General features: G+C 45.9%; 4 long non-coding RNA genes across 4 annotated transcripts; all 4 read right to left on the reverse strand.

Annotated features, from left to right (window-relative positions):
• Positions 1-1,123: 1,123 nt before the first annotated feature.
• On the reverse strand, positions 1,124-13,020 carry LOC149436345 (uncharacterized). Its single transcript, XR_016308305.1, has 2 exons — positions 9,833-13,020; positions 1,124-2,196 (listed from the first exon to the last, which is right to left on the reverse strand). It is a non-coding gene; the product is annotated as an uncharacterized LOC149436345 (long non-coding RNA).
• Positions 13,021-31,171: 18,151 nt separating this feature from the next.
• On the reverse strand, positions 31,172-49,583 carry LOC149436346 (uncharacterized). Its single transcript, XR_016308306.1, has 2 exons — positions 48,248-49,583; positions 31,172-31,290 (listed from the first exon to the last, which is right to left on the reverse strand). It is a non-coding gene; the product is annotated as an uncharacterized LOC149436346 (long non-coding RNA).
• A 5,151-nt stretch (positions 49,584-54,734) lies between these two features.
• LOC149436347 (uncharacterized) lies at positions 54,735-67,064 on the reverse strand. Its single transcript, XR_016308307.1, has 2 exons — positions 63,131-67,064; positions 54,735-55,528 (listed from the first exon to the last, which is right to left on the reverse strand). It is a non-coding gene; the product is annotated as an uncharacterized LOC149436347 (long non-coding RNA).
• A 5,708-nt stretch (positions 67,065-72,772) lies between these two features.
• Positions 72,773-90,853, reverse strand: LOC149436348 (uncharacterized). Its single transcript, XR_016308308.1, has 2 exons — positions 89,524-90,853; positions 72,773-72,891 (listed from the first exon to the last, which is right to left on the reverse strand). It is a non-coding gene; the product is annotated as an uncharacterized LOC149436348 (long non-coding RNA).
• Between the last annotated feature and the right edge of the window lie 53,326 nt (positions 90,854-144,179).

Raw genomic sequence — 144,179 nt, forward strand, 5'->3', positions numbered from 1 at the left:
GATAGCCTTCCCAGAAGAGTTGAAGCCATTATAGCTGCAAAGGGTGGGCCAACTCAGTACTGAACCCTACGGACTAAGACTGGGATGCCAGTGTGCGTGTAAAGGCAGGTGTCCCAATACTTTTGGTAATATACTGTATATAGCCTGCTTTTCTACCTGTTTTATAGCAGGAGCCTAGGAGGAAGCCTCCATGATGTCCCCTGCATTCTTTAGCGCCCAGCACCCTTTGGCCCATGCTGTCGGCGTCCAGCAATAAGCATCAGCCCTGCCCTTTCTCTTGCGCCTCTGAGGCCGAAACCAGAAGCCTCTGGTGCAGAGAGGACATCACATCCCCCAGAATCATGACACCCAGCATCTTCCAGGCTAGCTGCGTCACATCCGGCCTCCAGGAAGGCACTCCCTCAGCCCTGACTGACCTAAACGCGCCAAGGATGGATGCCATTCTAACCAGCTCCTTCACTGGCACTGGAAAGAGGTAGAAGCGGGTACATTCCTACACCGATGCAGAGGGGACTTGAGGCCAAAAAGTAAAGAACTGCAGGTGAGGGCACGTTTCCTGGGCAGCCCTTGAGACATGGCTTGCTGCTTAAAAAGCAGTTCTTCTAGTCAACATGCTTTTTCCAGACAGAGTAAACACAAAATGGCCATGTTCCTGTAGGACCATCTTAAGAAGCTTGAAGCAATGTGTTTCCTGTCCTGGTTGAAGGAGCTCAATCGTTCAAGGTCTGTCCTGGAAGACAACCGGGGGGGGGGGGGGGGGAAATTATATACATTTCATTTGTGTACAGTGTTGCATGACCAAGAAATTGCTAGTTAAAGCTGCAGTTCTGAAAAGCAAAAAAGTGCCATGATCATGAAGGGGTTAAAACCTTCTGGAGATCAAGTGGTTAAAGTCTAATTTGGCCAGGTTTTGAGCCTCTCTGTTGGTCTGTTATTATAAAGACTTCAGGTTGATTTGTATTTTTATATAAAAGTTTTTTTTCCCATTGATATCCACAGTTCCCATTCACATGGAATCTGTATACAGCATTGTTCAATTTAAAAAAATGCAGTTCCAAAGCCACCCATTTACAAATACCACAAATGCATAACAGTTCATAAGGAAAAAACTATTACTGCAAACTTGAGAAAGTACTTTAATAGTTTTCATTTTACATTTTAGATCTAAAAAGGAACACATGCAGCAAGTGAATATTAAGAATTCTGCTGGAACCAACTGTTTAAATTATATGTACAGAGAGGATTACTATCAAAACTAGTAACCTTCAGTGAGGCTATTTACAGAATTTACAAAAAAAAAAAAAAAAAGGACAAAGTGTATCAGTACAACAAAGGCAACATGAAAATTAGCATACTGTGGTATTCTGAGACTTGTATCGAATAAAGCTTTCAGAAGCAAAAAGCTACCAAAAATACTCTTTCCAGTCCACAAGAAAACATGTCACCAAAGTAAATTTACAATATTAGGTACAGAAGCAGAATACCAAGGTGAACATTTAGAAATAGCATTGTACACTACAATTTCATAAAACTGAAGGGAAGAAACAAATTAACATACTGCCCACAAGTTTCACCTTTGAACCTTGAAAACTTCAGGTGAAATCTGGCTGGTTGCTTTGGGCATGCAAATTAATATCTTTTCTTTCACGTCCAGATAATCCTCTCCCAAAGGGTGACCAATCACAGAGCTACCAGGGATATAGAAATATCAGCATTCTGTCCTGGAACTGCTCTATACAATAAAGAACTTGTTTTAAATAACACTTTCATTCTTTGTCTTAAACCTACAATAATGAATCAATATGTTATAACATCTAGTTGAAGCAGTGTATAGAGTGGTACAACTCAAAGAGGAACAAAACATGATGGATCTCTTACAAAATGTAGGCAGTCTTTGTATTAAAAATGCTTCATCAGAAGGAAGTAAAAGCGTCCTGATAAATGGCAATTTCACAGGACACGTGGAGCTGAACTAAACAGAGCTGTCGTGAGGTGGTGAACTCCATCGTGACTGCAGATGCCGAAGAATGCTGTTCGATATCGTCCCAAGTTTTTCCTGCATTTCAAAAAGCTGGCTTCCAGAATATTTTCAAAGCTCCTCTGTAGTCACCAACAAAGAAAGTGTACTAATCTGTGCAGCAAGGTCTAGGGTGGCTGCAGATTCCACAGGTGCTGTGGCAGATGCTTCAGGCAGGTCTGTAAAGCAAGCAAGGATTAGTTATGGTGAAGTAACGGAAAAAAAAAAACTCATGAAATACGCCAATACTCTAGGGGTCACCATACATGTTACAATCTGACTGCAATACATCAAAACATAATAGGAGAACCTTCCTAAACTTTCCAGTCAGTTTGTATTCAATCAAGCCTTTGCATTACATAATTGGTAGATCCAAAAGAAGACTACAATAAGATATTGGCAGAAAGTCAGTGCAAAAAATGCCCATCAGTAGTTTGAACAACCACATTGGGTGTCTCTGCAAATCAAAGGATAGGCAGGAGTCGTCTGTTTTAGTAGAACATCCAATTACTTTATTTCACCAAATACATTTTTTTATTATTATTATGAACTACCGCATCGGACACCTCAGCCAATCGAACTACCGAGAGCCTTTTATGTGCTGGCTCTTCCTATCAATGCGTTCACCCACCTGAGAACCCCCACAGAACGGGAATGCCCGAGGCATAGGCCGTGTCCACACTGTGCACTAGGAATGCTGCATGTCCCCCACCCCCCTTGCTGGGTGACCAGTCAACAGCTGCAAGTCCATTTTGACCTTTTTCTTTTTATTGTGGAACCGTTTTACCCTTGTTTCTGAATTTAGTACACGATAAGGGCTCTCCCACCTCCCTCTCTTTTTCAGTGGAAACGAAAGACCCCTGGTCAGCTCCTCAGGATATTTCAGTCTACAATGTTCCATCAAACCCCAGACCCTACAATAAGATTGTAATGTGTGTGGAAAGCTTTACAACTATCGGTGGTCACCTTTTTAGAGTCTCAATTGTAATATACAGTAGTATCAATGGTACTTGCACAGCACTGCCATACAGTACGTGCCTAAACTGGAAAATACAGGAATGGAAAGAGCTTGGGAGGAATGGTGGAACTAAAATCGCAGCAATCTGCTGCAATGTTGCAGGCTCAGAATTCATGGAATTACGCAGCCTGGATCAGACAGAATTAAACTGAGAACAGAATAGATAAAATGGCCTATAACCTGGACTGCTTTTTTTTTTATTTTAATTGAGGCAATCTTTAAATTCAATTTTAAAAAGCAAGAAAAATTAGCAGATTAATAATTTAAAGCCCCATAGCTTTAAGTACAGCTCACGGGTCTTAAAAAGCAGCTTAATCATTAAGCGTAGGTTCCACAACTTCGCAGTTCTGCGTGTCACGTTTGCAAGGGCACAGCTGCGTTTCCTGCAATCTTTTTTAAAAACATGGACGCACAGAAATCACATGGTGCTTTGACACCACTTTCCTTAAAGCAACACACTTTTTGTGCGGCTGCGGGAACGTGTGCGATTTACACACACAGTCCTATGGAAATCTATGGAAAGAACTAAAGATCAGAGTTCACAGAAGAGGCCCACAGAACCTTCAAGATTAGAAGACCGTTTGTGTGGAAGAATGGGCCAAAAATCACACGTGAGCAATGCAATGCGACTAGTTTCTCCATATAGGAGGCATCTTGAAGCTGTCATTACCAACAAGGATTTTGGATGAAGTATTTATTTTTTTTTGTATGCACGGATTATTACTGACATGTAGTGAAAATGCAGTTATTTACCTGTTAACTGTATTTCCAGGAATCTTCTAGGACAGCTTCACTTGAGAGATAGGGCTCCTCCCAGGAAACACCCGCTCCACCTTTTCCCCTTTATAAGTATCCTCTCTCCCAGTGGGCCCTCAGTATAAGAATATGACCGAAGGCCTAGGAGAAAGCATAAAATAAAAAACGGTAATAGAGACAACCCATCACAGGTTCATAACATACCTAGACATCAGTACATAATCACACAGCAATCGGGAGGGAGTTATGCTGTCCTAGAAGATTCCTGGAAATACAGTTAACAGGTAAATAACTGCGTTTTCCCGTGTCATCTTCTAGGACAGCTTCACTTGAGAGGAGTTGAATAGAAATACATACATTAGGGTGGGCCCCTTGCTTGTAGGACCTTCCTGCCGAACGCCTGGTCATTGCTGCCAATCAGATCCAATCTGTAGTGCTTAGCAAAGTTGGCGAAACTGGACCACGTTGCGGCTCTGCAGATCTGTCCGGGGGAGGCACGCTCTTCAGGACCGTGCCCAGGTCCCATGTGGGGTACTTCGATGTGGACGGGGCTCGGCGCCTGGAGATAGCCCTCAGGAACCTGATTATCAACGGGTCTGCCGCCAACCTCAACTCCAGAAAGCTTGACAAAGCCGCTACCTGCACTTTAAGGGTATTAGCGGCCAGGTTCTTATCCGCCCCGGCTTGGAGGAATTCAAGCATTGTATGCAAGATGGGAGCCCGGGTTCCTCGTTCCTGTCCTTCCAGGCGGAAAATTTCTTCCAGACTTTATCATATATGGCGTTTGTTGATTTCTTCCTTCCGTCCAAGATGTTGGCGACCACTCTTTCAGACAGTCCCTTCTTCACTAGCCTGTCCCGTTCAGAAGCCACGCTGCTAGGGACAGCTTTTCTGGGTGAGGATGTAGCACTCCCCCTTGGGCAAGTAAATCGTGTGAAGGTGTATCATCCATGGGTCTGTTAAGCTTAGTTCCCTCAGCCGGGAGAACCATGATCTTTTGGGCCAAAATGGTGCAATCAGGATGACCGTGGCTTGAGAAGACTGGATCTTCTGTACCACCTTTGGTAATAATCTGAACGGAGGAAAGGCATAGAGGAGGTTTCCTTCCCAATGCTGGGCTAGCGCGTCTATCCCTGCACTCCTGGGGTCCTTCTGCAGGCAGAAGTATCTCTCCAGCTTCACATTTTGGCTGTTGGCGAAGAGATCCGTAGAGGGGGTGCCCCATCTGGCGCATATTTGATTGAATGCTGGACAGCTGAGGCACCATTCTGTCTGGGTGACCTCTTTCCGACTCAACTGGTCCGCCAACTGGTTCAGATTCCCTTTTAGATGCACCGCAGTGATGGACTCTAGGTTCCTCTCTGCACAGGTCAGGAGGGTTCCTGCCAATTCCATCAGCCTCGGGGACCTCGTGCCCCCCTGCCTGTTCAAGTATGCTACTGCCGTTGTGTTGTTGGATAGAATCTGGACTTCTCTCCCCTCTATCCTCTCCTGAAAAGCCGTAAGAGCTTTGAAGATTGCCGACAGCTCCTTGTAGTTCGATGATTTCCTTGAATTTTCTGCATCCCATCTGCCCTGGGCTAGGCAGTCTCCCATATGAGCAACCCACCTGGTCATGCTTGCATCCGTGGTGATCCTCACTGGGCTGGCTTGCTTCCATTTCCTTCCCGCCTCCAAGGTGTGGATGTTCCCCCACCACCTTAGTGATTCCCTCACCTTGTGCGTGAGGCAGATCCTGGAATTCAGACCTGCTTGGCTGCCATCTCAGTGGGAGAGGGTGTGATTCTGTAGTACCCTGGAGTGGAGCTGTGCCCATTGCACCCCTGGCATTGCGGCTGTCATGCTCCCGACTAGCTTCATTGTGGTCCTTACTGTGCAGGTCGACATCCTTTGGAAGGCTCTCGTGTCTTGCTGCAGTTTGAGAGCTTTTTCCGTTGTCAGGTATGAGCAAGCATTTGCGGAGTCCAGGATGTACCCCAAGTACGTGATCCTCCTGGAGGGTACTAGCTGTGATTTTTCCTCGTTCATCAACCACCCCAAGCTCTCTAGAAAAGATATTGTGCGTTCGACATGGGACCTCAGGCCTCTTTCTGTATCTGAAAATAGAAGCAGGTCGTCCAAGTAGGGGATGATATTTATTCCTTCCAGCCTCAAGACTCTTAGGGGTTCCGCCAGGATCTTGGTAAATATCCTTGGAGCTGATGACAGGCCAAAGGGGAGTGCATTGAACTGAAACAGAATCGTTCTTTTTGCGCCTTCCAGCGCAAACCTCAGGAACTTCCTCGATTCCTCCCTTATCGGGACGTGCAGATATGCATCTTTCAAATCTATTGAGGCCATGAATGCTCCTGGCGACAAGAGTTCTTTTACCGTGTATAAGGTCTCCATGCAGAACTTCTTGGGTCTCACGAACTTGTTTACCTTCTTCAGATTTAGTATCATCCTGTAGGTACCGGACGACTTCTTCCTTAGGAAGAAATGGGAGAAGAACCCACTTCCCTTCTCTTCCTCCTCCAGCTGGCAAATCACATTCTGCCTGAGCATCCCTTCCAGGAGGTCCACCAATGCATCTGCCTTCTCCCTGTCCCTTGGCAGGGGTGTTGCGAAGAATCTTTGAGGGGGGGGCCTTAAAAACTCTATTTTGTAACCTCTGCGAACGGCCTCTAGAATGTAAGTGTTCTGGGTGATCTTCAGCCATTGTGTGTGGAAGTGCCCCAGCCTTCCTCCCACCTGGCTTCTCCAGTCACTTGGGCTGGGTCTTGGGTCTATTCTGGTTGGGGTTGAAGAGGAAACCTCCCCTTCCCCTTGACTCGTTCCTGCCCCTCCTTGCGCCCCAGCCTGTGCGCTGGCTTTGAAATCATCGTGTACTGCCTGTTGAGGAGAAACCCCTTTCGTCCTACTTGCCTGCTGGGGACTGGAAAGCTCTTCTTTTTTTTATCGGCCGACCTTTCCAGGACCGAAGTTAGTTCCGGCCCGAAGAGGAGTTTTCCCTCGAAGGGCAGACCGCAGAGTTTGGACTTAGAGGCAAGGTCCCCCTGCAAAGACTTTAGCTAGATAGCTCTTTTCGCGGAATTTATGAGCGCCGTTGATCTAGCTAAGAATCTGATAGTTTCTGCTGATGCGTCTGCAATAAAAGCCACCGCTTTTTCCAGTACAGGCAGCGACTTCAGGATTTCCTCCGCCGGGGTGCCTTGTTCCAGGTGCGAGCGGAGCTGCCCCAACCATACATCCAAAGTTCTGGAGACACACGTCGTCGCAACTGCTGGCTTGAAATTCACCGCGGATGCTTCCCATGCTCTCCTCAGGAATGTATCCGCTTTCCAGTCCATCCATTGGGTCATTCAGGGACCCGCTGTCCTCGAAGGACAGGTCCATCGCTTTCGAGATTCTAGAAAGGGGGGCATCTGGCTTCGGGCAGATTTCCCACACGGAAGCGTCTTCTTCCTTGAACGGGAATCGCCTCTTAAGGTTCTTGGGAAAGAAAGCCTTTTTCTCCGGCTCTTCCCATTCCCTCCTGATAGTGGACCATAGGGCAGAGTGCACTGGGAATGTGCGGCTGCTCTTTGTAGCCCTGCGTACAGCTGGTCATGGAGAGAGGGGTCCTGCTGTTCCTCCTCCAGATCCAGAGTCTCGTAGATCACTTTCAGAAGGCCCTCCGTGTCTTCTGCCTGAAAAAGGAATCTTTGTGCTTTTGGGTCATGATCCTCGACCTCGTCTTCCTCCGAGTCTGAAGTACTCAATGGTTCGGCTCCCCTTGCGACAGTTACCTGGTCCTTCCTCTTTTTTCCCCCCCTGGGCATTGCCTGAAGTGCCCGGTTGGGGCTCGTCCTGGGCCGGTCCCTGCTTCTGCTCCCTAAAGCTCTGAAAAGTCTTGGACATATCTTGCATCATGTTCTGTAAGAAATCCTTAAAGAGGGACCCAGACTCCTTTTTGATAAGCTTATCTATGCAGTCTTGGCAGAGTTGCTTCCGTCAGGAACTCGCCAGCCTCTTTCTGCAAGTGGCGCATTTCTTTTTCAGCTCGCAAGGAGCTTCTCTTTCCCCTCTATCCTCCTCCTGTGGGCCCATCTGGGGACAAGAAGACATAGGTATTCATCAACCGCGGAGGCTCCCCCCCCAGGGATTGCCCCCCGTGCACTCCCCCAACACCCTAAAAAGTCAGCAGTGGGGGGGGGGGGGGAGATGAGTGTGGGGGTGCCCAAGGGTCCCAGAGGGGGGAGGGGGGGAAGGGGGAGGGGGTGAGTGGCGGCCAAATACCTTGCCGCAGGATTCCCCCGGCCCAGACAGATCTGCCTCCATCCTGCCGCGAACTCCTCCTCAGTGCGGCGATTTTTCAGGGTTTGGCGGGCTCCGCCCCCTCCCTGGGATCCCTGCGCGCCGACCTTCCTCTCACGGCCGCAGGTGGAGAAGCGGCCGTGGTGTGGGCTCGTTCCGCGGTCCGCCGCCCATTTCCAACATGGCGGCCGCTGCTCCATGCTTCCTGCGCCGGAAGTGACGCCGTCCCGTGCCCGGAAGTGACGTGTTTGCGGCATCCTGACCCCGACAGCCTCACCCCCTGGCCATGCTGCCGGGATCCTGGAACAGGTAGGACTTACCTCAGCCCCCCCAGGGAAAGGCACCACTGCCCAGGTCGGCGGAGCGGGCTCTACCCCCCTGGAGAGCCCCGCTGGGACCATCCGGGGTCTGTCACCCCCACCCCGAAGGGTCTGTCCATAGGATGAGCCTGGATGAAAACCCCCCCACAAGGTCCCTGCCATCCTTAGAGAAAGGAGGAAGGGGGGGCCTCAGCCAGGGGCCCTCTGTACCTCGCCAGGCAGCCGGGGAAAAAATAACAAACCGGGCGTAGCTCCGTCCTGGCCGGAGGAAACACTAATACTGAGGGCCCACTGGGAGAGAGGATACTTATAAAGGGGAAAAGGTGGAGCGGGTGTTTCCTGGGAGGAGCCCTATCTCTCAAGTGAAGCTGTCCTAGAAGATGACTCAGGAAAATTTTATGTCAATAGCACCTTTAGATATATATTTACCTAGAAAAACGGTGACGTTTTCAATACTTATTTTACCCGCTGTACTATTAAAACCTGTTGTTTTTTTTTCAGGATTTGAGTGCAATGACTACACTTCTGCTTCCCCAGAATACCCTGAGAACACGACAGTGTCGTATGTCACGACAACAGACCCTCTCTGCACTCCAATCCCTGCCCATCAGAGCAGATCACATGTAGACAGTTTGCTCACAAAAACAAGGACACGCCCATGAGACACACCCACTATGCAGAAATGCTGCATTGCATGCTGGGAAATGTAGTTTCTTACTTCAATTATAGGGCTTATTTGCAAGGTGAAGCACTAGATTACATTAAGGCAGCACAAATGCTGGTCAGACATTTAGATGTCTATTTTCCAATGATTGCTGATGCATGCATGTTACCCTACGCCTGTTAAGACCTTAAAATGTACTATGAATGCAGTTAGCCAGAAATTAGACCTATGACTACTAATCTCAAGTACGATCCCTATTCTTGCATGAGAGATTTTCCGCAAAAATGTATGGGTGTCAACTATAGGTGAATTCAAATCTAACTGCAGATTTCAGTGAACTTAAGTCATTTGGACCAAGCTGGCATAAACAAATTTACTTCACTTAACAGATGAAGTGGATGTGAGCACTGTATAAACAGGTATGTCGTCTCAGCCACATACAGCACTGTGTTCCAGCAGCTGTCAAATTGGACTGAGTGCTGCTCAGCCATTCACAGGCGGTTGGGTGCCCTCACAGTCTCCACCTCAGCCTGAGGAACCTTTGTATTCATTCATAGTCCCATAGCCTGAACACAGCAACGCATATGTAGCTGATGCTACATACAGTTTATAGAGGTGCTGCATCTGTTAATGATGTAAACAGTACATTTGGACTAGCTTGGTCCAAACTATTCAAAGTTCACTAAAACCTGGAGATCAGCTTTAATCGCTCATCCCCAATAATCACACATTTTATGTTAAGATAAATCATACACAAAAGGTAAGACTTTTATCCTTCTCACCTTAAAAACTTCAAAGAGACGAGAGAACTGCTTTCCAACCAAGACATTGAAAACTTTCCCATCTTCTCCACTAAGACGGCTACAAAGAGGACAAATGTCAAATTATTACACACAAACTGATATACATTACCCTAAATATTTTATTGTGGAATATAATGTTCTACTTGAAGGAATATTCACCACTAAATAGTTCTAAAGATCAGAATGGAAGATTATACACCATGGGGTTGTTTTAGCTGAATTTGCTTGCCAAAGAGGTAAAGCACTCTGGCAGCTGTCCGCTCTAGTGTGAATTCAGCCTGAAAGGGTTTTGTTATATCTGCTTGATAAGTGCAAAAAATACCTGTTGATCTTGTTAGAAATCTCGTGAGCTGATAACTTACTGTGCACTCTGCTAACTATTATCTCTAAGGTGTACAGAAGCACTCCCCTCCGGTATGTACAATAAGAGAAGGACAGCATTCTGTAGTCCTGTCTTGTTTCTGCTGATACAAAAGGAAGAGTAGGCATTGTCATCCTACGGCAGTTTTGTTACTGGAGGATCATCAGGGAAAAAATAAAGGAAGAAAACTAGTGCAGCCACATCTAAGGACTAGAAAGCTGCAATATATTCATTTTTTTGTGGCTTAGATGCACTTTAAGAATAGGCTGTTCAACTAGAAAAGTTGGTATTGAGTGAAAACAGCTCCCCTTGTTCACTAACATTTATTGGCTAGGTATTCCTTAGTAAATCAATTCCTGCATCCACTGCAATATTCTGCACCGCAACAATCTGGAATGTTTCTAGCTCCAAAATGCAATTGTACTCACTTTGCAATTGCAAGATAAGCATCTGTCTGTTCTGTATGTGAGGTAGATGTGTCTTCCAAGGTTTCTAGTAAAGGCAAGAATTGAGCGTTTTCAGGATTAGCAGCCATATTCCCAAAAAACTGCAAAGAAATAAGAAGTCACTTAAAATAATCAGCCCAGTGGTTTGCTACAGTAGGAAATAAATTGTGTTTCTATATCTTACAGTTTTCTTGCTTAGTGCAGCAACTATAGATACAAAACGTTACACTTTTTATCTGCTTGAACACCAGACTGTTTCACCCCCTTCCTGCCCAGGCCATTTTTCAGATTTCAGCGCTGTCGTACTTTGAATGACAATTACTCAGTCATGCAACACTGTACCCATATGAAATTTATATCAATCTGTGAGACAGATAGAGCTTTCTTTTGGTGGTATTAAGTCATTTAGTCACAACTGTTTTTTTTGTTTTGTTTTTTGCGCTATATAAAATGGAAAAAAGTTTTTTGCCATTTCTTCATTTCCTGTCTGTAAAGTTTTGCCAAGAATATTTCTTCATAAATGTGGGCCAAAATACATTCTACTACATACAAACTATGGTATATACTGTATATCCATAAAATGATCAATTCTGATGTACTGACTGCCCAACTCATTTCTTGAGGCCCTAAAATGCTAGGACAGTACAAATACCCCCCAAATTACCCTTTTTTTCATTTTAAATCAGACAGTCCAAGGTATTTAGTAAGAGGCATAGTAACATTTTTGAAGTTGTAATTGTTCAGAAAATGAAAGAAAAAAAAACCATTTCCCCAAGTTGTCATTTTAAAAAGTTTTTTCACATAAGCAGCATGGGCACACTTACAATTACACCTCAACACATTCTGCTTCTCCTCCTTAGTATGGGGATAGCACATGCATGAGACGTTTTCACAACTTACCCACATGGGGGGGGGCCCAAAATCAAAGTAGAACCTTCAAGCTTTATAAGGGTGTAAATTAGGCATCTCATTTCCTCACTACCTCTCTCATTTATGTAGGCCCTGGAGCACAAGGACAGCAGAAACGCCCAAACGAATAGGACTGCCTGCATGGGGATGCACAGAACACCTGCTCCCAGTTTGACATCCTTGCAGGTGTACAGCCCCAAATGCAGACAGTGATTTCGGGGACATGCACCTGCACTGATGTTGGATTGGGAAAAGCGGCTGTGTCCATGCAGCTGTTGTGTCCCAATAATCAATGTGACTGCCTGCATGGGATGCACAGAGCACCTGTGCAGGTAAACATGGCCCTTGCACAAGGTATGCATCGATAAGCCCCTTGTGAACAAAACCTTACGTCAACACTGGGGCAGATGTGACATAGCGATGTTCAGGGACACTGACTGGCTGCACTGGTGTGGTAATGGTGTATTTACACTGGGGGGGTTGGGGAATGCTACGGTTGAGTCAAATTTTTACCACCCCTCAACTGTTCCCCCTTAAGCTGGGAGCGCAGCAGTCAGGGAAGTACACATGCTGCAGCAGGAATTTCACCACATTGAGCTCAGCAGGCACTACTAAGGATCACTGTTGTATATAAATGGCAGGACTGTGGTAGTGCAAGGTCGAGTGGCCGGTTATAAACGGCCTCCCCGCCCCCTGCTTTTGCGCGCTCCCTGGGATAGCACAGCACCACGATCCGGTGCCCGCTGTGTCCTCCGGACACAGTGAAACACCGATCGTCATACGGAACCTCTGTGCGAGGTCCCGATCATGTGATCACTGCTTGGCCAATCAGTGATCACATGCAAAGTATTATTACTATACAGTATTTATATAGCGCTAAGAGTTTGCTCAGCGCTGTACATTATAGTGGGGTACAGTAACAATACAATACACGAGGGGTTCGAGGGCACTGCTCCACGGAGCTAACAATCTAGGAGTAAGTAAGATGTCACTTCTGACATCATTGCTTACTACGTGTGAAATCTGTGAATGATCACAGAGATCACATGGTACAAGGCTGTTGTGAACAGCCTTGTACCATGTGACAAGCTGGGACCAATCACAGCTCACACAGTAGTTCTCAATGGATGCAAGAATGTAGTCAGAGAGACGGAGAAATGATTGCTTTTACAGCCTTTATGGGTATAAAAGCAATCAATGTAAACAAAAAAATAAAAAATCATCCCCCACAAGTAGTACAGTGTCACCATGGTGACACTGTACTGCTAGAGTGACAGTATGCAAAAAAAAAAATAAAAAAATGTAAAAAAATTTTTAAAATGATAATTTTTGGTTATAAACTAATTTGGCTTTTTTTTACTAAAAAGATAACAAAATAAATTTTGGCCAAGATTTATGATGAAATATTTATTTGAAAAATTTTATAAGAAAAACACTCAAAATTTTTGGACTTTTTCATTTACATAGCAAAACAAAAAAAATCCAAGTGGTGAATAAATACCACCAAAATAAAGCTTTATTGGTCTCAAAAAAATGCTAAAAAACATTCATATGGGTACAGTGTTGCATGACCACGCAATTGTCATTCAAAATATGATAGCGCTGAAAGCTGAAAATTGGCCTGGACAGGAAGGGGGCAAAAGTGTCCGGACTTGAAGTGGTTAAATAAAAATGGAGTCTGATATGTACCAGATTCAACCTCTAATAGTATATAAGTCTCTTCTGTCATTCTCAGAGTGGATAAGATATCTTGTTCCTTAACCACATAGCTGGTTATTTATATTTACCACTGCATATTGATATCCAAGAAATTGTCTATTTTAAACTTTACATACTAACTAAATTATACACCACACTTTTGTCAAGGTTTTTTTTTTATCTGATTAATCAAAGCAATAATTGGCCAACTAATCGATTATGAAAACAATCATTAGTAGCAGTCCTATAGGGGTCCCCTTTGTATTGGAGGTGTCAGATATTACCCCGTATCCAGGTACTGGAGGTGTCAGGTGTCCCTACCCCTTGTCCTGGTGTTGGCAGTGTCCCATTTGTCCTTGTATTGGAGGTGTCTCCCTGGTGTTGGGAGGGATCCTAGTATTAGAAGTGTGCCCCTAGTGTTAGGTGTCCCCTCCATCCTAGTACTGGAGGTGTCTCCCTGGTGTTAGAGAGTTCCTGGTATTGGTGGTGTACCACCTTCCCCCATCCAGGTATTGGTGGGGAACCTCCCACCCAAGAAATGGCAGTGTCTCTGTGATATTTAAAATGCCGCCCCCTCCCCCATTCCATTACTGGATGTATCAGATGCCCCCGTCCCAATAATGGTGGTATCCCCCTGGTATTAGAGTTATCACTTTTCTACCCTGCCCCAGTATTGGAGGTGTCCCCTCCATCACAGTACTGGAAGTGTTGTCTCCCTGGTGTTGAATGTTCCTCCACCTCCCCACCATTGCAGTATTAAGAGACGTCAGGTCCCCCTCCACCCTGGTATTGGAGATGTTATCCTTGTCCTATTATCTCAGGTGTCCAATATCGCCCCCGTGTACTGGAGGGGATCTGCCCCCTGTCCTGGTTGTGAAGGTGTCAAGTGTCCCCCCCATCCTGGTGTACTGGAGAGGTGGCCCCTGGAATTGGATGTGTCCTGGTATTAGAGCTGTCAGATGTTCCATGTCCCCCCCCCCCCTTCCCAGTTTTGAAGGTGTCCCCTCTTTCCCCATATTGAAGGTATCCCCTCTGTCCTGGATTTGGCAGTGTCCACCCCTTTTGCAGCATTGGAGGTGGCCGCTGCCCCCCCCAGTACTGGAGTGGCCCCTGGTATTAAAGGTGCCCCCCCCAGCCCCAGTGCTGGAGGTATCCCCCCTGCTGGAGGTGTCAGGTGCCACCCCTGCCCCAGTGCTGGAGATGTCCCCACTTTCCGAGTATTGGAGGTGTCCCCCCTGCCCCTGTGCTGGAGGTATTCCCCATGATGGAGGTGTCAGGTGCCCCCCCTGCCACAGTGCTGGAGATTTCCCCACTATCCGAGTATTGGAGGTGTCCCCCCTGCCCCAGTGCTGGAGGTGTCCCCACTGTCCGAGTATTGGAGGTGTTCCCCTGCCCCAGTGCTGGAGGTGTGCCACCTGCCCCAGTGCTGGAGGTGTCCCCCCTGCCCCAGTGCTGGAGGTGTCCCCACTGAACGAGTATTGGAGGTGTCCCCCCTGCCCCAGTGCTGGAGGTGTCCCCACTGTCCGAGTATTGGAGGTGTCCCCTCTACTCCAGTGCTGGAGGTGTCCCCACTGTCCGAGTATTGGAGGTGTCCCCCCTGCCCCAGTGCTGGAGGTGTCCCCACTGACCCAGTGCTGGAGGTGTCCCCACTGTCAGAGTATTGGAGGTGCCCCCCCTGCCCCAGTGCTGGAGGTGTCCCCACTGTCCGAGTATTGGAGGTGTCCCCCCTGCCACAGTGCTGGAGGTGTCCCGCGCTCTTTGGCTGCAGCTCATGGCCGGTCAGTTTGCCATTAATCTGGACCAGATACTAGGCTCGTACCCCATATTCAGGGCTTTGCACTCCTGTGTCTCTGCGGAGCCTCCGACATCAGAGTGGAGTTTATCCCCTGTTTCAGGGCCTCTCACACTTGTCTTGTAGAGCCTCCAACATTAGCGAGGAGTTCATCCCCTATTTCAGGGCCTAGGACGCTACTGTCTAGGACACTGGTGCTGAGCTGGTTCCCTGTCTCAGACATTGGCTTTGGTACCAAGCTCTCCTCCTCTCTACAACAGATTATCCAGAGAAACATCCAACCTTTAGAGAACCTCTAGAGGCTACAGGCGAAAGCTTGACTTTCACCTTCAAGAAATCCCAACAAGTAGCCCAAAGAGGACTCTGTCAGAGCTCCACTAGGGCCTACAGTGCAACCGTTGTCACATTTGTAAAATGGCACCTTTGTGCTCCACACAGACATGGGAAGATCCAGGAACAACCCTCTGCACACTGCTATATATCCTTTCCAGCAAACTTTGCCATAAACATTGAGATTTTTAGTTCACACATATTGCAATACATGTTTAAGCTGGCCAACTGCGTCAAACTAAACCTTTCTGGCCAAACCCTACTCTACCAAAAGCAAATGCTACTGTGGACACAATGCCAACATGGGGCAAAAAGACACAAAGTGGGGGGAGAGCTGCTAGGTTAAAACCTGGCTACTGACCTTCAAAGCTCTAGAGGATGTGAGAAGCATGCTTCACTAGGGCATCCCGCGCTCTTTGGCTGCAGCTCATGGCCGGTCAGTTTGCCATTAATCTGGACCAGATACTAGGCTCGTACCCCATATTCAGGGCTTTGCACTCCTGTGTCTCTGCGGAGCCTCCGACATCAGAGTGGAGTTTATCCCGTTTCAGGGCCTCTCACACTTGTCTTGTAGAGCCTCCAACATTAGCGAGGAGTTCATCCCCTATTTCAGGGCCTAGGACGCTACTGTCTAGGACACTGGTGCTGAGCTGGTTCCCTGTCTCAGACATTGGCTTTGGTACCAAGCTCTCCTCCTCTCTACAACAGATTATCCAGAGAAACATCCAACCTTTAGAGAACCTCTAGAGGCTACAGGCGAAAGCTTGACTTTCACCTTCAAGAAATCCCAACAAGTAGCCCAAAGAGGACTCTGTCAGAGCTCCACTAGGGCCTACAGTGCAACCGTTGTCACATTTGTAAAATGGCACCTTTGTGCTCCACACAGACATGGGAAGATCCAGGAACAACCCTCTGCACACTGCTATATATCCTTTCCAGCAAACTTTGCCATAAACATTGAGATTTTTAGTTCACACATATTGCAATACATGTTTAAGCTGGCCAACTGCGTCAAACTAAACCTTTCTGGCCAAACCCTACTCTACCAAAAGCAAATGCTACTGTGGACACAATGCCAACATGGGGCAAAAAGACACAAAGTGGGGGGAGAGCTGCTAGGTTAAAACCTGGCTACTGACCTTCAAAGCTCTAGAGGATGTGAGAAGCATGCTTCACTAGGGCATCCCGCGCTCTTTGGCTGCAGCTCATGGCCGCTCAGTTTGCCATTAATCTGGACCAGATACTAGGCTCGTACCCCATATTCAGGGCTTTGCACTCCTGTGTCTCTGCGGAGCCTCCGACATCAGAGTGGAGTTTATCCCCTGTTTCAGGGCCTCTCACACTTGTCTTGTAGAGCCTCCAACATTAGCGAGGAGTTTATCCCCTATTTCAGGGCCTCGGACGCTACTGTCTAGGACACTGGTGCTGAGCTGGTTCCCTGTCTCAGACATTGGCTTTGGTACCAAGCTCTCCTCCTCTCTACAACAGATTATCCAGAGAAACATCCAACCTTTAGAGAACCTCTAGAGGCTACAGGCGAAAGCTTGACTTTCACCTTCAAGAAATCCCAACAAGTAGCCCAAAGAGGACTCTGTCAGAGCTCCACTAGGGCCTACAGTGCAACCGTTGTCACATTTGTAAAATGGCACCTTTGTGCTCCACACAGACATGGGAAGATCCAGGAACAACCCTCTGCACACTGCTATATATCCTTTCCAGCAAACTTTGCCATAAACATTGAGATTTTTAGTTCACACATATTGCAATACATGTTTAAGCTGGCCAACTGCGTCAAACTAAACCTTTCTGGCCAAACCCTACTCTACCAAAAGCAAATGCTACTGTGGACACAATGCCAACATGGGGCAAAAAGACACAAAGTGGGGGGAGAGCTGCTAGGTTAAAACCTGGCTACTGACCTTCAAAGCTCTAGAGGATGTGAGAAGCATGCTTCACTAGGGCATCCCGCGCTCTTTGGCTGCAGCTCATGGCCGGTCAGTTTGCCATTAATCTGGACCAGATACTAGGCTCGTACCCCATATTCAGGGCTTTGCACTCCTGTGTCTCTGCGGAGCCTCCGACATCAGAGTGGAGTTTATCCCCTGTTTCAGGGCCTCTCACACTTGTCTTGTAGAGCCTCCAACATTAGCGAGGAGTTTATCCCCTATTTCAGGGCCTAGGACGCTACTGTCTAGGACACTGGTGCTGAGCTGGTTCCCTGTCTCAGACATTGGCTTTGGTACCAAGCTCTCCTCCTCTCTACAACAGATTATCCAGAGAAACATCCAACCTTTAGAGAACCTCTAGAGGCTACAGGCGAAAGCTTGACTTTCACCTTCAAGAAATCCCAACAAGTAGCCCAAAGAGGACTCTGTCAGAGCTCCACTAGGGCCTACAGTGCAACCGTTGTCACATTTGTAAAATGGCACCTTTGTGCTCCACACAGACATGGGAAGATCCAGGAACAACCCTCTGCACACTGCTATATATCCTTTCCAGCAAACTTTGCCATAAACATTGAGATTTTTAGTTCACACATATTGCAATACATGTTTAAGCTGGCCAACTGCGTCAAACTAAACCTTTCTGGCCAAACCCTACTCTACCAAAAGCAAATGCTACTGTGGACACAATGCCAACATGGGGCAAAAAGACACAAAGTGGGGGGAGAGCTGCTAGGTTAAAACCTGGCTACTGACCTTCAAAGCTCTAGAGGATGTGAGAAGCATGCTTCACTAGGGCATCCCGCGCTCTTTGGCTGCAGCTCATGGCCGCTCAGTTTGCCATTAATCTGGACCAGATACTAGGCTCGTACCCCATATTCAGGGCTTTGCACTCCTGTGTCTCTGCGGAGCCTCCGACATCAGAGTGGAGTTTATCCCCTGTTTCAGGGCCTCTCACACTTGTCTTGTAGAGCCTCCAACATTAGCGAGGAGTTTATCCCCTATTTCAGGGCCTCGGACGCTACTGTCTAGGACACTGGTGCTGAGCTGGTTCCCTGTCTCAGACATTGGCTTTGGTACCAAGCTCTCCTCCTCTCTACAACAGATTATCCAGAGAAACATCCAACCTTTAGAGAACCTCTAGAGGCTACAGGCGAAAGCTTGACTTTCACCTTCAAGAAATCCCAACAAGTAGCCCAAAGAGGACTCTGTCAGAGCTCCACTAGGGCCTACAGTGCAACCGTTGTCACATTTGTAAAATGGCACCTTTGTGCTCCACACAGACATGGGAAGATCCAGGAACAACCCTCTGCACACTGCTATATATCCTTTCCAGCAAACTTTGCCATAAACATTGAGATTTTTAGTTCACACATATTGCAATACATGTTTAAGCTGGCCAACTGCGTCAAACTAAACCTTTCTGGCCAAACCCTACTCTACCAAAAGCAAATGCTACTGTGGACACAATGCCAACATGGGGCAAAAAGACACAAAGTGGGGGGAGAGCTGCTAGGTTAAAACCTGGCTACTGACCTTCAAAGCTCTAGAGGATGTGAGAAGCATGCTTCACTAGGGCATCCCGCGCTCTTTGGCTGCAGCTCATGGCCGGTCAGTTTGCCATTAATCTGGACCAGATACTAGGCTCGTACCCCATATTCAGGGCTTTGCACTCCTGTATCTCTGCGGAGCCTCCGACATCAGAGTGGAGTTTATCCCCTGTTTCAGGGCCTCTCACACTTGTCTTGTAGAGCCTCCAACATTAGCGAGGAGTTCATCCCCTATTTCAGGGCCTAGGACGCTACTGTCTAGGACACTGGTGCTGAGCTGGTTCCCTGTCTCAGACATTGGCTTTGGTACCAAGCTCTCCTCCTCTCTACAACAGATTATCCAGAGAAACATCCAACCTTTAGAGAACCTCTAGAGGCTACAGGCGAAAGCTTGACTTTCACCTTCAAGAAATCCCAACAAGTAGCCCAAAGAGGACTCTGTCAGAGCTCCACTAGGGCCTACAGTGCAACCGTTGTCACATTTGTAAAATGGCACCTTTGTGCTCCACACAGACATGGGAAGATCCAGGAACAACCCTCTGCACACTGCTATATATCCTTTCCAGCAAACTTTGCCATAAACATTGAGATTTTTAGTTCACACATATTGCAATACATGTTTAAGCTGGCCAACTGCGTCAAACTAAACCTTTCTGGCCAAACCCTACTCTACCAAAAGCAAATGCTACTGTGGACACAATGCCAACATGGGGCAAAAAGACACAAAGTGGGGGGAGAGCTGCTAGGTTAAAACCTGGCTACTGACCTTCAAAGCTCTAGAGGATGTGAGAAACATGCTTCACTAGGGCATCCCGCGCTCTTTGGCTGCAGCTCATGGCCGGTCAGTTTGCCATTAATCTGGACCAGATACTAGGCTCGTACCCCATATTCAGGGCTTTGCACTCCTGTGTCTCTGCGGAGCCTCCGACATCAGAGTGGAGTTTATCCCCTGTTTCAGGGCCTCTCACACTTGTCTTGTAGAGCCTCCAACATTAGCGAGGAGTTTATCCCCTATTTCAGGGCCTAGGACGCTTCTGTCTAGGACACTGGTGCTGAGCTGGTTCCCTGTCTCAGACATTGGCTTTGGTACCAAGCTCTCCTCCTCTCTACAACAGATTATCCAGAGAAACATCCAACCTTTAGAGAACCTCTAGAGGCTACAGGCGAAAGCTTGACTTTCACCTTCAAGAAATCCCAACAAGTAGCCCAAAGAGGACTCTGTCAGAGCTCCACTAGGGCCTACAGTGCAACCGTTGTCACATTTGTAAAATGGCACCTTTGTGCTCCACACAGACATGGGAAGATCCAGGAACAACCCTCTGCACACTGCTATATATCCTTTCCAGCAAACTTTGCCATAAACATTGAGATTTTTAGTTCACACATATTGCAATACATGTTTAAGCTGGCCAACTGCGTCAAACTAAACCTTTCTGGCCAAACCCTACTCTACCAAAAGCAAATGCTACTGTGGACACAATGCCAACATGGGGCAAAAAGACACAAAGTGGGGGGAGAGCTGCTAGGTTAAAACCTGGCTACTGACCTTCAAAGCTCTAGAGGATGTGAGAAGCATGCTTCACTAGGGCATCCCGCGCTCTTTGGCTGCAGCTCATGGCCGCTCAGTTTGCCATTAATCTGGACCAGATACTAGGCTCGTACCCCATATTCAGGGCTTTGCACTCCTGTGTCTCTGCGGAGCCTCCGACATCAGAGTGGAGTTTATCCCCTGTTTCAGGGCCTCTCACACTTGTCTTGTAGAGCCTCCAACATTAGCGAGGAGTTTATCCCCTATTTCAGGGCCTAGGACGCTACTGTCTAGGACACTGGTGCTGAGCTGGTTCCCTGTCTCAGACATTGGCTTTGGTACCAAGCTCTCCTCCTCTCTACAACAGATTATCCAGAGAAACATCCAACCTTTAGAGAACCTCTAGAGGCTACAGGCGAAAGCTTGACTTTCACCTTCAAGAAATCCCAACAAGTAGCCCAAAGAGGACTCTGTCAGAGCTCCACTAGGGCCTACAGTGCAACCGTTGTCACATTTGTAAAATGGCACCTTTGTGCTCCACACAGACATGGGAAGATCCAGGAACAACCCTCTGCACACTGCTATATATCCTTTCCAGCAAACTTTGCCATAAACATTGAGATTTTTAGTTCACACATATTGCAATACATGTTTAAGCTGGCCAACTGCGTCAAACTAAACCTTTCTGGCCAAACCCTACTCTACCAAAAGCAAATGCTACTGTGGACACAATGCCAACATGGGGCAAAAAGACACAAAGTGGGGGGAGAGCTGCTAGGTTAAAACCTGGCTACTGACCTTCAAAGCTCTAGAGGATGTGAGAAGCATGCTTCACTAGGGCATCCCGCGCTCTTTGGCTGCAGCTCATGGCCGCTCAGTTTGCCATTAATCTGGACCAGATACTAGGCTCGTACCCCATATTCAGGGCTTTGCACTCCTGTGTCTCTGCGGAGCCTCCGACATCAGAGTGGAGTTTATCCCCTGTTTCAGGGCCTCTCACACTTGTCTTGTAGAGCCTCCAACATTAGCGAGGAGTTTATCCCCTATTTCAGGGCCTCGGACGCTACTGTCTAGGACACTGGTGCTGAGCTGGTTCCCTGTCTCAGACATTGGCTTTGGTACCAAGCTCTCCTCCTCTCTACAACAGATTATCCAGAGAAACATCCAACCTTTAGAGAACCTCTAGAGGCTACAGGCGAAAGCTTGACTTTCACCTTCAAGAAATCCCAACAAGTAGCCCAAAGAGGACTCTGTCAGAGCTCCACTAGGGCCTACAGTGCAACCGTTGTCACATTTGTAAAATGGCACCTTTGTGCTCCACACAGACATGGGAAGATCCAGGAACAACCCTCTGCACACTGCTATATATCCTTTCCAGCAAACTTTGCCATAAACATTGAGATTTTTAGTTCACACATATTGCAATACATGTTTAAGCTGGCCAACTGCGTCAAACTAAACCTTTCTGGCCAAACCCTACTCTACCAAAAGCAAATGCTACTGTGGACACAATGCCAACATGGGGCAAAAAGACACAAAGTGGGGGGAGAGCTGCTAGGTTAAAACCTGGCTACTGACCTTCAAAGCTCTAGAGGATGTGAGAAGCATGCTTCACTAGGGCATCCCGCGCTCTTTGGCTGCAGCTCATGGCCGGTCAGTTTGCCATTAATCTGGACCAGATACTAGGCTCGTACCCCATATTCAGGGCTTTGCACTCCTGTGTCTCTGCGGAGCCTCCGACATCAGAGTGGAGTTTATCCCCTGTTTCAGGGCCTCTCACACTTGTCTTGTAGAGCTTCCAACATTAGCGAGGAGTTTATCCCCTATTTCAGGGCCTCGGACGCTACTGTCTAGGACACTGGTGCTGAGCTGGTTCCCTGTCTCAGACATTGGCTTTGGTACCAAGCTCTCCTCCTCTCTACAACAGATTATCCAGAGAAACATCCAACCTTTAGAGAACCTCTAGAGGCTACAGGCGAAAGCTTGACTTTCACCTTCAAGAAATCCCAACAAGTAGCCCAAAGAGGACTCTGTCAGAGCTCCACTAGGGCCTACAGTGCAACCGTTGTCACATTTGTAAAATGGCACCTTTGTGCTCCACACAGACATGGGAAGATCCAGGAACAACCCTCTGCACACTGCTATATATCCTTTCCAGCAAACTTTGCCATAAACATTGAGATTTTTAGTTCACACATATTGCAATACATGTTTAAGCTGGCCAACTGCGTCAAACTAAACCTTTCTGGCCAAACCCTACTCTACCAAAAGCAAATGCTACTGTGGACACAATGCCAACATGGGGCAAAAAGACACAAAGTGGGGGGAGAGCTGCTAGGTTAAAACCTTGCTACTGACCTTCAAAGCTCTAGAGGATGTGAGAAGCATGCTTCACTAGGGCATCCCGCGCTCTTTGGCTGCAGCTCATGGCCGGTCAGTTTGCCATTAATCTGGACCAGATACTAGGCTCGTACCCCATATTCAGGGCTTTGCACTCCTGTGTCTCTGCGGAGCCTCCGACATCAGAGTGGAGTTTATCCCCTGTTTCAGGGCCTCTCACACTTGTCTTGTAGAGCCTCCAACATTAGCGAGGAGTTCATCCCCTATTTCAGGGCCTAGGACGCTACTGTCTAGGACACTGGTGCTGAGCTGGTTCCCTGTCTCAGACATTGGCTTTGGTACCAAGCTCTCCTCCTCTCTACAACAGATTATCCAGAGAAACATCCAACCTTTAGAGAACCTCTAGAGGCTACAGGCGAAAGCTTGACTTTCACCTTCAAGAAATCCCAACAAGTAGCCCAAAGAGGACTCTGTCAGAGCTCCACTAGGGCCTACAGTGCAACCGTTGTCACATTTGTAAAATGGCACCTTTGTGCTCCACACAGACATGGGAAGATCCAGGAACAACCCTCTGCACACTGCTATATATCCTTTCCAGCAAACTTTGCCATAAACATTGAGATTTTTAGTTCACACATATTGCAATACATGTTTAAGCTGGCCAACTGCGTCAAACTAAACCTTTCTGGCCAAACCCTACTCTACCAAAAGCAAATGCTACTGTGGACACAATGCCAACATGGGGCAAAAAGACACAAAGTGGGGGGAGAGCTGCTAGGTTAAAACCTGGCTACTGACCTTCAAAGCTCTAGAGGATGTGAGAAGCATGCTTCACTAGGGCATCCCGCGCTCTTTGGCTGCAGCTCATGGCCGCTCAGTTTGCCATTAATCTGGACCAGATACTAGGCTCGTACCCCATATTCAGGGCTTTGCACTCCTGTGTCTCTGCGGAGCCTCCGACATCAGAGTGGAGTTTATCCCCTGTTTCAGGGCCTCTCACACTTGTCTTGTAGAGCCTCCAACATTAGCGAGGAGTTTATCCCCTATTTCAGGGCCTCGGACGCTACTGTCTAGGACACTGGTGCTGAGCTGGTTCCCTGTCTCAGACATTGGCTTTGGTACCAAGCTCTCCTCCTCTCTACAACAGATTATCCAGAGAAACATCCAACCTTTAGAGAACCTCTAGAGGCTACAGGCGAAAGCTTGACTTTCACCTTCAAGAAATCCCAACAAGTAGCCCAAAGAGGACTCTGTCAGAGCTCCACTAGGGCCTACAGTGCAACCGTTGTCACATTTGTAAAATGGCACCTTTGTGCTCCACACAGACATGGGAAGATCCAGGAACAACCCTCTGCACACTGCTATATATCCTTTCCAGCAAACTTTGCCATAAACATTGAGATTTTTAGTTCACACATATTGCAATACATGTTTAAGCTGGCCAACTGCGTCAAACTAAACCTTTCTGGCCAAACCCTACTCTACCAAAAGCAAATGCTACTGTGGACACAATGCCAACATGGGGCAAAAAGACACAAAGTGGGGGGAGAGCTGCTAGGTTAAAACCTGGCTACTGACCTTCAAAGCTCTAGAGGATGTGAGAAGCATGCTTCACTAGGGCATCCCGCGCTCTTTGGCTGCAGCTCATGGCCGGTCAGTTTGCCATTAATCTGGACCAGATACTAGGCTCGTACCCCATATTCAGGGCTTTGCACTCCTGTGTCTCTGCGGAGCCTCCGACATCAGAGTGGAGTTTATCCCCTGTTTCAGGGCCTCTCACACTTGTCTTGTAGAGCCTCCAACATTAGCGAGGAGTTTATCCCCTATTTCAGGGCCTAGGACGCTACTGTCTAGGACACTGGTGCTGAGCTGGTTCCCTGTCTCAGACATTGGCTTTGGTACCAAGCTCTCCTCCTCTCTACAACAGATTATCCAGAGAAACATCCAACCTTTAGAGAACCTCTAGAGGCTACAGGCGAAAGCTTGACTTTCACCTTCAAGAAATCCCAACAAGTAGCCCAAAGAGGACTCTGTCAGAGCTCCACTAGGGCCTACAGTGCAACCGTTGTCACATTTGTAAAATGGCACCTTTGTGCTCCACACAGACATGGGAAGATCCAGGAACAACCCTCTGCACACTGCTATATATCCTTTCCAGCAAACTTTGCCATAAACATTGAGATTTTTAGTTCACACATATTGCAATACATGTTTAAGCTGGCCAACTGCGTCAAACTAAACCTTTCTGGCCAAACCCTACTCTACCAAAAGCAAATGCTACTGTGGACACAATGCCAACATGGGGCAAAAAGACACAAAGTGGGGGGAGAGCTGCTAGGTTAAAACCTGGCTACTGACCTTCAAAGCTCTAGAGGATGTGAGAAGCATGCTTCACTAGGGCATCCCGCGCTCTTTGGCTGCAGCTCATGGCCGGTCAGTTTGCCATTAATCTGGACCAGATACTAGGCTCGTACCCCATATTCAGGGCTTTGCACTCCTGTGTCTCTGCGGAGCCTCCGACATCAGAGTGGAGTTTATCCCCTGTTTCAGGGCCTCTCACACTTGTCTTGTAGAGCCTCCAACATTAGCGAGGAGTTTATCCCCTATTTCAGGGCCTCGGACGCTACTGTCTAGGACACTGGTGCTGAGCTGGTTCCCTGTCTCAGACATTGGCTTTGGTACCAAGCTCTCCTCCTCTCTACAACAGATTATCCAGAGAAACATCCAACCTTTAGAGAACCTCTAGAGGCTACAGGCGAAAGCTTGACTTTCACCTTCAAGAAATCCCAACAAGTAGCCCAAAGAGGACTCTGTCAGAGCTCCACTAGGGCCTACAGTGCAACCGTTGTCACATTTGTAAAATGGCACCTTTGTGCTCCACACAGACATGGGAAGATCCAGGAACAACCCTCTGCACACTGCTATATATCCTTTCCAGCAAACTTTGCCATAAACATTGAGATTTTTAGTTCACACATATTGCAATACATGTTTAAGCTGGCCAACTGCGTCAAACTAAACCTTTCTGGCCAAACCCTACTCTACCAAAAGCAAATGCTACTGTGGACACAATGCCAACATGGGGCAAAAAGACACAAAGTGGGGGGAGAGCTGCTAGGTTAAAACCTGGCTACTGACCTTCAAAGCTCTAGAGGATGTGAGAAGCATGCTTCACTAGGGCATCCCGCGCTCTTTGGCTGCAGCTCATGGCCGCTCAGTTTGCCATTAATCTGGACCAGATACTAGGCTCGTACCCCATATTCAGGGCTTTGCACTCCTGTGTCTCTGCGGAGCCTCCGACATCAGAGTGGAGTTTATCCCCTGTTTCAGGGCCTCTCACACTTGTCTTGTAGAGCCTCCAACATTAGCGAGGAGTTTATCCCCTATTTCAGGGCCTCGGACGCTACTGTCTAGGACACTGGTGCTGAGCTGGTTCCCTGTCTCAGACATTGGCTTTGGTACCAAGCTCTCCTCCTCTCTACAACAGATTATCCAGAGAAACATCCAACCTTTAGAGAACCTCTAGAGGCTACAGGCGAAAGCTTGACTTTCACCTTCAAGAAATCCCAACAAGTAGCCCAAAGAGGACTCTGTCAGAGCTCCACTAGGGCCTACAGTGCAACCGTTGTCACATTTGTAAAATGGCACCTTTGTGCTCCACACAGACATGGGAAGATCCAGGAACAACCCTCTGCACACTGCTATATATCCTTTCCAGCAAACTTTGCCATAAACATTGAGATTTTTAGTTCACACATATTGCAATACATGTTTAAGCTGGCCAACTGCGTCAAACTAAACCTTTCTGGCCAAACCCTACTCTACCAAAAGCAAATGCTACTGTGGACACAATGCCAACATGGGGCAAAAAGACACAAAGTGGGGGGAGAGCTGCTAGGTTAAAACCTGGCTACTGACCTTCAAAGCTCTAGAGGATGTGAGAAGCATGCTTCACTAGGGCATCCCGCGCTCTTTGGCTGCAGCTCATGGCCGCTCAGTTTGCCATTAATCTGGACCAGATACTAGGCTCGTACCCCATATTCAGGGCTTTGCACTCCTGTGTCTCTGCGGAGCCTCCGACATCAGAGTGGAGTTTATCCCCTGTTTCAGGGCCTCTCACACTTGTCTTGTAGAGCCTCCAACATTAGCGAGGAGTTTATCCCCTATTTCAGGGCCTCGGACGCTACTGTCTAGGACACTGGTGCTGAGCTGGTTCCCTGTCTCAGACATTGGCTTTGGTACCAAGCTCTCCTCCTCTCTACAACAGATTATCCAGAGAAACATCCAACCTTTAGAGAACCTCTAGAGGCTACAGGCGAAAGCTTGACTTTCACCTTCAAGAAATCCCAACAAGTAGCCCAAAGAGGACTCTGTCAGAGCTCCACTAGGGCCTACAGTGCAACCGTTGTCACATTTGTAAAATGGCACCTTTGTGCTCCACACAGACATGGGAAGATCCAGGAACAACCCTCTGCACACTGCTATATATCCTTTCCAGCAAACTTTGCCATAAACATTGAGATTTTTAGTTCACACATATTGCAATACATGTTTAAGCTGGCCAACTGCGTCAAACTAAACCTTTCTGGCAAAACCCTACTCTACCAAAAGCAAATGCTACTGTGGACACAATGCAAACATGGGGCAAAAAGACACAAAGTGGGGGGAGAGCTGCTAGGTTAAAACCTGGCTACTGACCTTCAAAGCTCTAGAGGATGTGAGAAGCATGCTTCACTAGGGCATCCCGCGCTCTTTGGCTGCAGCTCATGGCCGGTCAGTTTGCCGTTAATCTGGACCAGATACTAGGCTCGTACCCCATATTCAGGGCTTTGCACTCCTGTGTCTCTGCGGAGCCTCCGACATCAGAGTGGAGTTTATCCCCTGTTTCAGGGCCTCTCACACTTGTCTTGTAGAGCCTCCAACATTAGCGAGGAGTTCATCCCCTATTTCAGGGCCTAGGACGCTACTGTCTAGGACACTGGTGCTGAGCTGGTTCCCTGTCTCAGACATTGGCTTTGGTACCAAGCTCTCCTCCTCTCTACAACAGATTATCCAGAGAAACATCCAACCTTTAGAGAACCTCTAGAGGCTACAGGCGAAAGCTTGACTTTCACCTTCAAGAAATCCCAACAAGTAGCCCAAAGAGGACTCTGTCAGAGCTCCACTAGGGCCTACAGTGCAACCGTTGTCACATTTGTAAAATGGCACCTTTGTGCTCCACACAGACATGGGAAGATCCAGGAACAACCCTCTGCACACTGCTATATATCCTTTCCAGCAAACTTTGCCATAAACATTGAGATTTTTAGTTCACACATATTGCAATACATGTTTAAGCTGGCCAACTGCGTCAAACTAAACCTTTCTGGCCAAACCCTACTCTACCAAAAGCAAATGCTACTGTGGACACAATGCCAACATGGGGCAAAAAGACACAAAGTGGGGGGAGAGCTGCTAGGTTAAAACCTGGCTACTGACCTTCAAAGCTCTAGAGGATGTGAGAAGCATGCTTCACTAGGGCATCCCGCGCTCTTTGGCTGCAGCTCATGGCCGGTCAGTTTGCCATTAATCTGGACCAGATACTAGGCTCGTACCCCATATTCAGGGCTTTGCACTCCTGTGTCTCTGCGGAGCCTCCGACATCAGAGTGGAGTTTATCCCCTGTTTCAGGGCCTCTCACACTTGTCTTGTAGAGCCTCCAACATTAGCGAGGAGTTTATCCCCTATTTCAGGGCCTCGGACGCTACTGTCTAGGACACTGGTGCTGAGCTGGTTCCCTGTCTCAGACATTGGCTTTGGTACCAAGCTCTCCTCCTCTCTACAACAGATTATCCAGAGAAACATCCAACCTTTAGAGAACCTCTAGAGGCTACAGGCGAAAGCTTGACTTTCACCTTCAAGAAATCCCAACAAGTAGCCCAAAGAGGACTCTGTCAGAGCTCCACTAGGGCCTACAGTGCAACCGTTGTCACATTTGTAAAATGGCACCTTTGTGCTCCACACAGACATGGGAAGATCCAGGAACAACCCTCTGCACACTGCTATATATCCTTTCCAGCAAACTTTGCCATAAACATTGAGATTTTTAGTTCACACATATTGCAATACATGTTTAAGCTGGCCAACTGCGTCAAACTAAACCTTTCTGGCCAAACCCTACTCTACCAAAAGCAAATGCTACTGTGGACACAATGCCAACATGGGGCAAAAAGACACAAAGTGGGGGGAGAGCTGCTAGGTTAAAACCTTGCTACTGACCTTCAAAGCTCTAGAGGATGTGAGAAGCATGCTTCACTAGGGCATCCCGCGCTCTTTGGCTGCAGCTCATGGCCGGTCAGTTTGCCATTAATCTGGACCAGATACTAGGCTCGTACCCCATATTCAGGGCTTTGCACTCCTGTGTCTCTGCGGAGCCTCCGACATCAGAGTGGAGTTTATCCCCTGTTTCAGGGCCTCTCACACTTGTCTTGTAGAGCCTCCAACATTAGCGAGGAGTTCATCCCCTATTTCAGGGCCTAGGACGCTACTGTCTAGGACACTGGTGCTGAGCTGGTTCCCTGTCTCAGACATTGGCTTTGGTACCAAGCTCTCCTCCTCTCTACAACAGATTATCCAGAGAAACATCCAACCTTTAGAGAACCTCTAGAGGCTACAGGCGAAAGCTTGACTTTCACCTTCAAGAAATCCCAACAAGTAGCCCAAAGAGGACTCTGTCAGAGCTCCACTAGGGCCTACAGTGCAACCGTTGTCACATTTGTAAAATGGCACCTTTGTGCTCCACATAGACATGGGAAGATCCAGGAACAACCCTCTGCACACTGCTATATATCCTTTCCAGCAAACTTTGCCATAAACATTGAGATTTTTAGTTCACACATATTGCAATACATGTTTAAGCTGGCCAACTGCGTCAAACTAAACATTAAGGCAGCACAAATGCTGGTCAGACATTTAGATGTCTATTTTCCAATGATTGCTGATGCATGCATGTTACCCTACGCCTGTTAAGACCTTAAAATGTACTATGAATGCAGTTAGCCAGAAATTAAACCTATGACTACCAATCTCAAGTACGATCCCTATTCTTGCATGAGAGATTTTCCGAAAAAATGTATGGGTATCAACTGTAGGTGAATTCAAATCTAACTGCAGAATTCAGCGAACTTAAGTAATTTGGACCAAGCTGGCATAAACAAATTTACTTCACTTAACAGATGAAGTGGATGTGAGCGCTATATAAACAGGTATGTCGTCTCAGCCACATACAGCACTGTGTTCCAGCAGCTGTCAAATTGGATTGAGTGCTGCTCAGCCATTCACAGGCGGTTGGGTGCCCTCACAGTCTCCACCTCAGCCTGAGGAACCTTTGTATTCATTCATAGTCCCATAGCCTGAACACAGCAACGCATATGTAGCTGATGCTACATACAGTTTATAGAGGTGCTGCATCTGTTAATGATGTAAACAGTACATTTGGACTAGCTTGGTCCAAACTATTCAAAGTTCGCTAAAACCTGGAGATCAGCTTTAATCGCTCATCCCCAATAATCACACATTTTATGTTAAGATAAATCATACACAAAAGGTAAGACTTTTATCCTTCTCACCTTAAAAACTTCAAAGAGACGAGAGAACTGCTTTCCAACCAAGACATTGAAAACTTTCCCATCTTCTCCACTAAGACGGCTACAAAGGAGGACAAATGTCAAATTATTACACACAAACTGATATACATTACCCTAAATATTTTATTGTGGAATATAATTTCTACTTGAAGGAATATTCACCACTAAATAGTTCTAAAGATCAGAATGGAAGATTATACACCATGGGGTTGTTTTAGCTGAATTTGCTTGCCAAAGAGGTAAAGCACTCTGGCAGCTGTCCGCTCTAGTGTGAATTCAGCCTGAAAGGGTTTTGTTATATCTGCTTGATAAGTGCAAAAAATACCTGTTGATCTTGTTAGAAATCTCGTGAGCTGATAACTTACTGTGCACTCTGCTAACTATTATCTCTAAGGTGTACAGAAGCACTCCCCTCCGGTATGTACAATAAGAGAAGGACAGCATTCTGTTGTCCTGTCTTGTTTCTGCTGATACAAAAGGAAGAGTAGGCATTGTCATCCTACGGCAGTTTTGTTACTGGAGGATCATCAGGGGAAAAAATAAAGGAAGAAAACTAGTGCAGCCACCACATCTAAGGACTAGAAAGCTGCAATATATTCATTTTTTTGTGGCTTAGATGCACTTTAAGAATAGGCTGTTCAACTAGAAAAGTTGGTATTGAGTGAAAACAGCTCCCCTTGTTCACTAACATTTATTGGCTAGGTATTCCTTAGTAAATCAATTCCTGCATCCACTGCAATATTCTGCACCGCAACAATCTGGAATGTTTCTAGCTCCAAAATGCAATTGTACTCACTTTGCAATTGCAAGATAAGCATCTGTCTGTTCTGTATGTGAGGTAGATGTGTCTTCCAAGGTTTCTAGTAAAGGCAAGAGTTGAGCGTTTTCAGGATTAGCAGCCATATTCCCAAAAAACTGCAAAGAAATAAGAAGTCACTTAAAATAATCAGCCCAGTGGTTTGCTACAGTAGGAAATAAATTGTGTTTCTATATCTTACAGTTTTCTTGCTTAGTGCAGCAACTATAGATACAAAACGTTACACTTTTTATCTGCTTGAACACCAGACTGTTTCACCCCCTTCCTGCCCAGGCCATTTTTCAGATTTCAGCGCTGTCGTACTTTGAATGACAATTACTCAGTCATGCAACACTGTACCCATATGAAATTTATATCAATCTGTGAGACAGATAGAGCTTTCTTTTGGTGGTATTAAGTCATTTAGTCACAACTGTTTTTTTTGTTTTGTTTTTTGCACTATATAAAATGGAAAAAAGTTTTGCCATTTCTTCATTTCCGGTCTGTAAAGTTTTGCCAATAATATTTCTTCATAAATGTGGGCCAAAATACATTCTACTACATACAAACTATGGTATATACTGTATATCCATAAAATGATCAATTCTGATGTACTGACTGCCCAACTCATTTCTTGAGGCCCTAAAATGCTAGGACAGTACAAATACCCCCCAAATTACCCTTTTTTTTTAATTTTAAATCAGACAGTCCAAGGTATTTAGTAAGAGGCATAGTAACATTTTTGAAGTTGTAATTGTTCAGAAAATGAAAGAAAAAAAACAAAACAAAACAAAAAAAAAAAACATTTCCCCAAGTTGTCATTTTAAAAAGTTTTTTCACATAAGCAGCATGGGCACACTTACAATTACACCTCAACACATTCTGCTTCTCCTCCTTAGTATGGGGATAGCACATGCATGAGACGTTTTCACAACTTACCCACATGGGGGGGGGGGGGGGGGGCCCAAAATCAAAGTAGAACCTTCAAGCTTTATAAGGGTGTAAATTAGGCATCTCATTTCCTCACTACCTCTCTCATTTATGTAGGCCCTGGAGCACAAGGACAGCAGAAACGCCCAAACGAATAGGACTGCCTGCATGGGGATGCACAGAACTCCTGCCCCCAGTCTGACATCCTTGCAGGTGTACAGCCCCAAATGCAGACAGTGATTTCGGGGACATGCACCTGCACTGATGTTGGATTGGGAAAAGCGGCTGTGTCCATGCAGCTGTTGTGTCCCAATAATCAATGTGACTGCCTGCATGGGATGCACAGAGCACCTGTGCAGGTAAACATGGCCCTTGCACAAGGTATGCATCGATAAGCCCCTTGTGAACAAAACCTTACGTCAACACTGGGGCAGATGTGACATAGCGATGTTCAGGGACACTGACTGGCTGCACTGGTGTGGTAATGGTGTATTTACACTGGGGGGGTTGGGGAATGCTACGGTTGAGTCAAATTTTTACCACCCCTCAACTGTTCCCCCTTTAGCTGGGAGGGCAGCAGTCAGGGAAGTACACATGCTGCAGCAGGAATTTCACCACATTGAGCTCAGCAGGCACTACTAAGGATCACTGTTGTATATAAATGGCCGGACTGTGGCAGTGCAAGGTCGAGTGGCCGGTTATAAACGGCCTCCCCGCCCCCTGCTTTTGCGCGCTCCCTGGGATCGCACAGCACCACGATCCGGTGCCCGCTGTGTCCTCCGGACACAGTGAAACACCGATCGTCATACAGAACCTCTGTGTGAGGTCCCAATCATGTGATCACTGATTGGCCAATCAGTGATCACATGCAAAGAATTATTACTATACAGTATTTATATAGCGCTAAGAGTTTGCTCAGCGCTGTACATTTTAGTGGGGTACAGTAACAATACAATACACGAGGGGTTCGAGGGCACTGCTCCACGGAGCTAACAATCTAGGAGTAAGTAAGATGTCACTTCTGACATCATTGCTTACTACGTGTGAAATCTGTGAATGATCACAGAGATCACATGGTACAAGGCTGTTGTGAACAGCCTTGTACCATGTGACAAGCTGGGACCAATCACAGCTCACACAGTAGTTCTCAATGGATGCAAGAATGTAGTCAGAGAGAAGGAGAAATGATTGCTTTTACAGCCTTTATGGGTATAAAAGCAATCAGTGTAAACAAGAAAATAAAAAATCATCCCCCACAAGTAGTACAGTGTCACCATGGTGACACTGTACTGCTAGAGTGACAGTATGTAAAAAAAAAAAAAATAATAAAATGTAAAAATTTTTTAAAATGATAATTTTTGGTTATAAACTAATTTGGCATTTTTTTTTACTAAAAAGATAACAAAATAAATTTTGGCCAAGATTTATGATGAAATATTTATTTGAAAAATTTTATAAGAAAAACACTCAAAATTTGTGGACTTTTTCATTTACATAGCAAAACAAAAAAAATCCCACTGGTGAATAAATACCACCAAAATAAAGCTTTATTGGTCTCAAAAAAATGCTAAAAAACATTCATATGGGTACAGTGTTGCATGACCACGCAATTGTCATTCAAAATATGATAGCGCTGAAAGCTGAAAATTGGCCTGGACAGGAAGGAGGCAAAAGTGTCCGGACTTGAAGTGGTTAAATAAAAATGGAGTCTGATATGTACCAGATTCAACCTCTAATAGTATATAAGTCTCTTCTGTCATTCTCAGAGTGGATAAGATATCTTGTTCCTTAACCACATAGCTGGTTATTTATATTTACCACTGCATATTGATATCCAAGAAATTGTCTATTTTAAACTTTACATACTAACTAAATTATACACCACACTTTTGTCAAGGTTTCTTTTTTATCTGATTAATCAAAGCAATAATTGGCCAACTAATCGATTATGAAAACAATCATTAGTAGCAGTCCTATAGGGGTCCCCTTTGTATTGGAGGTGTCAGATATTACCCCGTATCCAGGTACTGGAGGTGTCAGGTGTCCCTACCCCTTGTCCTGGTGTTGGCAGTGTCCCATTTGTCCTTGTATTGGAGGTGTCTCCCTGGTGTTGGGAGGGATCCTAGTATTAGAAGTGTGCCCCTAGTGTTAGGTGTCCCCTCCATCCTAGTACTGGAGGTGTCTCCCTGGTGTTAGAGAGTTCCTGGTATTGGTGGTGTACCCCCATCCAGGTATTGGTGGGGAACCTCCCACCCAAGAAATGGCAGTGTCTCTGTGATATTTAAAATACCGCCCCCTCCCCCATTCCATTACTGGATGTATCAGATGCCCCCGTCCCAATAATGGTGGTATCCCCCTGGTATTAGAGTTATCACTTTTCTACCCTGCCCCAGTATTGGAGGTGTCCCCGCCATCCCAGTACTGGAAGTGTTGTCTCCCTGGTGTTGGATGTTCCTCCACCTCCCCACCATTGCAGTATTAAGAGAAGTCAGGTCCCCCTCCACCCTGGTATTGGAGATGTTCTCCTTGTCCTATTATCTCAGGTGTCCAATATCGCCCCCGTGTACTGGAGGGGACCTGCCTCCTGTACTGGTTGTGAAGGTGTCAAGTGTCCCCCCCATCCTGGTGTACTGGAGAGGTGGCCCCTGGTATTGGATGTGTCCTGGTATTAGAGCTGTCAGATGTTCCATGTCCCCCCCCCCCTTCCCAGTTTTGAAGATGTCCCCTCTTTCCCCATATTGAAGGTATCCCCTCTGTCCTGGATTTGGCAGTGTCCACCCCTTTTGCAGCATTGGAGGTGGCCGCTGCCCCCCCCCCCCCCAGTACTGGAGTGGCCCCTGGTATTAAAGGTAGCCCCCCCAGCCCCAGTGCTGGAGGTATCCCCCCTGCTGGAGGTGTCAGGTGCCCCCCCTGCCCCAGTGCTGTAGATTTCCCCACTGTCCGAGTTTTGGAGGTGTCCCCCCTGCCCCAGTGCTGGAGGTATCCCCCATGCTGGAGGTGTCCCCCCTGCCCAAGTGCTGGAGATTTCCCCACTGTCCGAGTATTGGAGGTGTCCCCCCTGCCCCAGTGCTGGAGGTGCCCCCACTGTCCAAGTATTGGAGGTGTCCCCTCTGCCCCAGTGCTGGAGGTGTCCCCACTGTCCGAGTATTGGAGGTGCCCCCTCTGCCCCAGTGCTGGAGGTGTCCCCACTGTCCGAGTATTGGAGGTGTCCCCCCTGCCCCAGTGCTGGAGGTGTCCCCCCTGCCCCAGTGCTGGAGGTGTCCCCACTGTCCGAGTATTGGAGGTGTCCCCCCTGCCCCAGTGCTGGTTGTGTGCCCACTGTCCGAGTATTGGAGGTGTCCCCCCTGCCCCAGTGCTGCAGGTGTCCCCACTGTCCGAGTATTGGAGGTGTCCCCCCTGCCCCAGTGCTGGAGGTGTCCCCCCTGCCCCAGTACTGGAGGTGTCCCCCCTGCACCAGTGCTGGAGGTGTCCCGCGCTCTTTGGCTGCAGCTCATGGCCGGTCAGTTTGCCATTAATCTGGACCAGATACTAGGCTCGTACCTCATATTCAGGGCTTTGCACTCCTGTGTCTCTGCGGAGCCTCCGACATTAGAGTGGAGTTTATCCCCTGTTTAAGGGCCTCTCACACTTGTCTTGTAGAGCCTCCAACATTAGCGAGGAGTTCATCCCCTATTTCAGGGCCTAGGACGCTACTGTCTAGGACACTGGTGCTGAGCTGGTTCCCTGTCTCAGACATTGGCTTTGGTACCAAGCTCTCCTCCTCTCTACAACAGATTATCCAGAGAAACATCCAACCTTTAGAGAACCTCTAGAGGCTACAGGCGAAAGCTTGACTTTCACCTTCAAGAAATCCCAACAAGTAGCCCAAAGAGGACTCTGTCAGAGCTCCACTAGGGCCTACAGTGCAACCGTTGTCACATTTGTAAAATGGCACCTTTGTGCTCCACACAGACATGGGAAGATCCAGGAACAACCCTCTGCACACTGCTATATATCCTTTCCAGCAAACTTTGCCATAAACATTGAGATTTTTAGTTCACACATATTGCAATACATGTTTAAGCTGGCCAACTGCGTCAAACTAAACCTTTCTGGCCAAACCCTACTCTACCAAAAGCAAATGCTACTGTGGACACAATGCCAACATGGGGCAAAAAGACACAAAGTGGGGGGAGAGCTGCTAGGTTAAAACCTGGCTACTGACCTTCAAAGCTCTAGAGGATGTGAGAAGCATGCTTCACTAGGGCATCCCGCGCTCTTTGGCTGCAGCTCATGGCCGCTCAGTTTGCCATTAATCTGGACCAGATACTAGGCTCGTACCCCATATTCAGGGCTTTGCACTCCTGTGTCTCTGCGGAGCCTCCGACATCAGAGTGGAGTTTATCCCCTGTTTCAGGGCCTCTCACACTTGTCTTGTAGAGCCTCCAACATTAGCGAGGAGTTCATCCCCTATTTCAGGGCCTCGGACGCTACTGTCTAGGACACTGGTGCTGAGCTGGTTCCCTGTCTCAGACATTGGCTTTGGTACCAAGCTCTCCTCCTCTCTACAACAGATTATCCAGAGAAACATCCAACCTTTAGAGAACCTCTAGAGGCTACAGGCGAAAGCTTGACTTTCACCTTCAAGAAATCCCAACAAGTAGCCCAAAGAGGACTCTGTCAGAGCTCCACTAGGGCCTACAGTGCAACCGTTGTCACATTTGTAAAATGGCACCTTTGTGCTCCACACAGACATGGGAAGATCCAGGAACAACCCTCTGCACACTGCTATATATCCTTTCCAGCAAACTTTGCCATAAACATTGAGATTTTTAGTTCACACATATTGCAATACATGTTTAAGCTGGCCAACTGCGTCAAACTAAACCTTTCTGGCCAAACCCTACTCTACCAAAAGCAAATGCTACTGTGGACACAATGCCAACATGGGGCAAAAAGACACAAAGTGGGGGGAGAGCTGCTAGGTTAAAACCTGGCTACTGACCTTCAAAGCTCTAGAGGATGTGAGAAGCATGCTTCACTAGGGCATCCCGCGCTCTTTGGCTGCAGCTCATGGCCGGTCAGTTTGCCATTAATCTGGACCAGATACTAGGCTCGTACCCCATATTCAGGGCTTTGCACTCCTGTGTCTCTGCGGAGCCTCCGACATCAGAGTGGAGTTTATCCCCTGTTTCAGGGCCTCTCACACTTGTCTTGTAGAGCCTCCAACATTAGCGAGGAGTTTATCCCCTATTTCAGGGCCTCGGACGCTACTGTCTAGGACACTGGTGCTGAGCTGGTTCCCTGTCTCAGACATTGGCTTTGGTACCAAGCTCTCCTCCTCTCTACAACAGATTATCCAGTGAAACATCCAACCTTTAGAGAACCTCTAGAAGCTACAGGCGAAAGCTTGACTTTCACCTTCAAGAAATCCCAACAAGTAGCCCAAAGAGGACTCTGTCAGAGCTCCACTAGGGCCTACAGTGCAACCGTTGTCACATTTGTAAAATGGCACCTTTGTGCTCCACACAGACATGGGAAGATCCAGGAACAACCCTCTGCACACTGCTATATATCCTTTCCAGCAAACTTTGCCATAAACATTGAGATTTTTAGTTCACACATATTGCAATACATGTTTAAGCTGGCCAACTGCGTCAAAGTAAACCTTTCTGGCCAAACCCTACTCTACCAAAAGCAAATGCTACTGTGGACACAATGCCAACATGGGGCAAAAAGACACAAAGTGGGGGGAGAGCTGCTAGGTTAAAACCTGGCTACTGACCTTCAAAGCTCTAGAGGATGTGAGAAGCATGCTTCACTAGGGCATCCCGCGCTCTTTGGCTGCAGCTCATGGCCGGTCAGTTTGCCATTAATCTGGACCAGATACTAGGCTCGTACCCCATATTCAGGGCTTTGCACTCCTGTGTCTCTGCGGAGCCTCCGACATCAGAGTGGAGTTTATCCCCTGTTTCAGGGCCTCTCACACTTGTCTTGTAGAGCCTCCAACATTAGCGAGGAGTTCATCCCCTATTTCAGGGCCTAGGACGCTACTGTCTAGGACACTGGTGCTGAGCTGGTTCCCTGTCTCAGACATTGGCTTTGGTACCAAGCTCTCCTCCTCTCTACAACAGATTATCCAGAGAAACATCCAACCTTTAGAGAACCTCTAGAGGCTACAGGCGAAAGCTTGACTTTCACCTTCAAGAAATCCCAACAAGTAGCCCAAAGAGGACTCTGTCAGAGCTGCACTAGGGCCTACAGTGCAACCGTTGTCACATTTGTAAAATGGCACCTTTGTGCTCCACACAGACATGGGAAGATCCAGGAACAACCCTCTGCACACTGCTATATATCCTTTCCAGCAAACTTTGCCATAAACTTAGAGATTTTTAGTGCGTGCCACAGGTGACATATGTGGGCGTTGCCTTAGCTTGGACTCCGACCCTGCCACGCTCTGTCTCTGAGATTGGCTTCTCCTATTTCTGAAAGTCCTGTCAGAGCAGGTTAGGAGGATATGGTGAAGTTCTTGGCTGCGGCTGAGACGGGAGTGTGTGAAAGGGGAGACGGGGGACTACATGTCTCAGCATGGACCTGGGGGTTTTCTGTGACAGAGAGAGCCAGGGGGTCCCAGACTGAGAAAGGAGAGAGAAATGAGAAAGGTGTAGGGGCAAGATGAGTATCCCATGAAAGTCCGTATCCCCTGAATCCCCGGTTTATAAGGCACGACAAGCCGATCACCGAACTACTGCAGCCGAACATGTACCTGAGTTAAATTAACACTTTACATGCCGAATGGTCGGCAGCAGGACACAGGATCGGCCGGGAAAACAGAATTATTAACCCCTTACATGCTGAGTGGTCGTCGGGGCTGTTACATGCCAAATTATCTGCAGCAACATCGGACAGTGTCAGTGACTTCGGGGGGGGGGGGGAATAGTGTAAGTGACCTGGGGAGAATGGTGATATGGGGGGGGGGCAGTGATAGTGACTTTGGGGAGGACTGTTCTACTCAATGTTACTATCACTGCCCTGCCCCCACCATGTCACTGACACTTTGCCCGCCCCCACCATGTCACTGACACTGCCCCCCTCCCCATGTCTCTACTTTCTCCATCTCCACCCAGTAACTCACTGCTTACGAGATTGCCAATCATTTCAAAATCAAGATTGATGCAATGTGTGAGGTCATCTCCACTGCACAGACATCTATCCCACTTAGCATACCTTATGCTAAACCTCCCTCAACACTTTTCTCTTTTAACCTGGCTACTACCGAAGAGGTCACTAAAGTTTTCTCAGAAGCCCATCTCACCACCTGCCCTCTGGATCCTGTCCCCTCGCAACTACTACGATCACCTTCTTCTTCTATTCTATGTTCCCTCACTCACATCTTCAATCTCTCCCTCTCTACTGACACCTTCCTCTCCCCTCTAAGCATGCACAGATCACTCCCGTACTTAAAAAGCCCTCACTGGACCCCACCAACCTGAACAACTTAAGACCCATCTCCCTGCTCCCGTTTACCTCTAAGCTCCTACCTCACTGACAACAACCTTCTTGACCCTTTAGAGTCTGGCTTTCGCTCACTCCACTCCACTCCACTGAAACTGCCCTACTAAAACTCACTAATGATTTACTAACTACTAAAACCAATGGCCACTACTCCATACTCTTGACCTCTCTGCGGCTTTTGATACTATTGACCATCCCCTCCTCCTCAAAAAACTCCACTCCCTTCGCCTCCGAGACTTTAATGGTTCTCCTTCTACCTATCGCAGCACTCCTTCAGTGTTACCTATAACTCTGTCTCCTCCTCGCCACTTCTCCATCAAGATCAATTATACAACCATCAGTCCCTCCCCTCATGCCAGGGTACTAGGTGTAATCCTGGACTCCCATCTGTCCTTTCAGCCCCAAATCCAGTCACTGTCCAAATCTTGTACACTTCACCTCCGCAACATCTCCAAAATACGCCCGTTTTTAGCCACCGAAACCACTAAGCAACTTATTCACTCCCTTGTTATCTCTCGCTTTGACTATTGTAACTCCCTCCTCACTGGCCTACCTCATCACAAGCTATCCCCTCTTCAGTCTATGATGAATGTTGCTGCCAGACTCATTCACCTTGCCAACTGTTCCATGTCTGCCATCCCTCTCTGCCAATCCCTCCACTGGCCTCCCATTGCCCAACGGATAAAATTCAAAACATTAACAATAACAAATAAGGCCATTTCTAACTCTGCCCCCAATTACATCACCAATCTTGTCTCCAAATATCACCCAAAACGTCTTCTCTGCTCCACCCACAACCTTCTGTCCTCTAGCTCCCTTGTCTCCTCCTCCTATGCTTGTCTCCAGGACTTCTCCAGAGCCTCCCCCATCCTCTGCCACTCTCTACCCCAATCTTTCCGACTATGGCCTACTCTGCCCACTTTTACGCGATCTCCGAAACCCTCTCTTTAAGGAATCTAATAACCAAATCTTCTATTTCTCCTATCAGTTCATCCCCTACAGTTATTACCTTCTGTACCACCAGTCCCTCCCTCTTAGATTGTAAGGTCCTCCTAACCCTCTTGTATTGAACTGTATTGTTGCTGTATTGTCTCCCTTTATATTGTAAAGCGCTGAGCAAACTGTTGGTGCTATATAAATCATGGATTATAATATTAATAAAAAATACACAAAAAGTAAATTTTAGGACACACAAGCGGAATAAAATTACCCAATTTAATTTTTGTAAAATATAAAAGATAAGGTTGCACCTCACAGATACCCAATGTGTTAAACCTTAAATTTGCGTGTGGCCATGAAATGGCGACCAACTTTAGTACCCTATATTTTCTATAGGTGATGCTTTAAAAGCCAAAGAAGAGTATGGAGAAGGAAAGGAACTGCTCATGATCCTAAGCATACCACCTCATCAGTGAAGCATGGTGGTGGTAGTGTCATGGCGTGGGCATGTATGGCTGCCAATGGAACTGGTTCTCTTGTATTTATTGATGATGTGACTGCTGACAAAAGCAGCAGGATGAATTCTGAAGTGTTTCGGGCAATATTATCTGCTCATATGCAGCCAAATGCTTCAGAACTCATTGGACGCAGCTTCACAGTGCAGATGGACAATGACCCAAAGTATACTGCAAAAGCAGCCAATGAGTTTTTTAAGGGAAAGAAGTGGAATGTTATGCAATGGCCAAGTCAATCACCTGACCTGAATCCGATTGAGCATGCATTTCACTTGCTGAAGACAAAACTGAAGGGAAAATGCCCCAATAACAAGCAGGAACTGAAGACAGTTGCAGTAGAGGCCTGTCAGAGCATCATCAGGGATGAAACCCAGCGTCTGGTGATGTCTATGCGTTCCAGACTTCAGGCTGTAATTGACTGCAAAGGATTTGTAACCAAGTATTAAAAAGTGAAAGTTTGATTTAGAATTATTATTCTGTCCCATTACTTTTGGTCCCTTAACAAGTGGGAGGCACATGTGCTGTCATGGAAATTTTGTATTACAGGTTGAACTTTAAATGTGTCATATATTAGTGTTATTCATATGTCTCTTGTGTGGCTTAATTAAAGCTCTGAAGGCTGCAATTAGGCCATGCGCATTTGCAATGTATATATTACAGTACTCAGCTCGGTAATGGATGAGATGGCAGATCTGCGCTTATAGACTGGCGTGTATGCCACCACGGCATTCGATGCCAATGCCGCGGGCCTGTATCCACATATCAGCAGCATAGTACCACATGGACTTCGTATGGCCAGGCGCCAGGCAGTGCGAACTCCGCGTGTAGGCTCATGTATATCTTACAAGCCACTACCGACCTGAACTGTATCTGGATGGATGTGTTTTAATAAAGATCGTATCGGGCCCATTCAGATACAGACTGACACGGTTTAATCTAGGGGATGCTTGTACAGAGAGTGAACATACTACTAGGAGCTGATAGCATGTAAAGGATGGGAAGCTTGCTCTCCAGAGAGCTTATGGGGGAGGGGAGGACTGGTTTAACTGGTTTTCAGTATAGATAAGAGGAAACACTACACTCCAAGCAGGATGGACATTCTCGTGTATGGACACCCCCTATACATTGTTCTGTGGGAGGGGATTGACCTGACCCCCCGTGTGGGGGGGCGTGTGTGTGCTTTTAATAAAACAAGAGTCTGGGGTTAGAGCCAGAGACAGAGTGAATTCAACCTCCAACCTGAGAGTATCATCTGATTATTCCTGGGTCACGGGAGCTCCATTTTTCCCCACATCTCAAAAGAGCTACTCACGGTAAGGAAAAATTTGTTGAAAACGAATTTCCAAGACAATGCAAACTGTTGTAATTCCTACACCGTTCACCTGATTTGGATGTAAATACCCTCAAATAAAGCTGACAGTCTGCAGTTAAAGCACCTCTTGTTCGTTTCATTTCAAATCCATTGTGGTGGTGTATAGAGCCAAAAATGTTAGAATTGTGTCGATGTCCCAATATTTATGGACCTGACCTACATAAAAACCAGACATATCTTCAGAGGAGACAAACAGTTTGATAGGTCACACTCCCTGACTGGAATACCTAGGAAAGCAGAAAACTACATCTCTGGAACCCTTCAAATATCTATTTCATATCTACCCACTCCTCAGATGTGTCTGCATAATAATTTACCCGCGGGTGGAATGTCACTTCTGCATAGAGAAAGTTATGAGCCAAAATATGAACTATAAGAGATTTTGGCTCTAGGTTAGGTCTACGCCCAAACCTTCCCTCCGTAAACGAGGTATTGGTCCTTGACTTCAGAGACACCCCCTGCTAGGGAACTACAAAATGGGCTGTCAAGCCTAAGAAAGGAAGTTGAAGAATTCTCCCTTTTAACATCAGAACCACCTGGGGAGACGCATGCCCTTTCGCTCTGAAACTTGATCTGCTAACCCAGGACTTTGGCAAGTACTTTAACCCTCTAACTTCTCTCTGTTATCCCTTTGCTGTGCTGTTGTTCTCTGTATGTTTATGTATATATATTAGTTACATCTTTTTTCTGTAAATATTTTTATTGCACCCTTTTGACCTTTTAGTAATAAATCTTTCCTTCTGAAAGCGTTGAACTGTTTCTATAGCTCTTTATTGCAATTTACAAATTCCTGCCTCTACTCTGTTTGACCCTCTGTATAACCGGCCTGCGGTGACCGTGTTATACAGACGATTATCTCAACCATTATAGTGTTATAGCTGATATCATCGAGTTTCCTCATTCTCTGTACAAAAAGGAGGTGGTGGCAGTGTGAAGGGTTAACTGCGTAATTAACTTGACCCAGTAACAATCGCTCCCAGGCTGCCAGTACACAGATTGTGGTCCAATTAGCTGGAAAATTGTTGTGCAGAGTGCAGCTGGGCTTGGCATTGTTACGCACGTGACATCACGGTTTTAGATTGGCTAGTCCTTCGGTCTTGAGTTTGGTGAGGAGGTCAGGGGTCTGACGCCGCATTCGTCAGAGTCTGCTGTTAGAATGATTGCTCTCACTCCCGGTGTGCACCGGGATACGTAAAGTGTAGCACAATCAACGTTTTATGCGTAGGCACCCCTGACTTTCCATGTGGGGGGGGGGATGCTTGGGTGTAAATTAAATTTTTTTACAATTGAAAACTTTTTTTTAACTTTTTTTTTTTCACAGTGGACAAAACGTCCCCTAATGTGGTGATTTTTCTGGTGACACATACTCTTTCATGAAACATCTGATATTTCCCCTGTGCTCCACTTAATGGAATCCAGTCCAGATCGCATTGCATTACAGTCTTTCCCGGCCATACTGGTATACTTGTCAGATATACAGACGCCCCCATCCACAGACCTGGCAGTGAAAGGGTTAAAGGTGTCCCCCCCCACACCAAATCCAGCGAACAAGCTATATAGGCATTTTAACCACCTCAATTAATAACTACCGTATTTGCCGGTGTATAAGACGACTGGGCGTATAAGACGACCCCCTACTTTTCCTGCTAAAATGTAGTGTTTGGGCTATACTCGCCGTATAAGACTACCCCTCTTCCAATGCACACCAGTGGGAGGAATAGTACCCCATCATCGGTGTCAGTGGGAGGAATAGTGCCCCATCATTGGTATTAGTGGCAGGAATAGTGCCCCATCATTGGTATTAGTAGCAGGAATAGTGCCCCATCATTGGTATTAGTGGCAGGAATAGTGCCCCATCATTGGTATTAGTGGGGGGAATAGGTGCCTCATCATTGGTATCAGTGGCAGGAATAGTGCCCCATCATTAGTATCAGTGGGGGGAATAGGTGCCCCATCATTGGTATCAGTGGCAGGAATAGTGCCCCATCATTGGTATCAGTGGGAGGAATAGTGCCCCATCATTGGTATCAGTGGGAGGAATAGTGCCCCATCATTGGTATCAGTGGGGGGAATAGGTGCCCCATCATTGGTATCAGTGGCAGGAATAGTGCCCCATCATTGGTATCAGTGGCAGGAATAGTGCCCCATCATTGGTATCAGTGGGGGGAATAGGTGCGCAATCATTGGTATCAGTGGAAGGAATAGTGCCCCATCATTGGTATCAGTGGCAGGAATAGGTGCCCCATCATTAGTATCAGTGGAAGGAATAGTGCCCCATCATTGGTATTAGTGGCAGGAATAGTGCCCCATCATTGGTATCAGGGCCAGGAATAGTGCCCCATCATTGGTGTCAGTGGGAGGAATAGTGCCCCATCATTGGTGTCAGTGGCAGGAATAGTGCCCCATCATTGGTATCAGGGGCAGGAATAGTGCCCCATCATTAGTATCAGTGGGGGGAATAGTGCCCCATCATTGGTGTCAGTGGGAGGAATAGTGTCCCAACATTGGTGTCAGTGGGAGGAATGGTGTCCCATCATTGGTGTCAGTGGGGGGTGGAATAGTGCCCCATCATTGGTGTCAGTGGGGGGTGGAATAGTGCCCCATCATTGGTGTCAGTGGGGGGTGGAATAGTGCCCCATCATTGGTGTCAGTGAGAGGGGGGAATAGTGCCCCATCGTTGGTGTTAGTGGGGGGGGGGGAGGAATAGTGCCCCATCGTTGGTGTCAGTGGGAGGAATAGTGCCCCATCATTGGTGTCAGTGGGAGGAATAGTGCTCCATCATTGGTATCAGTGACACCAATGATGGGGCACTATTCCTCCCACTGACACCAATTACACTTGCTGACCCCTGTTGCAGTATGGTGCTGCTGCAGCCAGCATATGTGGTTGCAGCAGCACCTCTACACTGAACACTTACCTGCTGCTCCTGCACTCGATTTTCGCCGGGCCGCTCGGCTCCGCCCCCTCGCCGGTGATTGGCCGCCTGTGTGTCTTTCCTAAGCTACAGTCCTGGCGGCCAATCACCGGTGTGGAGGCGGAGCCGAGCAGCCGCACGAACATCCAGTGGCCGAACCGAAGGAGCAGCCGCGCTTCCTGGACTGGACCGTCGTGGGACCGGATCCAGGTAAGAGACAGCAGCCCCTCCCAACCCCTGTACTTAGTGTCCCTTCCGTTGGAAGGGGGGGGCGGCACCGCGCCGCCCCCCTAAAAAATGTCAGTATGCCGTATACCGGCGTATAAGACGACCCCCGACTTTTGAGAAGATTTTCAAGGGGTAAAAAGTCGTCTTATACGCCGGCAAATACGGTAGCTTTTGAAGTAAGGTGCACATGGGAGCGCATTGCACAATACAAGCAAACTGAAATTTCCCAGCACGCTTACCAGCTAGCCTAAAAAAAAAAAAAATAGAAAAAAAATTTGACCCTAATTGCAACACAAAAAAATTACCATATTCACATGGGGCATCCCACAGCAAATACCCATGAGAAGCTGTTTTAACCTGCTTGGGGATGCACAGATGTTCCATGCATCCCCATGCAGGCAGTCCAATTGATTTCAGTTGGGACACAGCAGCTACTCCAGATGTGACATCCATGAGAGATCCATAATAGATATAACAAGCAATCAAATAATAGATAATACATAAAATATTAACCACTTGAGCTCCTGAGGATTTACCCCCCTTAATGACCAGGCCTTTTTTTGCTGTTTGGCGCTGCACTAATTCAAATGATAATTGCGCGGTCATGCAATGCTGTACCCAAACGAAATTTACGTCCTTTTTTTCACACAAATAGAGCTTTCTTTTGGTGGTATTTTATCACCTGTGTGCTTTTTATTTTTTGCGCTATAAACAAAAAAATACACAAAAATTTTGAAAAAAAACTATATTTTCTACCTTCAGCTATAAAAAATATATCGTAAACTCAAAGTTAGTCATAAATTTAAGCCAAAATGTATTCTGCTACATGTTTTTGGTAAAAAAAAATCCCGTGCATTAGCGGGCAAACTGGCGCTATATGGGAGCGGCGCTAACAATATCGGAAGTCACCAGTGACACTAATACAGTGATCAGTAAAAATCTGTTCACTGTAATCAATGACACTGGTGACAGGGCAGTGAAGGGGTTAACTGGGGGGGGGGGGGATTAAGGGGTTAAACGGGATTACTGGTGTACTGGCGGGCAAACTGGCGCTATCTGGGAAGGGCGCTAACACTATCGGAAGTCGCCAGCGACACTGATACAGTGATCAGTAAAAATCGGTTCACTGATCAGTGACACTGGTAACAGGGCAGTGAAGGGGTTAACTGGGGGGGGGATTAAGGGGTTAACCGGGATTACTGGTGTACTGGCGGGCAAACTGGTGCTATCTGGGAGGGGCACCAACATTATCGGAAGTCGCTAGCGACACTGATACAGTGATCAGTAAAAATCGATTCACTGATCAGTGACACTGGTGACAGGGCAGTGAAGGGGTTAACTAGGGGGGCGATCAAGGGGTTAAACGGGATTACTGGTGTAACGGCGGGAAAACTGGCGCTATCTGGGAGGGGCGCTAACACTATCGGAAGTCGCCAGCGACACTGATACAGTGATCAGTAAAAATCGGTTCTGGTGACAGGGCAGTGAAGGGGTTAACTGGGAGGGGCGCTAACACTAACTGGGGGGGGGGGCGCGATCAGGGGTTTAAATGTGACCTAGGTGTGTTCTAACTGTGGGTATGTGCTGTTTTACTCACTTTTACTGTGTCTTCTTCTCTGTCTGGGATGAATGTGCCCAGGCAGAGAAGAATGACATCATATCCTGTCCTGTGTAAACTTCAACACAGGACAGGATAGGACAGGGACCGATCATCTGATTTCAGCCAGCCATCACTGGCTGAAATCTAATGATTGATCCCTCCGGGATCGAATGGTGTCACCCACGAGTCGGCGGAAGCGCGCGTACGCGCCCCCCCTGCCGGCGAAAACGTCGGGAGCGCGGAACCCGTTTTAAAACGTGGTTTTGCGCCTGAGTGCCGCCCTGCACACGTGTATATATACAGTGGCAGGGCGGCAAGCAGTTAACTGTATCAATAAAAATTATAGGTAAAGTACAAAAAAAAAAAAATCTAAAAATAAATAAAACAATAAAAGATAATCAATAATGAACAATATTAATAATACCATATTAACAACAGATATAATCAATAAACTAAGACAATAAAGAACAGATAGATATAATAGTAATAAAATAGTAATCAATACTATATTAATAGATATAATCAATAATAATAAAATACAAAAGTCAATAATAATACCAGATATAATCAATAATAATTGATAATAAAATAGATAATGCAATAAATATTGATCAGTAAGCTAGATATTGATTATGTCTATATGTACTATTGTTAACTTATTTTTATGCTTTATAATTAAAAAAAAGATATAAATAGTCAATAATAAATAATAAAAATACAATAAATCAATAATAAAATAATAATACCAGATCTCATCAATGATATTAATATTAGATAATAATAAAATAATCATAAGTATAATCAATATTATTATTACTATTTATATCTTATTATTTTATGTATTGTTTAATCTCTATTTCTTGTTTAAATCTATATTGTTGTTTTATTTATTATATAAATAGCAGTTATCGCTATAATCAATATTAATAAACAATAAATAGAATAGTATTACATATAATGAAGAATAATAGATATAAACAATAATCAAATATTAGCAGTAGATAGAATCGCTAATAACAGACAATAATAAAATCCCCCCAATCACAGATAGAAGAATAATAGGAGATAGAAGGGGATTTCTTACCGGGCTCCCCGCTCCTGGCTCAGGTAGCTCTGGCTCTCCGTCCTCCCCTCAGCCCGGCTCTCAGAGGACGGCGCTGTATACGGACATTGGGAGGGAGGATCCATCCAGTGGTAGAAGTCCTCTTCTTGACTAAGGTGGGCATGCGGGGACTTGTAGTACTTATAGGGGGCTCGCGCTCGTCATCGGAGATGGGAGAGATGTGATTGGACGGCACACATGACAAGCAAACTTCCCAAACAGAAATCCCGTCCATTGGTGAGGAAGGATCTGTTCTGGGGGAGAAATAAGGGATGGCGTCTGTCACCATGGCAACAAGTTGGTGTGCCTGTTAGTGGACTCCGCCCCTGTTCAGTGAGTTCTCGGGGTGTAGCGTTACCCGTTCAGGGACATCCGGTGATTGGCGGTGACTCTGTGGAACAAGATTTACATGTATTGGATAGAAAGTAATGGCCGGGGGTGTGCCGCTCCTCTTCCGGACTCCGCCTCCTCCCGCTCTCCATTCTGCGTTCTCCTCTCAGCAAATCCCGGCTCTGACTGAGGTCCTGTGTGCGCAGTTCTGTTGTGCGCAGGTGCCCCTGCTAGAACTCCGCCCCTTTTTCGTGCGGGGGCGTGGCTTACTCCGTTCCCGGAAGTGCCGTGAAGGCGGGTGGTTACAAGTTTGGCGACATCCGGTGATTGGCGGTGACTCTGTGGAACAAGATTTACATGTATTAGATAGAAGGTAATGGCCGGGGGTGTGCCGCTCCTCCTCCGGACTCCGCCTCCTCCCGCTCTCCATTCTGCGTCCTCCTCCCAGCAAATCCCGGCTCTGACTGAGGTCCTGTGTGCGCAGTTCTGTTGTGCGCAGGTGACTCTGCTAGAACCCCGCCCCTTTTTCGCGCGGGGGCGTGGCTTACCCCGTTTCCGGAAGTGCTGTGAAGGCGGGTGGTTACAAGATTGGAGACATGCTGTGCTTCTCTTCCGGAGGATAGAGCTTCGGCCAGACAGCTGAGCTCCGTCTTCCGGGGGTGAGGAGCAGCCCGGGGGGACTGCAAGTCTCAACATGGACTTCCGGGACAACTTAACAGGTGGTGAGGAGACAGAGAACCTGTCAGCCATGGAGCCGGCTGGAGAGGGAGACGGGTGGCACATAGAGGACTGTGCATTTCTTGTTTGCTCTATGTGCCTCCGCTATCCATCTCCTGCATGCACCCCCACGGCCCCCCTCCAGCACTGCAGGGGATCTGTCAGCAGCATATGCACTCCCCAGTGCTGACAGTCCCCCCCCACATACAGGCGTGAGAGCAGAGAGAAAGCTGCCTCTCCTCCTCCTGTGTCACCCCCGCCCACACTTCCAGCCAGCCTTGTGTATGCTTCCCCCCCCCCCTCTCTCCCCCCCTCTCCCCCCCCTCTCTCTTCACTCCCTCTCCCCCCCCCTCTTCACTCCCTCTCCCCCCCCCCCCTCTTCACTCCCTCTCCCCCCCCCCCCTCTTCACTCCCTCTCCCCCCCCCCCTCTTCACTCCCTCTCCCCCCCCCCCCTCTTCACTCCCTCTCCCCCCCCTCTCTCTTCACTCCCTCTCGCTCCCCCCCTCTCTCTTCACTCCCTCTCGCCCCCTCTCTCTCTCTCTTCCCCCCTCCTCTCTCTCCCCCTCTCTCCTCCCTCCTCCCCCTCTCTCCTCCCCCTCCTCTCTCTCTCTCCCCCTCTCTCCTCCCCCTCCTCTCTCTCTCTCCCCCCTCCTCTCTCTCTCTCCCCCCCCCCTCCTCTCTCTCTCTCCCCCCCCCTCCTCTCTCTCCTTTAGTATGTCAGCAGTCTCTGACCGTCTCTTGTCCACCGTCTCCTGTATCCTGTCCATAGTCTCTGATCATCTCCTTTAGTATGTCAGCAGTCTCTGACCGTCTCCTGTATCCTGTCTGCCGTCTTGCCTAGGGCAGCACAATACCAAAATACACCACTGGGTACAGGTAGGGCTAGTTAAGATAGCAGGCACTCGGTGGCGGGGTATAGGGAGGTGTAGTTAGTAGGATAGCAGACACTCAGCCGCAGGGTACAGGAAGGTGTAGTTAGTAGGATAGCAGACACCCAGCCGCAGGGTACAGGAAGGTGTAGTTAGTAGGATAGCAGACACCCAGCCGCAGGGTACAGGAAGGTGTAGTTAGTAGGATAGCAGACACTCAGCCGCAGGGTACAGGAAGGTGTAGTTAGTAGGATAGCAGACACCCAGCCGCAGGGTACAGGAAGGTGTAGTTAGTAGGATAGCAGACACTCAGCCGCAGGGTACAGGAAGGTGTAGTTAGTAGGATAGCAGACACCCAGCCGCAGGGTACAGGAAGGTGTAGTTAGTAGGATAGCAGACACCCAGCCGCAGGGTACAGGAAGGTGTAGTTAGTAGGATAGCAGACATTCAGCGGCAGGGTACAGGAAGGTGTAGTTAGTAGGATAGCAGACACCCAGCCGCAGGGTACAGGAAGGTGTAGTTAGGATAGCAGGCAGACAGCAGTGTGAGGATGACCCGGGCAGAATGCAGGAAGCTGGAAAGTAAGGTAGGCAGACTGGCAGAGCTCTATGACTGGGGAAGGAGGAGGATGGGCACTAGGTATGGTTCGGTCACAGCTCTCCCCACCCCCAACTCCCTCACCTCTGGAGTCAGCACACAAAGGATGACTGCTTGGGGGACTTGACTTGGGGGGGGGTATGGGGTCACACAGGGCGATCGAAACTGGTGGGGGGATGGGGTGACACGGAGGTTCTGTGTGCGCAGGTGCCTCTGCTAGAGCTCTGCCCCCTTTTCATGCAGGGGCGTGGCTTACCCTGTTCCCGGAAGTGCTGTGAGGGCGGGAGGTTACCAGACCGGGGACATGCTGTGCTTCTCTCCCGGAGGTTAGAGCCTTGGCCAGAGAGATGAGCTCCGTCTTCAGGGGGTGAGGAGGAGCCCGGGGCTCGGCGGGGGGATTGCAAGTCTCAGCATGGACCTCCTGTGGACTTCCAGGACAACTTAAGAGACACAAGGGGGCCAGACTGACAGGGAGGCTGGGCTGCTGTTACAGGGACCCCCCTCCCTCCACAGTGGCAGGAAGGGGTAGTTAGTAGGATAGCAGGGTACAGGGAGGGTAGTTAGTAGGATAGCAGGCACACAGTGGCGAGGTATAGGGAGGGGTAGTTAGGATAGCGTTCACTCAGTGGCAGGGTGGGGTAGTTAGTAGGATAGCAGCATTCAGTGGCAAGGTACAGGGAGGGGTAGTTAGTAGGATAGCAGGGTAAAGGGAGGGGTAGTTAGTAGGATAGCAGGGTAAAGGGAGGGGTAGTTAGTAGGATAGCAGGCTACAGGAAGGTGTAGTTAGTAGGATAGCAGGCAGACAGCAGTGTGAGGATGAACCGGGCAGGAAGCTGGAATGTAAGGTAGACAGACTGGCAGAGCTCTATGATTGGGGAAGGAGGGGGATGGGCATTAGGTAAGGTTATTTCACAGCTCTCCCCACTCCCAACTCCCTCACCTCTGGAGTCAGCACACAAAGGATGATTGGTTGGGGGACTTGATTTGGGGGGATGGGGACACACAGGGTGATCACAATGTGGGGGTGGGAGGCACAGGGTGATCGGAACTGCCAGAGGGGGTGCAGATAATGGAACTGATCCTCCCGTGGCTCCCTGCAGCAACTAAAAGCTGTCTGGAGGAGGAGGAGGAGGAGGAGCTGCTCGCTGTGCTGCAGGCCGAGACACAGTGGAATCGGTTTCAGTGATAAGGCAGTACAGCCAGCCCTCCTGTCAGGTGGCGGGGCCCCCTGTTGAGCTGGTCAGGTCCGATACAGGAGGGCCGGCTCTACCATTTTTATCAGCAGCCCTGGAGATCGGAGAGACCGAAGACGAGAACCGAGAGAGGGGGACCAGGGACTTGAAGAGGGGACAGGGACCGAGAGAGCAGTCCTTTTCTGTTTTTTTTTTTCCTGTCCCGTCATCTACTTACAGGGGATGATGAACAGTCTGTGCAGATGGCGGAGAGCTGGGGAAATGAAGGCGTGGTACAGGACGCCTACAAAGGATTTGTCGCCATCAAAATGGCCAGTAAGTTGTGTAGTGGCCTGTATGTAACAAGGGCCTGATACAAGATCCATCTGTGTTGTTCCTGTGACTGTATAATAAAATAATTCTTCCATGATTACCGTCTGTGAAGGTTCTTATTTATCTGGGGTACAGCATGGCTAGTAGTAGTATTCAGTAGTATTCATCTGGACTGCGTCTGAATAAACCTTTCTGGCCAGTCCTACTCTACCAAAAGCAAATGCTACTGTGGACACAATGCCAACATGGGGCAAAAAGACACAAAGTGGGGGGAGAGCTGCTAGGTTAAAACCTGGCTACTGACCTTCAAAGCTCTAGAGGATGTGAGAAGCATGCTTCGCTAGGGCATCCCGCGCTCTTTGGCTGCAGCTCATGGCCGGTCAGTTTGCCATTAATCTGGAACAGATACTGGGCTCGTACCCCGTATTCAGGGCTTGGCACTTCTGTCTCTGCGGGCCTCCGACATTAGCGTGGAGTTTATCCCCTGTTTCAGGGCCTCTCCCCCATGATTCTGACCATTCCTTCATAATCATGTCCGTCATGACTGGAAAGGAGAAACTTTAGACTTTTTTGTTTAAGCCTTGGTACATTAAATCATGTTTGGAGAGCGGAGCTACCCCATCCTGAATCTCAAAAGGTCTCATACAGTATAAATGAATTCCCAAAAAGGTCAGACTTCCTCTAGAGAGTGCCTAAACTTTGCTGCTTTAGTTGCTTCCACATGACCTTCTTCCAGTCCCGAATCTGAGTCAGAAATCTGGGTCACCTATCCCTGGGCTGCATACCCTACACCAGCTGACTCTGCTGAGCCAGAAGCCACTGGAAGTAGGGAGTATTGCACATGATCAGGCTGACTAGAAGAAGTGGTAGGGCATTTGACATCAGAGATGCCTGAAAGGTGCACTGCACCTGCTCTCTAAAAGGAACTTAGAAACTTTGCATAAGGTGATTCAGCTTCTGCTTTCAAGAAGTTAGAAATACACTGCAGCAAAAGACTTGTTATAATTAGAAGATAATTTAGTGCTCCAGTTAGCACATTTTATTTTAGAGGTGAACTTATCCTCTTTAGCCTAAGACAAAAAGAGAGGGGAGGAGGGCTCCAAGTTAAAAGCCAGGTCCTTATTAGGTCAGGAGCACCACCCCTGCACCCAGTGCTGCCTATGTCAAAAAACAAATGTCTAGAAGACTGCTTGAGACACCCCTCAAGGAACCCCAGAAGTACCAACCACCTCCACCAAAAGCACACAGCACATATACTATATTGCCAAAACATTTGGGACACCCCTCCAAATCATTGGATTTAGGTGTTAAAATCACCTCCATGGCCACAGGTGTATAGAATCAAGCACCTAGGCTTGCAGACTGCTTCTACAAACATTTGTGAAAGAATGGGTCGCACTCAGGAGATCAGTGAATTCAAGCGTGGTACCGTGATAGGTCACCACCTGTGCAATAAGTCCATCCGTGAAATTTCCTTGTTATTGAATATTCCATGGTCAACTGTGAGTGGTATTATGATAAAGTGGAAGCAAGTGGGAACAGCAACTCAGCCAAGTGGTAGGCCAGGTAAAATGATAGAGCGGGGTCAGTGCAAGCTGAAGCGCACAGTGTACAGAAGTTGCCAACTGTCTGCAGAGTCGATAGCAAAAGACCTCCAAACTTCACGTGGCCTTCAGATTAGCACAGCAACAGTGCATATTGAGCTTCATGGAATGGGCTTCCATGGCCATGTAGCTGCATCCAAGCCTTACATCACCAAGTGCAATGCAAAGCATCGGATGCAGTGGTGTAAAGCATGCTGCCACCAGACTTTAGAGCAGTAGACACATGTTCTATGGAGGACTTATCACCTTCTCTATCTGAAAATTCGATGGACGTGTCCCGGTTTAGCAGTTGCCAGGAGAATGGTACTTGCTTGCCTGCATTATGCCAAGTGTAAAGTTTGGTGGAGGGGGGATTATGGTGTGGTGTTTTTCAGGGGTTGAGCTTGGCTTTAGTTCCAGTGAAAGGAACTCTTAAGGCATCAGCAAACCAAGACATTTTGGACAATTCTATGCTCCCAACTTTGTGGGAACAGTTTGGGGATGGCCCCTTCATGTTCCAACCTGACTGTGTACCAGTTCACAAAGCAAGATCCATACAAATATGGATGAGCGAGTTGGGGGTGGAGGAATCTCACTGGCCTGCACAGAGTCCTGATATCAACCTGATAGAACACCTTTGGGATGAATTAGATCGAAGACTGCAAACCAGGCCTTCTCGTCTGACATCAGTGTCTGACCTCACAAATGCACTTCTGGAAGAATGGTCAAACCTTCCCATAGACACTCCTAAACCTTATGGATAGCCTTCCCAGAAGAGTTGAAGCCACAGTACAACAAAGGCAACATGAAAATTAGCATACTGTGGTATTCTGAGACTTGTATCGAATAAAGCTTTCAGAAGCAAAATGCTACCAAAAATACTCTTTCCAGTCCACAAGAAAACATGTCACCAAAGTAAATTTACAATATTAGGTACAGAAGCAGAATACCAAGGTGAACATTTAGAAATAGCATTGTACACTACAATTTCATAAAACTGAAGGGAAGAAACAAATTAACATACTGCCCACAAGTTTCACCTTTGAACCTTGAAAACTTCAGGTGACATCTGGCTGGTTGCTTTGGGCATGCAAATTAATATCTTTTCTTTCACGTCCAGATAATCCTCTCCCAAAGGGTGACCAATCACAGAGCTACCAGGGATATAGAAATATCAGCATTCTGTCCTGGAACTGCTCTATATAATAAAGACTTGTTTTAAATAACACTTTCATTCTTTGTCTTAAACCTACAATAATGAATCAATATGTTATAACATCTAGTTGAAGCAGTGTATAGAGTGGTACAACTCAAAGAGGAACAAAACATGATGGATCTCTTACAAAATGTAGGCAGTCTTTGTATTAAAAATGCTTCATCAGAAGGAAGTAAAAGCGTCCTGATAAATGGCAATTTCACAGGACACGTGGAGCTGAACTAAACAGAGCTGTCGTGAGGTGGTGAACTCCATCGTGACTGCAGACGCCGAAGAATGCTGTTCGATATCGTCCCAAGTTTTTCCTGCATTTCAAAAAGCTGGCTTCCAGAATATTTTCCAAGCTCCTCTGTAGTCACCAACAAAGAAAGTGTACTAATCTGTGCAGCAAGGTCTAGGGTGGCTGCAGATTCCACAGGTGCTGTGGCAGATGCTTCAGGCAGGTCTGTAAAGCAAGCAAGGATTAGTTATGGTGAAGTAACGGAAAAAAAAAAACTCATGAAATACGCCAATACTCTAGGGGTCACCATACATGTTACAATCTGACTGCAATACATCAAAACATAATAGGAGAACCTTCCTAAACTTTCCAGTCAGTTTGTATTCAATCAAGCCCTTGCATTACATAATTGGTAGATCCAAAAGAAGACTACAATAAGATATTGGCAGAAAGTCAGTGCAAAAAATGCCCATCAGTAGTTTGAACAACCACATTGGGTGTCTCTGCAAATCAAAGGATAGGCAGGAGTCGTCTGCTTTAGTAGAACATCCAATTACTTTATTTCACCAAATACATTTTTTTATTATTATTATGAACTACCGCATCGGACACCTCAGCCAATCGAACTACCGAGAGCCTTTTATGTGCTGGCTCTTCCTATCAATGCGTTCACCCACCTGAGAACCCCCACAGAACGGGAATGCCCGAGGCATAGACCGTGTCCACACTGTGCACTAGGAATGCTGCATGTCCCCCACCCCCCTTGCTGGGTGACCAGTCAACAGCTGCAAGTCCATTTTGACCTTTTTCTTTTTATTGTGGAACCGTTTTACCCTTGTTTCTGAATTTAGTACACGATAAGGGCTCTCCCACCTCCCTCTCTTTTTCAGTGGAAACGAAAGACCCCTGGTCAGCTCCTCAGGATATTTCAGTCTACAATGTTCCATCAAACCCCAGACCCTACAATAAGATTGTAATGTGTGTGGAAAGCTTTACAACTATCGGTGGTCACCTTTTTAGAGTCTCAATTGTAATATACAGTAGTATCAATGGTACTTGCACAGCACTGCCATACAGTACGTGCCTAAACTGGAAAATACAGGAATGGAAAGAGCTTGGGAGGAATGGTGGAACTAAAATCGCAGCAATCTGCTGCAATGTTGCAGGCTCAGAATTCATGGAATTACGCAGCCTGGATCAGACAGAATTAAACTGAGAACAGAATAGATAAAATGGCCTATAACCTGGACTGCTTTTTTTTTATTTTAATTGAGGCAATCTTTAAATTCAATTTTAAAAAGCAAGAAAAATTAGCAGATTAATAATTTAAAGCCCCATAGCTTTAAGTACAGCTCACGGGTCTTAAAAAGCAGCTTAATCATTAAGCGCAGGTTCCACAACTTCGCAGTTCTGCGTGTCACGTTTGCAAGGGCACAGCTGCGTTTCCTGCAATCTTTTTAAAAACATGGACGCACAGAAATCACATGGTGCTTTGACACCACTTTCCTTAAAGCAACACACTTTTTGTGCGGCTGCGGGAACGTGTGCGATTTACACACACAGTCCTATGGAAATCTATGGAAAGAACTAAAGATCAGAGTTCACAGAAGAGGCCCACAGAACCTTCAAGATTAGAAGACCGTTTGTGTGGAAGAATGGGCCAAAAATCACACCTGAGCAATGCAATGCGACTAGTTTCTCCATATAGGAGGCATCTTGAAGCTGTCATTACCAACAAGGATTTTGGATGAAGTATTTATTTTTTTTGTATGCACGAATTATTACTGACATGTAGTGAAAATGCAGTTATTTACCTGTTAACTGTATTTCCAGGAATCTTCTAGGACAGCTTCACTTGAGAGATAGGGCTCCTCCCAGGAAACACCCGCTCCACCTTTTCCCCTTTATAAGTATCCTCTCTCCCAGTGGGCCCTCAGTATAAGAATATGACCGAAGGCCTAGGAGAAAGCATAAAATAAAAAACGGTAATAGAGACAACCCATCACAGGTTCATAACATACCTACAGTAGACATCAGTACATAATCACACAGCAATCGGGAGGGAGTTATGCTGTCCTAGAAGATTCCTGGAAATACAGTTAACAGGTAAATAACTGCGTTTTCCCGTGTCATCTTCTAGGACAGCTTCACTTGAGAGGAGTTGAATAGAAATACATACATTAGGGTGGGCCCCTTGCTTGTAGGACCTTCCTGCCGAACGCCTGGTCATTGCTGCCAATCAGATCCAATCTGTAGTGCTTAGCAAAGTTGGCGAAACTGGACCACGTTGCGGCTCTGCAGATCTGTCCGGGGGAGGCACGCTCTTCAGGACCGTGCCCAGGTCCCATGTGGGGTACTTCGATGTGGACGGGGCTCGGCGCCTGGAGATAGCCCTCAGGAACCTGATTATCAACGGGTCTGCTGCCAACCTCAACTCCAGAAAGCTTGACAAAGCCGCTACCTGCACTTTAAGGGTATTAGCGGCCAGGTTCTTATCCGCCCCGGCTTGGAGGAATTCAAGCATTGTATGCAAGATGGGAGCCCGGGTTCCTCGTTCCTGTCCTTCCAGGCGGAAAATTTCTTCCAGACTTTATCATATATGGCGTTTGTTGATTTCTTCCTTCCGTCCAAGATGTTGGCGACCACTCTTTCAGACAGTCCCTTCTTCACTAGCCTGTCCCGTTCAGAAGCCACGCTGCTAGGGACAGCCTTTCTGGGTGAGGATGTAGCACTCCCCCTTGGGCAAGTAAATCGTGTGAAGGTGTATCATCCATGGGTCTGTTAAGCTTAGTTCCCTCAGCCGGGAGAACCATGATCTTTTGGGCCAAAATGGTGCAATCAGGATGACCGTGGCTTGAGAAGACTGGATCTTCTGTACCACCTTTGGTAATAATCTGAACGGAGGAAAGGCATAGAGGAGGTTTCCTTCCCAATGCTGGGCTAGCGCGTCTATCCCTGCACTCCTGGGGTCCTTCTGCAGGCAGAAGTATCTCTCCAGCTTCACATTTTGGCTGTTGGCGAAGAGATCCGTAGAGGGGGTGCCCCATCTGGCGCATATTTGATTGAATGCTGGACAGCTGAGGCACCATTCTGTCTGGGTGACCTCTTTCCGACTCAACTGGTCCGCCAACTGGTTCAGATTCCCTTTTAGATGCACCGCAGTGATGGACTCTAGGTTCTTCTCTGCACAGGTCAGGAGGGTTCCTGCCAATTCCATCAGCCTCGGGGACCTCGTGCCCCCCTGCCTGTTCAAGTATGCTACTGCTGTTGTGTTGTTGGATAGAATCTGGACTTCTCTCCCCTCTATCCTCTCCTGAAAAGCCGTAAGAGCTTTGAAGATTGCCGACAGCTCCTTGTAGTTCGATGATTTCCTTGAATTTTCTGCATCCCATCTGCCCTGGGCTAGGCAGTCTCCCATATGAGCAACCCACCTGGTCATGCTTGCATCCGTGGTGATCCTCACTGGGCTGGCTTGCTTCCATTTCCTTCCCGCCTCCAAGGTGTGGATGTTCCCCCACCACCTTAGTGATTCCCTCACCTTGTGCGTGAGGCAGATCCTGGAATTCAGACCTGCTTGGCTGCCATCTCAGTGGGAGAGGGTGTGATTCTGTAGTACCCTGGAGTGGAGCTGTGCCCATTGCACCCCTGGCATTGCGGCTGTCATGCTCCCGACTAGCTTCATTGTGGTCCTTACTGTGCAGGTCGACATCCTTTGGAAGGCTCTCGTGTCTTGCTGCAGTTTGAGAGCTTTTTCCGTTGTCAGGTATGAGCAAGCATTTGCGGAGTCCAGGATGTACCCCAAGTACGTGATCCTCCTGGAGGGTACTAGCTGTGATTTTTCCTCGTTCATCAACCACCCCAAGCTCTCTAGAAAAGATATTGTGCGTTCGACATGGGACCTCAGGCCTCTTTCTGTATCTGAAAATAGAAGCAGGTCGTCCAAGTAGGGGATGATATTTATTCCTTCCAGCCTCAAGACTCTTAGGGGTTCCGCCAGGATCTTGGTAAATATCCTTGGAGCTGATGACAGGCCAAAGGGGAGTGCATTGAACTGAAACAGAATCGTTCTTTTTGCGCCTTCCAGCGCAAACCTCAGGAACTTCCTCGATTCCTCCCTTATCGGGACGTGCAGATATGCATCTTTCAAATCTATTGAGGCCATGAATGCTCCTGGCGACAAGAGTTCTTTTACCGTGTATAAGGTCTCCATGCAGAACTTCTTGGGTCTCACGAACTTGTTTACCTTCTTCAGATTTAGTATCATCCTGTAGGTACCGGACGACTTCCCTTCTCTTCCTCCTCCAGCTGGCAAATCACATTCTGCCTGAGCATCCCTTCCAGGAGGTCCACCAATGCATCTGCCTTCTCCCTGTCCCTTGGCAGGGGTGTTGCGAAGAATCTTTGAGGGGGGGGCCTTAAAAACTCTATTTTGTAACCTCTGCGAACGGCCTCTAGAATGTAAGTGTTCTGGGTGATCTTCAGCCATTGTGTGTGGAAGTGCCCCAGCCTTCCTCCCACCTGGCTTCTCCAGTCACTTGGGCTGGGTCTTGGGTCTATTCTGGTTGGGGTTGAAGAGGAAACCTCCCCTTCCCCTTGACTCGTTCCTGCCCCTCCTTGCGCCCCAGCCTGTGCGCTGGCTTTGAAATCATCGTGTACTGCCTGTTGAGGAGAAACCCCTTTCGTCCTACTTGCCTGCTGGGGACTGGAAAGCTCTTCTTTTTTTTATCGGCCGACCTTTCCAGGACCGAAGTTAGTTCCGGCCCGAAGAGGAGTTTTCCCTCGAAGGGCAGACCGCAGAGTTTGGACTTAGAGGCAAGGTCCCCCTGCAAAGACTTTAGCTAGATAGCTCTTCTCGTGGAATTTATGAGCGCCGTTGATCTAGCTAAGAATCTGATAGTTTCTGCTGATGCGTCTGCAATAAAAGCCACCGCTTTTTCCAGTACAGGCAGCGACTTCAGGATTTCCTCCGCCGGGGTGCCTTGTTCCAGGTGCGAGCGGAGCTGCCCCAACCATACATCCAAAGTTCTGGAGACACACGTCGTCGCAACTGCTGGCTTGAAATTCACCGCGGATGCTTCCCATGCTCTCCTCAGGAATGTATCCGCTTTCCAGTCCATCCATTGGGTCATTCAGGGACCCGCTGTCCTCGAAGGACAGGTCCATCGCTTTCGAGATTCTAGAAAGGGGGGCATCTGGCTTCGGGCAGATTTCCCACACGGAAGCGTCTTCTTCCTTGAACGGGAATCGCCTCTTAAGGTTCTTGGGAAAGAAAGCCTTTTTCTCCGGCTCTTCCCATTCCCTCCTGATAGTGGACCATAGGGCAGAGTGCACTGGGAATGTGCGGCTGCTCTTTGTAGCCCTGCGTACAGCTGGTCATGGAGAGAGGGGTCCTGCTGTTCCTCCTCCAGATCCAGAGTCTCGTAGATCACTTTCAGAAGGCCCTCCGTGTCTTCTGCCTGAAAAAGGAATCTTTGTGCTTTTGGGTCATGATCCTCGACCTTGTCTTCCTCCGAGTCTGAAGTACTCAATGGTTCGGCTCCCCTTGCGACAGTTACCTGGTCCTTCCTCTTTTTCCCCCCCTGGGCATTGCCTGAAGTGCCCGGTTGGGGCTCGTCCTGGGCCGGTCCCTGCTTCTGCTCCCTAAAGCTCTGAAAAGTCTTGGACATATCTTGCATCATGTTCTGTAAGAAATCCTTAAAGAGGGACCCAGACTCCTTTTTGATAAGCTTATCTATGCAGTCTTGGCAGAGTTGCTTCCGTCAGGAACTCGCCAGCCTCTTTCTGCAAGTGGCGCATTTCTTTTTCAGCTCGCAAGGAGCTTCTCTTTCCCCTCTATCCTCCTCCTGTGGGCCCATCTGGGGACAAGAAGACATAGGTATTCATCAACCGCGGAGGCTCCCCCCCAGGGATTGCCCCCCGTGCACTCCCCCAACACCCTAAAAAGTCAGCAGTGGGGGGGGGGGGGGAGATGAGTGTGGGGGTGCCCAAGGGTCCCAGAGGGGGGAGGGGGGGAAGGGGGAGGGGGTGAGTGGCGGCCAAATACCTTGCCGCAGGATTCCCCCGGCCCAGACAGATCTGCCTCCATCCTGCCGCGAACTCCTCCTCAGTGCGGCGATTTTTCAGGGTTTGGCGGGCTCCGCCCCCTCCCTGGGATCCCTGCGCGCCGACCTTCCTCTCATGGCCGCAGGTGGAGAAGCGGCCGTGGTGTGGGCTCGTTCCGCGGTCCGCCGCCCATTTCCAACATGGCGGCCGCTGCTCCATGCTTCCTGCGCCGGAAGTGACGCCGTCCCGTGCCCGGAAGTGACGTGTTTGCGGCATCCTGACCCCGACAGCCTCACCCCCTGGCCATGCTGCCGGGATCCTGGAACAGGTAGGACTTACCTCAGCCCCCCCAGGGAAAGGCACCACTGCCCAGGTCGGCGGAGCGGGCTCTACCCCCCTGGAGAGCCCCGCTGGGACCATCCGGGGTCTGTCACCCCCACCCCGAAGGGTCTGTCCATAGGATGAGCCTGGATGAAAACCCCCCCACAAGGTCCCTGCCATCCTTAGAGAAAGGAGGAAGGGGGGGCCTCAGCCAGGGGCCCTCTGTACCTCGCCAGGCAGCCGGGGAAAAAATAACAAACCGGGCGTAGCTCCGTCCTGGCCGGAGGAAACACTAATACTGAGGGCCCACTGGGAGAGAGGATACTTATAAAGGGGAAAAGGTGGAGCGGGTGTTTCCTGGGAGGAGCCCTATCTCTCAAGTGAAGCTGTCCTAGAAGATGACTCAGGAAAATTTTATGTCAATAGCACCTTTAGATATATATTTACCTAGAAAAACGGTGACGTTTTCAATACTTATTTTACCCGCTGTACTATTAAAACCTGTTGTTTTTTTTTCAGGATTTGAGTGCAATGACTACACTTCTGCTTCCCCAGAATACCCTGAAAACACGACAGTGTCGTATGTCACGACAACAGACCCTCTCTGCACTCCAATCCCTGCCCATCAGAGCAGATCACATGTAGACAGTTTGCTCACAAAAACAAGGACACGCCCATGAGACACACCCACTATGCAGAAATGCTGCATTGCATGCTGGGAAATGTAGTTTCTTACTTCAATTATAGGGCTTATTTGCAAGGTGAAGCACTAGATTACATTAAGGCAGCACAAATGCTGGTCAGACATTTAGATGTCTATTTTCCAATGATTGCTGATGCATGCATGTTACCCTACGCCTGTTAAGACCTTAAAATGTACTATGAATGCAGTTAGCCAGAAATTAGACCTATGACTACTAATCTCAAGTACGATCCCTATTCTTGCATGAGAGATTTTCCGCAAAAATGTATGGGTGTCAACTATAGGTGAATTCAAATCTAACTGCAGATTTCAGTGAACTTAAGTCATTTGGACCAAGCTGGCATAAACAAATTTACTTCACTTAACAGATGAAGTGGATGTGAGCACTGTATAAACAGGTATGTCGTCTCAGCCACATACAGCACTGTGTTCCAGCAGCTGTCAAATTGGACTGAGTGCTGCTCAGCCATTCACAGGCGGTTGGGTGCCCTCACAGTCTCCACCTCAGCCTGAGGAACCTTTGTATTCATTCATAGTCCCATAGCCTGAACACAGCAACGCATATGTAGCTGATGCTACATACAGTTTATAGAGGTGCTGCATCTGTTAATGATGTAAACAGTACATTTGGACTAGCTTGGTCCAAACTATTCAAAGTTCACTAAAACCTGGAGATCAGCTTTAATCGCTCATCCCCAATAATCACACATTTTATGTTAAGATAAATCATACACAAAAGGTAAGACTTTTATCCTTCTCACCTTAAAAACTTCAAAGAGACGAGAGAACTGCTTTCCAACCAAGACATTGAAAACTTTCCCATCTTCTCCACTAAGACGGCTACAAAGAGGACAAATGTCAAATTATTACACACAAACTGATATACATTACCCTAAATATTTTATTGTGGAATATAATGTTCTACTTGAAGGAATATTCACCACTAAATAGTTCTAAAGATCAGAATGGAAGATTATACACCATGGGGTTGTTTTAGCTGAATTTGCTTGCCAAAGAGGTAAAGCACTCTGGCAGCTGTCCGCTCTAGTGTGAATTCAGCCTGAAAGGGTTTTGTTATATCTGCTTGATAAGTGCAAAAAATACCTGTTGATCTTGTTAGAAATCTCGTGAGCTGATAACTTACTGTGCACTCTGCTAACTATTATCTCTAAGGTGTACAGAAGCACTCCCCTCCGGTATGTACAATAAGAGAAGGACAGCATTCTGTAGTCCTGTCTTGTTTCTGCTGATACAAAAGGAAGAGTAGGCATTGTCATCCTACGGCAGTTTTGTTACTGGAGGATCATCAGGGAAAAAATAAAGGAAGAAAACTAGTGCAGCCACATCTAAGGACTAGAAAGCTGCAATATATTCATTTTTTTGTGGCTTAGATGCACTTTAAGAATAGGCTGTTCAACTAGAAAAGTTGGTATTGAGTGAAAACAGCTCCCCTTGTTCACTAACATTTATTGGCTAGGTATTCCTTAGTAAATCAATTCCTGCATCCACTGCAATATTCTGCACCGCAACAATCTGGAATGTTTCTAGCTCCAAAATGCAATTGTACTCACTTTGCAATTGCAAGATAAGCATCTGTCTGTTCTGTATGTGAGGTAGATGTGTCTTCCAAGGTTTCTAGTAAAGGCAAGAATTGAGCGTTTTCAGGATTAGCAGCCATATTCCCAAAAAACTGCAAAGAAATAAGAAGTCACTTAAAATAATCAGCCCAGTGGTTTGCTACAGTAGGAAATAAATTGTGTTTCTATATCTTACAGTTTTCTTGCTTAGTGCAGCAACTATAGATACAAAACGTTACACTTTTTATCTGCTTGAACACCAGACTGTTTCACCCCCTTCCTGCCCAGGCCATTTTTCAGATTTCAGCGCTGTCGTACTTTGAATGACAATTACTCAGTCATGCAACACTGTACCCATATGAAATTTATATCAATCTGTGAGACAGATAGAGCTTTCTTTTGGTGGTATTAAGTCATTTAGTCACAACTGTTTTTTTTGTTTTGTTTTTTGCGCTATATAAAATGGAAAAAAGTTTTTTGCCATTTCTTCATTTCCTGTCTGTAAAGTTTTGCCAAGAATATTTCTTCATAAATGTGGGCCAAAATACATTCTACTACATACAAACTATGGTATATACTGTATATCCATAAAATGATCAATTCTGATGTACTGACTGCCCAACTCATTTCTTGAGGCCCTAAAATGCTAGGACAGTACAAATACCCCCCAAATTACCCTTTTTTTCATTTTAAATCAGACAGTCCAAGGTATTTAGTAAGAGGCATAGTAACATTTTTGAAGTTGTAATTGTTCAGAAAATGAAAGAAAAAAAAACCATTTCCCCAAGTTGTCATTTTAAAAAGTTTTTTCACATAAGCAGCATGGGCACACTTACAATTACACCTCAACACATTCTGCTTCTCCTCCTTAGTATGGGGATAGCACATGCATGAGACGTTTTCACAACTTACCCACATGGGGGGGGGCCCAAAATCAAAGTAGAACCTTCAAGCTTTATAAGGGTGTAAATTAGGCATCTCATTTCCTCACTACCTCTCTCATTTATGTAGGCCCTGGAGCACAAGGACAGCAGAAACGCCCAAACGAATAGGACTGCCTGCATGGGGATGCACAGAACACCTGCTCCCAGTTTGACATCCTTGCAGGTGTACAGCCCCAAATGCAGACAGTGATTTCGGGGACATGCACCTGCACTGATGTTGGATTGGGAAAAGCGGCTGTGTCCATGCAGCTGTTGTGTCCCAATAATCAATGTGACTGCCTGCATGGGATGCACAGAGCACCTGTGCAGGTAAACATGGCCCTTGCACAAGGTATGCATCGATAAGCCCCTTGTGAACAAAACCTTACGTCAACACTGGGGCAGATGTGACATAGCGATGTTCAGGGACACTGACTGGCTGCACTGGTGTGGTAATGGTGTATTTACACTGGGGGGGTTGGGGAATGCTACGGTTGAGTCAAATTTTTACCACCCCTCAACTGTTCCCCCTTAAGCTGGGAGCGCAGCAGTCAGGGAAGTACACATGCTGCAGCAGGAATTTCACCACATTGAGCTCAGCAGGCACTACTAAGGATCACTGTTGTATATAAATGGCAGGACTGTGGTAGTGCAAGGTCGAGTGGCCGGTTATAAACGGCCTCCCCGCCCCCTGCTTTTGCGCGCTCCCTGGGATAGCACAGCACCACGATCCGGTGCCCGCTGTGTCCTCCGGACACAGTGAAACACCGATCGTCATACGGAACCTCTGTGCGAGGTCCCGATCATGTGATCACTGCTTGGCCAATCAGTGATCACATGCAAAGTATTATTACTATACAGTATTTATATAGCGCTAAGAGTTTGCTCAGCGCTGTACATTATAGTGGGGTACAGTAACAATACAATACACGAGGGGTTCGAGGGCACTGCTCCACGGAGCTAACAATCTAGGAGTAAGTAAGATGTCACTTCTGACATCATTGCTTACTACGTGTGAAATCTGTGAATGATCACAGAGATCACATGGTACAAGGCTGTTGTGAACAGCCTTGTACCATGTGACAAGCTGGGACCAATCACAGCTCACACAGTAGTTCTCAATGGATGCAAGAATGTAGTCAGAGAGACGGAGAAATGATTGCTTTTACAGCCTTTATGGGTATAAAAGCAATCAATGTAAACAAAAAAATAAAAAATCATCCCCCACAAGTAGTACAGTGTCACCATGGTGACACTGTACTGCTAGAGTGACAGTATGCAAAAAAAAAAATAAAAAAATGTAAAAAAATTTTTAAAATGATAATTTTTGGTTATAAACTAATTTGGCTTTTTTTTTACTAAAAAGATAACAAAATAAATTTTGGCCAAGATTTATGATGAAATATTTATTTGAAAAATTTTATAAGAAAAACACTCAAAATTTTTGGACTTTTTCATTTACATAGCAAAACAAAAAAAATCCAAGTGGTGAATAAATACCACCAAAATAAAGCTTTATTGGTCTCAAAAAAATGCTAAAAAACATTCATATGGGTACAGTGTTGCATGACCACGCAATTGTCATTCAAAATATGATAGCGCTGAAAGCTGAAAATTGGCCTGGACAGGAAGGGGGCAAAAGTGTCCGGACTTGAAGTGGTTAAATAAAAATGGAGTCTGATATGTACCAGATTCAACCTCTAATAGTATATAAGTCTCTTCTGTCATTCTCAGAGTGGATAAGATATCTTGTTCCTTAACCACATAGCTGGTTATTTATATTTACCACTGCATATTGATATCCAAGAAATTGTCTATTTTAAACTTTACATACTAACTAAATTATACACCACACTTTTGTCAAGGTTTTTTTTTTATCTGATTAATCAAAGCAATAATTGGCCAACTAATCGATTATGAAAACAATCATTAGTAGCAGTCCTATAGGGGTCCCCTTTGTATTGGAGGTGTCAGATATTACCCCGTATCCAGGTACTGGAGGTGTCAGGTGTCCCTACCCCTTGTCCTGGTGTTGGCAGTGTCCCATTTGTCCTTGTATTGGAGGTGTCTCCCTGGTGTTGGGAGGGATCCTAGTATTAGAAGTGTGCCCCTAGTGTTAGGTGTCCCCTCCATCCTAGTACTGGAGGTGTCTCCCTGGTGTTAGAGAGTTCCTGGTATTGGTGGTGTACCACCTTCCCCCATCCAGGTATTGGTTGGGAACCTCCCACCCAAGAAATGGCAGTGTCTCTGTGATATTTAAAATGCCGCCCCCTCCCCCATTCCATTACTGGATGTATCAGATGCCCCCGTCCCAATAATGGTGGTATCCCCCTGGTATTAGAGTTATCACTTTTCTACCCTGCCCCAGTATTGGAGGTGTCCCCTCCATCACAGTACTGGAAGTGTTGTCTCCCTGGTGTTGGATGTTCCTCCACCTCCCCACCATTGCAGTATTAAGAGACGTCAGGTCCCCCTCCACCCTGGTATTGGAGATGTTCTCCTTGTCCTATTATCTCAGGTGTCCAATATCGCCCCCATGTACTGGAGGGGATCTGCCCCCTGTCCTGGTTGTGAAGGTGTCAAGTGTCCCCCCCATCCTGGTGTACTGGAGAGGTGGCCCCTGGAATTGGATGTGTCCTGGTATTAGAGCTGTCAGATGTTCCATGTCCCCCCCCCCCCTTCCCAGTTTTGAAGGTGTCCCCTCTTTCCCCATATTGAAGGTATCCCCTCTGTCCTGGATTTGGCAGTGTCCACCCCTTTTGCAGCATTGGAGGTGGCCGCTGCCCCCCCCAGTACTGGAGTGGCCCCTGGTATTAAAGGTGCCCCCCCCAGCCCCAGTGCTGGAGGTATCCCCCCTGCTGGAGGTGTCAGGTGCCACCCCTGCCCCAGTGCTGGAGATGTCCCCACTTTCCGAGTATTGGAGGTGTCCCCCCTGCCCCTGTGCTGGAGGTATTCCCCATGATGGAGGTGTCAGGTGCCCCCCCTGCCACAGTGCTGGAGATTTCCCCACTATCCGAGTATTGGAGGTGTCCCCCCTGCCCCAGTGCTGGAGGTGTCCCCACTGTCCGAGTATTGGAGGTGTTCCCCTGCCCCAGTGCTGGAGGTGTGCCACCTGCCCCAGTGCTGGAGGTGTCCCCCCTGCCCGAGTATTGGAGGTGTCCCCACTGAACGAGTATTGGAGGTGTCCCCCCTGCCCCAGTGCTGGAGGTGTCCCCACTGTCCGAGTATTGGAGGTGTCCCCTCTGCTCCAGTGCTGGAGGTGTCCCCACTGTCCGAGTATTGGAGGTGTCCCCCCTGCCCCAGTGCTGGAGGTGTCCCCACTGACCCAGTGCTGGAGGTGTCCCCACTGTCCGAGTATTGGAGGTGCCCCCCCTGCCCCAGTGCTGGAGGTGTCCCCACTGTCCGAGTATTGGAGGTGTCCCCCCTGCCACAGTGCTGGAGGTGTCCCGCGCTCTTTGGCTGCAGCTCATGGCCGGTCAGTTTGCCATTAATCTGGACCAGATACTAGGCTCGTACCCCATATTCAGGGCTTTGCACTCCTGTGTCTCTGCGGAGCCTCCGACATCAGAGTGGAGTTTATCCCCTGTTTCAGGGCCTCTCACACTTGTCTTGTAGAGCCTCCAACATTAGCGAGGAGTTCATCCCCTATTTCAGGGCCTAGGACGCTACTGTCTAGGACACTGGTGCTGAGCTGGTTCCCTGTCTCAGACATTGGCTTTGGTACCAAGCTCTCCTCCTCTCTACAACAGATTATCCAGAGAAACATCCAACCTTTAGAGAACCTCTAGAGGCTACAGGCGAAAGCTTGACTTTCACCTTCAAGAAATCCCAACAAGTAGCCCAAAGAGGACTCTGTCAGAGCTCCACTAGGGCCTACAGTGCAACCGTTGTCACATTTGTAAAATGGCACCTTTGTGCTCCACACAGACATGGGAAGATCCAGGAACAACCCTCTGCACACTGCTATATATCCTTTCCAGCAAACTTTGCCATAAACATTGAGATTTTTAGTTCACACATATTGCAATACATGTTTAAGCTGGCCAACTGCGTCAAACTAAACCTTTCTGGCCAAACCCTACTCTACCAAAAGCAAATGCTACTGTGGACACAATGCCAACATGGGGCAAAAAGACACAAAGTGGGGGGAGAGCTGCTAGGTTAAAACCTGGCTACTGACCTTCAAAGCTCTAGAGGATGTGAGAAGCATGCTTCACTAGGGCATCCCGCGCTCTTTGGCTGCAGCTCATGGCCGGTCAGTTTGCCATTAATCTGGACCAGATACTAGGCTCGTACCCCATATTCAGGGCTTTGCACTCCTGTGTCTCTGCGGAGCCTCCGACATCAGAGTGGAGTTTATCCCCTGTTTCAGGGCCTCTCACACTTGTCTTGTAGAGCCTCCAACATTAGCGAGGAGTTTATCCCCTATTTCAGGGCCTCGGACGCTACTGTCTAGGACACTGGTGCTGAGCTGGTTCCCTGTCTCAGACATTGGCTTTGGTACCAAGCTCTCCTCCTCTCTACAACAGATTATCCAGAGAAACATCCAACCTTTAGAGAACCTCTAGAGGCTACAGGCGAAAGCTTGACTTTCACCTTCAAGAAATCCCAACAAGTAGCCCAAAGAGGACTCTGTCAGAGCTCCACTAGGGCCTACAGTGCAACCGTTGTCACATTTGTAAAATGGCACCTTTGTGCTCCACACAGACATGGGAAGATCCAGGAACAACCCTCTGCACACTGCTATATATCCTTTCCAGCAAACTTTGCCATAAACATTGAGATTTTTAGTTCACACATATTGCAATACATGTTTAAGCTGGCCAACTGCGTCAAACTAAACCTTTCTGGCCAAACCCTACTCTACCAAAAGCAAATGCTACTGTGGACACAATGCCAACATGGGGCAAAAAGACACAAAGTGGGGGGAGAGCTGCTAGGTTAAAACCTGGCTACTGACCTTCAAAGCTCTAGAGGATGTGAGAAGCATGCTTCACTAGGGCATCCCGCGCTCTTTGGCTGCAGCTCATGGCCGGTCAGTTTGCCATTAATCTGGACCAGATACTAGGCTCGTACCCCATATTCAGGGCTTTGCACTCCTGTGTCTCTGCGGAGCCTCCGACATCAGAGTGGAGTTTATCCCCTGTTTCAGGGCCTCTCACACTTGTCTTGTAGAGCCTCCAACATTAGCGAGGAGTTTATCCCCTATTTCAGGGCCTCGGACGCTACTGTCTAGGACACTGGTGCTGAGCTGGTTCCCTGTCTCAGACATTGGCTTTGGTACCAAGCTGTCCTCCTCTCTACAACAGATTATCCAGAGAAACATCCAACCTTTAGAGAACCTCTAGAGGCTACAGGCGAAAGCTTGACTTTCACCTTCAAGAAATCCCAACAAGTAGCCCAAAGAGGACTCTGTCAGAGCTCCACTAGGGCCTACAGTGCAACCGTTGTCACATTTGTAAAATGGCACCTTTGTGCTCCACACAGACATGGGAAGATCCAGGAACAACCCTCTGCACACTGCTATATATCCTTTCCAGCAAACTTTGCCATAAACATTGAGATTTTTAGTTCACACATATTGCAATACATGTTTAAGCTGGCCAACTGCGTCAAACTAAACCTTTCTGGCCAAACCCTACTCTACCAAAAGCAAATGCTACTGTGGACACAATGCCAACATGGGGCAAAAAGACACAAAGTGGGGGGAGAGCTGCTAGGTTAAAACCTGGCTACTGACCTTCAAAGCTCTAGAGGATGTGAGAAGCATGCTTCACTAGGGCATCCCGCGCTCTTTGGCTGCAGCTCATGGCCGGTCAGTTTGCCATTAATCTGGACCAGATACTAGGCTCGTACCCCATATTCAGGGCTTTGCACTCCTGTGTCTCTGCGGAGCCTCCGACATCAGAGTGGAGTTTATCCCCTGTTTCAGGGCCTCTCACACTTGTCTTGTAGAGCCTCCAACATTAGCGAGGAGTTCATCCCCTATTTCAGGGCCTAGGACGCTACTGTCTAGGACACTGGTGCTGAGCTGGTTCCCTGTCTCAGACATTGGCTTTGGTACCAAGCTCTCCTCCTCTCTACAACAGATTATCCAGAGAAACATCCAACCTTTAGAGAACCTCTAGAGGCTACAGGCGAAAGCTTGACTTTCACCTTCAAGAAATCCCAACAAGTAGCCCAAAGAGGACTCTGTCAGAGCTCCACTAGGGCCTACAGTGCAACCGTTGTCACATTTGTAAAATGGCACCTTTGTGCTCCACATAGACATGGGAAGATCCAGGAACAACCCTCTGCACACTGCTATATATCCTTTCCAGCAAACTTTGCCATAAACATTGAGATTTTTAGTTCACACATATTGCAATACATGTTTAAGCTGGCCAACTGCGTCAAACTAAACATTAAGGCAGCACAAATGCTGGTCAGACATTTAGATGTCTATTTTCCAATGATTGCTGATGCATGCATGTTACCCTACGCCTGTTAAGACCTTAAAATGTACTATGAATGCAGTTAGCCAGAAATTAAACCTATGACTACCAATCTCAAGTACGATCCCTATTCTTGCATGAGAGATTTTCTGAAAAAATGTATGGGTATCAACTGTAGGTGAATTCAAATCTAACTGCAGAATTCAGCGAACTTAAGTAATTTGGACCAAGCTGGCATAAACAAATTTACTTCACTTAACAGATGAAGTGGATGTGAGCGCTATATAAACAGGTATGTCGTCTCAGCCACATACAGCACTGTGTTCCAGCAGCTGTCAAATTGGATTGAGTGCTGCTCAGCCATTCACAGGCGGTTGGGTGCCCTCACAGTCTCCACCTCAGCCTGAGGAACCTTTGTATTCATTCATAGTCCCATAGCCTGAACACAGCAACGCATATGTAGCTGATGCTACATACAGTTTATAGAGGTGCTGCATCTGTTAATGATGTAAACAGTACATTTGGACTAGCTTGGTCCAAACTATTCAAAGTTCGCTAAAACCTGGAGATCAGCTTTAATCGCTCATCCCCAATAATCACACATTTTATGTTAAGATAAATCATACACAAAAGGTAAGACTTTTATCCTTCTCACCTTAAAAACTTCAAAGAGACGAGAGAACTGCTTTCCAACCAAGACATTGAAAACTTTCCCATCTTCTCCACTAAGACGGCTACAAAGGAGGACAAATGTCAAATTATTACACACAAACTGATATACATTACTCTAAATATTTTATTGTGGAATATAATTTCTACTTGAAGGAATATTCACCACTAAATAGTTCTAAAGATCAGAATGGAAGATTATACACCATGGGGTTGTTTTAGCTGAATTTGCTTGCCAAAGAGGTAAAGCACTCTGGCAGCTGTCCGCTCTAGTGTGAATTCAGCCTGAAAGGGTTTTGTTATATCTGCTTGATAAGTGCAAAAAATACCTGTTGATCTTGTTAGAAATCTCGTGAGCTGATAACTTACTGTGCACTCTGCTAACTATTATCTCTAAGGTGTACAGAAGCACTCCCCTCCGGTATGTACAATAAGAGAAGGACAGCATTCTGTTGTCCTGTCTTGTTTCTGCTGATACAAAAGGAAGAGTAGGCATTGTCATCCTACGGCAGTTTTGTTACTGGAGGATCATCAGGGGAAAAAATAAAGGAAGAAAACTAGTGCAGCCACCACATCTAAGGACTAGAAAGCTGCAATATATTCATTTTTTTGTGGCTTAGATGCACTTTAAGAATAGGCTGTTCAACTAGAAAAGTTGGTATTGAGTGAAAACAGCTCCCCTTGTTCACTAACATTTATTGGCTAGGTATTCCTTAGTAAATCAATTCCTGCATCCACTGCAATATTCTGCACCGCAACAATCTGGAATGTTTCTAGCTCCAAAATGCAATTGTACTCACTTTGCAATTGCAAGATAAGCATCTGTCTGTTCTGTATGTGAGGTAGATGTGTCTTCCAAGGTTTCTAGTAAAGGCAAGAGTTGAGCGTTTTCAGGATTAGCAGCCATATTCCCAAAAAACTGCAAAGAAATAAGAAGTCACTTAAAATAATCAGCCCAGTGGTTTGCTACAGTAGGAAATAAATTGTGTTTCTATATCTTACAGTTTTCTTGCTTAGTGCAGCAACTATAGATACAAAACGTTACACTTTTTATCTGCTTGAACACCAGACTGTTTCACCCCCTTCCTGCCCAGGCCATTTTTCAGATTTCAGCGCTGTCGTACTTTGAATGACAATTACTCAGTCATGCAACACTGTACCCATATGAAATTTATATCAATCTGTGAGACAGATAGAGCTTTCTTTTGGTGGTATTAAGTCATTTAGTCACAACTGTTTTTTTTGTTTTGTTTTTTGCACAATATAAAATGGAAAAAAGTTTTGCCATTTCTTCATTTCCGGTCTGTAAAGTTTTGCCAATAATATTTCTTCATAAATGTGGGCCAAAATACATTCTACTACATACAAACTATGGTATATACTGTATATCCATAAAATGATCAATTCTGATGTACTGACTGCCCAACTCATTTCTTGAGGCCCTAAAATGCTAGGACAGTACAAATACCCCCCAAATTACCCTTTTTTTTTAATTTTAAATCAGACAGTCCAAGGTATTTAGTAAGAGGCATAGTACCATTTTTGAAGTTGTAATTGTTCAGAAAATGAAAGAAAAAAAACAAAACAAAACAAAAAAAAAAAACATTTCCCCAAGTTGTCATTTTAAAAAGTTTTTTCACATAAGCAGCATGGGCACACTTACAATTACACCTCAACACATTCTGCTTCTCCTCCTTAGTATGGGGATAGCACATGCATGAGACGTTTTCACAACTTACCCACATGGGGGGGGGGGGGGGCCAAAATCAAAGTAGAACCTTCAAGCTTTATAAGGGTGTAAATTAGGCATCTCATTTCCTCACTACCTCTCTCATTTATGTAGGCCCTGGAGCACAAGGACAGCAGAAACGCCCAAACGAATAGGACTGCCTGCATGGGGATGCACAGAACTCCTGCCCCCAGTCTGACATCCTTGCAGGTGTACAGCCCCAAATGCAGACAGTGATTTCGGGGACATGCACCTGCACTGATGTTGGATTGGGAAAAGCGGCTGTGTCCATGCAGCTGTTGTGTCCCAATAATCAATGTGACTGCCTGCATGGGATGCACAGAGCACCTGTGCAGGTAAACATGGCCCTTGCACAAGGTATGCATCGATAAGCCCCTTGTGAACAAAACCTTACGTCAACACTGGGGCAGATGTGACATAGCGATGTTCAGGGACACTGACTGGCTGCACTGGTGTGGTAATGGTGTATTTACACTGGGGGGGTTGGGGAATGCTACGGTTGAGTCAAATTTTTACCACCCTTCAACTGTTCCCCCTTTAGCTGGGAGGGCAGCAGTCAGGGAAGTACACATGCTGCAGCAGGAATTTCACCACATTGAGCTCAGCAGGCACTACTAAGGATCACTGTTGTATATAAATGGCCGGACTGTGGCAGTGCAAGGTCGAGTGGCCGGTTATAAACGGCCTCCCCGCCCCTTGCTTTTGCGCGCTCCCTGGGATCGCACAGCACCACGATCCGGTGCCCGCTGTGTCCTCCGGACACAGTGAAACACCGATCGTCATACAGAACCTCTGTGTGAGGTCCCAATCATGTGATCACCGATTGGCCAATCAGTGATCACATGCAAAGAATTATTACTATACAGTATTTATATAGCGCTAAGAGTTTGCTCAGCGCTGTACATTATAGTGGGGTACAGTAACAATACAATGCGATACACGAGGGGTTCGAGGGCACTGCTCCACGGAGCTAACAATCTAGGAGTAAGTAAGATGTCACTTCTGACATCATTGCTTACTACGTGTGAAATCTGTGAATGATCACAGAGATCACATGGTACAAGGCTGTTGTGAACAGCCTTGTACCATGTGACAAGCTGGGACCAATCACAGCTCACACAGTAGTTCTCAATGGATGCAAGAATGTAGTCAGAGAGAAGGAGAAATGATTGCTTTTACAGCCTTTATGGGTATAAAAGCAATCAGTGTAAACAAGAAAATAAAAAATCATCCCCCACAAGTAGTACAGTGTCACCATGGTGACACTGTACTGCTAGAGTGACAGTATGTAAAAAAAAAAAAAAATAATAAAATGTAAAAATTTTTTAAAATGATAATTTTTGGTTATAAACTAATTTGGCATTTTTTTTTACTAAAAAGATAACAAAATAAATTTTGGCCAAGATTTATGATGAAATATTTATTTGAAAAATTTTATAAGAAAAACACTCAAAATTTGTGGACTTTTTCATTTACATAGCAAAACAAAAAAAATCCCAGTGGTGAATAAATACCACCAAAATAAAGCTTTATTGGTCTCAAAAAAATGCTAAAAAACATTCATATGGGTACAGTGTTGCATGACCACGCAATTGTCATTCAAAATATGATAGCGCTGAAAGCTGAAAATTGGCCTGGACAGGAAGGAGGCAAAAGTGTCCGGACTTGAAGTGGTTAAATAAAAATGGAGTCTGATATGTACCAGATTCAACCTCTAATAGTATATAAGTCTCTTCTGTCATTCTCAGAGTGGATAAGATATCTTGTTCCTTAACCACATAGCTGGTTATTTATATTTACCACTGCATATTGATATCCAAGAAATTGTCTATTTTAAACTTTACATACTAACTAAATTATACACCACACTTTTGTCAAGGTTTTTTTTTTATCTGATTAATCAAAGCAATAATTGGCCAACTAATCGATTATGAAAACAATCATTAGTAGCAGTCCTATAGGGGTCCCCTTTGTATTGGAGATGTCAGATATTACCCCGTATCCAGGTACTGGAGGTGTCAGGTGTCCCTACCCCTTGTCCTGGTGTTGGCAGTGTCCCATTTGTCCTTGTATTGGAGGTGTCTCCCTGGTGTTGGGAGGGATCCTAGTATTAGAAGTGTGCCCCTAGTGTTAGGTGTCCCCTCCATCCTAGTACTGGAGGTGTCTCCCTGGTGTTAGAGAGTTCCTGGTATTGGTGGTGTACCCCCATCCAGGTATTGGTGGGGAACCTCCCACCCAAGAAATGGCAGTGTCTCTGTGATATTTAAAATACCGCCCCCTCCCCCATTCCATTACTGGATGTATCAGATGCCCCCGTCCCAATAATGGTGGTATCCCCCTGGTATTAGAGTTATCACTTTTCTACCCTGCCCCAGTATTGGAGGTGTCCCCTCCATCCCAGTACTGGAAGTGTTGTCTCCCTGGTGTTGGATGTTCCTCCACCTCCCCACCATTGCAGTATTAAGAGAAGTCAGGTCCCCCTCCACCCTGGTATTGGAGATGTTCTCCTTGTCCTATTATCTCAGGTGTCCAATATCGCCCCCGTGTACTGGAGGGGACCTGCCTCCTGTACTGGTTGTGAAGGTGTCAAGTGTCCCCCCCATCCTGGTGTACTGGAGAGGTGGCCCCTGGTATTGGATGTGTCCTGGTATTAGAGCTGTCAGATGTTCCATGTCCCCCCCCCCTTCCCAGTTTTGAAGATGTCCCCTCTTTCCCCATATTGAAGGTATCCCCTCTGTCCTGGATTTGGCAGTGTCCACCCCTTTTGCAGCATTGGAGGTGGCCGCTGCCCCCCCCCCCCAGTACTGGAGTGGCCCCTGGTATTAAAGGTAGCCCCCCCAGCCCCAGTGCTGGAGGTATCCCCCCTGCTGGAGGTGTCAGGTGCCCCCCCTGCCCCAGTGCTGTAGATTTCCCCACTGTCCGAGTTTTGGAGGTGTCCCCCCTGCCCCAGTGCTGGAGGTATCCCCCATGCTGGAGGTGTCCCCCCTGCCCAAGTGCTGGAGATTTCCCCACTGTCCGAGTATTGGAGGTGTCCCCCCTGCCCCAGTGCTGGAGGTGTCCCCACTGTCCAAGTATTGGAGGTGTCCCCTCTGCCCCAGTGCTGGAGGTGTCCCCACTGTCCGAGTATTGGAGGTGTCCCCCCTGCCCCAGTGCTGGAGGTGTCCCCCCTGCCCCAGTGCTGGAGGTGTCCCCCCTGCCCCAGTGCTGGAGGTGTCCCCACTGTCCGAGTATTGGAGGTGTCCCCCCTGCCCCAACGCTGGAGGTGTCCCCCCTGCCCCAGTGCTGGTTGTGTGCCCACTGTTCGAGTATTGGAGGTGTCCCCCCTGCCCCAGTGCTGCAGGTGTCCCCACTGTCCGAGTATTGGAGGTGTCCCCCCTGCCCCAGTGCTGGAGGTGTCCCCCCTGCCCCAGTACTGGAGGTGTCCCCCCTGCCCCAGTACTGGAGGTGTCCCGCGCTCTTTGGCTGCAGCTCATGGCCGGTCAGTTTGCCATTAATCTGGACCAGATACTAGGCTCGTACCTCATATTCAGGGCTTTGCACTCCTGTGTCTCTGCGGAGCCTCCGACATTAGAGTGGAGTTTATCCCCTGTTTCAGGGCCTCTCACACTTGTCTTGTAGAGCCTCCAACATTAGCGTGGAGTTCATCCCCTATTTCAGGGCCTCGGACGCTACTGTCTAGGACACTGGTGCTGAGCTGGTTCCCTGTCTCAGACATTGGCTTTGGTACCAAGCTCTCCTCCTCTCTAGAACACATTATCCAGAGAAACATCCAACCTTTAGAGAACCTCTAGAGGCTACAGGCGAAAGCTTGACTTTCACCTTCAAGAAATCCCAACAAGTAGCCCAAAGAGGACTCTGTCAGAGCTCCACTAGGGCCTACAGTGCAACCGTTGTCACATTTGTAAAATGGCACCTTTGTGCTCCACACAGACATGGGAAGATCCAGGAACAACCCTCTGCACACTGCTATATATCCTTTCCAGCAAACTTTGCCATAAACATAGAGATTTTTAGTTCACACATATTGCAATACATGTTTAAGCTGGCCAACTGCCTCAAAGTAAACCTTTCTGGCCAAACCCTACTCTACCAAAAGCAAATGCTACTGTGGACACAATGCCAACATGGGGCAAAAAGACACAAAGTGGGGGGAGAGCTGCTAGGTTAAAACCTGGCTACTGACCTTCAAAGCTCTAGAGGATGTGAGAAGCATGCTTCACTAGGGCATCCCGCGCTCTTTGGCTGCAGCTCATGGCCGCTCAGTTTGCCATTAATCTGGACCAGATACTAGGCTCGTACCCCATATTCAGGGCTTTGCACTCCTGTGTCTCTGCGGAGCCTCCGACATTAGAGTGGAGTTTATCCCCTGTTTCAGGGCCTCTCACACTTGTCTTGTAGAGCCTCCAACATTAGCGTGGAGTTCATCCCCTATTTCAGGGCCTCGGACGCTACTGTCTAGGACACTGGTGCTGAGCTGGTTCCCTGTCTCAGACATTGGCTTTGGTACCAAGCTCTCCTCCTCTCTACAACAGATTATCCAGAGAAACATCCAACCTTTAGAGAACCTCTAGAGGCTACAGGCGAAAGCTTGACTTTCACCTTCAAGAAATCCCAACAAGTAGCCCAAAGAGGACTCTGTCAGAGCTCCACTAAGGCCTACAGTGCAACCGTTGTCACATTTGTAAAATGGCACCTTTGTGCTCCACACAGACATGGGAAGATCCAGGAACAACCCTCTGCACACTGCTATATATCCTTTCCAGCAAACTTTGCCATAAACTTAGAGATTTTTAGTGCGTGCCACAGGTGACATATGTGGGCATTGCCTTAGCTTGGACTCCGCCCCTGCCACGCTCTGTCTCTGAGATTGGCTTCTCCTATTTCGGGAAGTCCTGTCAGAGCAGGTTAGGAGGATATGGTGAAGTTCTTGGCTGCGGCTGAGACGGGAGTGTGTGAAGGGGGAGACGGGGGACTACATGTCTCAGCATGGACCTGGGGGTTTTCTGTGACAGAGAGAGCCAGGGGGTCCCAGACTGAGAAAGGAGAGAGAAATGAGAAAGGTGTAGGGGCAAGATGAGTATCCCATGAAAGTCAGTATCCCCTGAATCCCCGGTTTATAAGGCACGACAAGCCGATCACCGAACTACTGCAGCCGAACATGTACCTGAGTTAAATTAACACTTTACATGCCGAGTGGTCGGCAGCAGGACACAGGATTGGCCGGGGAAACAGAATTATTAACCCCTTACATGCTGAGTGGTCGTCGGCGCTGTTACATGCCAAATTATCTGCAGCGACATCGGACAGTGTCAGTGACATCGGGGGGGGGGGGGGGGGCAGTGATTTTTTTCTTTGGGGGGGGGGGATAGTGTAAGTGACCTGGGGAGAATGGTGATATGGGGGGGGGCAGTGATAGTGACTTTGGGGAGGACTGTTCTACTCAATGTTACTATCACTGCCCTGCCCCCACCATGTCACTGACACTTTGCCCGCCCCCACCATGTCACTGACACTGCCCCCCTCCCCATGTCTCTACTTTCTCCATCTCCACCCAGTAACTCACTGCTTACGAGATTGCCAATCATTTCAAAATCAAGATTGATGCAATGTGTGAGGTCATCTCCACTGCACAGACATCTATCCCACTTAGCATACCTTATACTAAACCTCCCTCAACACTTTTCTCTTTTAACCTGGCTACTACCGAAGAGGTCACTAAAGTTTTCTCAGAAGCCCATCTCACCACCTGCCCTCTGGATCCTGTCCCCTCGCAACTACTACGATCACCTTCTTCTTCTATTCTATGTTCCCTCACTCACATCTTCAATCTCTCCCTCTCTACTGACACCTTCCTCTCCCCTCTAAGCATGCACAGATCACTCCCGTACTTAAAAAGCCCTCACTGGACCCCACCAACCTGAACAACTTAAGACCCATCTCCCTGCTCCCATTTACCTCTAAGCTCCTACCTCACTGACAACAACCTTCTTGACCCTTTAGAGTCTGGCTTTCGCTCACTCCACTCCACTGAAACTGCCCTACTAAAACTCACTAATGATTTACTAACTACTAAAACCAATGGCCACTACTCCATACTCTTGACCTCTCTGCGGCTTTTGATACTATTGACCATCCCCTCCTCCTCAAAAAACTCCACTCCCTTCGCCTCCGAGACTTTAATGGTTCTCCTTCTACCTATCGCAGCACTCCTTCAGTGTTACCTATAACTCTGTCTCCTCCTCGCCACTTCTCCATCAAGATCAATTATACAACCATCAGTCCCTCCCCTCATGCCAGGGTACTAGGTGTAATCCTGGACTCCCATCTGTCCTTTCAGCCCCAAATCCAGTCACTGTCCAAATCTTGTAGACTTCACCTCCGCAACATCTCCAAAATACGCCCGTTTTTAGCCACCAAAACCACTAAGCAACTTATTCACTCCCTTGTTATCTCTCGCTTTGACTATTGTAACTCCCTCCTCACTGGCCTACCTCATCACAAGCTATCCCCTCTTCAGTCTATGATGAATGTTGCTGCCAGACTCATTCACCTTGCCAACTGTTCCATGTCTGCCATCCCTCTCTGCCAATCCCTCCACTGGCCTCCCATTGCCCAACGGATAAAATTCAAAACATTAACAATAACAAATAAGGCCATTTCTAACTCTGCCCCCAATTACATCACCAATCTTGTCTCCAAATATCACCCAAAACGTCTTCTCTGCTCCACCCACAACCTTCTGTCCTCTAGCTCCCTTGTCTCCTCCTCCTATGCTTGTCTCCAGGACTTCTCCAGAGCCTCCCCCATCCTCTGCCACTCTCTACCCCAATCTTTCCGACTATGGCCTACTCTGCCCACTTTTACGCGATCTCCGAAAACCTCTCTTTAAGGAATCTAATAACCAAATCTTCTATTTCTCCTATCAGTTCATCCCCCACAGTTATTACCTTCTGTACCACCAGTCCCTCCCTCTTAGATTGTAAGGTCCTCCTAACCCTCTTGTATTGAACTGTATTGTTGCTGTATTGTCTCCCTTTATATTGTAAAGCGCTGAGCAAACTGTTGGTGCTATATAAATCATAGATTATAATATTAATAAAAAATACACAAAAAGTAAATTTTAGGACACACAAGCGGAATAAAATTACCCAATTTAATTTTTGTAAAATATAAAAGATAAGGTTGCACCTCACAGATACCCAACGGGTTAAACCTTAAATTTGCGTGTGGCCATGAAATGGCCATGAAATGGCGACCAACTTTAGTACCCTATATTTTCTATAGGTGATGCTTTAAAAGCCACTTCTAGGTCATGAGTTTAGCGTTATGGAGGTGGCCTGTGTAGCAGGCGTACACCCAGAGATGGACGCGGTTCAACCATTTTCCATCTTGGGAAAGGGTCAACCATCCTGACAAACATATTTCCCCCTCATTGACATTGACATATGGCCTGTGTGTTAGGAGTGTCACAGGCCAGCCAGGGCACAGCAGGGAACCCAGAGCTATAAAACATTTCTGAGCTAAAGCGCCTGGTTGTCTAAGAGAGCTGTGCAATCTAGCACCTCGTAAAAGATAACGCAAGCCTTCCCAGGAGTTCAAAGACATTCCAGAGAAGCACGAACCAGATAACACTTTTAAAATCCATTTTTCCCCTATGTCTCATATCTTGGAATATGAGAGACTTACAGTCAGGTCCATAAATATTGGGATATCGACACAATTCTAACATTTTGGGCTCTATACACCAGCACAATGGATTTGAAATGAAACAAACAAGATGTGCTTTAACTGCAGACTGTCAGCTTTTATTTGATGGTATTTACATCCAAATCAGGTGAACGGTGTAGGAGTTACAACAGTTTGCATATGTGCCTCTCACTTGTTAAAGGACCAAAAGTAATGGGACAATTGGCTTCTCAGCTGTTCCATGGCCAGGTGTGTGTTTTTCCCTCATTATCCCAATTACAATGAGCAGATAAAAGGTCCAGAGTTCATTTCAAGTGTGCTATTTGCATTTGGAATGTGTTGCTGTCAACTCTCAAGATGAGATCCAAAGAGCTGTCACTATCAGTGAAGCAAGCCATCATTAGGCTGAAAAAACAAAACAAACCCATTAGAGAGATAGCAAAAACATTAGGCGTGGCCAAAAACAACTGTTTGGAACATTCTTAAAAAGAAGGAACGCACCGGTGAGCTCAGCAATACCAAAAGACCCAGAAGACCACGGAAAACAACTGTGGTGGATGGCCGAAGAATTCTTTCCCTGGTGAAGAAAACACCCTTCACAACAGTTAGCCAGATCAAGAACACTCTCCAGGAGGTAGGTGTATGTGTGTCAAAGTCAACAATCAAGAGAAGACTTCACCAGAGTGAATACAGAGGGTTCACCACAAGATGTAAACCATTGGTGAGCCTCAAAAACAGGAAGGCCAGATTAGAGTTTGCCAAACGACATCTAAAAAAGCCTTCACAGTTCTGGAACAACATCCTATGGACAGATGAGACCAAGATCAACTTGTACCAGAGTGATGGGAAGAGAAGAGTATGGAGAAGGAAAGGAACTGCTCATGATCCTAAGCATACCACCTCATCAGTGAAGCATGGTGGTGGTAGTGTCATGGCGTGGGCATGTATGGCTGCCAATGGAACTGGTTCTCTTGTATTTATTGATGATGTGACTGCTGACAAAAGCAGCAGGATGAATTCTGAAGTGTTTCGGGCAATATTATCTGCTCATATGCAGCCAAATGCTTCAGAACTCATTGGACGCCGCTTCACAGTGCAGATGGACAATGACCCAAAGCATACTGCAAAAGCAGCCAAAGAGTTTTTTAAGGGAAAGAAGTGGAATGTTATGCAATGGCCAAGTCAATCACCTGACCTGAATCCGATTGAGCATGCATTTCACTTGCTGAAGACAAAACTGAAGGGAAAATGCCCCAATAACAAGCAGGAACTGAAGACAGTTGCAGTAGAGGCCTGTCAGAGCATCATCAGGGATGAAACCCAGCGTCTGGTGATGTCTATGCGTTCCAGACTTCAGGCTGTAATTGACTGCAAAGGATTTATAACCAAGTATTAAAAAGTGAAAGTTTGATTTAGAATTATTATTCTGTCCCATTACTTTTGGTCCCTTAACAAGTGGGAGGCACATGTGCTGTCATGGAAATTTTGTATTACAGGTTGAACTTTAAATGTGTCATATATTAGTGTTATTCATATGTCTCTTGTGTGGCTTAATTAAAGCTCTGAAGGCTGCAATTAGGCCATGCGCATTTGCAATGTATATATTACAGTACTCAGATGGCAGATCTGCGCTTATAGACTGGCGTGTATGCCACCACGGCATTCGATGCCAATGCCGCGGGCCTGTATCCACATATCAGCAGCATAGTACCACATGGACTTCGTATGGCCAGGCGCCGGGCAGTGCGAACTCCGCGTGTAGGCTCATGTATATCTTACAAGCCACTACCGACCTGAACTGTATCTGGATGGATGTGTTTTAATAAAGATCGTATCGGGCCCATTCAGATACAGACTGACACGGTTTAATCTAGGGGATGCTTGTACAGAGAGTGAACATACTACTAGGAGCTGATAGCATGTAAAGGATGGGAAGCTTGCTCTCCAGAGAGCTTATGGGGGAGGGGAGGACTGGTTTAACTGGTTTTCAGTATAGATAAGAGGAAACACTACACTCCAAGCAGGATGGACATTCTCGTGTATGGACACCCCCTATACATTGTTCTGTGGGAGGGGATTGACCTGACCCCCCGTGTGGGGGGGCGTGTGTGTGCTTTTAATAAAACAAGAGTCTGGGGTTAGAGCCAGAGACAGAGTGAATTCAACCTCCAACCGGAGAGTATCATCTGATTATTCCTGGGTCACGGGAGCTCCATTTTTCCCCACATCTCAAAAGAGCTACTCACGGTAAGGAAAAATTTGTTGAAAACGAATTTCCAAGACAATGCAAACTGTTGTAATTCCTACACCGTTCACCTGATTTGGATGTAAATACCCTCAAATAAAGCTGACAGTCTGCAGTTAAAGCACCTCTTGTTCGTTTCATTTCAAATCCATTGTGGTGGTGTATAGAGCCAAAAATGTTAGAATTGTGTCGATGTCCCAATATTTATGGACCTGACCTACATAAAAACCAGACATATCTTCAGAGGAGACAAACAGTTTGATAGGTCACACTCCCTGACTGGAATACCTAGGAAAGCAGAAAACTACATCTCTGGAACCCTTCAAATATCTATTTCATATCTACCCACTCCTCAGATGTGTCTGCATAATAATTTACCCGCGGGTGGAATGTCACTTCTGCATAGAGAAAGTTATGAGCCAAAATATGAACTATAAGAGATTTTGGCTCTAGGTTAGGTCTACGCCCAAACCTTCCCTCCGTAAACGAGGTATTGGTCCTTGACTTCAGAGACACCCCCTGCTAGGGAACTACAAAATGGGCTGTCAAGCCTAAGAAAGGAAGTTGAAGAATTCTCCCTTTTAACATCAGAACCACCTGGGGAGACCCATGCCCTTTCGCTCTGAAACTTGATCTGCTAACCCAGGACTTTGGCAAGTACTTTAACCCTCTAACTTCTCTCTGTTATCCCTTTGCTGTGCTGTTGTTCTCTGTATATTTATGTATATATATTAGTTACATCTTTTTTCTGTAAATATTTTTATTGCACCCTTTTGACCTTTTAGTAATAAATCTTTCCTTCTGAAAGCGTTGAACTGTTTCTATAGCTCTTTATTGCAATTTACAAATTCCTGCCTCTAAAAAGAGCGCTACTCTGTTCGTTTGACCCTCTGTATAACCGGCCTGCGGTGACCGTGTTATACAGACGATTATCTCAACCATTATAGTGTTATAGCTGATATCATCGAGTTTCCTCATTCTCTGTACAAAAAGGAGGTGGTGGCAGTGTGAAGGGTTAACCACGTAATTAACTTGACCCAGTAACAATCGCTCCCAGGCTGCCAGTACACAGATTGTGGTCCAATTAGCTGGAAAATTGTTGTGCAGAGTGCAGCTGGGCTTGGCATTGTTACGCACGTGACATCACGGTTTTAGATTGGCTAGTCCTTCGGTCTTGAGTTTGGTGAGGAGGTCAGGGGTCTGACGCCGCATTCGTCAGAGTCTGGTGTTAGAATGATTGCTCTCACTCCCGGCGTGCACCGGGATACGTAACGTGTAGCACAATCAACGTTTTATGCGTAGGCACCCCTGACTTTGCATGTGGGGGGGGGGGATGCTTGGGTGTAAATTTACATTTTTTACAATTGAAAACTTTTTTTTAACTTTTTTTTTTCACAGTGGACAAAACGTCCCCTAATGTGGTGATTTTTCTGGTGACACATACTCTTTCATGAAACATCTGATATTTCCCCTGTGCTCCACTTAATGGAATCCAGTCCAGATCGCATTGCATTACAGTCTTTCCCGGCCATACTGGTATACTTGTCAGATATACAGACGCCCCCATCCACAGACCTGGCAGTGAAAGGGTTAAAGGTGTGATCCCCACACCAAATCCAGCGAACAAGCTATACAGGCATTTTAACCACCTCAATTAATAACTACCGTATTTGCCGGCGTATAAGACGACTGGGCGTATAAGACGACCCCCTACTTTTCCTGCTAAAATGTAGTGTTTGGGCTATACTCGCCGTATAAGACTACCCCTCTTCCAATGCACACCAGTGGGAGGAATAGTACCCCATCATCGGTGTCAGTGGGAGGAATAGTGCCCCATCATTGGTATTAGTGGCAGGAATAGTGCCCCATCATTAGTATCAGTGGGGGGAATAGGTGCCCCATCATTGGTATCAGTGGCAGGAATAGTGCCCCATCATTGGTATCAGTGGGAGGAATAGAGCCCCATCATTGGTATCAGTGGGAGGAATAGAGCCCCATCATTGGTATCAGTGGCAGGAATAGTGCCCCATCATTGGTATCAGTGGCAGGAATAGTGCCCCATCATTGGTATCAGTGGGAGAAATAGTGCCCCATCATTGGTATCAGTGGGGGGAATAGGTGCCCCATCATTGGTATCAGTGGCAGGAATAGTGCCCCATCATTGGTATCAGTGGCAGGAATAGTGCCCCATCATTAGTATCAGTGGGGGGAATAGGTGCCCCATCATTGGTATCAGTGGAAGGAATAGTGCCCCATCATTGGTATCAGTGGCAGGAATAGGTGCCCCATCATTAGTATCAGTGGAAGGAATAGTGCCCCATCATTGGTATCAGTGGCAGGAATAGTGCCCCATCATTGGTATCAGGGACAGGAATAGTGCCCCATCATTGGTATCAGGGACAGGAATAGTGCCCCATCATTAGTATCAGTGGGGGGAACAGTGCCCCATCATTAGTATCAGTGGGGGGAATAGTGCCCCATCATTGGTGTCAGTGGGAGGAATAGTGTCCCAACATTGGTGTCAGTGGGAGGAATGGTGTCCCATCATTGGTGTCAGTGGGGGGTGGAATAGTGCCCCATCATTGGTGTCAGTGGGGGGTGGAATAGTGCCCCATCATTGGTGTCAGTGAGAGTGGGGAATAGTGCCCCATCGTTGGTGTTAGTGGGGGGGGGGGAGGAATAGTGCCCCATCGTTGGTGTCAGCGGGAGGAATAGTGCCCCATCATTGGTGTCAGTGGGAGGAATAGTGCTCCATCATTGGTATCAGTGACACCAATGATGGGGCACTATTCCTCCCACTGACACCAATTACACTTGCTGACCCCTGTTGCAGTATGGTGCTGCTGCAGCCAGCATATGTGGTTGCAGCAGCACCTCTACACTGAACATTTACCTGCTGCTCCTGCACTCGATTTTCGCCGGGCCGCTCGGCTCCGCCCCCTCGCCGGTGATTGGCCGCCTGTGTGTCTTTCCTAAGCTACAGTTCTGGCGGCCAATCACCGGTGTGGAGGCGGAGCCGAGCAGCCGCACGAACATCCAGTGGCCGAACCGAAGGAGCAGCCGTGCTTCCTGGACTGGACCGTCGTGGGACCGGATCCAGGTAAGAGACAGCAGCCCCTCCCAACCCCTGTACTTAGTGTCCCTTCCGTTGGAAGGGGGGGGGCGGCACCGCGCCGCCCCCCTAAAAAATGTCAGTATGCCGTATACCGGCGTATAAGACGACCCCCGACTTTTGAGAAGATTTTCAAGGGGTAAAAAGTCGTCTTATACGCCGGCAAATATGGTAGCTTTTGAAGTAAGGTGCACATGGGAGCGCATTGCACAATACAAGCAAACTGAAATTTCCCAGCACGCTTACCAGCTAGCCTAAAAAAAAAAAAAAAATTTGACCCTAATTGCAACACAAAAAAATGGCCATATTCACATGGGGCATCCCACAGCAAATACCCATGAGAAGCTGTTTTAACCTGCTTGGGGATGCACAGATGTTCCATGCATCCCCATGCAAGCAGTCCAATTGATGTCAGTTGGGACACAGCAGCTACTCCAGATGTGACATCCATGAGAGATCCATAATAGATATAACAAGCAATCAAATAATAGATAATACATAAAATATTAACCACTTGAGCTCCTGAGGATTTACCCCCCTTAATGACCAGGCCTTTTTTTGCTGTTTGGCGCTGCACTAATTCAAATGATAATTGCGCGGTCATGCAATGCTGTACCCAAACGAAATTTACGTCCTTTTTTTCACATAAATAGAGCTTTCTTTTGGTGGTATTTTATCACCTGTGTGCTTTTTATTTTTTGCGCTATAAACATAAAAATACACAAAAATTTTGAAAAAAAACTATATTTTCTACCTTCAGCTATAAAAAATATATTGTAAACTCAAAGTTAGTCATAAATTTAAGCCAAAATGTATTCTGCTACATGTTTTTGGTAAAAAAAAATCCCGTGCATTAGCGGGCAAACTGGCGCTATATGGGAGCGGCGCTAACAATATCGGAAGTCACCAGTGACACTAATACAGTGATCAGTAAAAATCGATTCACTGATCAGTGACACTGGTGACAGGGCAGTGAAGGGGTTAACTGGGGGGGGGGATTAAGGGGTTAAACGGGATTACTGGTGTACTGGCGGGCAAACTGGCGCTATTTGGGAGGGGCGCTAACACTATCGGAAGTCGCCAGCGACACTGATACAGTGATCAGTAAAAATCGGTTCACTGATCAGTGACACTGGTAACAGGGTAGTGAAGGGGTTAACTGGGGGGGGGGGTGAGAATTAAGGGGTTAACCGGGATTACTGGTGTACTGGCGGGCAAAAAGGTGCTATCTGGGAGGGGCACCAACATTATCGGAAGTCGCTAGCGACACTGATACAGTGATCAGTAAAAATAGATTCACTGATCAGTGACACTGGTGACAGGGCAGTGAAGGGGTTAACTGGGGGGGGGGGCGATCAAGGGGTTAAACGGGATTACTGGTGTACTGGCGGGCAAACTGGCGCTATTTGGGAGGGGCGCTAACACTATCGGAAGTCGCCAGCGACACTGATACAGTGATCAGTAAAAATCGGTTCACTGATCAGTGACACTGGTGACAGGGCAGTGAAGGGGTTAACTGGGGGGGTTAAACGGGATTACTGGTGTACTGGCAAGCAAACTGGCGCTATCTGGGAGGGGCGCTAACACTAACTGGGGGGGGGGGGGGAGATCAGGGGGTTAAATGTGACCTAGGTGTGTTCTAACTGTGGGTATGTGCTGTTTTACTCACTTTTACTGTGTCTTCTTCTCTGTCTGGGACGAATGTCCCCAGGCAGAGAAGAATGACATCATATCCTCTCCTGTGTAAACTTCAACACAGGACAGGATAGGACAGGGACCGATCATCTGATTTCAGCCAGACATCACTGGCTGAAATCTAATGATTGATCCTTCCGGGATCGAATGGTGTCACACGCGGGTCGGCGGAAGCGCGCGTACGCGCCCCCCCCCTGCCGGCGAAAACGTCGGGAGCGCGGAACCCGTTTTAAAACGTGGTTTTGCGCCTGAGTGCCGCCCTGCACACGTGCATATATACAGTGGCAGGGCGGCAAGCGGTTAACTGTATCAATAAAAATTATAGGTAAAGTACAAAAAAAAAAAAATCTAAAAATAAATAAAACAATAAAAGATAATCAATAATGAACAATATTAATAATACCATATTAACAACAGATATAATCAATAAACTAAGACAATAAAGAACAGATAGATATAATAGTAATAAAATAGTAATCAATACTATATTAATAGATATAATCAATAATAATAAAATACAAAAGTCAATAATAATACCAGATATAATCAATAATAATTGATAATAAAATAGATAATGCAATAAATATTGATCAGTAAGCTAGATATTGATTATGTCTATATGTACTATTGTTAACTTATTTTTATGCTTTATAATTAAAAAAAAGATATAAATAGTCAATAATAAATAATAAAAATACAATAAATCAATAATAAAATAATAATACCAGATCTCATCAATGATATTAATATTAGATAATAATAAAATAATCATAAGTATAATCAATATTATTATTACTATTTATATCTTATTATTTTATGTATTGTTTAATCTCTATTTCTTGTTTAAATCTATATTGTTGTTTTATTTATTATATAAATAGCAGTTATCGCTATAATCAATATTAATAAACAATAAATAGAATAGTATTACATATAATGAAGAATAATAGATATAAACAATAATCAAATATTAGCAGTAGATAGAATCGCTAATAACAGACAATAATAAAATCCCCCCAATCACAGATAGAAGAATAATAGGAGATAGAAGGGGATTTCTTACCGGGCTCCCCGCTCCTGGCTCAGGTAGCTCTGGCTCTCCGTCCTCCCCTCAGCCCGGCTCTCAGAGGACGGCGCTGTATACGGACATTGGGAGGGAGGATCCACCCAGCGGTAGAAGTCCTCTTCTTGACTAAGGTGGGCATGCGGGGACTTGTAGTACTTATAGGGGGCTCGCGCGCGTCATCGGAGATGGGAGAGATGTGATTGGACGGCACACATGACAAGCAAACTTCCCAAACAGAAATCCCGTCCATTGGTGAGGAAGGATCTGTTCTGGGGGAGAAATAAGGGATGGCGTCTGTCACCATGGCAACAAGTTGGTGTGCCTGTTAGTGGACTCCGCCCCTGTTCAGTGAGTTCTCGGGGTGTAGCGTTACCCGTTCAGGGACATCCGGTGATTGGCGGTGACTCTGTGGAACAAGATTTACATGTATTGGATAGAAAGTAATGGCCGGGGGTGTGCCGCTCCTCTTCCGGACTCCGCCTCCTCCCGCTCTCCATTCTGCGTTCTCCTCTCAGCAAATCCCGGCTCTGACTGAGGTCCTGTGTGCGCAGTTCTGTTGTGCGCAGGTGCCCCTGCTAGAACTCCGCCCCTTTTTCGTGCGGGGGCGTGGCTTACTCCGTTCCCGGAAGTGCCGTGAAGGCGGGTGGTTACAAGTTTGGCGACATCCGGTGATTGGCGGTGACTCTGTGGAACAAGATTTACATGTATTGGATAGAAGGTAATGGCCGGGGGTGTGCCGCTCCTCCTCCGGACTCCGCCTCCTCCTGCTCTCCATTCTGCGTTCTCCTCTCAGCAAATCCCGGCTCTGACTGAGGTCCTGTGTGCGCAGTTCTGTTGTGCGCAGGTGCCTCTGCTAGAACTCCGCCCCTTTTTCGTGCGGGGGCGTGGCTTACCCCGTTCCCGGAAGTGCTGTGAAGGCGGGTGGTTACAAGATTGGAGACATGCTGTGCTTCTCTTCCGGAGGATAGAGCTTCGGCCAGACAGCTGAGCTCCGTCTTCCGGGGGTGAGGAGGAGCCCGGGGGGACTGCAAGTCTCAACATGGACCTCCGGGGAACTTCCGGGACAACTTAACAGGTGGTGAGGAGATAGAACCTGTCAGCCATGGAGCCGGCTGGAGAGGGAGACGGGTGGCACATAGAGGACTGTGCATTTCTTGTTTGCTCTATGTGCCTCCGCTATCCATCTCCTGCATGCACCCCCACGGCCCCCCCTCCAGCACTGCAGGGGATCTGTCAGCATATGCACTCCCCAGTGCTGACAGTCCCCCCTCCCCCCACATACAGGCGTGAGAGCAGAGAGAAAGCTGCCCCTCCTCATCCTGTGTCTCCCCCGCCCACACTTCCAGCCAGCCTTGTGTATGCTTTTCCCCCCCTCTCTCTCTCCCCCCTCTCTCTCTCTTCCACCCCCTGGACAGGATACAGGGGATGGTCCGAGACTGTAGACATGATACAGGAGATGATCAGCGTCTGCTGATATACTCCAGGAGATGGTCAGAGACTGTGGACAGGATAGAAGAGAGATCAGAGACTGCGCACATAGTAAAGGAAGCAGTCAGAAACTGCAGACATAGTAGAGGAGACGATCGGAGACTGCGGACAGGATACAGGAGACGATCGGAGACTGCGGACAGGATACAGGAGACAGTCGGACACTGCGGACAGGATACAGGAGACGGTCGGACACTGCGGACAGGATACAGGAGACGGTCGGACACTGCGGACAGGATACAGGAGACGGTCGGACACTGCGGACAGGATACAGGAGACGGTCGGACACTGCAGACAGGAGACGGTCGGACACTGCAGACAGGAGACGGTCGGACACTGCAGACAGGAGACGGTCGGACACTGCAGACAGGAGACGGTCGGACACTGCAGACAGGAGACGGTCGGACACTGCAGACAGGAGACGGTCGGACACTGCAGACAGGAGACGGTCGGACACTGCAGACAGGAGACGGTCGGACACTGCAGACAGGAGACGGTCGGACACTGCAGACAGGAGACGGTCGGACACTGCAGACAGGAGACGGTCGGACACTGCGGACAGGAGACGGTCGGACACTGCGGACAGGAGACGGTCGGACACTGCGGACAGGAGACGGTCGGACACTGCGGACAGGAGACGGTCGGACACTGCGGACAGGAGACGGTCGGACACTGCGGACAGGATAAAGGAGACGGTCGGACACTGCGGACAGGATAAAGGAGACGGTCGGAGACTGCGGACAGGATACAGGAGACGGTCGGACACTGCGGACAGGATACAGGAGACGGTCGGACACTGCGGACAGGATACAGCAGACGGTCGGACACTGCGGACAGGATAAAGGAGACGGTCAGAGACTGCGGACAGGATACAGGAGACGGTCAGAGACTGCGGACAGGATACAGGAGACGGTCAGAGACTGCGGACAGGATACAGGAGACGGTCAGAGACTGCGGACAGGATACAGGAGACGGTCAGAGACTGCGGACAGGATACAGGAGACGGTCAGAGACTGCGGACAGGATACAGGAGACGGTCAGAGACTGCGGACAGGATACAGGAGACGGTCAGAGACTGCGGACAGGAGACAGTCAGAGACTACCCTAATCTACAATACTCTACCCTAATCTACCCTACACTACTCTACCCTAACCTACACTATACTATTCTACCCTAATCTACACTACCCTAATCTACACTACACTACTCTACCCTAATCTACACTACTCTACCCTAATCTACACTACTCTACCCTAATCTACACTAGACTACTCTACCCTAACCTACACTACTCTACCCTAACCTACACTACTCTACCCTAACCTACACTACTCTACACTACACTACTCTACCCTAATCTACACTACACTACTCTACCCTAACCTACACTACTCTACCCTAACCTGCACTACTCTACACTACACTACTCTACCCTAATCTACCCAAATCTACACTACACTACTCTACCCTAATCTACACTACACTACTCTACCCTAATCTACACTACTCTAACCTACACTACTCTACCCTAACCTACACTACTCTACCCTAATCTACACTACACTACCCTAATCTACACTACACTACTCTACCCAAATCGACACGACACTACTCTACCCAAATCGACACTACTCTACCCTAATCTACACTACACTGCACTACTCTACCCTAATCTACACTACCCTAACCTACACTACTCTACCCTAACCTACTCTACCCTAATCTAAACTACACTACTCTATCATAAACTACACTACCCTAATCTACAATACTGTACCCTACACTACTCTACCCTAATCTACACTTTACTATTCTACCCTAATCTACACTACACTACTCTATCCTAATCTACACTACACTAGTCTACCCTAACCTACACTACACTAGTCTACCCTAACCTACACTACACTAGTCTACCCTAACCTACACTAGTCTACCCTAACCTACAGTACACTAGTCTACCCTAACCTACAGTACTCTACCCTAATCACTACACTACTCTAATCTACACTACTCTACCCTAATCTACACTTCCCTAATCTACACTACACTACTCTACCCTAATCTACACTACACTACTCTTCCCTAACCCACACTACTCTACCCTCATCTACACTACTCTACCCTCATCTACACTACTCTACCCAAATCTACACAACACTACCCTAACCTACACAACACTACCCTAACCTACACTACTCTACCCTAACCTACACTACTCTACCCTAACCTACACTACTCTACCCTAACCTACACTACTCTACCCTAACCTACACTACTCTACCCTAACCTACACTACTCTACCCTAACCTACACTACTCTACCCTAACCTACACTACTCTACCCTAACCTACACTACTCTACCCTAACCTACACTACTCTACCCTAACCTACACTACTCTACCCTAACCTACACTACTCTACCCTACCCTAATCTACACTACTCTACCCTACCCTAATCTACACTACTCTACCCTACCCTAATCTACACTACTCTACCCTAATCTACACTACTCTATCCTAATCTACACTACCCTACTCTAGTGTAGATTAGGGTAGTGTAGTGTAAATTAGAGTAGTGTAGATTAGAGTAGGGTAGTGTAGATTAGGGTAGAGTAGTGTAGATTAGGGTAGAGTAGTGTAGATTAGGGTAGAGTAGTGTAGGTTAGGGTAGAGTAGTGTAGGTTAGGGTAGAGTAGTGTAGGTTAGGGTAGAGTAGTGTAGGTTAGGGTAGAGTAGTGTAGGTTAGGGTAGAGTAGTGTAGGTTAGGGTAGAGTAGTGTAGGTTAGGGTAGAGTAGTGTAGATTTGGGTAGAGTAGTGTAGTGTAGATTTGGGTAGAGTAGTGTAGTGTAGTGTAAATTAGAGTTGTGTAGATTACTCTACGCTAATCTACACTACTCTACTCTAATCTACCCTAATCTATACTACACTACTCTACCCTACCCTACCCTATATCTACACTACACTACTCTAATCTAATCTACACTACTCTAACCTACACTTCCCTAATCTATACTACACTACTCTAACCTACACTACTCTACCCTAATCTACACTACTGTACCCTAATCTACACTACTGTACCCTAATCTACACTACTCTACCCTAACCTACACTACTCTACCCTAATCGACACTACACTACTCTACCCTAATCGACACTACTCTACCCTAATCGACAGTACTCTGCACTACTCTACCCTAACCTACACTACTCTACCCTAACCTACACTACTCTACCCTAATCTACACTACTCTACCCTAATCTACACTTTACTATTCTACCCTAATCTGCACTACACTACTCTATCCTAATCTACACTACACTAGTCTACCCTAACCTACACTACTCTACCCTAACCTACACTACTCTACCCTAACCTACACTATCCTAACCTAATCACTACACTACACCACTCTATGCTAACCTACACCACTCTACGCTAACCTACACCACTCTACGCTAACCTACACCACTCTACGCTAACCTACACCACTCTACGCTAACCTACACCACTCTACCCTAATCACTACACTACACTACTCTACCCTAATCACTACACTACTCTACCCTAATCACTACACTACTCTACCCTAATGTACACTACACTAATGTACACTACACTAGTCTACCCTAATGTACACTACACTAGTCTACCCTAATCTACACTAGTCTACCCTAATCTACACTAGTCTACCCTAATCTACACTAGTCTACCCTAATCTACACTAGTCTACCCTAATCTACACTAGTCTACCCTAACCTACACTACTCTACCCTAACGTACACTACTCTACCCTAACCTACACTACACTACTCTACCCTAATCTACCCTACACTACTCTACCCTAATCTACCCTACACTACTCTACCCTAATCTACCCTACACTACTCTACAGTACACTACTCTACCCTAATCTACACTACTCTACCCTAACCTACACTACACTACTCTACCCTAATCTACACTACCCTAACCTACACTACTCTACCCTAACCTACACTAACCTAATCTACAATACTCTACCCTAATCTACACTATACTATTCTACCCTAATCTAAACTTCACTACCCTAAACTACACTACTCTACACTACACTACTCTATCCTAATCTACACTACACTACTCTAATCTACACTACTCTACCCTAATCTGCACTGCTCTACTCTAATCTACACTACTCTACTCTACTCTAATCTACACTACTCTACTCTACTCTAATCTACACTACTCTACCCTAATCTACACTACTCTACCCTAATCTACACTACTCTACCCTAATCTACACTACTCTACCTAACCTACACTACTCTACGCTAATCTACACTACTCTACGCTAATCTACACTACTCTACGCTAATCTACACTACTCTACGCTAATCTACACTACTCTACGCTAATCTACACTACTCTACGCTAATCTACACTACTCTACGCTAATCTACACTACTCTACGCTAATCTACACTACTCTACGCTAATCTACACTACTCTACGCTAATCTACACTACTCTACGCTAATCTACTCTACGCTAATCTACACTACTCTACGCTAATCTACTCTACTCTACGCTAATCTACTCTACTCTACGCTAATCTACTCTACTCTACGCTAATCTACTCTACTCTAATCTACACTACTGTACACTAGACTACACTATCCTAGTCTACTCTACACTACCCTACTCTTATCTACACTACTGTACCCTAATCTACACTACTGTACCCTAATCTACACTACTGTACCCTAATCTACACTATCCTAACCTAATCACTACACTACTCTACCCAAATCTACACTGCACCACTCTACGCTAACCTACACTACTCTACCCTAACCTACACCACTCTACCCTAACCTACACCACTCTACCCTAACCTACACCACTCTACCCTAACCTACACCACTCTACCCTAACCTACACCACTCTACCCTAACCTACACCACTCTACCCTAACCTACACCACTCTACCCTAACCTACACCACTCTACCCTAACCTACACCACTCTACCCTAACCTACACCACTCTACCCTAACCTACACTACTCTACCCTAACCTACACTACTCTACCCTAATCTACCCTATACTATTCTACCGTAAACTACACTACACTACCGTAAACTACACTACTCTATCCTAATCTACACTACACTACTCTACCCTAAGCTGCACTACTCTACCCTAAGCTGCACTACTCTACCCTAAGCTGCACTACTCTACCCTAACCTGCACTACTCTACCCTAACCTACACTACTCTACCCTAATCTACACTACACTAACCTAATCTACACTACACTAACCTAATCTACAATACTCTACCCTAATCTACACTACTCTACCCTAATCTACACTACTCTACCCTAATCTACACTACTCTACCCTAATCTACACTACTCTACCCTAATCTACACTACTCTACCCTAATCTACTCTACCCTAATCTACACTACCCTAGACTAGACTACCCTAGACTAGACTACCCTAGACTAGACTACCCTAGACTAGACTACCCTAGACTAGACTACCCTAGACTAGACTACCCTACCCTAGACTACCCTAGACTAGACTACCCTACCCTAGACTACCCTACCCTAGACTACCCTACCCTAGACTACCCTACCCTAGACTACCCTACCCTAGACTACCCTACCCTAGACTACCCTACCCTAGACTACCCTACCCTAGACTACCCTACCCTAGACTACCCTACCCTAGACTACCCTACCCTAGACTACCCTACCCTAGACTACCCTACCCTAGACTACCCTACCCTAGACTACACTACCCTAGACTACACTACCCTAGACTACACTACCCTATCATAAACTACACTACCCTAATCTACAATACTCTACCCTAATCTACACTAACATAAACTACACTATTCTACCCTAACCTACACTACACTGCTCTACCCTAACCTACACTACACTGCTCTACCCTAACCTACACTACACTGCTCTACCCTAACCTACACTACACTGCTCTACCCTAATCTACACTACACTGCTTTACCCTAATCTACACTACACTACCCTAATCTACACTAACCTAACCTACACTAACATATAGAATGGGGTATGTAGCGCTAAAAATACCAAACAAACAAAGTGTCATATATCGTCACAGAAATATCAAGCATATATTGTTTATAAAGTGTATCCGGAGGGCAGACGGATAAGATCCTATGGTGTCCCCAATCCAACTTGACAGAACGGAAAATGTATATAGTGCGGTTATGCGCTTACCACAGATACATACAATACGAGCATTGTATGTAAATCAGCAACAGGACATCATGGTCTGGTCAGCAGCATGAGCAGCATCTGGTCATGTAAGGACATCAAGGCCAGTGGGTCCAACGTTGTCCAGGCATCTAGTGGCTCCTTGTTCCAGATCACCACCTTACAAAGCTCATTATAAACGAGCCAGGAGGCAAGAAGGTATTAATGGTGTAGTACGTTTATTCAGAGTAAAAAAAAAAACAAACAAAAGTAAGGAACTCACATCAGCATAGAAAGGTACATCCAGGTGTCATTCATAGGTTCCCTGGTGGCTAGTGGTTCCACCAACATAAAAGACTTGCATCCAGGTTTAATTAAAAGTCCCTGGTGGCTAGTAACATAAAGGGATCATATATAAATATATATCCCATAGATCCCAGGGTTAAAATGACCACCCAGATCCAATAAAAGAATTCCCTGGTGGTTAGTGGTTCCCTGGTGGTATAGGCGTCAGTAGGGTGGATCCTCTAACATGCTTCGAGCACACCGCTCGTTTTCAAAACCTACACTACTCTACCCTAATCTACACTACTCTACCCTAACCTACTCTACCCTAACCTACACTACTCTACCTTACCCTAACCTACACTACTCTACCCTAATCTACAGTACACTACTCTACGCTAATCTACACTACTCTACCCTAATCTACACTAATCTACATTACTCTACCCTAATCTATACTACACTACTCTACCCTAACCTACACTACTCACTTCTTAACCAGATTATTTTTACTTTGCCTTTATCTGTATTCCTATTTGAGTGTTTAGATCGCTTTAAATAAGTCGATGCACCTTAATCTCTTGATCGCTTTAACATATTCGATGCACCTTAATCTCAGTACATTTGGTTTTAAAATTGAATATTTTACTGTTTAACCAGATGGTTTTTAATCCATATGTTATATTCGATGCATTTGGTTTTTATCTGCATCTTAATTGAGTGCCAGAATCGCTTCATATATGAGATCCCACACATTTATATTTTTTGCCTTTCACCAGGCCGTTTTTGCTACAATGGGGCATACAGTATGGTCCATGCATTACTATGCTTGCCCCGTGCGTTTTTAGGATTGCAGTATCTTATTCCCAGTAAGATTACTGCAGAACCAACACCTGTATGTCCATGTATTCGTGTTGGTCTTCTTTAAAATGGCCGCCGCGGACACTACTGCGCATGCGCGAACGGCCGATCGCTACTGCGCATGCGCGAACCGGCAATAACGGTGCCGCCGCATTGCAGTGATTTTGGCGCTTTTTTAGGTTTAAAACACCACACTTACCACTGGCACAGTCCCCTCTGATGATGTGTACTTACACGATACGCGTTAGGGAAGTGCCAAGCTATGTTTATCTTCTGTACATGTACCTCCGGTCTGGCCGTTTATAAGCAGCTGAACCTTTGCTAGTAAGTTCTTTTTTGATTGTTCATTTTAAATAAACGTTATCACACTATTTGAGGCCTTTTTCCACGGGCTCTTTATTTCTGGGGAGCCTGTAATCCAGAAGGTCCTGGGACTGTGCCTAACAAGAACACATCTGCAGTGACATCCCTGGATCCGTGATACAGCTTCTCCTGGAACCGATGACAGCTAGTGGTCACCCTATAGATGACACCCACCTGATCCATTAACACAGTGGCTGGATACAGCTTCCATCTGGACAGATGACATCTAGTGGTCACCCTATAGATGACACCTCCTTGCTCCAGTGATACAGTAGCTGAGTACCAGGGACAGGTCTTAAATGTCCCATGCGCTTTAACATGCGCTATCTGGTTAGTGCATTACTTGGCTATTCTTTATCATTTCTGAAATCCACTATCTCTGACTCCTCACGCGTTGGAGACTGTATACGTATTTAGCACATCTGATGAACTTACGCCGTCATTTTGCCGATCCACATTCATATGGGATCTATCATATGTGTAATCATTGTTTAAGTTAGCGCTGCACTTTCATATTTTACCATTTACTCTACCCTAACCTACACTACACTACTCTACCCTAACCTACACTACTCTACCTTTATCTACACTACACTACTCTAACCTACACTACTCTACCCTAATCTAATCTTCACTACTCTACACTACTCTACCCTAACCTACACTACACTACTCTATCCTACCCTACACTACACTACTCTACCCTAACCTACACTAATCTACACTACACTACTCTACACTAACCTAATCTACACTACACTACAACTTCCTACCCTAATCTACACTACACTACTCTAACCTAACCTACACTACTCTACCCTATTCTACACTACTCTACCCTATTCTACACTACTCTACCCTATTCTACACTACTCTACCCTATTCTACACTACTCTACCCTAATCTACATTACTCTACCCTAATCTACATTACTCTACCCTAATCTATACTACACTACTCTACCCTTATCTACACTACACTACTCTACCCTAACCTACACTATACTACTCTACCCTAATCTACACTACACTACTCTACCCTAATCTAATCTACACTACTCTACCCTAATCTACACTACTCTACCCTAATCTACACTACACTACTCTACCCTAACCTACACTACTCTACCCTAACCTACACTACTCTACCCTAATCTACACTACTCTACCCTAATCTACACTACTCTACCCTAACCAACTCTACCCTAATCTACAGTACTCTACCCTAATCTACACTACACTACTTTACCCTAATGTACAATACTCCACACTACACTACTCTACGCTAATCTACACTACTCTACCCTAACCTACAATACTCTACCCTAATCTACACTACACTACTCTACCCTAACCTATACTACTCTACTCTAACCTACACTACTCTACCCTAATCTACACTACACTACTCTACCCTAATCTACACTACTCTACCCTAATCTATACTACACTACTCTACCCTAACCTACACTACTCTACCCTAATCTACACTACACTACTCTACCCTAATCTACACTACTCTACCCTAATCTACACTACTCTACCCTAATCTACACTACTCTACCCTAATCTACACTACTCTACCCTAATCTACACTACTCTACCCTAATCTACACTACTCTACCCTAATCTACACTACTCTACCATAATCTACACTACTCTACCATAATCTACACTACTCTACCCTAATCTACACTATCCTAACCTACACTACACTACTCTACCCTAATCACTACACTACTCTACCCAAATCTACACTACACTACACTACTCTACCCAAATCTACACTACACTACTCTACCCAAATCTACACTACACTACTCTACCCTAACCTACATTACTCTACCCTAATCTATACTACAATACTCTACCCTAACCTACACTACACTACCCTTATCTACACTACACTACTCTACCCTAACCTACACTATACTAGTCTACCCTAATCTAATCTACTCTACACTACACTACCCTAATCTACACTACACTACTCTAACCTACTCTACCCTAACCTACACTACTCTACCCTACCCTAACCTATACTACGCTACCCTAACCTACACTACTCTACCCTAATCTACACTACTCTACCCTAATCTACACTACACTACTCTACCCTAATCTACACTACTCTACCCTAATCTACACTTCCCTAATCTATACTACACTACTCTACCCTAACCTACACTACACTACTCTACCCTAACCTGCACTACTCTACCCTAATATACACTACACTACTCTACCCTAACCTACACTAATCTACACTACTCTACCCTAATCTACACTACTCTACCTTAATCTACACTACTCTACCTTAATCTACACTACTCTACCATAATCTACACTACTCTACCCTAATCTACACTATCCTAACCTACACTACACTACTCTACCCTAATCACTACACTACTCTACCCAAATCTACACTACACTACTCTACCCAAATCTACACTACACTACACTACTCTACCCAAATCTACACTACACTACTCTACCCAAATCTACACTACTCTACCCTAATCTACACTACACTACTCTACCCTAACCTACACTACTCTACCCTAACCTACACTACTCTACCCTAATCTACACTACTCTACTCTACCCTAACCTACACTACTCTACCCTAACCAACTCTACCCTAATCTACAGTACTCTACCCTAATCTACACTACACTACTTTACCCTAATGTACAATACTCCACACTACACTACTCTACGCTAATCTACACTACTCTACCCTAACCTACAATACTCTACCCTAATCTACACTACACTACTCTACCCTAACCTATACTACTCTACTCTAACCTACACTACTCTACCCTAATCTACACTACACTACTCTACCCTAATCTACACTACTCTACCCTAATCTATACTACACTACTCTACCCTAACCTACACTACTCTACCCTAACCTACACTACACTACTCTACCCTAATCTACACTACTCTACCCTAATCTACACTACTCTACCCTAATCTACACTACTCTACCCTAATCTACACTACTCTACCCTAATCTACACTACTCTACCCTAATCTACACTACTCTACCCTAATCTACACTACTCTACCCTAATCTACACTACTCTACCCTAATCTACACTACTCTACCATAATCTACACTACTCTACCCTAATCTACACTATCCTAACCTACACTACACTACTCTACCCTAATCACTACACTACTCTACCCAAATCTACACTACTCTACCCAAATCTACACTACACTACTCTACCCAAATCTACCTTACACTACTCTACCCTAACCTACATTACTCTACCCTAATCTATACTACAATACTCTACCCTAACCTACACTACACTACCCTTATCTACACTACACTACTCTACCCTAACCTACACTATACTAGTCTACCCTAATCTAATCTACTCTACACTACACTACCCTAATCTACACTACACTACTCTAACCTACTCTACCCTAACCTACACTACTCTACCCTACCCTAACCTATACTACGCTACCCTAACCTACACTACTCTACCCTAATCTACACTACTCTACCCTAATCTACACTACACTACTCTACCCTAATCTACACTACTCTACCCTAATCTACACTTCCCTAATCTATACTACACTACTCTACCCTAACCTACACTACACTACTCTACCCTAACCTGCACTACTCTACCCTAATATACACTACACTACTCTACCCTAACCTACACTAATCTACACTACTCTACCCTAATCTACACTACTCTACCTTAATCTACACTACTCTACCATAATCTACACTACTCTACCCTAATCTACACTATCCTAACCTACACTACACTACTCTACCCTAATCACTACACTACTCTACCCAAATCTACACTACACTACTCTACCCAAATCTACACTACACTACACTACTCTACCCAAATCTACACTACACTACTCTACCCTAATCTACACTACACTACTCTACCCTAATCTACACTACACTACTCTACCCTAATCTACACTACTCTACCCTAATCTACACTACACTACCCTAATCTACAATACTCTACAGCTACAATACTCTACAGCACAGCTGCACCAGTTTTAGTAAATCTCCTCCATAGTGCCCAACCCTTCCCAATCCATCTCTTATATCTTGTCCAGGAGTTAGTATGCAACATCACAAAGTGTTTGGGATGGATACAAGAGGAGTAGCACAGGCATGGCAGAGTATGCAGCTATCATACTGCTGCTTCTCAGAGAAAGCATTTTGCAATGGCGGGGGTGTGATAGACCTGTTGCTGACCCTCACTCTAATATTAACCTCTTCACGCCGGCAGAACACAAATGTCTGGTGTCTGGGCCTAGTCAGCAAGTGGCCGCACATTTGCGTTCTATTAAAAAAGAACATATGTGCTGTAGGGAATGCGCCCTACGCGCTCCCAGCTCACATGTCCGGTACTCACGGAAAGATCCCGATCTCCTCTTTCGATCGGGACCTTTCCCGATCATGTGGCGGCGTGTCACATGACCCTAAAGCCCGCCCCGCCTCCCTGCTTCTGAAACCCTTAAAGGGCCGGGAGGTGCCGGCGAGAATGGGTTAACACAGGGAAGGTGCTCAGGAAGATGGCAGAGTGTGGAGGCCTGATTGGAAGGACTTTGCTGCTTCTGAGAATGAATGGTTGTCTGCAGCTACAGAGGTCAGTGCAGGTTTGTTTTGCTGATTGGTAAGACTGTGTACATATTTAAATGTTCATAGCCTGGTCATAGTTCCCCAAAAGCCAAGCGATATTCAGAAGGACCGCTCCACAAAAGGACAGCCTCTGTGTTTATCTCACAAAGAGTTTCCTCCATGTGAAATTTTCTTGTTTTTTACCATTTTCAATTTCAACTTCATTAAGTCTTATAGGAAATTTATATACACATTGCTTTTCAATTTTAAGTAAGGAGACATTGTTGGTACGAGACACCAAGATCTAGACAGCTAGTTGCTACCATGATCCACCAGTCTAAGGCAGAAAATCCCCTCTCGAAATGCAAATAAAGCACGCTGCATCACACTACAGGCGTACCTCTGTTTACAAATTTAATGCGTTCTCCGGGACTTTTCGTATAGCGAAAAATTCGTAAACTGAAACGTGGTTTCCTATAGGAATGCACTGAAAACCAATCAATCCGTTCTGGAGGTCAGAAAAAAGTAAAAAAAAAGTATTTTATTTGTTCAAAACTCTTTATAAAGTGCACTTTAACCACTTGAGCTCCTGAGGATTTACCCCCCTTAATGACCAGGCCTTTTTTTGCTGTTTGGCGCTGCACTGATTCAAATGATAATTGCGCGGTCATGCAATGCTGTACCCAAACGAAATTTACGTCCTTTTTTTCACACAAATAGAGCTTTCTTTTGGTGGTATTTTATCACCTGTGCACTTTTTATTTTTTGCGCTATAAACAAAAAAACACGAAAATTTTGAAAAAAAACAATATTTTCTACTTTCAGCTATAAAAAAATATATCGTAAACTCAAAGTTGGTCATAAATTTAAGCCAAAATGTATTCTGCTACATGTTTTTGGTAAAAAAAAATCCCAATAAGTGTATATTGATTGCTTTGTGTGAAAGTTATAGCATCTACAAACTATGGTATAGATAATTTGAAATTTACACAGCTTTTACTTTCTGACCGCCCATCACATCTCTTGAGGTGCTAAAATACCAGGATAGAACAAACACCCCCAAATGACCCCTTTTTGGAAAGTAGACACCCTAAGCTATCTGCTGAGAGACATATTGTGTCCATGGAAGATTTTTTTTTTTCCACAAGTTTCTGGAAAATGATAAAAACTTTTTTTTCTTTTTTTTTTTTTACACAAAGTTGTCATTTAAATGATTTATTTCTTGCACAAGCCATGGGTATATGTGGAATTACACCCCAAAATACATTCTGCTACTTCTATCGAGTATGGAGATACCACATGTGACACTTTTTGGGAGCCTAGCCACATACAGGAGCCTGAAATCCAATGACCACTTTGAAAGCCTGAAGCTGCGTAACTTCTTCATTTCACTTCCCCACTACCTATCACAGTTTTGGAGGCCCTGAAATGCCAGGATAGCACCAACCCCCCCCCCCCCCCCCCAAATGACCCCTTTTTGGAAAGTAGACACTCCAAGGAATTTAAAAAGAGGCATGGTAAGTATTTTGCAGATCTCATTTTTTCTCACAAGGTTTTGAAATATAAAAAAGAAAAGAAAAAATATTTTTTTTGTTTTCTTCATTTTCCAAAAACTTGCGGCAATAAATGAGATCTGCAAAATACTTACCATGCTTCTTATCAAATTCCTTTGGGTGTCTACTTTCCAAAAATTGGTCATTTGGGGGGGTTTGGTGCTTTTCTGGCATTCCAGGGCCTCCGAAACTGTGATAGGTAGTCAGGAAGTGTAATGAGGAAAAAAAGCCCTTTAAAAGCCTGAAGGTGCTTATTGGATTTTGGGGTCCTGTACTTGGCTAGACTGCCAAAATGTCTCTCACCTGTGGTACCCCCATACTTGGGAGAAGTAGCAGAATGTATTTTGGGGAGTAATTCCACATATACATATGGCTTGTGTGAGCAATAAATTATTTAAATGACAATTTTGTGTATTTTTTTTTGTCATTTTCCAAAAACTTGTGGTAAAAAAATAAATTCTTCTATTGATTCAACATACCTCTCAGCAAATAGTTTGGGGTGTCTACTTTCCAAAAAGGGGTCATTTTGAGGGGTGAGGGCATTTTATACCCAGCATTAGAAGTTTATGCCACACATCACTCACTCTTCTAACCACCTGAAGACCAAGCCTTTTCTGACACTTTTTGTTCACATTAAAAAAATCAGTATTTTTGCTATGAAAATAAAGTGAACCCCCAAACATTATATATTTTTTTAGAGCAGACACCCTAGTAAATAAAATGGTGGGTGGTGCAATTTTTTATCTCACATATTACTTACACAGCGATTTTTCAAACGCAATTTTTTTGAAAAATTACACTTTAAATTTTAATGCACAAAAACACAATATATTGGCCAAATATTTGGTATGAAATAAAAGATGATGCTATGCTGAGTAAATAGATACCAAACATGACATGCTTTAAAATTACGCATGCCCTGTGCAATGGCGACAAACTGCATACATATTAAATATCTATAGGCAAAGCTTTAAAAGCCTTTACAAGCTACCATTTTAGATTTACAGAGGAGGTCTAGAGCTATAATTACTGCCCTTGATCTGACGTTCGTGGCGATACCTCACATGCAAGGTGCAATCGCTGTTTCCATACTGGCACAGGGTCAACGCTCACGACCGCAGGTGTGCGCGGATGGGCGAGGGTCCTTTTTTTTCTTTTTTTTCCTTTTTTTCAGATTTATTTAATTATTTTTACACTGTCCCTTTAATTTTTTTTAATCACTTTTAATGCTATCTCAGGGAGGGGGGGGGGGCATTTTCTCATGCTGCTTGTAAAGGCAATCCTGCAGCTAATTAACCACTAGGAATGCTTTTACATGAAAGCCAATTGCTGGCTGAACCAGGCATCACCCTGGTATAACCATTCAAAGTCCAGTGATGTACCAGTACGTCGCTGGTCCTTGTTGGGTGTATATGCTATGTTCTTTTTTTTCTTTATGCAGCCTGTGGGCTGAATGAAAAAAAAAAAGAAATCTCTGCCAGAAAAAGTGTGTGTATGCCCACCATTAGAAACCTCCCTACATCCACCCACTTCTAATGGTGGGCACACATGAAATGTGCCGACAAATATAAAATATATATGCCGAAGCATAGGGGCCATCCACCCACTGGCCACCCCAGGCCTCCATGCTTTGGCATATATTCTCTCTTTTTTTAACTGCGGATGAAAAATCTCATCTGACAGCACTGCGCACACCTACTTATGTCTATTCTGAAAGCAAGACCCTGTTGCTGTCAGAATAAACAGGTCAGTGCTGCAGTTTGACATTCCTGCAAAGAAATCCACAATGGTTAACAATAAAACATAAACTCAATAAAACAACTTTATAATTGAAATATCTCTGCAAGGAAAAGTGTGTGGTGGTATGCCCACCATTAGAAACCTCCCTGCATCCATCCACTTCTAATGGTGGGCACACATGAAATGTGCCAACAAATATAAAATATATATGCCGAAGCATAGGGGCCATCCACCCACTGGCCACCCCAGGCCCCCATGCTTTGGCAAATATTCTCTTTTTTTTAACTGCGGATGAAAAATCTTAACCGACAGCACTGCACACACCTACTTATGTCTATTCTGAAAGCAAGACCCTGTTGCTGTCAGAATAAACAGGTCAGTGCTGCAGTTTGACATTCCTGCAAAGAAATCAACAATGGTTAACAATAAAACATAAACTCAATAAAACAACTTTATAATTGAAATATCTCTGCAAGGAAAAGTGTGTGGTGGTATGCCCACCATTAGAAACCTCCCTGCATCCACCCACTTCTAATGGTGGGCACACATGAAATGTGCCAACAAATATAAAATATATATGCCGAAGCATAGGGGCCATCCACCCACTGGCCATCCCAGGCCCCCATGCTTTGGCATATATTCTCTTTTTTTTAACTGCGGTAGCAAAATCTCATCCAACAGCGCTGCCCACGCTGACTTATGTCTATTCTGAGAGCAAGTTCCTGTTGCTGTCAGAATAAACAGGTCAGTGCTGCAGCTGAAAGCATTCCTGCAAACAGAAATGGTTAACAATAAAACAGTAACAATAAACAGTAAAAGTAGAACAATCACAAAAATGACAACAAAAAAAACTATAACTATTTTTGGTTTTTAAATTTTTTTATTTTTTGGGGGGGGATTTGTACTTTTAAAATTTTTTTTTTTTTAACACTTTTTTTTAAAACTTTAAACATTTTTAAAACAGCTGGTAGGGTCTCTCCAAATGCGATAGCCAGTTTTCTGACTACCTAACATCTTTCGAGACCCTGTGTAAATGTGCCCTGAACTGTGCCGTGCTGTACCCTATACTAATAGTCCACTAGTGTATGGTAGAGGCGGAAGCAGGGCTTGACGCAGAGGCCAGGTTGGCCAGGACAGGAGGGACAACAATAGCGGCTGTCACGCCTAATTCCACGTTTGCTGCAGACACAACATCTTTTTTGGGGTCTTCTTTGGGTTGGAATGGTATCGGGAAAATGTCTCTCATGCAGACGGCTAACTGCATCTGGGATGGGGGTTTGGGGCGCAGCACCTTCTGGATACAAAAGGGCCCTGTTGATCTCTAACTGGAAATTTAGGTATGATCCACTATGTCCAGTTGCTTTATAGAGAACAAAAGTGTTATATACAGCCAATTGAAATAAACAGACACTTTTATGTACCAGCGTCTGGCTTTTCGGGAAACTAAGTACAGCTTCCTCATCTGGTCGTTGAAGTCCACCCCTCCCATGTTAAGGTTATAATCGTGGACACAGAGGGGCTTCTCAACAACACCAGCTGCCGTGGCAATTTGGACGGTCGTATCTGCGTGAATGGCAGACAGGAGGTAAACATCCCGTTTTGTCCTTCCACTTCACTGCGAGCGATTCTCCATTTCTCAAGCAGGCTTTGTCCCCCTTTCTAAGACGGGTATTTACAAGCCGTTGGGGGAAGCCCTGGCGATTAGATCGCACAGTGCCACATGCGCAAATTCCCAGACTGAACAAATGTCTAAATAGTGGCACGCTTGAATAAAAATTGTCCACGTATAAGTGGTACCCCATATGGGAAAAGGATGACACCAAGGCCCAAACTATCTTGCCGCTGCTCCCCATGTAGTCTGGGCATCCGGGGGGCTCCAAGTGACTATCTTTTCCTTCGTAAATCCGAAACTTACATGTATAGCCTGTTGCCCTCTCACAGGTCTTATACATCTTGATCCCATATCTGGCACGCTTGCTGGGGAGAAATTGTTTGATTAGAAGGCGGCCAGAATATTGAATGAGGGACTCATCGATGCAGATGTTTTTATGGGGAGTATACACATCTGCAAATTTTTGGTTAAAGTGATTTACGAGGGGCCGAATTTTGTGGAGCCGGTCAAATTCAGGGTCACCCCGAGGACGACTGAGTGTGTTGTCGTGGAAGTGCATAAAACGCATTATCGTCTCATATCTATGCCTGGCCATGGCAGCAGAGAACACGGACATGTGAACAAGTGGGTCTGTGGACCAGTACAACCGCAATTGATTTTTTTTATTAATGCCCATGTTGAGGGTTAGGCCCAAAAAAACTTTAAATTCGGAAACCGTAATGGGTTTCCATGCGAATGGTCTGGCAAGGTTTGAATTTGGGTTGGCAGCGATATATATTGTCGTGCATATAAATTGCTTTGATCCACAATCAATGCATAAAGATCTTCTGTGAAAACAGCTCAAAAAAATCAAGGGGAGTATTTAAATTTGCTGTTTCCACCTGAATTCTGGGTTGGGCAGTGAATGGGGGAAGTAAGTGTGCTGCAGAATTTGTGGGCTGCCAATCGGGATTTGCAAGCACATCCGGAAGGATACTAGGGGCTCTATGGGCCTGTCTGCAAATTCTCGGTGGCCGCGGGACACTACTTGTGCTCGCCACCACACCAGCTTGTACTGCACTTATGGGACTCGCCACGTCACCAAGTGATACTGCAGTGCTGGTATGCATAAGACCAGGATGTACTAGGCCGCTGGTGCTCGCCCGTTCACCAAAAGGTAGTGCGGCACTAGTACTGGCACTCTGCTGCATATGAGAGTCATCATGCATTTGTACCACCTCAGCAACCTGGGAATGGGATTGGGTACACCTGATCTTAGCAGGGACCTCTTCCTCGTTGTCTGAGCTACCTGTCAGGGTGCCTCTGCTGTCTATAGGTTCATATTCTGAGCCTGATTCTGCCAGTGAGTCTTTCCCTTCGCTCTCACTTGACATGCTCAGAATCCTATAGGCCTCTTCACTAGAGTACCTTTGCTTGGACATTTTGGCCACTAAATTTACAGGTACCTAGTGCGACTCACAGGAAAAAGAGCGCCTGGCTGTCAGGGACTGCTTGAACCGCTACAAAAAATTTGCCGACAAGTGCTAACAGAGATCAGGCCTGAGTCTGTGAACACTGCGGTTTTGTGTGTAATATGTATCAAGTGACAGTTATCTACTGACACTGCACTTGCTGGGGGAGAAGGGGGTGGGGCGTAGGGGCTAAACGCAGATGCTGGCAGGTGTCGGGGCTGATCCCGCTAACGCTGCGTTTTTGGGGATACTATAGTAATGTGAACGCTGGTATAGCGCTGATCTGATCAAAGATATTGTTCCAATCAGACACTATACTAGCAATGGAGGTTTAGCGTGCAAGTAAGCATGTTCCTGGCAATCAAGGGGTCAAATGTGATTACTTTTGTACTAGCGGCAAACTGGCGCTATCTGGGAGGGGCGCTAACACTATCGGAAGTCACCAGTGACACTAATACAGTGATCAGTAAAAATCTGTTCACTGTAATCAATGACACTGGTGACAGGGCAGTGAAGGGGTTAACTGGGGGGGGGATCAAGGGGTTAAATGGGATTACTGGTGTACTGGCGGGCAAACTGGCGCTATCTGGGAAGGGCGCTAACACTATTGGAAGTCGCCAGCGACACTGATACAGTGATCAGTAAAAATCTGTTCACTGATCAATGACACTGGTGACAGGGCAGTGAAGGGGTTAACTCGGGGGGGGGGGGATCAAGGGGTTCGACGGGATTACTGGTGTATTAGCAGGCAATCTGGCGCTATCTGGGAGGGGCGCTAACACTATTGGAAGTCGCCAACAACACTGATACAGTGATCAGTAAAAATCGGTTCACTGATCAGTGACACTGGTGACAGAGCAGTGAAGGGTTAACTGGGGGGGGGCGATCAGGGGGTTAAATGTGTCCTAGAGTGTTCTAACTGTGGGTATGTGCTGTTTTACTCACAATTTGTATGTCTTCTTCTCTGTCTGGAACGGAATGTGTCCAGGCAGAGAAGAATGACATCATATCCTGTCCTGTGTAACTGTCAACACAGGACAGGATAGGACAGGGACCGATCATCCGATTTCAGCCAGACATCACTGGCTGAAATCGAATGATTGATCCCTCCGGGATCAAATGGTGTCACCCGCGGGTCGGCGGGAGCGCGCGCGCCCCCTGCCCGCAAAAACGTCGGGAGCGCGGACCCCTTTTTAAAACGTGCTTTTGCGTCCCACTGCCGCCCTGCACACGTATATATGCAGTGGCAGGGCGGCAAGTGGTTAAAAGGTATAAATACTGTACAGGGACATGATAAAAAAAAATTGAAAACCAATTAATCTGTTCATATTGAGAAAAAAGTTTGCAAACTGAGGCATTATTTTCAATGGATTTTTATTCGTAAACCGAAAATTACATTAACTGTGGCGTTCGTAAACCGAGGTACGCCTGTATTTTATTTTCAGGCATTCCTAACTCATCTGAATATAAAAACCAGTGGTAAACACTCTGATCTTGTCAGGCATATAGTTTTATTCTTCTATGAAAGGAGGATTCGGTGACCTGACCTAAGCGTTTTTGGCTGTACTTCTCCTGTGGATCACAGGAGTGCAGTTCGTTCTGCACTCCTGTGACCCATCTTCAGCTGGCAGCAGGCTGAAGTCCACTGTTGGCTGACGTCACTCGGGTGGGAAAAAATCCCGACTTTAAAGTCAGGATCCACCCGAGTCTGGAGCGGGACCTGGCTCAGCCTCTCAACAAAGCACTGAGAGCCTGAGCCAGCCGCTCCCTCCCCCTCCACAGCCCAGCGCTCCAGTGAGTGTGGGGGAGGGGGGGTTGGGGTTGGCAGCGTTGCCTCTGAGCAGACGGTGGTTACCGACGGTCACCGCTCTCTGCTCAGAGGGGCAGCAAAAACTCACCGATCAGTAGTCATGTGATTTCTGACTTCTCACCCTTCAAGCCGGCAGGGGACAGATGCGCCATCGGACCGATGCTGCATCCACCTAGGTAAGTATGATTTTTAAATTAAAATCATTCCTTTACTTTTCTTTTAATAGCAGCTACAAAAAGCTCCTGTGATCCCTAAAGTGCACCTGTGCCCAGATCATGCACACCCAAGTATTTACATATTCTGGACAAGCAGTAAAAGTATATTCAAACATGCCCTTACATCTGTATCTACAAGCACTGTACAGAAATTCAATTTCAAATTTCACAACACAGGCATTGAAATCTTAGTTATTCCCCCCCCCCCATGAAAGCAGATGCCAGCCCTCTAATGTAAACACACAGCACGTGTTTTTAACCACTTGCCCTCTACAGGATTTACCCCCATTAACCACTTCCTGTCCGGACACTTTTACCCCCTTCCTGTCCAGGCCAATTTTCAGCTTTCAGCGCTCTCACATTGTGAATGACAATTACTCAGGCATACAACACTGTATCTAAATTAAATTATTATCATTTTTTTCAAACAAATAGAGCTTTAATTTGGTGGTATTTAAACATCACTGGGGTTTTTATTTTTTGCTAGAAAAATGAAAAAAGACTGAAAATTTTGAAAAAAAACATGTTTTTCTTAGTATTTGATACTAAATTTTACAAATAAATATACTTTCTTCATAAATTTAGGCCAAAATCCATTGTGCTACATTTTTTTGGTAGACATAACCCAAATCAGTGTGTATTATTTAGTCTTTGTGAAAGTTATAGAGTCCACAGACCACGGTATATATATTTGATATATTTGAAAATGTATCAATCCTGATGTACGGACTACCTATATAATTTCTTGGGGCCCTAAAATTCCAGGACAGTACAAATACCCCCCAAACTACCCCTTTTTGGAAAGTAGACAGTCTGAGGTATTTAATGAGAGGCATGGGGAGTTTTTTGAAGTTGTCATTTTTTGCCAATTTTTTAAGGAATTGATGAAAGTAAACAAAATTCTTTTTTTTTTCCCACAAAGTTGTCATTTAACAAGTTCTTTCTCTCACACGGCATAGGCATACTTGCAATTACATCCCAAAACACATTCTGCTACTCATCCTGAGTATGGCGATACCACATGTGTAAAACTTTTTCACAGCCTAACCACATAGAAGGGCCCCACATCCAATAAGCACCCTTAGGCGTTCTAGGGGCAAAAATTATACATCTAATTTCTTGACTGTCTATCACAGTTTTGGAGGTCCTGGAGCACCAGGACAATTGAATTACCCACAAAAAGACCCCATTTTCGAAAGAAAACACCTCAAGGTATGTTTTAAGAGGCATGGGGAGTCCTCTGAAGACTTCATTTTTTGCCACATGTTTTTGGAAAATGTGAAAAGAAAATGAAAATGTATTTTTTTTTACGCAAAGTTGTCAATCTATGAGATATTTCTATTACACAGCATAGGCATACTTAAAATGATACCTCAAAATGCATTCTTTAACTCCTGCTGAATATGGCGATACCGAATGTGTGAGACTTTTTCACAGTCTGGCCACATAGAGGGGTTCAACATCCAATAAGCACCTGTTAGTGTTCTAAGGGCAAAAATCACACATCTAATTTCTTAACTACCTATTGCTGTTTTGGAGGTCATGGAGCATCAGGATAATGGAATTATCCACAAAATGACCCCATTTTGGAAAGCAAACACCCCAAGGTATGTTTTAAGAGGCATGCGGAGTCTTCTGAAGACTTCATTTTTTGCCACAAGTTTTTGGAAAATGCGAAAAGAAAATGAAAATGTATTTTTTTCTACACAAAGTTGTCAATCTATGAGATATTTCTAATACACTGCATAGGCATACTTAAAATTACACCCCAAAACACATTCTCTAACTCTTCCTGAATATGGTGATACCAAATGTGTGAGACTTTTTCACAGTCTGGCCACATAGAGGGGTTCCACATCCAATAAGCACCTGTTAGCGTTCTAAGGGCAAAAATCACACATCTAATTTCTTAACTACCTATTGCTGTTTTGGAAAAAACTCTGTGCAAAGGCTGAAAATTACTCACAGTTAGCTGTACTGGATCTCTCTCCTCACAGACGATGGCAGTGAACAGGATCCACTGGTGTGGCAGAGATCAGGGACACTGTATGAACAGGCACACTGTAAGGTGGTCAGGGACACTGATTGGGCCACTGTATGGTGATCAGGGACACTGCTGGACCACTTGTGCGGCGATCAGGGACACTGCTGGGCCACTGCGGTGATCAGGGACACTGCTGGGCCACTTGTGTGGCAATCAGGGACACTGCTGAGCCACTGCGGTGATCAGGGACACTGCTGGGCCACTGTGGTGATCAGGGACACTGCTGGGCCACTTGTGTGGCAATCAGGGCCACTGCTGGGCCACTGCGGTGATCAGGGACACTGCTGGGCCACTTGTGTGGTGGTCAGGGCCACTGCTGGGCCACTGCAGCAATCAGGGCCACTGCGGTGATCAGGGACACTACTGGACCACTTGTGCAGCAATCAGTGACACTGCGCTGATCAGGGACACTGCTGGGCCACTGCGGTAATCAGGGACACTGCTGGACCACTTGTGCGGCAATCAGGGACACTGCAGGACCACTTGTGCGGCAATCAGGGACACTGCGGCAATCAGGGACACTGTGGCGATCAGGGACACTGCTGGACCACTTGTGCGGCGACCATGGACACTGCTGGGCCACTGCGATGATCAGGACACTGCTGGGCCACTTGTGCGGCGATCAGAAACACTGCTGGGCAACTGCGGTGATCAGGGACACTGCGGTGATCAGGGGCACTGCTGGACCACTTGTCCGGTGATCAGGGACACTGCTGGCCACTTGTGTGGTGATCAGGGACACTGCTGGGCCACTTGTGTGGTGATCAGGGCCACTGCGGCAATCAGGGACACTGCTGGACCACTTGTGCGGCAATCAGGGACACTGTGGCAATCAGGGACACTGCTGGACCACTTGTGCGGCAATCAGGGACACTGCGGCGATCAGGGACACTGCTGGACCACTTGTGCGGCAATCAGGGACACTGCGGCAATCAGGGACACTGCTGGACCACTTGTGCGGCAATCAGGGACACTGCGGTGATCAGGGACACTGCGGCAATCAGGGACACTGCTGGGCCACTTGTGTGGCAATCAGGGACACTGCTTGGCCACTGCGGCGATACTGCTGGGCCACTTTTGTGACGATCAGGGACACTGCTTGGCCACTGCGGCGATCAGGGACACTACTTGGCCACTTGTGTGGCGATCAGGAACACTGCGATGATCAGGGACACTGTGGCGATCAGGAACACTGCTGGGCCACTATGTGGCGATCAGGGACACTGACAATCAGGGACACTGCTGGGCCACTGCGATGATCAGGACACTGCTGGGCCACTTGTGCGGCGATCAGAAACACTGCTGGGCAACTGCGGTGATCAGGGACACTGCGGTGATCAGGGGCACTGCTGGACCACTTGTCCGGTGATCAGGGACACTGCTGGCCACTTGTGTGGTGATCAGGGACACTGCTGGGCCACTTGTGTGGTGATCAGGGCCACTGCGGCAATCAGGGACACTGCTGGACCACTTGTGCGGCAATCAGGGACACTGTGGCAATCAGGGACACTGCTGGACCACTTGTGCGGCAATCAGGGACACTGCGGCGATCAGGGACACTGCTGGACCACTTGTGCGGCAATCAGGGACACTGCGGCAATCAGGGACACTGCTGGACCACTTGTGCGGCAATCAGGGACACTGCGGTGATCAGGGACACTGCGGCAATCAGGGACACTGCTGGGCCACTTGTGTGGCAATCAGGGACACTGCTTGGCCACTGCGGCGATACTGCTGGGCCACTTTTGTGACGATCAGGGACACTGCTTGGCCACTGCGGCGATCAGGGACACTACTTGGCCACTTGTGTGGCGATCAGGAACACTGCGATGATCAGGGACACTGTGGCGATCAGGAACACTGCTGGGCCACTATGTGGCAATCAGGGACACTGCTGGGCCACTTGTTGGGCGATCAGGGCCACTTGTGGGCAATCAAGGCTACTTGTGGGCGATCAGGGACACTTGTGGGTGATCAGGGACACGTGGGGCAATCAGGGTCACTTGTGGGCGATCAGGGCCACTTATGGGAAATCAAAGCCACTTGTTAGGGTGATCAGGGACACGTGGGGCAATCAGGGCCACTTGTTGGGGTGATCAGGGACACGTGGGGCAATCAGGGCCACTTGTTGGAGTGATCAGGGACACTTGTGGGTGATAAGGGACACTTGTGGGCGATCAGGGACACTTTAGGGGCGATCAGGGACACTTTAGGGGTGATCAGGTGTCACTGAGGTGGAGGGCAGTTGGCTACCACCTATTCTTCGCTCTTTCTCCTCTCACAGACAACTCCGTGTGAGGAGAAGGAGGCGGAAGCCGCACCATGCGGCTTTTGTTTACACTTAAGATGTGTCCTTATTGGACACAGCTGATCACATGGTATGGGACCGATTTCATTGGTCCCATACCATGTCACGTAATCCACCGTGTCCGTCGGACTCGGCGATCATCGGGCTCGCGGGTGCGTGCTCTAGGAGCCGCGCACGAGCCTCAGATACAAGGTGCCGTTCAGAAACGGCAACCCGCTCCTAGAGGTGTCCCGTCCTGCCGTTTATAAACAGCGGCCGGACGGGAGGTGGTTAATGACCAGGCCTCTTTTTGCTACTCAGCACTGCACTAATTCAACTGATAATTGCGCAGTCATGCAATGCTGTACCCAAAGGAAATTTACGTCCTTTTTTTTGCACAAATAGAGCTTTCTTTCGGTGGTATTTGATCACCTGTGCGCTTTTTATTTTTTGCGCTATCAACAAAAAAGACCGAAAATGTTGAAGAAAAACAATATTTTTTACTTTCGGCTATACAAAATATATAGTAAACTCAAAGTTAGTTATAAATTTAGGCCAAAATGTATTCTGCTACATGTTTTTGGTAAAAAAAATCCCAATAAGTGTATATTGATTGCTTTGTGTGAAAGTTATAGCGTATACAAACTATGGTATAGATACTGGAATTTACACAGCTTTTCCTTTCTGACTGCCCATCACATTTCTTGAGGTGCTAAAATACCAGGACAGTACAAACACCCCCAAATGACCCCTTTTCGGAAAGTAGACACCCTACGCTATCTGCTGAGAGGCATATTGAGTCCATGGAAGATTTATTTTTTTCCACAAGTTTCTGGAATATGACAAAAACTTTTTTTTTTTATACAAAGTTGTCATTTAAATGATATATTTCTCGCACAAGCCATGGGCATATGTGGAATTACACCCTAAAATACATTCTGCTACTTCTACCGAGTATGGGGATACCACATGGGTGAGACTTTTTGGGAGCCTAGCCATATACAGAAGCCTGAAATCCAATGACCACTTTGAAAGCCTGCAGGTGCGTAACTTCCTCATTTCACTTCCTTACTTCCTATCACAGTTTCGAAGGCCCTGAAATGCCAGGATAGCCCCAAACCCCTCCAAATTACCCCTTTTTGGAAAGTAGACACAAGGAATTTAAAAAGAGGCATGATGAGTATTTTGCAGATCTCATTTTTTCTCACAAGGTTTTGAAATATAAAAAAAGAAAAGAAAAAATATGTTTTGTTTGTTTTTCTTCATTTTCCAAAAACTTGTGGCAACAAACGAGATCTGCAAAATACTCACCATGCTTCTTATCAAATTTCTTGGGGTGTCTACTTTCTAAAAAGTGGTTATTTGGGGGGGGGGGGTTGGATTTTGGGGTCCTGTACTTGGCTAGACTGCCAAAACGTCTCTCACATGTGGTACCCCCATATTCGGGAGAAGTAGCAGAATGTATTTTGGGGAGTAATTCCACATATACCCATGGCATGTGTGAGCAATAAATCATTTAAGTGACAATTTTGTGTAAAAAAAAAAAATTGTCATTTTCCAAAAACTTGTGGTAAAAAAATTAATTCTTCTATTGATTCAACATGCCTCTCAGCAAATAGTTTGGGGTGTCTACTTTTCAAAAAGGGGTCATTTTGGGGGGTGGGGGCATTAGAAGTTTATGCCACACATCACTCACTCTTCTAACCACCTGAAGACCAAGCCTTTTCTGCCACTGTTTGTTCACATGAAAAAATCTGTATTTTTTTGCTAGGAAATTAATTTAAACCCCACACATTATATAATTTTTAAAGCAAACACCCTAGTGAATTAAATGGTGGGTGCTGCAATTTTTTATGTTACATAGTACTCGTGCAGCGATTTTTCAAACGCAATTTAAAAAAAAAATACACTTTTAATGCACAAAAACACAATATATTGGCCAATTATTTAGTAAAATATAAAAGATGATGGTATGCCGAGCAAATAGATACCAAACATGACATGCTTTAAAACTGCATGCCCCGTGCAATGGCGACAAACTGCATACGTTTTTAATATCCATAGGCAACATTTTAAAAGCCTTTACAAGCTACCATTTTAGATGTACAGAGGAGGTCTAGTGTCAGAATTACTGCCCTTGATTTGACGTTCGTGGCGATACCTCAAATGCATGGTGCAACTGCTGTTTCCATACTGGCACAGGGTCAAGGCTCACGAATGCAGGTGTGCGTGGGAGGGTGAGGGTACTTTTTTTTTTTTTTAAGTTATTTTGATTTTTTAAATTATTTTTACACTGTCCCTTTTTTTTAACACTTTTAATGCTATCACAGGGAATGCAAATATCCCCTATAACTTCAGTGGGCATTGTCATATATTCTTTTTTCAGAAATCAGACTCTAGATATCTCCTCTGCCCTTACATTATCTAATGAAACCAAGATCGGTGTGATCAGATGGTTTCCCAATTTACAAATGGCGCTGTTTATATCCTGCAAAACTGAAGTGATGAAATGCTCGTAACTTCTGATTTCTTAGGCTATAGAGATGATTGGCACCATACTGGTCTCCAATCAGCTCTATGGTCAGCTGGCAGAAACACCGGCTGCATTCTCAGGTTCCCCCGATGGCACGGGACTGCCCGAGAAGGCTGTGGAAGGCAGTGGGGGAGGGGGGCATTGTCTTCTGCTGCTTGTAAAAGCAATCCTGCAGCTAATTAGCCACTAGGATTGCTTTTACATGAAAGCCGATCGCCGGCTGAAAAGAAATGATACCAGGATGATGCCTGCAGCTGTAGGCATCATCCTGGTATAACCATTTAAAGTCCAGTACCTCGGTGTACGAATTTAATTCGTTCTGCAGGACATTTCATATAGCGAAAAATTTGTAAACCGAAACACTGTTTCCCATAGGAATACATTGAAAACCAATTAATCCGTTCAGATGGTCAGAAAAACAGTAAACGCTACTAAAATACCGCATGAGTTATTTTATTGGTTCCTCACTGACAGATGAATGTAAAAGAATTGCTGGTAATTAAATAAAAATTTTAATTGCAGGCAATTCACTCAGCTGTCAGGTGCCAGTTTTTAAATGTAATTACAGTTTTGTTTTTTTTCCCTTCACTATACAGTAGTTCAGAAATTCAGCTGTCACTTTCCCCCTCCAGCTGAAAGAGAGTTTCTTTTAGTTTATTTCCCCAAGTTCAAAGATACAATGTTTCCTTTCAGTTTCTTAAAATATACAAAGTATCCTTTAGCTCTCGGAAACTGACAGCTAATGTTGTGAGCTATACTGAAGAAAAAAAAAGATGGCAATTGCATTTAAAAATCAGCACTGACATACACTTAGTATTGTGAAAACAATTTGTAAAAAATTTCCAAACGAGGCATTATTTTCAGTGGATTTTTATTCGTAAACCGAAAATTACGTTAACATAGGCATTTGTAAACCGAGGTATTACTGTATATGCTATGTTCTTTTTTTTTTTTTGTATGCAGCCTGTGGACTGAATAAAAAAAAAAGAGAGAAGAAATCTCTGCCAGAAAAAGTATGTGATATGCCCACCATTAGAATATACCTGCATCCACCCACTTCTAATGGTGGGCACACATGAGGTCACACTTTGCCACATACGCCAGTTCCAAGATTGTACAAATGTCTAAATAGTGGCACGCTTGAATAAAAATTGTCCATGTATAAGTGGTACCTCATATGGAAAAAGGATGACACCAAGTCCCAAACTATCATGCCACTGCTCCCCATTTAGTCTGGGCATCTGGGGGGCTCCACGTGACTATCTTTTCTCTCGTAAATCCGAAACTTATAAGTATAGCCTGTTGTCCTCTCACGGGTCTTATACACCTTGACCCCATATCTGGCACGCTTGCTGGGGAGAAATTGTTTGAATGCAAGGCGGCCAGAAAAATTAATGAGGGACTCATCAACGCAGATGTTTTGCTGGGGAGTATAGACATCTGCAAATTTTTGGTTAAGATGATTTGTGAGGGGCTGAATTTTGTGGAGCCGATCAAATTCAAGGTCACCCCGAGGACGACAGAGTGTAATGTAATTTAAATGCATAAAACACATTATACTCTCATATCTATGCCTGGCCATGGCAGCAGAGAAGACGGGCATATGATGAATCGGGTCTGCAGACCAATACAACCGCAGTTCATTTTTTTTAGTAATGCCAATGTTGAGGGTTAGGTCCAAAAAAAAAAATTTAATTCAGAAACCGTAATGGGTTTCCATGTGAATGGTCTGGCAAGGTTTGAATTTGGGTTGGCGGCTCTACGGGCCTGTGTGTGAATTCTTGGTGGTTGCCGGACAATACTTGTGCTCACCACTGCGCCAGCTTGCACTACGCTTATGGGACTCGCCATGTTGCAAATCATACTGCAGTGCTGGTATTATTATACAGGATTTATATAGCGCCAACAGTTTGCTCAGTGCTTTACAATATAACAGGAGATAATACAGTTCAACACAAGAGGGTTAGGAGGGCCTGATCCTGGGAGCTTACAATCTAAGAGGTATGTGAAAGACCAGGATGTACTAGACCGCTGGTGCTCGCCAGTTCACCAAAAGGTAGTATGGCACTAGCACTGGCACTCTGCTGCATTTTAGAGTCATCAAAATTTACTGAAAAGTGCTAACCGAGATCAGGCCTGATTCTGCCAACAAAACGGTTTTGTGTACAATGTATCAAGTGACAGTGACCTACTGACATTGCACTTGCTGGGGAGAAGGGAGGGGGGGGTAAGTGTAGGGGGTAAACGCAGGTGTTGGCAGGTGCCGGGGCTGGTCCCGCTAACGCTGCGTTTTTGGGAATGCTATACTAATGTGAACGCTGGTATAGTACTGATCTGAATCAAGATATTGATCTGTTCAGACATTATACTAGCGATGAAGGTTTACTGTGTATGAGCGTCTTCCTGGCAATCAAGGGGTTAAATAAGATGACTGGTGTACTGACGGGCAATCTGACGCTATCTGGGAGGGGCCTGAAAACCAAGGAAGCGCGAATCACGTATAGATATGCGATTTTGCGCACCCATGTATTTCTGCTACAGGGCGGTCAGGAAGCGGTTACATAAGCGGTTTGTGTTACGGCGCTGCATTACTTTAACTGACAATTGCGCAGTCATGCAACACTGCACCAAAATTAAATTTACATCTTTTTTTCCCCATGAATTGAGCTTTCTTTCGGTGGTTCTCCAGGGCTCTTAGGTGGAGATGGGTTGTGCTGCAGACAATGTTTCCCAAGCTGGGGTTCTCTAAATCTCTCTGGTGCTAAACAAACACAGAAATGGATTGAAGATTCAAAAAACATTGGTCCCAGGAAGACTAAAGGAATAAATGTTGATTTTGATGTAAACTCTTTTGCAAGTTCTGCTGTTCCTACTCCTTTCCTCCCTACTCTGCCACTAATGCAAAGCTGTTTTATTTTGGAGGAGGAAGGGGAGTGGGTACTTGGTTTTAACAAGTACCCACTCACTTCTGCTGGCATTGTCTGGGTGATCCCAGAGAAAATGTGTCCCCCTCCTTACCCCCTGCAGTCTCCTGGGACACTTCAAAGGTCCTAGGAAGCTGCAGGACCACTCACAGATCACAGTGCAGCTCATGCATGCATGGTGGGGAGCCAGCTGTGAAGCCGCAAGGAGTCACAGCAGGCTTAAAACAGTCAACATGGCAGCACTTGGGACCCAAAGACTGGCAAAGAACCGGCCTGGGTGAGGACAGTGCTGGATCCCTAGACCGGGAGATATCCGTTTTTAAAAATTGTCAGCTGCAGTATTTGTAGATGCTTTTTTCTTTTTATGACTGTAGATCCTCTTTGAGAAGTTTACAAACTATAAGCCTCATCTCTTTTGCATGCATATCACATACAATACCATACCATACCGCTTTTCTGCACTTTGGAAGAACAGGTCTTGCTGTCTGTTCCCCATAAAGGAGTATGGAGATCGTCTGAGCTTGCTGCAATAAAACGGCCAATGGTTTCTCGCTTGTCTGGCTACCTTGACTTTCCACCACCTTAACAACAGTGGCTGTTGTATAAAGAATGATGGGTTCACCACGTCCATGGGAAAACCATGCTTTAGGCGAACAGGTCCTGCTGTCTATCCTCCGTAAAGGGGTACACCTTCTTCCCCGTTTTACAGTCGAGCGTGCACACACAGACGGGACAGCAGTAAAGGGCTTTGTAGTATTTTGAGGGGGAGTTTACTAAAAAGGGAGAAGACAGAATCTGGAGCCACTGAGTATGGCAACCACTCAGCTCCTTGTGTCCATTTCAAACCTTCACTCAACAAGCTGAAGTGAGAAGCTGATTGCTTACGATGCACAACTACTCCGGATCCTGTCTGCACCCATTTTAAGTAAATTCCCCTCGAGGTAGCCCAAAGGAGGACTGTCTACAAGCTCTCTTTAGCCCATTGCACATTAAGTCCATGAACTTTACAAGCTATATAACCACGGTAACCTACGGAAAAAATCTATATCTGCTCATATAGGAAAAGAATTGTAACATACCTGGTGGTGGAGCCTGATGTGGAGAGAGGGCGTCCTCTTTCCACTCCTGTTTGGGACCCCTGATAAGGTAGACAGGAAGTAACAAGCTGGGAGAGGCATGAGTGCCTGACGGGTCTGCGGTGACAGCTGGCAGGTGGAGACCCAGAATACCAGGATGCAGGTAGCAGGATGTAGGTGAGCAGGTGCAGCAGAGACGTGTAGCTGAGATGTGGATGACCGTGTCAGCTGGTAGCCAAGGATAGTCACAGGCAGAGTAGAATAGTCAGGCAGGCCGGGGCAGGGTCAATCGGACGGATCAGGTACAGAGGAACAAGAAAGCAGATAGTCAAGGGAGAGCCGGGTCAGTGCAGGTGGAGTTCAATTGTTTGTCAGGAATCAAGCAAGGAGGTCACAGGAGTCAAGATACAGGAAACAGGAAGTAGTAGATCAGAAGGCACCATTCTGTTTGCAGCAGGGGTTTAAATAGTCCGCCTGTGCTCGTCAGTACATGCACGTGTGCGCAGCTGTAACAATCTTCTTCCCTGACAAGAATTGTGTTTGTGACTTTTCATCTTAAGAACATTCCTTTCATTTACTAATTGGTCAATTTGATGTTTGTTTTGAAATGCAGTGAGTCATGAAACTCATTTCTAACAGTGTATGCAGTTTTCAATCAAGAAAGTCTATTCATGTGACAATCCAATGGTAAAAGAAAAGGGTAACTTGAAGTACTTTCAGACAACCTTCAGCCAGAGGTCCCTTTAGGTGGGATGGAATATCTAAGGGGGACCTCTGGCTGACTTCTAACCACCCCAGACTCCAGAGGAGGGATATCCAGACCAGGCTGTATTTCATCCCACCCTAAAGGGGACCTCTGGCTGACTACAACATATTTATACACTATGCATTTAAAATGCGCATCTGGTGAGTGTGCATTTTTACCATACTCCACACGTCTCCGGAATATCTGTTTATATGCCACTGAGATAACAAGATTTATTAGTTCATATCCAAATCACTTACACTTATTGGGACTGTTTTTATTTATTATATATCTGGACATTATTAATTAATATTTATTCATTGATTTGCATATCAATTATTTTCTAAGGTGGTTATTTACTAAGCACTTTATCTGGATATTAAGCATTTTGTTTTGTTATTACTAAGCACTTTATTTGGATAATATCCAGTTACTTATCCAGTCTTATTATTAGCGCTGCAATTTCTACAATTGTACTAAATCACATATATATATATATATGCGTGACTGCGCAGCCCTGCCGCCCTGTAGCATTACTGCTGCTATAAGTCGGCTGGAAAGTTGTTCAATTTCATTTATTTATTTATTTTGTTTTTACACTGTAACTTTATATTTTTTTTTTATCACCTATATTGCTATCACAAAGGATGAACAACAGCCCTTGTAATAGCATGGACCATGACAGGTCCTCTTTATGGAGACATCTGGGGTCTCTGAGACCCCAGATCTCTCCTCTGGCCTCCAAAGCAGCAGACAAAAAACTGAGATTGGTTTGATCTGCTGCTACACAAGCTAGGAATGGCTTGCAAACAAAAAAACTGAAATCTTGTTCGTCCCACTGTGTGACGTCAAAAACCAGCAGGTTTCTGACATCATACAGTGGGAGGAGTAAGATCAGTTCCTCTGTGTTCAGGGAAGCCGATGCTGCCAGTGGCATCCTTAAGGGGCTCCCTGATTGTTCAGAAGAGCCAGGTAAAGGCGGCATCTGCGGCGGAAGGAGTGGGACCAGCTTCCGTCACCGGTAACAGTAATCCAGCAGCTTCTTAGGATTGCTTTTACAGGGAAGGGGATTGCTGGCAGAAGAAAATTAGAGATGAGCAAATCGAACCAGGCGAACCGGAATTCGAGTCGAATTTCAAGAAATATTCGATTCGCGTCGAATCCGAAATTTTGCCTACTTCGGGTGCGCGAATCGAACATTTCCCGATCAGCCGGCAAAAGTGTCCCTGCAGAGAGCTCCGCTATTTCTGACAGTTCTCTGACAGAAGGAACACATGTTTAGCGGTTGAAACATTGTATCTATTAGTTTACATTTAGGATACAGATGTTTCAACCGCTGTACATGTGAAGAAGCTGTGAGAGAACTGTCAGAAATAGAGGAACTCTGCACATACACTTTTTCCGGCTTGGAATTATTCTTATTTTCATCCTACTTCTTCATCCTCATCCTCAGAAGAAGAGGATGAGGATGAAGAAGAAGAAGTACGATGAAAAGAAGAATAATTCCAAGCCGGCAAAAAGTGTATGTGCAGAGTTCCTCTATTTCTGACAGTTCTCTGACAGCTTCTTCACATGTACAGCGGTTGAAACATCTGTATCCTAAATGGAAAATAATAGATACAATTTGTATCTATTAGTTTCCATTTAGGATACAGATGTTTCAACCGCTGTACATGTGAAGAAGCTGTCAGAGAACTGTCAGAAATAGAGGAACTCTGCACATACACTTTTTGCCGGCTTGGAATTATTCTTCTTTTCATCCTACTTCTTCTTCTTCTTCATCCTCATCCTCATCCTCTTCTTCTGAGGATGAGCATGAGGATGAAGAAGAAGAAGAAGAAGTAGGATGAAAAGAAGAATAATTCCAAGCCGGCAAAAAGTGTATGTGCAGAGTTCCTCTATTCTGCAGATACACTTAGAGGAGCTCTGCAGATACACTTAGAGGAGCTCTGCACATACACTTTTTGCCGGCTTGGAATTAATCTTATTTTCATCCTACTTCTTCTTCTTCTTCTTCATCCTCATCCTCAGAAGAAGAAGAAGAGGATGAGGATGAAGAAGTAGGATGAAAATAAGAATAATTCCAAGCCGGCAAAAAGTGTATGTGCAGAGTTCCTCTATTCTGCAGATACACTTAGAGGAGCTCTGCACATACACTTAGAGGAGCTCTGCACATACACTTTTTGCCGGCTTGGAATTAATCTTATTTTCATCCTACTTCTTCTTCTTCATCCTCAGAAGAAGAAGAGGATGAGGATGAAGAAGAAGAAGTAGGATGAAAATAAGAATAATTCCAAGCCGGCAAAAAGTGTATGTGCAGAGCTCCTCTAAGTGTATCTGCAGAGCTCCTCTAAGTGTATCTGCAGAATAGAGGAACTCTGCACATACACTTTTTGCCGGAAACCGCTGTATGGAGGGAATGTCCCATAACTGTCAGAAATAGACTATTTCTGACAGTTCTGGGACATTCACTCCATACAGCGGTTTCAACCGCTGTATGGAGGGAATGTCATACAACTGTCAGAAATAGACTATTTATGACAGTTCTGGGACATTCCATCCATACAGCGGTTGAAACATTGTATCTATTTGTTTCCATAAATGGATCCATTTATGGAAACAAATAGATACAATGTTTCAACCGCTGTATGGAAGGACAGTCCCAGAACTGTCATTAATAGTCTATTTCTGACAGTTCTATGACATTCCCTCCATACAGCGGTTGAAACCGCTGTATGGAGTGAATGTCCCAGAACTGTCAGAAATAGACTATTTATGACAGTTATGGGACATTCACTCCATACAGCGGTTGAAACATTGTATCTATTTTTCCATAAATGACATTCTGCAGATACACTTAGAGGAGCGCTGCAGATACACTTTTTGCCTACTTCTTCTTCTTCTTCATCCTCATCCTCTTCTTCTTCTTATAAGGATGAGGATGAAGAAGAAGAAGAAGTAGGCAAAAAGTGTATCTGCAGCGCTCCTCTAAGTGTATCTGCAGAATGTCATTTATGGAAAAAAATAGATACAATGTTTCAACCGCTGTATGGAGTGAATGTCCCATAACTGTCAGAAATAGACTATTTCTGACAGTTCTGGGACATTCACTCCATACAGCGGTTTCAACCGCTGTATGGAGGGAATGTCCCAGAACTGTCAGAAATAGACTATTTCTGACAGTTCTGGGACATTCCTTCCATACAGCGGTTGAAACATTGTATCTATTTGTTTCCATAAATGGATCCATTTATGGAAACAAATAGATACAATGTTTCAACCGCTGTATGGAAGGACAGTCCCAGAACTGTCATTAATAGTCTATTTCTGACAGTTCTATGACATTCCCTCCATACAGCGGTTGAAACCGCTGTATGGAGTGAATGTCCCAGAACTGTCAGAAATAGTCTATTTCTGACAGTTATGGGACATTCACTCCATACAGCGGTTGAAACATTGTATCTATTTTTTTCCATAAATGACATTCTGCAGTTACACTTAGAGGAGCGCTGCAGATACACTTTTTGCCTACTTCTTCTTCTTGAAACCGCTGTATGGAGTGAATGTCCCAGAATTGTCAGAAATAGACAGAAACTGTCACAGAACTGTCCTTCTTCTCATCCTTCTCCTTCTTCTCATCCTTCTTCTCATCCTTCTCCTTCTTCTCATCCTTCTCCTTCTTCTCATCCTTCTCCTTCTTCTCATCCTTCTCCTTCTTCTCATCCTTCTCCTTCTCCTTCTTCTCATCCTTCTCCTTCTTCTCATCCTTCTTCTCATCCTTCTTCTCATCCTTCTCCTTCTTCTCATCCTTCTCCTTCTTCTCACCCTTCTCCTTCTCCTTCTTCTCATCCTTCTCCTTCTCCTTCTTCTCATCCTTCTCCTTCTCCATCTTCTCATCCTTCTCCTTTTCCTTCTTCTCATCCTTCTCCTTCTGCTTCTCCTTCTCCTTCTCCTTCTCATCCTTCTCCTTCTTCTCATCCTTCTCCTTCTTCTCATCCTTCTCCTTCTCCTTCTTCTCATCCTTCTCCTTCTTCTCATCCTTCTCCTTCTCCTCATCCTTCTCCTCCTTCTCCTCATCCTTCTCCTTCTTCTCATCCTTCTCCTTCTCCTTCTTCTCATCCTTCTCCTTCTCCCTCTTCTCATCCTTCTCCCTCTTCTCATCCTTCTCCTTCTCCTTCTTCTCATCCTTCTCCTTCTGCTTCTCCTTCTTCTCATCCTTCTCCTTCTTCTCATCCTTCTCCTTCTCCTTCTTCTCATCCTTCTCCTTCTTCTCATCCTTCTCCTTCTCCTTCTTCTCATCCTTCTCCTTCTTCTCATCCTTCTTCTTCTCCTCATCCTTCTCCTTCTTCTCATCCTTCTCCTTCTCCTTCTTCTCATCCTTCTCCTTCTCCTTCTTCTCATCCTTCTCCTTCTTCTCATCCTTCTCCTTCTTCTCATCCTTCTCCTTCTTCTCCTTCTTCTCATCCTTCTCCTTCTTCTCATCCTTCTCCTTCTTCTCATCCTTCTCCTTCTTCTCATCCTTCTCCTTCTTCTCATCCTTCTCCTTCTCCTTCTTCTCATCCTTCTCCTTCTTCTCATCCTTCTCCTTCTTCTCATCCTTCTCCTTCTCCTCATCCTTCTCCTTCTCCTTCTTCTCATCCTTCTCCTTCTTCTCATCCTTCTCCTTCTCCTTCTTCTCATCCTTCTCCTTCTCCATCTTCTCATCCTTCTCCTTTTCCTTTTTCTCATCCTTCTCCTTCTGCTTCTCCTTCTTCTCATCCTTCTCCTTCTTCTCATCCTTCTCCTTCTTCTCATCCTTCTCCTTCTTCTCATCCTTCTCCTTCTTCTCATCCTTCTCCTTCTTCTCATCCTTCTCCTTCTCCTTCTTCTCATCCTTCTCCTTCTTCTCATCCTTCTCCTTCTCCTCATCCTTCTCCTTCTCCTTCTTCTCATCCTTCTCCTTCTCCTTCTTCTCATCCTTCTCCTTCTCCTTCTTCTCATCCTTCTCCTTCTTCTCATCCTTCTCCTTCTGCTTCTCCTTCTCCTTCTTCTCATCCTTCTCCTTCTTCTCATCCTTCTCCTTCTTCTCATCCTTCTCCTTCTCCTTCTTCTCATCCTTCTCCTTCTTCTCATCCTTCTTCTTCTTCTCATCCTTCTCCTTCTCCTTCTTCTCATCCTTCTCCTTCTTCTCATCCTTCTCCTTCTCCTCATCCTTCTCCTTCTTCTCATCCTTCTCCTTCTTCTCATCCTTCTCCTTCTTCTCATCCTTCTCCTTCTCCATCTTCTCATCCTTCTCCTTCTCCTTCTTCTCATCCTTCTCCTTCTCCTCATCCTTCTCCTTCTTCTCATCCTTCTCCTTCTTCTCATCCTTCTCCTTCTTCTCATCCTTTTCCTTCTCCTTCTTCTCATCCTTCTCCTTCTTCTCATCCTTCTCCTTCTTCTCATCCTTCTCCTTCTCCTTCTTCTCATCCTTCTCCTTCTTCTCATCCTTCTTCTTCTCCTCATCCTTCTCATTCTCCTTCTTCTCATCCTTCTCCTTCTCCTTCTTCTCATCCTTCTCCTTCTTCTCATCCTTCTCCTTCTTCTCATCCTTCTCCTTCTTCTCATTCTTCTCCTTCTTCTCATCCTTCTCCTTCTCCTTCTTCTTATCCTTCTCCTTCTTCTCATCCTTCTCCTTCTCCATCTTCTCATCCTTCTCCTTCTCCTTCTTCTCATCCTTCTCCTTCTCCTTCTTCTCATCCTTCTCCTTCTCCATCTTCTCATCCTTCTCCTTTTCCTTCTTCTCATCCTTCTCCTTCTGCTTCTCCTTCTCCTTCTCCTTCTTCTCATCCTTCTCCTTCTTCTCATCCTTCTCCTTCTTCTCATCCTTCTCCTTCTCCTTCTTCTCATCCTTCTCCTTCTTCTCATCCTTCTCCTTCTCCTCATCCTTCTCCTTCTCCTCATCCTTCTCCTTCTCCTTCTTCTCATCCTTCTCCTTCTCCTTCTTCTCATCCTTCTCCTTCTTCTCCTTCTTCTCATCCTTCTCCTTCTTCTCATCCTTCTCCTTCTGCTTCTCCTTCTCCTTCTTCTCATCCTTCTCCTTCTTCTCATCCTTCTCCTTCTTCTCATCCTTCTCCTTCTCCTTCTTCTCATCCTTCTCCTTCTTCTCATCCTTCTTCTTCTCCTCATCCTTCTCCTTCTTCTCATCCTTCTCCTTCTCCTTCTTCTCATCCTTCTCCTTCTCCTTCTTCTCATCCTTCTCCTTCTCCTTCTTCTCATCCTTCTCCTTCTCCTTCTTCTCATCCTTCTCCTTCTTCTCATCCTTCTCCTTCTCCTCATCCTTCTCCTTCTCCTTCTTCTCATCCTTCTCCTTCTCCTTCTTCTCATCCTTCTCCTTCTCCTTCTTCTCATCCTTCTCCTTCTTCTCATCCTTCTCCTTCTGCTTCTCCTTCTCCTTCTTCTCATCCTTCTCCTTCTTCTCATCCTTCTCCTTCTCCTTCTTCTCATCCTTCTCCTTCTTCTCATCCTTCTTCTTCTCCTCATCCTTCTCCTTCTCCTTCTTCTCATCCTTCTCCTTCTCCTTCTTCTCATCCTTCTCCTTCTTCTCATCCTTCTCCTTCTTCTCATCCTTCTCCTTCTCCTTCTTCTTCTCATCCTTCTCCTTCTTCTCATCCTTCTCCTTCTCCTCATCCTTCTCCTTCTTCTCATCCTTCTCCTTCTTCTCATCCTTCTCCTCATCCTTCTTCTCATCCTTCTCCTTCTCCATCTTCTCATCCTTCTCCTTCTCCTTCTTCTCATCCTTCTCCTTCTCCTCATCCTTCTCCTTCTTCTCATCCTTCTCCTTCTTCTCATCCTTCTCCTTCTTCTCATCCTTTTCCTTCTCCTTCTTCTCATCCTTCTCCTTCTTCTCATCCTTCTCCTTCTTCTCATCCTTCTCCTTCTCCTTCTTCTCATCCTTCTCCTTCTTCTCATCCTTCTTCTTCTCCTCATCCTTCTCCTTCTCCTTCTTCTCATCCTTCTCCTTCTTCTCATCCTTCTCCTTCTCCTTCTTCTCATCCTTCTCCTTCTTCTCATCCTTCTCCTTCTTCTCATCCTTCTCCTTCTTCTCATCCTTCTCCTTCTTCTCATTCTTCTCCTTCTTCTCATCCTTCTCCTTCTCCTTCTTCTTATCCTTCTCCTTCTCCTTCTTCTCATCCTTCTCCTTCTCCATCTTCTCATCCTTCTCCTTCTCCTTCTTCTCATCCTTCTCCTTCTCCTTCTTCTCATCCTTCTCCTTCTCCTTCTTCTCATCCTTCTCCTTTTCCTTCTTCTCATCCTTCTCCTTCTGCTTCTCCTTCTCCTTCTCCTTCTTCTCATCCTTCTCCTTCTTCTCATCCTTCTCCTTCTTCTCATCCTTCTCCTTCTTCTCATCCTTCTCCTTCTCCTCATCCTTCTCCTTCTCCTCATCCTTCTCCTTCTCCTTCTTCTCATCCTTCTCCTCATCCTTCTTCTCATCCTTCTCCTTCTTCTCCTTCTTCTCATCCTTCTCCTTCTTCTCATCCTTCTCCTTCTGCTTCTCCTTCTCCTTCTTCTCATCCTTCTCCTTCTTCTCATCCTTCTCCTTCTTCTCATCCTTCTCCTTCTCCTTCTTCTCATCCTTCTCCTTCTTCTCATCCTTCTTCTTCTCCTCATCCTTCTCCTTCTTCTCATCCTTCTCCTTCTCCTTCTTCTCATCCTTCTCCTTCTCCTTCTTCTCATACTTCTCCTTCTTCTCATCCTTCTCCTTCTTCTCATCCTTCTCCTTCTCCTTCTTCTCATCCTTCTCCTTCTTCTCATCCTTCTCCTTCTCCTCATCCTTCTCCTCATCCTTCTCCTTCTCCTTCTTCTCATCCTTCTCCTTCTTCTCATCCTTCTCCTTCTCCTTCTTCTCATCCTTCTCCTTCTCCTTCTTCTCATCCTTCTCCTTTTCCTTCTTCTCATCCTTCTCCTTCTGCTTCTCCTTCTCCTTCTTCTCATCCTTCTCCTTCTTCTCATCCTTCTCCTTCTTCTCATCCTTCTCCTTCTTCTCATTCTTCTCCTTCTCCTCATCCTTCTCCTTCTTCTCATCCTTCTCCTTCTCCTTCTTCTCATCCTTCTCCTTCTTCTCATCCTTTTCCTTCTCCTTCTTCTCATCCTTCTCCTTCTTCTCATCCTTCTCCTTCTTCTCATCCTTCTCCTTCTCCTTCTTCTCATCCTTCTCCTTCTTCTCATCCTTCTTCTTCTCCTCATCCTTCTCCTTCTCCTTCTTCTCATCCTTCTCCTTCTCCTTCTTCTCATCCTTCTCCTTCTTCTCATCCTTCTCCTTCTTCTCATCCTTCTCTTTCTTCTCATTCTTCTCCTTCTTCTCATCCTTCTCCTTCTCCTTCTTATCCTTCTCCTTCTTCTCATCCTTCTCCTTCTCCATCTTCTCATCCTTCTCCTTCTCCATCTTCTCATCCTTCTCCTTCTCCTTCTTCTCATCCTTCTCCTTCTCCATCTTCTCATCCTTCTCCTTTTCCTTCTTCTCATCCTTCTCCTTCTGCTTCTCCTTCTCCTTCTTCTCATCCTTCTCCTTCTTCTCATCCTTCTCCTTCTTCTCATCCTTCTCCTTCTTCTCATCCTTCTCCTTCTCCTTCTTCTCATCCTTCTCCTTCTTCTCATCCTTCTCCTTCTTCTCATCCTTCTCCTTCTCCTCATCCTTCTCCTTCTCCTCATCCTTCTCCTTCTCCTTCTTCTCATCCTTCTCCTTCTTCTCCTTCTTCTCATCCTTCTCCTTCTTCTCATCCTTCTCCTTCTGCTTCTCCTTCTCCTTCTTCTCATCCTTCTCCTTCTTCTCATCCTTCTCCTTCTCCTTCTTCTCATCCTTCTCCTTCTTCTCATCCTTCTTCTTCTCCTCATCCTTCTCCTTCTTCTCATCCTTCTCCTTCTCCTTCTTCTCATCCTTCTCCTTCTCCTTCTTCTCATCCTTCTCCTTCTCCATCTTCTCATCCTTCTCCTTCTCCTTCTTCTCATCCTTCTCCTTCTCCTTCTTCTCATCCTTCTCCTTCTCCTTCTTCTCATCCTTCTCCTTCTTCTCATCCTTCTCCTTCTCCTTCTTCTCATCCTTCTCCTTCTTCTCATCCTTCTCCTCATCCTTCTCCTTCTCCTTCTTCTCATCCTTCTCCTTCTTCTCATCCTTCTCCTTCTCCTTCTTCTCATCCTTCTCCTTCTCCATCTTCTCATCCTTCTCCTTCTCCATCTTCTCATCCTTCTCCTTCTCCTTCTTCTCATCCTTCTCCTTCTCCTTCTTCTCATCCTTCTCCTTCTTCTCATCCTTCTCCTTCTCCTTCTTCTCATCCTTCTCCTTCTTCTCATCCTTCTTCTTCTCCTTCTTCTCATCCTTCTCCTTCTTCTCATCCTTCTCCTTCTCCTTCTTCTCATCCTTCTCCTTTTTCTCATCCTTCTCCTTCTTCTCATCCTTCTCCTTCTTCTCATCCTTCTCCTTCTTCTCATCCTTCTCCTTCTTCTCATCCTTCTCCTTCTTCTCATTCTTCTCCTTCTTCTCATCCTTCTCCTTCTCCTTCTTCTCATCCTTCTCCTTCTCCTTCTTCTCATCCTTCTCCTTCTTCTCATCCTTCTCCTTCTCCTTCTCCTTCTTCTCATCCTTCTCCTTCTCCTTCTCCTTCTTCTCATCCTTCTCCTTCTCCTTCTTCTCATCCTTCTCCTTCTCCTTCTTCTCATCCTTCTCCTTCTCCTTCTCCTTCCTGATCTCCAAGGGCATTTAAATTAAAGGTACAGTGTTCTGCACTAATTTAAAGGCTCTCTGAAGCCTAGAAACCCTTTTTATAAGTCATCTTCGTAGCGGAGAAATTCGCATCGAATCGAATTTCATACTGGAATTCGCCGAATCAGCCGAATCGAATTTTTCAATTCTTCGCTCATCTCTAAAGAAAATGATATTGCCATCATTTTTGTAGCTGCAGCAATGAAAGAGATATCACTCTTCCAATACAGTGACGTACCAGTACCAAGGAGCAAGGACGATAATAAGACACCCCTGCCTCATTCCCCATGCAGAGGAAATGGGTCCTACAATACATTATCAATTTTATACGTACAGTGGTGGTATACAGTAACCATATCCATTTTATGAAACATGGGCCAAACTGAAATGCAGAGAGCACCTGCCAAAAATAATGCCACTCAATGCTGTCAAACTCTTCGGCAGTGTCAAGGGATAGAATTGCTCGCGTCCCCTTATTATCAGCGGGAATCCGCAGATTCAAAAACACTTGTCTGATATTTCGGCTTGTCCATCTATTAAGCTGGCCATACAAATATACAATTTTTGTATGAAAATTTTTACCTTCAGAACATTCGTTCGATTTCCTAATCGTTAGTGGGTTGAACGCTTTATGTGGTTTTCATTAAAAAATATATTTATTTTAAAATTTAATGTTAAAAGCAAGTGAATTTTTCAAACTTCATTTGTCCATGCATTGAATGTGCAAAAAAATGTGCATACATGTACTCTCGATTGTCCAGTCAAACAATTTACTAAAATGTATTTATTATTTACAACCGCCCCCCCACCCCAATATTAGGACAGATCACCCTGTACCCCTAACAGGCACAGGGTGATTTACACATAAGAGGGATATGGGGAGCTGAGACAGGGGTCTCCCCACCTCTCCTAAGTGAGCTGGGTTCCATGGCCCCCCCCACCCTAAGTGACTCCCGTCACAAACCCCAAAACACATGATATATTTTTCTAAAGCAGATGCCCTAGAGCAGAGGTGTCAAACTGGCAGCCCTCCAGCTGTTGCCAAACCACAAGTCCCATGAGGCATTGCAAGACTGACGGTTACAAGCATGACTCCAAAAGGTACAGGCATGATGGGACTTGGAAGTTTGGCAACAGCTGGAGGGCCCCCCAGTTTGACACCCCAGCTCTAGAAAATGAATTGACGGTTGTTGCAATTTTTTATGTCACACGGTATTTGCGCAGCAGTTTTCAAATGCAATTTTTTGGGGAAAAAAAAAATATATTCTTGTTAATTTTAATGCAAAAACAATACATAACCCAATTTTTGGGGGCAAAATATAAAAGATGATGTTACGCCAAGCAAATAGATACCAAACATGTCACGCTTTAAAATTTTGCATGCCTGTGCGACAAAGATGAAAATTTGACTGTCCATAGGCTAGAATTAGTGCCTGACGTTCGCAGTGATACCTCACGTGTGGGATGATCACTGCCTGAGTGCGTGACTGATGAGTGCATTTGCCTTTGCGCACAAGCACAAGGGAATGAGAGCACTTGAATGTTTTTTTTTTTTATTAATTTTTATATTTACACTGTCACTTTAATTTCCTTTTAGTAATTTTATTGCTGTCACAAGAAATGTAAATATCCCTTGTGACAACAAAAGGCATGTGACAGGTACTCTTTATGGAGGGTTCTGAGGTCAATGAGACCCCAGATCCCTCTTCTGCCCTTTAAAGTATTTGATCACATGCTTTTCATTTTTAAAAATGGTGCCGTTTACATCCAGATAAATAGGAAGTGATGTAAGGTCATCGTTTCCAGTTCACTAAATCACAGAGCCGAACGGAGCGGTTCCCCTCCTTGTTCGGCTCTGTGATCAGCCGGCAGAAGCGCGGACTGGTTGATCGGGTGTCTCGGTGGGGGTGTCCCCTCCAGCTGCTTGTTTTTAGACCGTCGGCTCTAAAAAATGGTACCGGGATGATGCCTGCATGAAGCTACATTTATCATCCTAGTACAACCACTTAATAAGAAATGGCATACATGTACGTGATTTGACATCAAGCGGTTAAAGGCAAGTATACCTGGAGGGAGCCCCTTCCTCCCAATAGAAGACCAGCAGGAGCACAATGGCACCTGAAGGCCTACAATGTGTCTCCACAGCAAATCCAGTGAACAAGCTATAAAAAAAAAATGACAACAATCCCAATTTATAACTAGCTAATGAATATGCACATGGAGGGCATGGCACAATTCAACAGAAAATTTCCCAGCACACTTACCAGCTAGCTTGAAAAAGAAAAATGACTCAACATAATAATTTACATTAAAAACAGAGATTTTAGTTGCAGACATTTGCAAATGTATGTTGAAGCCGCACCTCCTCACCAAGGCTCCTCTGTAAAGTGCGGTCCAACTCATAAATGTGAGAGTCTTCCTGTTGGAGCATTCACAACAGAAATAAAAATGGAACCAAAAGGAGCGATATACTCATGTTTCCGCCAACAATCCTGTCCTGCATCTTCTCCATCTTCATTGGCTGGCACGAGATGACATCACTTCTGCGCATGCACAGGAGCTAGTCATTCTGACACACAGAGACTGGCCTGGAGCCATAGGCTGAGCTGTGCATGTGCAGATCAGGTTACAGAGCTGGAGAGGACATCGAGCAGGCAGGTAGGGGCATTTAACTGCTTGCCATCCAGCCACTGTGGAAAAACAGCCACAAGGTGGCACCGCTGGGCAAAATCACGTTTAAAACGTGATATTGCAAAACAAGTAGGGGGTGCGCACGAGGCACGCAACCGCCCTACCCGTGCTGCAATAAAACGGCCAGCGGTTTGTCGCTTGTCTGGCCAACTTTGACCACCCACCTCTCTCTAACAACAGTGGCTGTTGTGTAAAGAACCAGGTTGACCACGCCCATGGGAAAACCACACTTTAGGCGAACAGGTCCTGCTGTCTATCCTCCGTAAAGGGGTACACCTTCTTCCCCGTTTTACAGTCGAGCGTGCACACGCAGACGGGACAGCAGTAAAGAGCTTTGTAGTATTTTGAGGGGGCGTTTACTAAAAAGGGAGAAGACAGAATCTAGAGCCACTGAGTATGGCAACCACTCAGCTCCTTGTGTCCATTTCAAACCTTCACTCAACAAGCTGAAGTGAGAAGCTGATTGCTTACGATGCGCAACTACTCCGGATCCTGTCTGCACCCATTTTAAGTAAATTCCCCTCGAGGTAGCCCAAAGGAGGACTGTCTACAAGCTCTCTTTAGCCCATCGCACAGTAAATCCATGAACTTTTTTTCTGATGACATGTACTCTTTAATGAAACATCTGATCTCTCCCCTGTGCTCCACTTAAGGAATCCAGTGCAGATCGCATTGCATTAGTCTTTCCCGGCCATACTGGTATACTTGTCAGATATACAGACGCCCCCATCCAAAGACCTGGCAGTGAAAGGGTTAAAGGTGTCCAGTATGTCCCCCACACCAAATCCATTGAACAAGCTGTACAGGCATTATAACCACCTCAATTAATAACTAGCTTTTGAAGTAAGGTGCACATGGGAGGGCATTGCACAGTACAAACAAACTGAAATTTCCCAGCACGCTTACCAGCTAGCCTTAAACAAAACACAATTTGACCCTAACAATATACATTACAAAACAGAGGTTTTAGTTGTACACGTATGTGGAAGCTGCACTGCCTCCCAGCATCTTCTCCTGTGTCAGGCTTTCTTCGTTGGTCAGCTTGGGATGAGGCTAGTCATTCTGGCATACAGAGACAGGCCCAGTGCTGTAAGCTGAGCTGAGTATGTGCAGCTCAGGTGACAGGACAGCGAGCAGGCAGGGAGGGGCATTGCATAAGAATGTGCAGGGGGGGTGGGGCGATGGTAAACACATCAGGATTACCAGCCCCTTCCTTTCTTGAATGAAGACAGTGAGCAATCGCTGCTGTGTTTATTCATCACTGAAGCATAGTTTTTACTTTTCTATGCTTCTGTTTATAAATAAATAGAAAGCAGAAGCAGCTTCCTAATTATCTGCGGTGCACCTGAGGCTGCAGAGAAAAAAAAAATAAAGACTCCATCCTCAGTCCCTTTTTCTGCGTCTCAAAAAAGATTTTGGTGGTCTATTTGGACCCCTGATATTTATTATTATTTATTTATTTCAGGTACTTATATAGCGCCATCAATTTACGCAGCGCTTTACATATAAATTGTACATTCACATCAGTCCCTAACCCTCAAGGGGTGTATCTAAGGTCCCTAACTCACATTCATACATACACATACATACTAGGGACAATTTAGACAGGAGCCAATTAACCTAGCAGCATGTCTTTGGAGTGTGGGAGGAAACCCACGCAGGCACAGGGAGAACATGCAAACTCCAGGCAGGAGGTGCCGTGGCTGGGATTCGAACCAACGACCCTAGTACTGCCAGGCGGAAGTGCAAACCATTTAGCCACTGTGCTGCCCACTGATATCTCACCAAAGATCCCCCAACAGGGCTGTAATAATAACATTGCAACACAAAAAAAATGTCCTTATTCACAGGGGGCATCCCACAGCAAATACCCAGGAGAAGCTGTTTTAACCTGCTTGGGGATGCACAGATGTTCAATGCAGGCAGTCCGACTGATGTCCCAATGGACATCCATGAGGATCCATAATAGATAAAAAAAAACTAATAAATCAAATAACAATAATAGATAATACATAAAATATTGACTGTATCAATAAACATCATAGGTAAAATACAAAAAAAAATCTAAAAATAGATAAAACAATAAAAGACAATAATAAACAATATTAATAATAAAATAATAAGAACATATGTAATCAATAAACTAAGACAGTAATAAATAACAGATATAATAGTAATAAAATAGTAATCAATACTATATTAATAGATATCAATAATAATAAAATGATAAATAAAAGTCAATAATAACACCAGATATAATCAATAATAATAGATAATAAATAAAATAATAGCAATAATAAATAATCAATGCAATAAATATTGATCAATAACCTAGATATAGATTATGTCTTCATGTAATATTGTTAATTTATTTTTATGCTTTATAATAAAAAATAATAGATATAAATATATTCAATAATAAAAATACATTAAATCAAAAATAAAATAACATTACCAGATCTCATCAATGATAATAACCAATAAAATTATAGCAATATTAGTTCATCAATAAACAATAATAAAATATTAGCAACAGATAAAATCAATAATAGTATTGATAAAATAATCATAATAAGTATAATCAATATATTTTTTATATCTTATTATTTTATGTATTGTTTCATCTCTATTTCTTGTTTAAATCTATATTGTTATTTTATGTTTTATATAAATAGCAGTTATCGCTATAATCAATATTAATAAACAATAAAAAGAATTACATATAATGAAGAATAATAGATATAAATAATAATCATCCCAATAGAAATCAAACAATAATAATAGTACATCAAATATTAGCAGTAGATAGAATCGCTAATAACAGACAATAATAAAATCACCCCGATCACAGATAGAAGAAGAATCGGAGATAGAAGGGGATTTCTTACCGGGCTCCCCGCTCCTGGCTCCAGTAGCTCCGGTTCTCCGTCCTCCCCTCAGCCCGGCGCTCAGAGGACGGTCCTGTGCGGCGCTGTGTCCGGACATCGGGGGGTCCATCCAGAAGTCCTCTTCTTTCCTAAGCTGGACATGCTGAGTCTTGTAGTACTTGTGAGGGGCTCGCGCTTGTCATCAAAAATGGGAGAAATGTGATTGGACGGCACACATGACAAGGAAACTTTCCCTCGTCCCGCCCACTGAACAGAAATCCCGTCCATTGGCGGAGAGGGATCTGTTCTGAGGGAGAACTAAAAGACGGCGTCTGTCACCATGACAACAAGTGGGTGAACTAAAAGACGGCGTCTGTCACCATGACAACATGTGGGTGTGCCTATTATGGGAGTCTGCCCCTTGGTACTGGCCGGGGGTGTGTCGCTCCTCAGGACTCCTCCTGCTCTCCGTTCTGCGTCCTCCTCTCAGTTCTGCCCGGCTCTAAATGACAAGGAGGTCCTGTGTGCGCAGTTGTGTTGTGCGCAGGTGCCTTAGCTAGGACTCCGCCCCTCTTTCGCTGAGGGCGTGGCTTAACCCCCCGTTCCCGGAAGTGCTGTGAGGGTGGGAGGTTACCAGACAGGGGACATGCTGTGCTTCTATCTCGGACAGAGCCTCTGCCAGAGAGATGAGATCTGTCTTCATGGGGTGAGGAGAAGCTCGGCGGGTGGACTGCAAATCTCAGCATGGACCGCAGGGGGACTGAGAGACACAAGGGGGCCAGATTGACAGGGAGGCCGGTGTAGAGGTAATCTGTGTATCCCACAAATGGGGGCTGTTACATGCCAAATTCTCTGCAGCGACATCGGACAGTGTCAGTGACATAGGGGGAGGGGTGTAAGTGGCATAAAGGGATGGTGTCAGTGACAGGGGGGGGGATGTTGTCAGTGACGAGGGGGGGGGATTCTGCAGCGATATATGGCAGTATCAGACAGTGTCAGTGACATTGGGGGGAGGAGTGTCCGTGACATGGGGGGGTGGGAGTGTCCGTGACATGGGGGGGAGAAAGTGTCAGTGACATGGTGGGGGGGACGGTGTCAGTGACATGGTGGGGGGGACGGTGTCAGTGACATGGTGGGGGGGACGGTGTCAGTGACATGGTGGGGGGGACGGTGTCAGTGACATGGGGGGGAGCAGTCTGCAGCACAATCTGGCAGCATCAGACAGTGACATGGGGGGGGGAGCAGTGTCAGCGACATGGGGGGGAGGGGCAGTGGCAGTTACATGGGGAGGACAACGTCAGTGACATGGTGGGGAGCAGTGAAGTGACATGAGGGGAGGGGCAGTGACATGGGGGGAGGACAGTGTCGGTGTAGTGATATGGGGGAGGCAGTGTCAGTGATATGGGGATGACAGTGTGAGTGACACTGCCCCCCCATGTCACTGCCCCTCCAAATGTCACTGCCCTCTCCATGTCACTACCCCTCTAATGTCTCTGACCCTCCCACATGTCACTGTCCTCCCCATGTCATGGCCCCCCCTACGTCACTGTCCTCCACGTCACTGTCCCCCCTTTATGTCATTCCCCCCCATGTCACAGCCCCCACATGTTACGGCCCCCTATGTCACTGACCCCCTCACATGTCACTGTCCTCCCCATGTCAGGCCCACTCCCCCATGTCACTGCCCATGTCACTGCCCCCCCAATTGCACTATCCTCACCCCCCCCATGTCAATTCCCCCCTATGTCACTGCCATCCTCAAGTTATGCCACCCCATGTCACTGGCCCCCCCACCACATGTCACTGTCCTCCCCATGTCATGGCCCCCCCCACGTCACTCCCCCCCATGTCACGGCCCCCTATGTCATTGACCCCCCCACATGTCACTGTCCTCCCCATGTCACTGACCCCCCCACATGTCACTATCTTCCCCATGTCAGTACCCCCTCCCCATGTCGCTGTCCTCCCTATGTCACTGCCCCTCCCCCATGTCACTATCCTCCCCATGCCACGCTCCCCCACGCTCCCCCACGTCACTGTCCTCCCCATGTCTGGCCCCCCACATGTTCCTAACCTCCCACATGTCACTGCCCGCCCAATGTCACTGTCCTCTTCCCATGTCATGGACCCCAATGTCACCGTCCTCTCCATGTCAGTGCCCCCCCCCACGTCACAGTAGTTTTCCCCATGTCACTACCCACATGTCACTGTCCTCCCATGTCACTGCCACCCCCCCATGTCACAGTCCTCCCCATGTCACTGCTCCCCAACTTGTGACTGCCCCCCCACATGTCACTGTCCTCCCATGTCACTGCCCCCCCCTGTCACTGTCACTACACTACTCTACCCTAATCTACACTACACTACTCTACCCTAATCTACACTACATTACTCTACCCTAATCTACACTACTCTACCTTAATCTACACTACATTACTCTACCCTAATCTACGTTACTCTACCCTAATCTACACTACACTTCTCTACCCTAATCTACACTGCTCTACCCTAATCTACACTACGCTAATCTACACCACTCTACCCTAATCTACACCACTCTACCCTAATCTACACTACCCTAATCTATATTACACTACTCTACCCTACCCTAACCTACACTACTCTACCCTAATCTACACTACACTACTCTACCCTAATCTACACTACACTAGTCTAACCTAACCTACACTACTCCACCCTAACCTACACTACTCTAACCTACACTACTCTACCCTAATTTACACTACACTACACGACACTACTCTACCCTAATCTACTCTACCCTAATCTACACTACTCTACCCAAATCTACACTACACTACTCTACCCTAATCTACACTACTCTACCCTAACCTACACTACACTACTCTACCCTAATCTACAGTACACTACTCTACCCTAATCTACACTACACTACTCTACGCTAATCTACACTACTCTACCCTAATCTACACTACTCTACCCTAATCTACACTACACTAATCTACCCTAATCTACACTACACTACTCTACCCTAATCTACACTACTCTACCCTAGTCTACACTACACTTTTCTACCCTAATCTACACTACACTACTCTACCCTAATCTACATTACTCTACCCTAATCTACTCTACTCTAATCTACAGTACTGTACCCTAACCTACACTAAACTACTCTACCCTAATCTACACTACACTACTCTACCCTAACCTACTCTACTCTAATCTACACTACTCTACCCTATTCTACACTACACTACTCAACCCTAAACTACACTACTCTACCCTAACCTACTCTACTCTAATCTACACTACTCTACCCTAACCTACACTACACCACTCTACCTAATCTTCACTACTCTACACTACTCTACCCTAATCTACACTACTCTACACTACTCTACCCTAACCTACACTACACTACACTACTCTACCCTAATCTACACTACTCTACCCTAACCTACACTACTCTACCCTAATCTACACTACACTACTCTACCCTAATCTACACTACACTACTCTACCCTAATCTACACTACTCTACCCTAACCTACACTACACTACTCAACCCTAATCTACACTATTCAACCCTAATCTACACTACTCAACCCTAATCTACACTACTCTACCCTAATCTACACTACTCTACCCTACCCTAACCTACACTACACTACTCTACCCTAATCTACACTACACTACTCTACCCTAATCTACACTACACTACTCTACCCTATTATACACTACTCTACCCTAATCTACACTACTCTACCCTAACCTGCACTGCTCTACCCTAATCTACGCTACCCTAACCTACATTACTCTACCCTAATCTACACTACTCTACCCTAATCTACACTACACTACTCTTTCCTAATCTACACTACCCTAATCTATACTACACTACTCTACCCTACCCTAACCTACACTACTCTACCCTAACCTACACTACTGTACCCTAACCTACACTACTCTACCCTAATCTACACTACACTACTCTACGCTAATCTACACTACTCTACCCTAGTCTACACTACACTACTCTACCCTAATCTACATTACTCCACCCTAATCTACACTACTCTACCCTAACCTACAATACTCTACCCTAATCTACACTACACAACTCTACCCTAAGCTACACTACCCTAGACTACACTACACTACTCTACCCTAATCTACACTACTCTACAATAATCTACACTACTCGACCCTAACCTACACTACTCTACCCTAATCTACATTACTCTACCCTAATCTACACTACACTACTCTACCCTAATCTACACTACTCTACCCTAATCTACAGTACTCTACCCTAATCTGCACTACACTACTTTACCCTAACCTACACTACTCTAACCTACACTACTCTACCCTAATCTACAATACTCTACCCTAAACTACACTACACAACTCTACCCTAAGCTACACTACCCTAGCCTACACTACACTACTCTACCCTAATCTACACTACTCTACCCTAATCTACACTACTCTACCCTAACCTACACTACTCTACCCTAACCTACACTACTCTACCCTAATCTACATTACTCTACCCTAATCTACACTTCACTACTCTACCCTAACCTACCCTAATCTACACTACTCTATCCTAATCTACACTACTCTACCCTATTCTAAACTACACTACTCTACCCTAATCTATACTACACTACTCTACCCTAACCTACACTACTCTACCCTAATCTACACTACTCTACCCTAATCTACACTACTCTACCCTAATCTACACTACACTACTCTATCATAAACTACACTACCCTAAACCACACTACTCTAATCTACACTACACTATACCCTAACCTACACTACTCTACCCTAACCTACACTACTCTACCCTAATCTACACTACTCTACCCTAATCTACACTACACTACTCTACCCTAACCTACACTACTCTACCCTAATCTACACTACTCTACACTACTCTACGCTAATCTACACTACTCTACCCTAATCTACACTACTCTACCCTAGTCTACACTACACTACTCTACCCTAATCTACATTACTCTACCCTAATCTATACTACACTACTCTACCCTAACCTACACTACACTACCCTTATCTACACTACACTACTCTACCCTAACCTACACTACTCTACCCTAATCTAATCTACACTACTCTACACTACACTACCCTAATCTACACTACACTACTCTACCCTACCCTACACTACTCTACCCTAACCTAAACTACTCTACCCTAATCTACATTACTCTACCCTAATCTATACTACACTACTCTACCCTTATCTACACTAAACTACTCTACCCTAACCTACACTACACTACTCTACCCTAACCTACACTACACTACTCTCCCATAACCTACACTACTCTACCCTAATCTACACTACTCTACCTTAACCTACACTAATCTACTGTAATCTGCACTACCCTAATCTATACTACACTACTCTACCCTAATCACACTACCCTAACCAACACTACTCTACCCTAACCTACACTACTCTACCCTAACCTACTCTACTCTACCCTAACCTACTCTACT

This window comes from Staurois parvus, unplaced genomic scaffold, assembly GCF_062004578.1.
Source record: "Staurois parvus isolate SC_StPar_1 unplaced genomic scaffold, SC_StPar_1.0 ptg001374l, whole genome shotgun sequence".
In the NCBI taxonomy this organism is placed as follows: domain Eukaryota; kingdom Metazoa; phylum Chordata; class Amphibia; order Anura; family Ranidae; genus Staurois; species Staurois parvus.